A 144,179-nucleotide genomic window follows, 5' to 3' on the forward strand; every position below is an offset into this window, starting at 1 on the left:
TGCTTTATAATCCATTGCCCCACCCATACTAGCATGTCCAAAAAGAAATGCCAGCAGACCAGAACTTGTCCACAACTAATACGCCCTTTGTTTACCAGGATTTAGACTCTGGTTTGGAATTATCGGTTTTCACCTTTTTTTTCCCCTGCTTGTTTTGTTTCCACATTTTTCTGTTAGATTTGGTAATATTACCTTAACTCTTCCTGCTGCTTTCTGACACGGATGCAGCACAGCTCCTTCCAGCCCCGTGAGTGTAACTATCATCTGCTACTGAGGAACTTTGTTCAGATGGACAGATTCCATGTTACCTTATCTGCAGGAGCAAAGGAAATAGTCACATGAAACTACCTGGCAAACAGGAACCCAACACAGCACACCTCTGCCCTGCCTCAAGGCAGTGCTATGGCAAAGCATGGCCAACTAACCCATGCCATTCTGCATTGCTTGTCACACCCATCCCAACTCATTTAAACTTAGTTTCAGCATATCCAGAAAAGATGCCAAAGAGATGGTTTCCCTGATGCAATTTCCTTTTTGCATGGTTTCCATGAGGGTCCTGACATTTTACTGCCTATCTGCAAACGCCAGAAAAACTGCTCTCCTTCTGGACTTACAGCATGAAATGAGGTTGAGGCACAGCCAGCACGGGGTTGTGTTTAATGCTGTGGGGGCTGCCACAGGGATGGGTTTAACTCTATTGGGGGTGGTTGCCTCTTGCTGGTAGGGGCTAAAAGTATGGTGGGATTTTTATTTGCTGGGTTTCAGGGAGTACATTGATTTATATCAGCAAACTTTGCACAACCACTAAAATACTTACACAATGAACAGTTGGAGCCTGCTTACACTAGACAGCAGCATGCCTCCCTCTCTGCAACAGCTGTTTCCCCAGGATTGCTCAGAAGGTATAAGCAGGTTTTGTTAAAGATATCTGTGGTTTTCATCAGTTGTGCTTTTCATACTGGTTCTCCAAAAGGCACAGGACCTATCAGTGTGTGGTTAGGTTGTACAACACAATCATGGGAAAGCTAGAAGCAAAAAAATATAGAAATAGTTAACTCGGGAAGAATCTAGAGCTCCTCTAGTGCAACCTCCCACTCAGTGCAAGGTCCTTTAAGGTCAGGTTAGTTAGCTGAGTTTGCTCTCAGGATAACCTATTCCTATAGTTCACCACCCTTATGACTGATTTTTCTTTCCTAATATCTAATGAGAATTCTCCTTGTTGCAATTTGTCTCTGATGCCTCTCATCTTGTCATTAAATGCCTCCAGGAGGATATCGACTGTCTTTTGTACACTCTCCCTGCCATTAGATTGCAATACAATCTTCTCATAGCCTTCTCTTCGCCAGGCTGGAAAAACCCAGCTCTCAGCCTCTCCTGCTCCAGCCACCAACCAGTTTGATGGAAACTGGGGGCAGATGCTACAATTTACCTCTGAGGAATACTGAATCTGTTAACAGAGCAGGATTTCTGTGAGGCTTTGCTCACTCTTTGCTGAGTATCCCTCATAGACTTTTAATCTGAAAACTTAAGACTCCCCAGTTTTTAGATAACAGAGCCTTAGCTTCTTACGGAAAAACTCTGTGCTTCTGGGCTGAGATTGTAGCAAGACAGACCAGAAGTGAAACAACCCACATCATCACTTCCATCCTAAGCATATAACTGCCACTCCACCACGGTCTTGTCTCTAATGTGTGTCTCTTTCATTGCACATATAGGCAAGCCCTTGGACTGTGCTGTCCTTGTGACAGCTCAGACAACCTCAGCTCCAATTACCAGCTGAAGAGCTACAATAATACATTATCCAGCTTACACTGGAAAACCACTATGACTTCACAATTGATAACTGCACTAAACATTAAGTGAGAAAATGCACAGACATGTATATTCCCTGCTTGAAACAGTCTCCCTGCGATATTAACATGTAGAACAACAGAGTAATAACAACTCCTTCTGGTTTCACTCTGATGGAGTGACATGTGCATAAGCTGTTCTCACAATCTTTGTTACTGCAATAATAAATACAAACCTGAAAATGAGAAATTAAAAAAAAAAATCCACTCCTCTGAGACTACTTCTTGGCAATCAATACACTCTGAATGACCTAAAAAATTGTGGTATATGAGAGAGAATGTCGTGGTTTAGCCTAGGCCAGCAACTAAGTACCATGTGGCAGCTTTCTCACTCCTTCCCACCATGGCGGGATGGGGAGTGGAATGGGAAGAAAAAGCTGAAACTCGTATGCTGGGATAAGGACAGTTTAATAGGGCAGCAAAGGAAGAGGAAAATAACAACAACAATACTAATAAAAGAATATACAAAGCGGGTGATACCTAATGCAATTGCTCACCACCCAGAACCTGACACCCAGCCCATCCCTGAGCAGCAATTCCCCCTTCCCCACCCAGCTCCCCACCTTATGTACTGAGCATGACATCATATAGTATGGAATATCCCTTTTGCTAGTTTGGGTCAGCTGTTCTGGGCTGTGTCCCCTCCCAGCTTCTTGTGAAAATTAACTCTATCCCAGCCAAAAGCCAGAACAGGTAGTCAGTCAAGTCCCACTGTCCGTCTTCCTTTAAACATTGATCTTCATAACTGCTCTTCAATTGGAAGTGCTCGCTTCCATCACTGCTGCTGCTCAACTCCACTCTCTTTCCCCAAAAGGGAAGGAAGAGCGAACAGACTGAGGCAGCCTTTGACTACACGCTTTCACTTACAAGGCAGTTCTTAACATTGCGTCTCTGAAGTCTCCTCTAAGCTGATGTGAGAAGATTTGGGAGCGTATGAGGCAAGACTACAGTAAGAGACAGAAAGCTAACCTCAGGCACAGAGCAGTTTCACAGCCAAAAGAAACTCACAAAGCAAACAGAGGCCACTGCTGAATGCGCGTTAGATGCCCACATGCTTTAACAGGACATGTGAGCTGAAAGCTGTTTCAGGAAAGACACAATAAGGAAATGCTGAAGACCCAACTCACGGCAAAGAAAGAACATTTTTTGGGAAGCTTCCAACAAAAAGCTGTAGACAAACAAAACTCCTCCATGCCTCCTGTGGCCACTGGGATGTTAAGTGACTGTTCTCTCCACTTGCTGTAGGAGCGTGGGCATCTGTGGACAATGAGTACTCATTAACATAGATTCATTAAGTTGGAATTAAGGACATTGTTCATCACAGCAGCATAAATGCCAAAGAGTGAGAGAAATCGCGCATTAGGCAGCATTTGTACTGATCAGAAAGGCAGGTTTAAGCTGCAAACAACTGTCCAAGAAAGGATTGGCACAAGTCATAGGTCAAAGCTGCAGATGGACCCAAGTCTCATACAGCAAAGCAGATTCATTACTGACCCAGGCTCAGTTCTTAATCACTTAAGACAGTAATCTAAAGGTGGTCAGTTTGGTGTATCACAGTCCTAATCCTTTATGGCAGCCACTCCACAGTTAAGATTTAAATTCAAGAGAATGGTCCAAAACGCTGGTAAGGCTTTTATTCAGTTGGCAGCTTTTCACAATCTAAAACTAATCAGCAAGCCTGGATCCCTGAGCATAATTTGGTCAGTTTAGTTTACAGAAACAAAACTCAGGGAAAACAGAGGGCTCTGGTTGAGGACTAACCTCTGGAGAAGGGAAAGAAGATCCATGCATCCAAAGCCATTTCAGAGATGCGTCTGACAATGCCCATATGTGCTGTCAGCCCTGACACACGGTCCTGCCATGACAACGGTGGCAGCAGCTAAGAGCACGGTAACAGGCACTTGCTGGACTGGGGAATGGCCAATTTATGCCACAGTATCTTGCACCACATCCAGGACTAAACAGTAGAGACAAATGAGAAGCATATGTTTGCAGCTCACACAGAAAGTAAGTTATACCTAGCTGTTCTACAGGGTGGTGCAATGATAATGGCCGAGTTGTAAAGCCCTGCCGTCTTGTCTGGTTGGACACTCACCCTTAAATCCCTCAACTCCCTCCCACGGAAACGAAATAAAAATTTATTCTTGTGACTGGAAGAGCATATCATCAGTAGCTTGCTGTTAAGGGGTAGTTAGTTGAATACAAAAAATGAATATTTCCTGTTTCAACACTTTAACCTTGTTCAGGCATATTACTTTGACATACGATTAAATCTCTATCTTGTTTGTACCCACAATTGAGCTACGTGAAACCTAAGAACAGCAACAACACATCTTTTCTTTTAAGAAATGTGCATGATTGATAGACCAAAAAAAGCTACTGTCTCTTGTCTTATCATCCTTTATAAAAGTCCTCATGATTTCAGGATGGCAACAAATATTCAACCTACTTCGCTGGTAATATATCTGAAAATGTCTGAGTTGTGGTCCAGAAATACTGCTAACTTTATATCAGGTAGTAACTAAAGTGGCTCAGCATCCTCCTCCTCTAATTGTCCCCACATTTGCGCGCATATAACATCTTCCCTCCATTAAGTTCTGTGAAGTCCATGAACAGAATGAACTGTATACACATAAAAATATACCACCAAGTAAGATGAAATAAGCTTCTAGCACTTGTTTTCACTCCAGGACTGAGAACAATAATGAAGACAAAACACAGACATCACTGGAAATAACCAAGAATTCAAAATCCAAAAGGAAATCAGTGAGTAGCTTTCAGAGATGAGAAGGTCATACAGTGTCAATCGCAAGATGTGAACTGTCAAAACAGAACTGACCACTGACGAATCACACACAAACATGAAAAGATTCATAATAACAAGCACAGGGAAAATCCTATAAACGTTTACTAAGCACTTTGCAGACTGCTTTGATTACCTTACATTGATAAGTACACCTCAACACAGGTTTAACTTAGTTATGTTGTAATTAAGCTGTCCAAAGCAGCCTCTGAAATGGACATCTATTAACTCTTTCAATAGTCTAATTAGGATTGCAAAACAAGGCATGCATCACAATGTAAACAGAAGTCTCAGTCAGCTAAAAGCAGTAGCTGGCTGAAAACTGAGATGGCATTACTTTTTTTTTTAAAAAAAAAACTTAGAGAAATCCCACAGCAAGCATTGCAACCTGGAATTTTAGGGTAATTCTTTTAAAAACACTTAGTAATTTAAAATACTTAGAGATACAAATTCTTCAGTGAAGTCATCTGTCTTGCTTGACCCTTTCACATAAAATCCAAGTGGATCTGTTCAAGTGCTTCTGCAATCAAGTTACTCCATTCTAATGAGGTAGGGATTTAGCTTGTAAACGTTCTTCCCCTAGAAAACGTCTCTTCTACCTTATACTAAGAAACAGTCTCTCTGCCATTCGTCCAGTAGCTGAGGTCTCTCCAGTTCACTTTGTATTTGGCTAAGACACTTTTCAGTTAGAAAACCAAGCTGAAAGCAAATCTGTATTCAGTCGTTTTCAAAAGTGGATATCAAAGATTGCCCAAAAAGTAGTTGCTAGGACTACATCTGCCTGGATAAACTTGTGTCAGTACTATCTCTTCCCACAGCAATTGCACCAATGCTGGCTCTGCAAATTTGCTGCTTTCAGTAGCACGATGAATGATGGCCATGCTGATACGTTAGTACCACAGAGGCGCTTAAGGCAAGGCACAGGAGACAGGCAGTTTGTGTACTAAACACACTGCCACAGTTGCTCCTACTGTGCACAGGGACAATCCTGCAACACCGCATAGCTGGAATTTAACTTCCCTTGACCTCTTCGGGTTTTCAAGTTCAGGATTTAACTGCTTAGCTCCATTAGGAACAGCAGGAAGTGAGCAGTTAAAATCCCTAAAAAGGCTTTGAAAGCTACTTGAGAAGTGTTCCAGTGCTTCTCTGCAATTCAGCAACTGGTGGGAGGGAGGGGAGGCTGAGGAATGCGGGAGCAGTTAGAGTAGGACAGGGGACAGGAGGAATACAAGAGCAAAGTTTGGCTGTTACAAACCCAGCAGCTCACAAAAGACCTCGAGGAAAAGCCTAGCAGCTCCCCTTCATGCTTCATCACACAGAGCCCTATTCTTCTGCTAAGCCTCCCAGACGTGGGAAAAGGTATTGAAACTTCCAAAGCTGTTCTTCAAAGTCAAATTGATCTGGGGGTTTTGCCAGCTTTTTGCCCACCGCATCATGCATTTCTACACTTGGCCTGTGAAACTGCCTAAGCAGCTACCAAAGCAGGGAGTACCCTCCCAAACATCCCTGGCAGCAAATCAACAGCTGGGAGTCCTGCAATGTATGTCTTGGCTAAGAACCTTCCGGGTTCTTGTTTCACAGGGCCAGCTAAAAGCAGCGAGGAATGACTCCCAATACAGCGCTTTTTAAGTCCCAGAGAGGTGACGTGCCATTTTAACAATGTCGTTAGATACAGACGTGTCTCTACACTCCTGGGCAATGCCTACATTCTTCCTCTCGCTGCCTTGGAGCCTCATTTGTTTCTAGTCAGTATACTTCAATTGTTTTCTTAACCTATTTATAGATTACTTCCCCTGATCGATGTAGACTTCTGGATGCCAGGAACAATCTTTACAATTTTGCATTGAAGGACGAATTCAGGTTCATTGTTGTAGAAGCAGGTTCCCAGAAAGATAAGAGAGAACCATGCACGCTCCTGCAAAGATAGGCAGTTATTCTCTCAGTTGTTCAAGGACCTGCTGAGAAGGCCACTAATGATTCCCAACAACATAGTAGCAATCGGAACCAGCAAGCTGCAAGACCTACAGACATGAGAATGTTTGCCTCTGTTGCAAGAGAGGAAGAAAAATACCAAAATATGCAAAATAAGACACAAGTTTCATAGTCATTTTATAGCAAAAAATTTCTTATGAGGTTTTGGGTTTTGTTTTCTGTTTTGGTTTTTTTTTCCCCCACAGTGATTTCTAAAGTCTAGTTCAACCATGAGTGCAAGCAGACAGACATCTTTTTGATGAAAGAAGTTCTGGGATAAGGACTCCACACAGTTTTTCTGCCAACCTTGTCAGGAGGATTGTAACAGGTTTTTGAAACCAAATAATCACTCCGAGATATGACAGACATCATGGACCTGTTTAGTCAGGGCAGCAACAGTTTAAATACATCTGCACTTCTGAATCAAATAGCAAGTTTTCTGTCTAAATGAAGGTCAGTGGGACACTAATCAACACAGACTGCTAACGGCAACAAGTCTGGCCTCCTCTGAAAAACTAGTTCAAACCGCTCCACTCCGTATGAAGGGGACTGGACAGGAAGAGACTATCCAAACCACAAACAGAAAGAGGCCTGATGGAACACATTTTCCCAGCCATGCAACAGAGAACACGTCTGTAAAAGACATACATAGATCACGGTTAGTAACCTCAAAAAGCATTTTCACTTCAATGCTTTTATCACAAAAACAAGATGGTTTTGTGCTTTACAAAAAGAGGGAGGACCTCTGGTTAATGCAATTATTGTCCCTGTGAAAGAGCAGATTCACCTGAAGTACGGGAAACAAATTTATATGTGTTGACCTAACAGCTATGCAAGCCAAGCCAAAGGAAGTACAGTCCTAGAACGTTGCTTAGAGTACAGATAAAGGAAGTTCAGTCAAAAAGGGCAGAATTAGAGATTGATGACCTAAGCAGCACTGCCTCAATAAATATACAAAGCAGTCATTTTGCCCTAATACCGCTGGTGCAGATGTCACCGATCACAACCCATTTACATATGTTTGTTAAACACAAATTGTGCAACTAAAAGCAAATCCCTGTTTGATCAGTAATAAACAGAAATCACACCCCACTCCCACAAAATTACCAGCAAGCACAATACACACAGTGACTAGACCACGCAGTTTATGAGGCAGTCCAAGGATTTGCTGACGTATGTCACTAAGTAAGCCTAGCTCAGCACGGGCCGACAGGCCGTAGGTAAGGGATGATTCCCTCCACCACTTCCCCAGGTATCAGATGACAGTAATTCTCCTTCACAGCGCAGTGGGCTGCTCACAAAGAAACGGAGGTGTGGGGAACCTGTAACCTACATTTGATCTCTCTCCAGATTTACTCTTGCACAGCCTTTTCTGTAAAGGTCTGCAAGGAGCAGGATCTGGAAATTCTGTCCCCAGTGATAACCAACCATAGTAGTTGCTCCTCCCAGTTCATAGCTCCTGCAGACATTGCAAGACAAGAGACAACACAATGTTCTGCAGTCTTCAGCTTTTGCCCAATGAACGCACACCAGTGCCAACCAGGGGACTAAACAACAGTAGGTGTACATGCTTGTTAGATATTACCAGTTTTTAGCATAAAGCTTCTAATGACAACTAGTAGAGGTCAACCAAAACTACCTGGTCATCTGGCTGTTGCTAAGGATACAAGTAGAAACAGGTATTCCTAAGAGAATTTCACTTTGTATATTGTTCTAATTCACAACCAAATCAATATCTTGATGTTCCTAGTTTTTCTTAGTTTCAACATCCTGATGTCACTTCAAAACACCTTTTCTCTTTGTCTGATGATAACACCTTCCACATACTTGTACAAGTTTACCCTTGGCTCCTTTCAGTGTTTACGCACGTATATCCCTTTGAGAACACGCACATGCATACACTCGCCCCCACTTCATACTCCTGTCCCCTCAAATCTATTTAATCAGTATGTTCTCACGCAGATATACAGTAGCTTCCCAGAAGTGCTTGCAGGATCCTGGCCCCAGTCTCTGGTATGGCTCTGTCCTTCAAGGCCTGCTCAACTTTGTTTCCATTCTCTGAACTCCTTCCAATTTACTCACTACAACCTAACAGCGAAAAAGGGGGGCTTTGGCTCTGCTTCAGATGTAGTTCTCTGAGAGCCAGTACACTTGACGCTACCTGTAGAAGGATAATATAATACTGCTATTGGCATTGACCAGACTGTACAGAAAAATAACTGCAGCACTGATTCTGCAGCCCTCCTGATACTTGGTTCTGAAGCTCCGCAAATACATTCCAAGATGAGACTCTTGCAACAAGCTCCATATAAAGCCCAGGAGGCAGCCAGTAATTTCATATTCTGCGCAAGGGTTGAAAAGCGTGAGGTAAATGAGACCTGAACTCTCAGTATTAACGAAGGGCTGAATTTTGTTCAGTGAGACTAGCCTTACAGTATCTCCACTCCAGAGAAAAAAAAAAGTGTGAGATCACTTAACAGACTACACAGACAACCAAACACGGCAGTTTGCTAATTCTGAGTGCTCTGCATTGCAGTATTAATGAGGGGAGGAAGTTACTGGGTTTAATTATTATTTTAGTAGGCTTTTCTCATTGCCAAGTAAATATATATATGTATTTAAATCAAGGATTCCCTCCCCTCCACAAATGCATAGGTTCTTGTATCACCAGAGTGGCAAATCTCAGATACTTACAGGTAAAATGAAAGATCAGGATCATTCAACATACCTAACGAGTTCAGGTTTTTTTCCCATGATTAGACACGGAGAATATGTCGAACAGAGCTGCAAAGCCTGGCTGGTTGCAAAGACTGACATGACATAGGGTCATGTAAAGCTCTGACCTACAGAAGCTGTAAAAGGAAACTAGCTGCTTCACTGTGTAAATCTTCACCATCAAAACAGAGCTCAAATTGACAGGTTCCAGTTGATTTCCCTCCCTGGTCTCCATTAATTACAAAGTCTTTTAATTACTACATGCACATGAGGGGTGGAACCAACTTAGCTGCTCCTCCAAGATTTAATTACCAAGCTCACGCCAACAGTGACCCAGCTTGGCCCAGCACAGCGAGAACGCCTCTCTCTCACAGATTTCTGTTCACTAACATGGCCTGTCTCCAACACAGCACCATCCTGCTGATGCACTCAACCCAGGAAAGCAATTACTGGTGGAAGTGGGGAGAAGATCTATCTGCCTTTTCCTCTTCCCATTTGAGCAAGAGGCAGGCACAGCTGTTCACTCACACAACTAGAACGCTGCAGATGGCAAGGAAAATCTTAGCAACCTTCTGCACAGGTAACGTCCATATTGATTCTCTCCCCCACTTCTCAGATTCTTTCCTTGTAACTCCCCCAAAAGGTGGGATACGACGTTAAAAAGACTCTTGAATGACTCATGTATGAGCCTGACCCAACAGCATGCTTTTTCCCTCTTGAAATACACCCGTGGCTGGTGTCTGAAATGGACTTGGGCAAGAACAGAGACACTGATGATGGCTCAGCACCCTGAAAGCGGTTACATTTGGGAGCGTGCCACACAGGAACCCATGCCACCTCCAGGCCAGCAGCCATTTTGCTACAGGTGATGGTGCCTAGAGCCCTGAGGTAGAATTAGTAGCCCTGGTGGGTCCAGCTGCCCTGACTCAACACACAGCCTATAAAACTGCTAAGTAGTGGAGGAAGGGGACCACCTCAGTCCACATCAAACATAGCAATGAACCCAGAAACAATGCAAATAATTTCATTTTCATCTTTACAGCACGCTTTTGCACACCCTGCACTCCACAAGACCAGCCAGCAATAACAACCCGCAAACAAAAGGTAAGGATTAATATCGATTGAAAAAACAAGCCAACACTGCTCAGCCCCTCTGAACAGCGCATCCAGTCCAACTGCAGTTTTGTTGAGAAAATACTGCTCTGCAAATGTTCAAAATGAGCTTCAGGTCGCGGCTTTATGGGTCTCAAATTGCAACACGATAAACAGCATGTACAGAAGCCACCACAGTCTATCAGGAAGGATATTAAGAGCTTCTGGCAGAGAAACTTCAGCAAACACTTAGACTGAATTTATGATCTGATCCTTCAGTTCTCTGCTCCAGATATGACTGGCTCTTGGCTTCTTCATACAAGCTGTGCTCATTCCTGAGTATGGCTTTTGGAAAAGACAGAAGGGAACTCAGCTGAACACCAATTCAAAACTCTCGATTGCTGTTTTACTTACTGTTTTCTATTAATTCTTTAAAAAAAAAAGTTAGCCTCGTGCATAAGAAAGGAGAAGAACGAGCATTAAAGGCTGCTAAAAGAATAATTCAGAGCTGCGAACACAGATCAATAAACAAACTGGAGATGTGTTCAGCCACCACCTCCCAGAGCTGAGCAGAATTAAAAACCAATTAAAAGCCATACACCTGTCTCCCAATCATTCAAATGGGAAGTGAAAGACAATCATAGGGCAAAACTTGTCAGGAAAAAGCAGGTCTTCCTGGACCACCTTTTATGGCTGATCATGTAGCAATTAACTTACAAATAAAACAACCCAAAAGTCACTATAAACCATTGGTTATGGTTTTACAAAGCAACATACCCCCCCCCACACTGATCATCTCAGCACAGTTAGCATTTGATTCATGAAGCTGCTGTGCCTCAGGTTGCCAAGAACAGAGCTGCTCCTTAATTAATAGTAATGAGCACTAGCTCAGGAGCCTCACACTTATCAGACCCCAAAGGAACACCAGATGAAGCAGGAATCTCAGTGGGCAACTTTTATTCAGCCAGAAGCAGAAGCACAAAGATAGTGTTTAAAAAAGATGCATTAATCATCTTTGATGTTCATCCATATTATCGCCAGCATTGTCAAAAATAACACCTTTTGGGGGTTTAGTAAAGCATTTGGTACCACAGCACATAAAACTACCTGAAAATGAATGCGTCCATAAGTTCAACAACCACAACTTGGTACTAAGCCATCAGACAGTAGTGAATGAGGTTACTGTACCTGAGAAATAAATCACATTTGTTTTTCTGTGGCAGAATCTGTGGAAATGAGGAAAAAATGAGGCCATTGCATGAACAAATAACATGACACAAAAACATTTAAACAGAAATACAGAGTGAAAGGCCTCTAAATGCTTACATTAGACAGGAATCATTCTGCCGTCTGGTTGAGGACACCCAGCAGCAGCTATATTGCACACCAGATCACCTGTTTGCAGAATTAAATCTACTAAAGCATGGGTGGCTGATGCCGGGTCAGAATTTTTGTCTCCAGCTCCATGCCCAGAAAAAACACCAGCAAAAATTCCAGGTCTGCCACCGAGCCGAACAGTCAGCAGTTTGGCTCAAAGCGCTGGCACCCAAACAGGGAAAAGTAACATCTTTTGATCAGGGCACTCATGTTGGTAAACTCTTCAAGAGTCTGTAAGGTCATACTTAGTTGGTGGTGAAATAAATACAAACATCACCTGAACGATCGATGCTGTTAAAGGAAACTGAACTGGCTTCCATGGGACATCTGAAGCACCAGGACAAGAAAATGAAAACCATTTTCTTTTTCAGAGCTGAGCAACCCTTCTTTCATTCCTATTATTTACGGGGAAAGTAACAGCCATTTGAAAGTGCCAAGAAACCTTTTGCACCTTTGAAACCCCACATGAATCACACCCACGTTCAGTAACACACCGCGAATCCTTTGCAAGAAGCCGGTCGTCCTAGCCCGGCCCGACACCAGGCGCTTCGGCTGTGCGGTTTGGCCTAAAGCCCTCTGCGCAAAGCGCCACACACTGGCAGGCTGCGGGCCTGCGGCAGTTGTTCCAGGAGCCCCCAGGGGCACCGCCAGCCGTTTACCTACGGCCCTCCCCACACTGCGGGCGGGTGCCCACCGTCCTCCTCTCGAGAGCCGCAGCACCGCCGGCTCCCGCCCCCACCAGCGGCCGCACACGCAAAATGGCCACGGGGGCAGCGGCCGTTCCCGACCGTTACGCCGCCGCGCGGCGAGGAGGCGCGCGGGGCCCGCCGGCTCGGTGCTGCCCCGCCCTGCGGCCCGGCCCGGCACAGCTCGGCCCGGCTCCTGCCGCTCCCGGCCCGACACAGCTCGGCCCGGCTCCTGCCGCTCCCGGCCCGGCGGCCGGGGCACCAGCTCGGCTTACAGGCCAGCGGCCATCCCGCCAGCCCCCTGCCACGGACAGCCCGGGAGGTAAAACCCCCGGCCGGAGGGCAGCTGGCTCCGCACTGAGAGGGAGGTGGTTGGGACCTGTCACGCACCAGCACAATGCCTACCGATGAGAAATCTCCTTCCAGAACCCTCCGGAGACGTGGAAGTTTGCACCAGAACGGTGCTGCCGTGACGTCCCCCCCATGCGCAGTTCCCTCCTGGTCTAAGAAGGCCTAACACGCTCCGAGGGATCACAGAAGTCTCAGGCAAAGCCACAGCCTCTGCAAAGCATCAGCCCACAGACTACAAAAAATATCACAGAAGTGTAAAATTAAGAGATCCTTGGGTTGTGGAAGCAAGTTTCCGGTAATCCCTGACACTGGTACTGCTGGTCACGTTTGGCATCATGAGACTCATTAGGTTAATCATGACAGGTGGCCACTGCAACCAACAAAGCCAAAGCACCAGCGTGCATCCAGCATGAACTTACAACTGCTCAACAAACAAACAAGGAAGTCCACAGGACACAACACCTGGATAAATCGCCGGAGATTTCCATGTACCTTCCATCACGGTGGGAAGTCACCTTAGCTTTGAGATACAGAGAACGAACTTCTAAATGTGCAGGAGAAAGCCCAGAAGAACCCAAGAAACCCAAACCAACCAGATAAAGCACATCTGAATAAATGGTCCATTGTGGGAAACGGTCTGTTTGACCCATGGCCCTTACCTTCCAGAAAAAGAAAAGGAAAAGAGCACCACAGCTCTGCATGCAGCCATCAGCAGCCAGGCCAGCTGATTTGGGTTCAGGGCTGCAGGTTTCTAGCAGAGCTCACTCAGGTTCCCCGCCATGGCAGCAGACTCAGCTGCAGCTACTCAGAACACAGGCAAGAGCCAGAGGTGTGATGACAGATCATGCATGTTTTAATGCAGCAAAATAAAGGAAGAAAACAGAGGTGGAATCCTTATCAAAGCTGCAGCTTTAAAGAGACTTATAAATGGCTAACTTAAAATGAATTCAGACAGTGTTTGTTTCATTTCTCTATCAAACCACCGAAACCCCAAAGCTGAGGAGAATTAATTATTCCCATACCTTTGATGGCAGAGGCTGACAATATGGCTTTAGACAGCAAGGAAACATCTCTGGGGAGGACACTCAGGACTGAAAAGTGTTTTCCTTGGTTCCACTAGTAAGAGGTTAATTTATTGTCAGTCTGCACTCCGCTGTTGAAAGACCCGTGTCCTCTGTAGTTACGTGATGAAAAGAAACTCAGTAATGCTCATGGCTCGCTATGGAAGAGAGGAATAAGGAAGCACTTACCAAAAATCAAATAAATAAGTTCCAAGACCAAATGTAATCTAGGACTGACAGGAAAGGCAGGTAAAATGACATGGATATCAAAAGTTAGGTTAAGAAAATTGTCTGCAGATAGCTTCAAAAAAGAGAGGAGGGGAAAAGATTCACAACACTAAGTTACTGGGCTGATACTCTTATATACAATTACAAATAAAAGGAATCCACAGGTGCAAACAGCTAGGGGCACTGTGGAGATGCATGGCAGGTGAGAGTCTGTGTACACATATGAAAACATCCTAGGGCGAAAAAGAAAAAGGATAAAAGTAGTATGGTCATGTCTGCAGAGCTGCAGAATCCCAGCTGTTTCACTCCACTGTTTTCCCAACTAAACAGGGCAGATCAGGTCTGTAGCAGAACTGGAGATGTCAAAGGAGAAGCAATAACTTTCTGGAAATGGGGTCAAAATACTTCAGTAGATAGAACTGAAGCTTTTCTTCCAGACCCTGTACCAGTATCACTGAGTATGATACCACTGGAAAGACTGAAAAAATTAAAATGAATCTACCATCTCCCATTTTATCTTTTGTTAGAAAATATATACACACAGCTATCTTCCAGCTTGACTAGGTATGCTGTGCATCCATGGTTCTTCCTTTAAAAGTTCAGAAATATTAGTTCCTGTGGGCTCTGCCCTGTTGTCTGTGATTCCTTTTGCAAGGGCAGAGAGATAGAAACATTTATTTACAAGAGACATGTATGCTGGAACATGATGTGGTCAGCAGGTGCCTCAACTAGCACCAATTTGAGCTGATTTATTTTTTTAGCTACCATGCACTGTCATTTAGATGGGATGGGCATAGTTATAACATAGTTGTTCTGCTTCTGATCTTGAAGTTACTGCAGTCTCAGGCAAGTCTGCACTGTATTCTGCTGCACGGCAAACACGCTGATTGCGTGGCCAGTTCTTCCTCCAAGAGATTTTACAGGATTTGATGTTACAGCTTTCTTATACAGCTTCAGTAATGCAGCTTCCTTCCAGCCTGCAACAGCAACTTGCAAACCTTTTCTAATGGCGTAAGTCAGCACTACCTTCCTGTTCTTCATGCGTAAGTGGTATACACCAACAATAACTCATAGCATCCGTGAAACGTAGGAGAAAAAGCCATCAGTACTTTTAAAAAAAGACCAGAAAACTCCCTCTGCTGGATTCAGCCTGAAAAAAATGAGTTATTCTTCAGTAATGGTGCAAAGCACCACTATCCTGAGAAGATATCACAGATCTAGCAATAGAAACCACGTTTGTTGAGTACCATGTTGTATTTCTACAGAGCTTACACCCCAGGCACGAAGCATACTGTTAAAATTAACATACATTGTCAGTTAAGAGTGATTTGTTTGCTATTGGGCAAAATAAGAATACCAGTTTTTCCAGAGAAGAGGCCATGGGAAAATTTCTGAATAAGCACTAAAAAGCAAAAAGTTGTATGAGAATGTGGTCACAGGCTAATATGGACTCAATTTACTTGAGGGTTCAAAGGAAAATTTTCAAACTATTGCATTTTAGGAGTCATTAAGAACCTTTTTCCTTGTGTACTGGAACAGAACATTAGAAAAAATGGTTTTCCAGAGTTTCCCTGAGCTACACATCAAACTAACAAGCGAGTCACAACTTAAAGCCCCAGGTCTAATACATGACTGATTTAATTCCCCGAAAAATTGCTTGCTTGTATCTATCCTAATTCAGAGCAGTAACATGTAATTCGTAAATTCTTCTAACCTTAATTCATACTCGCACTACTGGTAGAAGTGTTACCTTTAAATTAATATGATCACAACAGGCCTCATGTTTCATAAAAATAAAATCCACGTAATTAAGTTTTGTCCCTGAGTTTGTTCCACATTAAATACTCTCCCAGGATTTCAGTGCATTCTCAGTGGTAAGCAAATTAAACCCAAGTTCTCAAACACGTTTATATGTAAAAAACTACCTCCCCTGCAGAATGGAAGGCTTGCTGCAGCAGGGCTGCTCACTAACAAAGTCCTAACAAATCAACAGACGACCAAGACCACTGGGAAATGAAATATGGTAGTGTAAGCATGCAACACAAGTGATAGCTTCCACTGCTGAAGGTCTGAGGAGGAAGTGTTACCTACTGGATACTAAATTCAAGGAACCTTAGGAATAATTTTTTTAAAAAGATGTAACAGAAGTATGCTCAAGAAATCAGGCTCATTTAAAGCACACTGAAAACCGAGGACTCCATAGCAATTCAATTAAATAATTCTGATTATTTAGTCCATGCTATACAGAGTTTATGCACAATTAGACAGGAAAGAAAACACATACATTCTCCTTGAGTAATTTTCCAAAAGTGACCACCAGCACAGCAAATTGTTGCAGTATAGTGAAGAGAACACTTCTTCCCAGGCAGGAGGAATTTTCTCTGCAGGATTTGTGCACTGAAAAAGCAGTTAAAAATTTCTACAAGGGCTTGGAGCTGCAAACACATTTGCATGTTTAGTCTTTATCTCCCATATCCCTCGTGGATTTTCAACCTAAGCAGTCAGTGAGCTGAATGATAAATACAGCTGGCTGAAACTAGACAAGCCTGTCACAGAGACCGAGCAGGGAAAACAACTAAATTATTCTCGCTCAAGTTATACGGATGCTTCAGTTGAGGTTATCAATGTCTGTTGTACTTCCTTCACCTCCGAAGAGATGATTGCTTCTTTCAGCTGAGCAACGTTGCTCCTGCTCGCTGAAAATAAGAAGTCAGTATTGCTTAGTTTGGGGCTGGCCCATCAAAGCAAGCAGGACAGCGTGGGGAGAAGGCCGGTCCGTACGCTGGTCAGAAAGACACAGCCCCACCTCTGCCTCGGAAGGTGCCTGGAAACGCGGAGAAGTTGGGCCCGGAGCCGTGCCGCCGGGCGGCTGCTTGCCTTGCACTGCCCTCTGCTGTTGCGAGCAGCCAGAGCCAGCCTGCTGCTGCCCGCGGCGGCCTCCGGGAGGGGCAACAACAGAAGATTTTGCTCCCGAAACAGGTGAAAATATGACTTCTGTTTTAAGCTGATCTGAAGAGGAAAAGGAGGTAGATGGAAGCATTTATCCATGGTTCCTCCCCAGATAAAGCATATCATCTTCCTTGATTTTATCCACCTGCTTTCTGTGCATTTACGATGAAAAAAAATAACACTTAATTCTTGTCCTTTTCTGTCAATAGAGCTCCAAGGGCTTTACCAAGAAAGTGCATACTATTAGACCTTGTTGTTTACCCTGCAGACACTAAAACACGTTTGCTAAAGCCTGTGCAACTGATACTCAGTTTAGAACAGTTAGCACAGTGTACTGACCCATGGCTTTAGAGTAACAGCTAACAACCCCTTTGAAACATTTATCCTGTGACCATTAGTGTATTTCTAATGCCCCTCCTCAAATTTCTCAGTTTGTACCTACACTAGTCACACTCTGGGATAAGACTCTAGGAAACATAAAAAACACAGGTGATGCAGTGTTCTGTGTCAGAGATTAATACTGTAATGTGAAAATAACCTCCGTGACCCTTTTTTTCCTTTAAAAGAAATACAAATGTATGAAATTAGACAATATTGCATAACAGAATAACAACTGTCAAAGTTAATCCCTTGAGAAAATTAACACCCACAAAGCAGCTTAAAAGTAACTGTCATTAGAAGTATATTTTAAAGGAAATATGTATTTTGCATATATTTTTCAGCACCCTGCATGTCCCAGAAATGCCACACGCAGAGCTTTCAACAGCCGTTAATATAATATATGTACATAGACCTGTACTAATTCTTTTGAAACAAGAAATTGAATGCCAGCATAAAATGCACAGGAGCATTATTAGCAGAGAGCTTGTATATCATTAAGCTTCCCTGCATGGTAATACCAAATCTGCAACAGCTTATAAGCATATGGTTTGAACATCATAGACTTTCTAGAAACATAAGTTCAGATCCTGGCAGGATCAACTCAGCTTGACAACCTTCTGCTGTGTATCTTGGAGCAATAACTGCTTCGCTACTACTGTCTGATACAGCATCTCACACAAAAAGGGCTCTCGCCTGTGACTGGGGGCTTCTAGGTTGCTGCCATAGTACAAAACAAACAACAACAAAAAACACAGCAACAACCCACAGAAATTACAGAGCAGCACTTGAGAGGGTTTATAAGCCAGGACTGAACTCAGAGAGTCACCTGTAGTGGTTTGAATAACACAGCAGCTGGTTGCTTAAATCACTTTGCCAAAAGGTGAGTGGAATTATACTTATTTTTTTCTTTTTTTTTTGTCCCACAGACTCACAACTTTTTGGATGAACACAATATACCCCTTTGGGATCCCCTAGGAAGATGGGGACACAGGTTCCTACTACACCATGATACTGTAAGGGATACATATTCCCAGGATAACTTCCCTACAGGACTTCAGAGAACTTGTCCACTGTGCTGAACGTAACTCAGAGAGAAACTATTCCCTTTCTTTTACACTTAATGAATTCCTGCAAATAACTGCTGTGGAACCCTAATAAGATGGAAATTCACTTGATCTGGTAGTGATAAAATAGTACCAATAAAGTCTATGAAACTTGCCCTGCAAATAATTAAGATTTTTTTTTCAACTGAGCTTTGTGCATAGCTCAGGCTTTTGAAGACTCCTAAGCAGGCAAACACAGGGAGATTAATATAATATTCAAGAAAACACAGGAGGATTTGTTTCCTCAAGGGAATTTTTATCATGCTGTCAGCACAGAATCTTGCAAGTCTTGACTTTGCTAATACTGGTATTATGATATTATTCTCATTTTATATATGAGGAAACTAAGGCACAGAGATAAAGGTAGCATGGGATAATTAGTATGGTTTGTCAAACAGAGTAGCAATTAAAATGGAGTAAAGAATTGTAGGAATTGCTGAACTTTTATATTACTAAGCACTGAAATCTATCAAAGTGATCCAAGTCTTTAAATGCTCATAGGTTTTGTATACATACACTTACACAGCTAAATTAGAGGTATCGACCATCTCTAGACTTACCACTGTTTGTGCACAAAAGCTATTCTATACTGATGATCATAGGGAAATAAGAGAAATTTACACAGGCTCATTTTCAAGGGTGCTTCTCTTTCTAACTGTAGCACCCAAAATAATGATGCATCAGGTCTCTTCAGAATAAAATCTAAACAATTGTTTTGATTGGAGAGGTATTAAGGGAACCACACTGGGTCAGAATGTGAAGCTTCATTGAAATCTAAGTGTTTCTCCCAAATTGCTGCATTTCTATGGAATTTTCTGAAACAAAGAAAAAAGCAAGTAAAGTAACTGTTGGAGTGTCGCATCTCCTTAACTGTTTTTAAATGCCTGCCAGTTTGGGCTATTTTAGAGACTTGCATCATAACAGGCTTTAAAAGCCAACCTCTGTCATGAAATGCTTTCAATAACTGAAGTGATTTTTCAGAGCCTGTGATGGAACGAAGCGTTTTCTTTAAACGGCTTTTTCAGATTTTGCACTGCTTTGGAATAATTCAAAATAATTCTTAAAACAGTTTCTGTTCTGTTACATAAGGCACTTACTTCTGCCTTTAGCTTCACACTAAGACTCCCACTATATTCAGTGAGGACTTTGAGCAAGCACGCAGAACCACCCCATGTATTGGACTAGACCTGAGGACTCTTACTGCCTGTGGTTTCACAGAAAATAACTAGCACTCCTAACAGAAAGGCCCCCTCTTGCCTTTTGGACTGGCTGATTAGCATTAAATACTTGAATAACTCATTGTTAGAGCTGTGGCATTTATGTTCAGTGTGCTCCACTAAAAGCCAATTCTCATTTGAAAGAGCAGCTAATATTCATAACTTAGGGGAAGCCACAACCGCATGAATCTGGCTGATGTCATGCATGCTTTTCAGTATTGGATGGGTCTAACTAGTTCAGCTGCATCCAGTCGTGCTCATAAAAATAAAGCATTCCTGTTCAAGGTGCCAAGGGTGTTGATTCTGGGTTGCAAAAGAAAGGAAACGTCAGAAATTTCTCATCATCGAACACCTTCTCCTCACATGTGGCGTCCTGCCCAATGCCAGTAGAGCGGATCTCTTCCAGTGTCAGGAGACCGTTGCTGTCAGTCCTGTTGGCAGAACGTGGCTCATCACTGCCACAAGGCCTTTGCCTCTGGATGGGAGAGGGCAGGGAAGACAGGGAAGCTGTGAATTACAGCTTTTAGGAACACTATTTACATAGGCATTGCGTCAGCCTTTTAACATCTGATGATCACACTGATGGGATTAGACACGACTGCAACACAGTCTTGTCCATCGAGTAACAAAGAGCTCACTTATCCAGCGGAACTACAAGGCAGGAGGATCCGCAATATGTAACTACCTTTTTGGGCCTCAGTTGAGAGGGTACCCAAAACGTGTTTGAAGCTCAAAATAAAACCTTACGTTAAGGATTACAAGGGTCTGTCTGTTTTTAAGTGTTCTTACTTCAAACTACATGATTCTCCCTTTACCAATCCCCAAATTTTGATGTAAATTTCAAACTTGAACTTCCATCTACTGAAACAGGTCAGATGAAATTAGTGGAGCAGATTTTCTTTTCTCTCAAGAATAATAAACCATTCAAACAATGGGCAAAATACTGATATACAACTGGGAGCTTTTTATGAATGTTTCCATGTATGCATACATTGCATCAATTTGGACTCCTGGGGGGAAATAACTTTCTCAAATTAATGTCTTATGATAATAATTTTAATTAATTACAAAAGAAAACTCTATGACATACTCTTCTCAACTGTGCATCAGAGGTGAGGTAACATACCTTTAAAAAGCAGCCATGTCAGTCCTTGTTCATCTGGAGAGTACATTAAAATGTTTAGCTTTTCTACGTGTCTTTTTTTTTTTCCTTTTTTCTTTAGCAGAAAGTCTCATGCTAAAAGCCTACAAGTCTGTTGGAGAAAGACAATTCCGTAAGAAATCATAAGCACAATCTCCTCCTCCCCCAAAATTCCCTGTCTACAATCCTATAATTCTGCACAGTCAATGACTTAAACATACATGAAGTGAACAGTCAGGAGAAATAGATACTTATTAGAATTATGACTTTTATTTTTATTCACTAGAGCAACATTGAGGAAAGAATTTTTACATACAGGTTTTTAAATCAACTTTACAAGCAAATTCCAATATACAGTATTTACTCTGGCCTGGGTTAAAAAACCAAAAACAACAAAGCAGATAGTAAGGGTACCTCTTGTTTCAGCTAGTATTGAATTTAAGACTTCACTGACACTGGAATTATATTGTTTTTATTGTGGTGCTTTTACAATTAAGTAGGCAGTGAGCAGCTTTACCACAACAGTGACTGAATTTTCCTTGACAGCATAGTTGTAAGATTACTATACTGAGACCTACCACCAGGATCATGTATTAAATCCACTCTGCTCAGAAAAAGCCACTATAACGAGATAAGGAATAGCTATGGAAGCCCAAATCAAGACCGGATTTCCATTTGTATGGCAAGAAAAATGTCCATATTAAGAGAATTATGTGCTGTGCAAAACCAGAAATACTTCCCCCCAACATGCAACCTACCGAGTATGACACTTTAGAATGTGCATATGGTTGTGACATGCAAACAAAGGAAATCACGCAAGTGGTATCCAGTTTTCTAGCATCGTTACAACAAATCAGCATTTAGATCAAGGATGAAATCAATTTTACTGACCTATGATGCAGTCTAGTTGCTACGTCTAGTCTTGCTGCTACGAGACTGAAGTTGAGGAACCCATTTGTTTTGGAACTACATGAAAAATTCAGGGCCATTTTGGATTTTCAGGGCCTTTGTGATTATTTTGAGAAAGCCTAAGAGATAATATTGCACTTCTGGCCTCAAACAAAAACATATGCTGGGAACATTATTTTTGAAGGGCTATACTAGTCCTGGGGAAGTTTTGCCATCGGCCTTGATTGGCAGTGGGAAGCGCTAGCTTCAGGGAAGGGGAAGGTAATCATCTGGCTGCATCATCAGTGTTAAGATTCCACAGTTAAATTAAAGCCATTGCACAGCAAAAACTCAGTACACTATATGAATATTTTTAAACATGCTAGAGTGCATATCGATTCTGTGAAAGGGATGTGAAGATACCTTGGAAACGGCAATACTAGCAGGGAAATTAGTTTCAAACAAAAGCCACACACAGCAGGAGGCATCTAGATTATTTTAGGCACAACTCCAAGCAATAAAGCTCATTTAAAGTGCAATTCTGTTTTTTTCTTTTGTGTTTATTCATTTGTTAAAATGCGTAGTTGCCTCTGTACACACATACTGAACAGTAGTTTAATACTTTTGTGAATATTGCACAAAAGAATGAGAAATCAAAAACCAAAAAATGGCAATAAACCAGTTTTAGAAACCTAAAGAAACCCTGAAGATATCAAATCCTTTAATTTACGCATTTAGGATCATCTGCACCAGTACTGATGATATATCTGCACCTTCCATAAGGTAGCTACGTTACCTGAAAATACTTACTTTAATCCCATTTGACAAGCTCTACACAGCGCCCTCTTAATCCATCTCCCCCCCAACCCCTGTCCTTCACTGAAGCGAAGCTCCAAACTTCACTACTTCTCTTCCAGTTGCCCATCTACTGACAGGCTTTGCTCGTACTCTGGACTTACTATACATGCAACAGAACCTTCCCTGGCAAAGTCTGAAGAGCCAAAACATGTAGTTGTCTTTAGAAGGATGCGAGGTTAGCAGCTGAATACAAACACAACTCAGGCTAGCATCTGTCTCATCTGTGACCAAATCCTGCTGTCTCCAGCTCAATGCCTCACTAATCTGTCAGAACAAAATGGGAAAATGCTACAACAAATAATATAATCTACTTATGCTTCTTTAACACAGAAAAAACCCCAAACCACCATAGAATATATTTTTGTTCTTCTGGGAAAAAAATTAAAAACTATCTTCATTTTTATGAAAACCCTGATCATCTCTGCTTCGTTCCTTAATTTTCAGTAAAGGTGCAGATCGATAGATATCTATACTTTTAAATGTAAACATAAACATTTTAACATTACTAAATCAGGCTGGTGATATCTCCAGAATAAGAAGCAAAAGAACTCATGGTGAAATATCTCTGTCAATAGCATTAAGTGTCAATTGTCTTTTTACAGAAAATCATTTACAACTAAAAATAGAATCAGCCTCTCTTCAAGGAAAATAAACTTAAAAAACGCACCTTCCATAGAAATCTATATGGACCAGAAAACAAACCAGGAATCTGATCATTCCCTCAGCAGTTTTTAAACTCCTGAGAAACAGCTGCCAGGAGCTAGTTTTGGGGAATATAAAAAGACAGCTTTATTTTCTCATCAAAAACAAATGCTTATACTGAAGGCCATCTAATTCAATGCTTTTCAAGGAAAGAAAGAATTTTTCCTGGAGAATAATTGTTACAGCAGTCTTGAACTGTAGATATTTTGATCCTGTATCAACTGTAACAATTAACACTACCCTTGTCACTACTTGCTTACATTGTCTCTGCCCCAGTTAACAGGAAATCCTGCAGGTCTCTTAGTGCAGATTGATATAAGCAGTTTGAAAATAGAACCTCTCCCCTGCCCATTTTACCCACAAGCTTTTCAATTTTCCACTTCATTGTCAGTTAAAAGAATTTACAGTGTGACAAATCCAAAAAACTTTCTTGGATTTTAATTATGTACTGAGAAATTCAGGTGAAATGATTATGTTTTTTTCTTTCTCCCATCCAACTAAGGTATCCATCAGGATAGTCCTAGTTAAATGGTTTATATTACAGAAGTTGATTATCGAACTTTTTTATGAAATGTCTATACCTATTCACTTTAATTCTCCCAAAGAAAACACTGTAATATGTCACTGTCCTAGAGCCAAAGCCTAGGACAAACTATTACTATGTTTCATTTTACTGACATTATTTGCTGTTCAGGAATAGATTTTGAGCTAAGTTATTTTAAGAGCCTTCTGCTGATGATTTTAAAACCAATTCAAGAACAGAAAAAAAACACAATTGGAAACATCCAAGAGACAGTGATGGGAAAGAAGGAAAGAACTGGAGATGGGACATAGCATTAAGTTTCTGGAAAGCTTCACTGGATATGCATATACTGAACTCACAGCACACGTGTCATGGTCCCATAGTTGCACCATGATGGGCATATATTTCCAGACCACTTTCAGAAAAAATACTTCTCCTAGAGAGCAGAAAAATGTTGGGGTTTTTTTGCTTCTTTATTTCCTCAAAAAGCTCCTTCCCAGTTATTATGCACTTCTTTAGAAATTACAAAAACAAAATTTACAAAAAAAAACAAAACCAAAATAAACATCTCTGAAAAACTCTTAAGAGTACCAGCTCTGGATTAGGACATAACAAGATTGCTCAAAGCAAATAAGTGGGGTTATTTTTTTTTAAATAGTTTTTTTTTTTTTAATACAAGTTTTATTTTGTAAAATAGTTTCAAATCCTTACATATATGGCGAAGTTTGTGCAAAATTTCAAGTCAGGTACTTTAGAGTCTTTCCATATTAAACAGAAATCAATAAATACAAGTAGTACAATAAAAGTTAAAAAATATTAAAATGCATGTTGTGCAACCTCGACATAGGTGTTATGGACCCCTTATTCCCAGAGGCTCCCTACTTACCAATTCATAAGAGCCTGTATTGGAAGGTTTTGCACAAGTATCCTTAGCACTGCGTTTCAAGAATCTACCCGGTAACGTGTCTATTCAACACAATAAAAACATACCACAATCTTTTAAGAAATGATGATGTTTAAGAGAGAAGATTCATTTCACCCTGTGAAATCTGCTTATTGTCTGTGAACAGTGAAAATGAGATAAATAAAGAACAGAGCAACTTCAGATTACAGCAAAACAAAACAACACAACCCACCCAACCCATTAGATTAAATAACATTAAATATGTCAGTCTTGAGATAATGATAAATACAACGATTTTTGCATAGGCCTCTGGAATACAGAGTCAGAAATATGGCCAATAAAACATCGGCTAGTAAGTCTAATTTTCCACCACTCTAACCTAACGAGTACTCAGAACCAAGAAATTAAACTGAATAATAATTTCATTGTCTACTAACTCAAATCAACAGAGGTAAGAAGTGATTTCTGTTGTCCTGAAACACATAGTGCAGCGTTCTGGTATTTGTGGTCACAACAGACTTCAGTATTTGCTTAATTACTAAGATCACTGGGCAATACAATCTTTAATACAGATCTACAATACCATAAAACACTCTCAAGAGAAGCTGCACAGCTCATAACATGAGCCTCAGAACAAAACAGGATGGAGTATGCAAATAGTAAAGAAAGACACTATTTTTAATATTCACTCAGGATTTGCAGGCTGTAGGTGAAGCAGCCTCAAAGGCAGTCAATCCATAGGAAGCAGTTTAATGTATGGCATCGTTCAATGAGATGTAGGTATGTTCTCAATGTGTCTTTGGTTTAGGGAGGCGGGAATGCCTATTAGAGGGCAAACTATCCGCAGCATGCAAACTGGTATTCTGCGTTTGCACATTTTCCTTCCTCTGTACCAGTGGCTTTGGGATGTTAGTCTTCGAACAGGTGTTTTGAGGCTCTGCAGATATGGGTGTGGATTTCTGACTGCTCATTTGCTTAGATTTAACAAAGGACATAGTTGGCGGGCGAAGTTTAGATACTTTCTGACTCTGTTTACCCTTTAGGTTATCCTGACCAGGTGTTGACTGTAGCTGAGTCGAACTACTTGGTGGTAGAAGCTCAGGTTCCTTGGAAGCAGCAGAATGATTTGCAGATCGCGCGACAACGGCCATCGTAGGAGGCACTAAAGCATTTGGGGGCTTTGCGATTCTTAAAGTCTTTGGCCGAGAAGCCTGGTTTGTGAACGAGGGTTGACCTTTCACAGCTAATTCAGTCTGCACCTCTCTAGCATCAGCTCGTGTAGAGGTCTGAAAACAGGACCGAGATGGTAATGTTCCTTCTTTATTACTAGCCACCTCTCCAGGGTCTTCAGTATTTTTATTTTTCAAATTTTCCAAATATGATGCATTCTCATCTTTTATGTTTAATTGTATGCTCCTTAAAGTGTTTACATCGTTCAGGCTATTTGTGAGAGAGACATTTGCAGCATTTTGATTCTGATGATTGCTATTTTCATGCAGACCATGTTTAGGATATTCACTGTGGGCCTCGATATGTGGTATTTTTATTAGTTTTCCCTGGGCGAGGTCTGTGGAACTGGGAAGGCTGCTGGAAGGCTGTAGTACTTGAGGCTGTTAAAGAGAAAAGAATACAATCACCTATTAGGCAAAGAAAACACCAGGTAACATTCTGAATCCAGTGTGTGCTGACTGGATGCTTCATAAGGGCTGTATATCTGTTTTTTTAAAAATCAAAACTTTGACTTTGGCAAAACAGGATGGTTCATGGGACAAATGTGGCTTGTAGCTTAAGTGGAAAAAAATTATACTAGCACCGAGATACACAACAACATAAAGACAAAAAAGAAACTTATTAGCTTAAAGAAACATGAAAAAAGCATGGTTGATGGTTTCACCTAAATCTGCAGGACAGCGTAAGAATGGCACACGAGTACTGATCAATTCTGATTGAAGTGCTTAATCAACAACTGCAACTGCTATCAGACTGTATCCATCTTTTAATTTCTATTCACTGCATACTCAAGTTAACCATCCCAAACCTTTTATCAGTGTTCTATACTGTACAGGCAGGAAAGGAGTTTAATGGACCACATGAATTTACAGTGTGTTTTCCTCACCTTAATCAGGCCAGGAAATTTGGTACAGGTATGTTGTAATTAGGCTACTGACTATACTTGAGTAACCCTCATCTTGAATGGATTTCAAATGGGCCAATAAAGAAACCATCTTCAACAAAGCAGTACAACAGAGTACATCAGAGTACATGTGAAGCTAAAGATCATATAGTACTACACTGATAACCAAGGGATAAAGATAACTTAATGAAGACTTTACATTTTATCAGAAGATACAATCTGATCAGATATGCATCAGACAAGAGAACTGCTGGTACCTCTTCTGGGTCATTTCTATTTTCTCTTTGCTCTTCCCTGAAAAAGACTTTAAAGATTAATGTGTGCGCTAGCTTCAGACACATCCTAGACCTGCAATGTGTATACAGATCTTGGAAGAGCTATTAAAAATTCTGCAATTCATGGCAAAATCCAAAACCTATTAAAGCTTAAACTACAGTTTTAGCAAGATTCAGGTTTGGCTGATTTTCTCATTTTCTTCATAAAGGAGGGGAACTGAACTACTATGAGCTAGTCTTGTCCCCAAACTACTTGAATTCTTACCAACTGATAGATTGCACATACATAGTAAACAGGCTTACAGTATTTGTTTACTAGTGAAACAGAGTCAGTAAAAAAGAAGCAATGTTTGTCTTTAAGAGATTTGACTAAAAATGTCACTTTGGTCACTCAAATTATTCACAACTTCTAAATGAGAAAGGCAATTATTTGTCTGGTCTTCTAGCTGCTCTTAGAATTAGCAGGAAGAACGTAATGATAGCTGTGCGTGCCAAAGCCATCTTACATTTCTACGATGATAGCACGTCTCAGGATTCTTTAAGCTTTTCATCTTTTCCCTGGCAGGATTACTACTGAATACTGAAGCCTCAAAATTCTTAATCAAGAAAAAAAATAAATAATGGTAATGAGAGAAATATCAAGGTTTCTCAATCAAATTTTTATTTACTAGCAGTTTTTCCCTTTGGAATATACCAGTTCTACCTATAAGCAAAGGCAATATCTAAGCTGGACCAGTGATGTTAGCAAGTGATAGACAGGTAAGTGCAAATATGTTGAGCAGTCTGAATATGATTGTTTTGGAAAGAGGGAGGAAGAGAAGAAGAAAAAAAAGAAAAAAAAAGACTTCAACAAGGTGTCAAACAAGTATCAAAACATTATTCCTTACGTGACCAAAACTAGCTTAACTTTGTGCATCCTTCTTAAGCAATCCTACAGGGAGGAAGTACTAAACACAATTAATAATTCATTACATTGAGAGAGTTACAGCTTAAAAAAATGAATCCTCCAGATATTTTTGTCATTTTTCAGTGTTTATGCAATGGGTTACAGAAGTCATTATCCTTCCATCTTCGGAGCTGACGGACAAATGTTAGCCAAAATGATTTGAAACCTCACCTCCAAAACCAAAACTGCTAAAAATGAGTGCAGAAACCAATGCACTATAATACCTGATTCCCATACAAATACTTCAAGAAATAATTCAAATTTTCTAATCCTACTTGAAGTAAAAAATAAGTACATTTCCAGTGTTGTGTCAAATCCTAATATATAAAAATAATTGTCAGAAAACTTTTCCCCTCACCTAGAAAGGGTTTCTAAATGCCAGTCTTCAGAACTGCAGATAACTATCTAATCTGAGCACTGCAAATCCTAACTTTATATCAAGTAATCCTAGTTATACTAATCAGCAAAATGAAAAATTGCTAAGTTACAGAAGAAACTAAATTTGTATGGCAAGTTGAATTAAACACAAAACCATCTGAAATACAGCAAAGCAGCAAACTTTCGATAATACTATTTTGAGTTCTTTTGACAAAAACTAGGTATTATTTGAGCTTCTCCATCTGGACAATTTTCATTTTACATATAAGAATAGCCAAATACATATTTTCCTCATTATCTTTCATAATCTGAAAAGGTCTAAGCAGCTTAATATCCATAAAGTTAGCTGTTGAAAGGTAGAAAACAGCTACATGCTCAGAATTATGAGGACACTAAAGTTATGATATCTTCACTAAGTGGTTTTAAATACTGTACTGTTTTCTAATTTTGTATTTCTACTTAACAGTCTGTCCAGTTGTCATGATTACAGATTTTAATCTCTTGAAATTGTTACATGCATTAACATTCAAGATGACACTGAAAGCAGAAAAACGCCACTTCCAAAATATGCAAGTAACAGTTCACAAGGTATCTAACACTGAAACTGCATTATCTTTATCTAGAATTTACATCTCTGCCTTACACATGAGTTTTCCTTTTATTAGGGAAGTCTTAATAAATTATGACCATGTTATTAGTAAAAAAAAAAACCCCAGCCAGCAGAACAACTAGTACTTGGTGAATTCCATCACAAGGATGGGGAATAAAAAGATAATGAGGCAATACACCCTCTAGGCATAGTATTTTGTTTCATGGCAGTCTTCAAGAGTTTGTCATCTGCATTGCTTTGAGTGCGCTTTTGATAATATATCAGTGTGGGACTGATCATGACTTGGTGTAGACTGTCATACTAACCAGACTTCTATTTTTGTCCCATAAAGAAAATATTCAGGTGGACAAACACCTGCATTCCTTTGGGATCCTCCTAAAATGTAAAGTTGGACTCTAAAGCATTTCAAGTACAATATAACTGAAGAAAATTAATTCTCCCCAAATTGAAAGTACATTAGACAAAACGCTTTGTGCACATGCTCCTCTTTGCACAACAAAACCAGACTTTTACTATACTGGTAAGAGCTTCCAAGACTTGCATATATTGATGCACCAATCAAAATTACTTACAGTCCCTACCACATTAACTTAATTGATTTTTCTCTTATTTATCTCAAGTAAAACTGGCTGTTACATCATCCAGAGAAAAATGACAATATATCCATGAAGAGGATTATCATTACTACACAGTTATTGAACCACTGAGATTGTATTAGCTTTGTGTTGGAGAACAGAGACAAGTATGTGATACTGATAAAGAAGTTCAACGCGGTCATGACAGCGATATTCATTGTAATATCGCTACTTTAAAATTCCCTTTAGTTTTTTTAGTTATTTTGTACCTCTAACCTCAATCCCCATCTCGATCACCTATATAATACCTCTGTAGGATGAAATAAAGGCATTTTCTCCCTGCAGTATTCTGAGGAACAAGGGAAGCGAAGCAATGAGAAATCTGAGAACTGCATGCACATCTCCAATAGACATGCATCATGCATAGGGCAAAAAAAAACCAACAGTGAAAACGCGTGAGAAGATGGGAAGAAATCTGAAGTTGTACTGTACCACGCTTTATCACAGAAGTAATGGACTAACTTCTCAACTCCTTGCCAATAGCATAATGGGAAAGCAGAGACAAGAAAAAGACAAGGACAATGATGTCAGAGGACCAAGACAAAACAATGAGCAATTGCCATGACAGAACTGCAACTTTTCACCATTTAAATTGCAATTACCGTGTCCCCCATTGGTTTTTAATCCACCTTCCAGAAACAAAGGTAGCAACAGAGTTTAAGTAATGCAGTACAAATAATATTTATAGCAAGACCTACACAGAATACCTTTACTCTTGTAGCTTGAAATCTTTTAACACAGTTAATCTCTTACACTTCAAATACTGTTTAGAGCTGTAACTAGAATTTGTATGTACAATTACAACTGTATACATCAAAAATATTTGCATCCATGCACATACATGTTAGATATCTAACAATGATGTCATAAGATACAGCATATTACATATTTTGACCATGTTGCTCATACTGTTTAATAACCCATCTTCCTAGCAACTGGCTCATGAGTTTGAAGAGGCACCAAACTACCATGGTTTCTTTCTGGAGGGGTGCAGGGACGAAGGGACACAAACCCCACTAAAGAAGTTTTTCTGATCAGTTCTGACATCCCTCATCTCACTGCCTTGGCAGAGGATAACCTGTCATTTCACAGGCCTTCATTTGAAGACACAGCCTTGCTGAAAGGCTACACTAGAAAGCTCATTTTCCACTTGTGGAAAACATCAAGATTTCACACCTTAGATCTGTAGCATTTGGCAATACCTTCATTTTGGTTTTGGGTTTTTTTTTTCTCTCCTTTTAGCTAGCTATATTATACCCATATTTCAACATTGTAAAACAGGATTCCACAGTATGGAGTATGACTTCAAATAATGATACAAAACAACACTGAATTTTTTTTTTTTTAAAACCACCATTCACCACAGCATGGGGGGGTAGTAAAATGATTGGTAATATGGCATAGCATAATTTTTTTTCTGCACAGTCTGTATAAAAATTCCAACCTAAAGAAAGATACTGTCTTTCTCAAAGAAAAATGACCGAATATATAGCTACATCAAGGCAGGCATTTCATCCATAAATACAGATATATGTGCAACAAACAGACAAATATGACTATATGTAAAATTATTTGTTTGCAAATATATGCTTAGTTAGGTACAAGAGACATCTCTTGTAATCCAATCTGCAACTACCCAACTTGGGAGAAGGGTTCTTAAGAGACATTTCTTCATATAGCTCACATACATTTCTCTGAGCAAAGTCAAATACATGTAAAGGACACTAATGTAATGATTCCAGGACATTTTCAGTAATTCGTCACTCTCAACATGAGATATAGAACTGCCAAGATAATATCCGGAAGCAACTTTGTTCTGCAAACACCAATTCTCTGTATACCCTACAAAGAAGCTCAACCGGTCAATAAAGATTTGGACACATTTCTTAGTGTTAAGCAACACACCCTTGCTTGTTTGGTTTTTTAAAAAAAAGACATGAAGAAGCAAAGACTGGATCTGATTTAGAGTCAGTGTGCATACAGTGGCTTTCTTTCTGGTGATAAAGAGCTATGTGTCACCTGCCAGAATTGCTTACATTATCTTTATTTGTAATGCTTACACACAAAAAGTCTAAATATTTTCTGCATGAAGTGCACAGTAAGCAGAGATGTGAACAACTGCAATGCTTGAGTAACAAAGTAGTTTTCATCTGTGTTTCTGTGGGGAGAAGCACTAGGGGCCTAGAGAAAGTGGTATAATGTTGTATTACAACAAGAGTTCGTAACTGGTTCAATTGACAACATGTATTCTAAATGCTATGTTTCTAGAGCTGCATCATTAAAGCTCCAGAATACAATTTAAAACTTTTGCATTTGTATTGAAGAAAGTTTGTTATGGCATCAAATTATATCCTATTACCAAGAGAAAACTAAAGGAGCATTACATAAGAATTGAGTTCAAGACACATATGTGAGTTACAGGAATAAAAAAAAAATACAATTTTGTTCATAAAATGACAAAAATCAATGTACTATTGGGAAGCCGTTTATGAAATATGAAATACTGAGTTGTTTCCAAGGCTGTTGAAACAACATGAAGTTAATAAATGTGAAAGTATTGAAAGTTAATTCTCATTAAAAGTATAAAACACAGCTCCAATTCTACAGTGTGTTAACAAAGTGCAGCGTTACGGTAAGTTCTCAGGGCGAGTTAAGCAGCAGGCATACTAACCTTGCAACTGGTGCTAATAGAGAAGAACTGTAAGCATACAATAGCATTGTAATACTACGTAGCGGGGATATATTACTTGTCCTGCACAGCAGCAGTAAAATCTGATTGCAGTATATAAACAACTAAATATGAAGAGTTTACAGATTTATGCCCTCAATCTACAGTGCTTGTAAGTGATCTATGTATCCATCAGCTATCAACAACACAGGGAAGAAACCTGCAGTATTCACAAGCGCAGACGGTATTTTAGGTTTGGGATCCAGAAGTTAGAGAAGAAATGCTTGAATTCCACTATCTCCAGACAGAAAACACAGCTAAACAAAAACCGAGACTATTTCATTTGCACATCACCACCTCTATATTACTGCAAAAAACACTAATGTTGACTTTAAGGCTGTTTTCCTATTCTCAGTGGTGATACCAAGCTCACCACTTGCCTCGAAACCCCACATTTGGCATTCTGTACTAGCTCAAAAACCAGCAGACCTAGAACTACTGAACAAAGGGAAGAGGTACTGTGGGGAAAGAAGGATGCTAGTGGTAATTCCAGTAGTGCTTCTGCTTTTTGGGACTCTTCACACAGTGGTAAAACATTGATTTTGCAAGAGTATCAGTAAAAGTGTCCAAGAAGCCTCCTAATTTATACTGAAACTTTTATTCTCAGTATTTATCTTTTGATCAAACCTAGGAATTAAAGAAAAAGGCTAGGAACAGTTACAGGAAACATTTTCCTGAGAAATAGGTTAAATATTGTTTAGGTTAATTAGTCAATGCCCAGTTTTCATCTGCTTTATTTCCTTTACTAGTAAATCACAGAATTTAATGTACAAGATGCATACTAAAAAATCCAACCTGCTTTAGCCATGGAAGTTCACTATGGAATCTCTGAATAAGAAGCTGCTGCCATTAGCGGAGGAATGAGGCGCATGCCCAAAGAACTAGTCTGACATTAGCAAAGTTTTCTTCTTCACTTAAGCAAAGTGAATGATGTGACTGCAGAGGCACCCATCTGGCAGCTCAGACACCATCCTCCCATTCTGACTCTGATCAGTAAGCCCCAAACCCATGACATTTATATGCTCCTCAGGTCTAAACCTGATCTTTTTAGACTCTCTGCTGACAGGACAGCAAAGTAGCCAGGCTGTGCCACTGCTGGCCCTCTACCCAGGAACAGAAGATGAGATGATCAGCTTTAGGGGTTCTACGTTCATTACACACACACACACACACACAGAGTCCCACATCAAACACCACAGGAAAACGAAGCACATCCCTCCGCTGCATAAAGAAAAGCCTATGAAACAGACTGTGCATTCCTGATGAGTTGTTTAAATGAACGTTGTCACAGAAACATCAAGAGAGTATTTGAAACAATTTACAAAATACTTTACAAGATTTTTTTCTTGGAATTGAAATAAATTAGGATTATTGCAATCTGAAATATATGCAAGCTTAGCTTTCCAAGGTGCAGCTTTCCAAGGTGCAGCTTATTCTTCAGATCTCCATTGGCCCTGGAAATCTTATTTTGTTTCCATAATTTTACTTTTTCCTTTATTTCTTGTCCAAATACACTCTTGGGCTTTGCTAGACAGTCAAACACACTGTAATTCTCAGATTACAGTACATTTTAAAAATATAACTTCAGCTTTATGAACTAGTTATATTTCTTGGAACAATTATGTGTTTATAATGCGATATCAAAGCACAAAATAAGACTTACCATTTCTCTATGTCTACGTAAGCATACAGTTTTAAAATCAGCAATTGTCTTTTGTTTTGCAGATCCAAGCCAAGAGAACAAATGCATCTTATATCAGCCCACATTGTAGCTAGCATATAAGGAATGTTAATAAATCATGCAAGTTTTGCAACAGCCACTTCAATGTATTAGAAGCCTTTTTACAACAAATACCGGGGGAGGGGGGGAAATTAGTTTCAGGGAAGCCATTCAGCCATTCTGAAAAGTTAAGAAAACTTCTCATGAGAGGCAATGAAAACAACACTTTCTCACCAACATTTTTATGTGCATCCACAACGTATTTATGTAAATACATCCACATATGCATGCATGCAGACTTATGAGCAAACAAAACACATAGACAAACAGGAGAGTATATTACAGCCATGGAAAAAAAAAAGGGAAAATGCAGCAAGCAAGATTTATGTTAAGACAAGACTGGAAACAAGGGCCTACTCAGGTTTGCCTGAACAACTGCTGAAGTAAATCAGCATTTAATAACTGTTATAAAGCTATAAGTTGTAGCTGCTTATACGCTGGCTGAAGGAAGCATTTTGGTTAGCCACAGACTATTGTGTATGCCTGTAAATTTGCCTGAGAAAGGAGGCTACTACGAGATGAACGGTGCGTGCAAAGGGGAAGCTTCTACTGGAACACGGTGAGGGAGATGAGTGAGAGGTACAGACTCACTCTGTCTGCGGTGCGGTGGAACAGTCCGAGGGATGCCCTGGAATGAGCCCTGCCAGGGAGAGAAGGAGGGAGCAGAATACCCACCCTGTGCAGAAAGAGAGAGGGGGAGAAGTATAATAAAAAAAGAGAACAGGGAAAAACACAAGACACCAAAAAGCCACACCATTCTTTTTCTTTTTCCCCAGAAAGGTATCATTATATTTCCCAGTTGTTCTACTTTGTAAAACCAAATGCTACACGCTGCTAAAGCCCAGAGGAAAAATGACATCATGATGCCCTGAACTAGTCAGAAATTTTACAAAATACCTCCATTTTTATTCAATATATGTGCACAGATTTCTGTTAAAGATATTTCTAAGGAAGAAGTATAGGAGCTAAGCTTTTCATGTTAAAAATACATGCTAGAAAAATAATAATTTTTACAACTTTCAAAAATGTTTTAAAGATGCCTCACCAAGCAGTAAGTTGCTTAATAATAATCTACAGGAAAACCACTTAGCTTTAATTTAGAACAAAAATTTTCTGATGTATAGAAACCGATTTTCTAGCAAATCCTGGTGCTTTAGAGTCCACTTCATTCATATTTTGACAGTGTTATTAAATGTGAAAGAGGAGAGGCAATATAGAACTGTTTTCCTTGCACTTTGCTCTCGGAGCTTGAGCCTTCTGTTACAGGATCAGAGAACTGTGCACGTCAATGCCACACAGGCTTTGCCTGTCAGATGTTTCAGATCACCACAGAAGTGACACATTGTGGTTGCTACATTCTCAAAACAAGAAAGTAATTTTATGCAGCCTATCATTTTCTTCATAGCCTTACCTTTAAAAGAAATCTATCCAAGCTGGACCTGCCCTCTTAAATCACGTAACCTTGATTTTCTATTTCAACAAGACAGGTGTAAGTCTTTACAGCCCTTTCACCATTTAGCAGCTGAAAACTTCTCCTTTTATGAATTCTGGAATATTAGTGCTAACAGTAACGACTGCCATTGCCTCCTGGCTACCAGTAGCCAGCAGGTATCAACGGCAGCCAGTTGTAGCTACTCTGTCAGACAGCAGTCATAAGATATCTGAATGAACATCTATATCAATGAAAACAGGAACACAGTTTACCCCTCCTCTCTAGTTTCTCTGTTGGCATGTCTGCTGCAGATCGTACTGCCAAGGCTGGACAAACAATAAAGTATTTTATTTCCATGCTTCTTTTAAAATAATGTTAAGCATCACATTATTTCTATAAATATTTGGCTTTTAGTTATCCTAGCAGAATTTTAAACACTTCCCTGACCTTCCAGTTATCCTAGTCTAGTTAGATTTTTTCCACCACTATTCCAAGTTTCAGTACTGCTAAGATGTAACATAATAATAAATGCATTTAGGCAAGTCTTAGATTTGCTAGCCAGAACATTTTTAAATCAGAACAGGAAATAAAGAAAAAAAATCTGTCAAGGCTTCTTTACTCTTCTTCAGAAGATGAAATAAAACAATTATTGGAACAAAATCCAAGGAAAAAATGAAGGAAGTTCTTTAATCTGATTATCTCTAGGTACAGATATTGATTACCTAACATATTCTTAGAGTCCTCCACCAGCAGCCATTAACGTCAACACAATTTTTAGACTGCTGCATGAAAGAACAACAGTACTAGCTTAAGTCAAGCAATATGACAAAATAACATATGTTGCATTAGCCGAGTAGGTATTAAATACAGAAATATTCCTGGGAATGAGATTAATCAATCAGTGATTGATAAGACATTAACAAAAGCTTTGGATTTTCACAGCGCTGTACAAAAGAACAATTCATTTTCCAGGCTTGTTCACATTTCATCCATAAATTGTGTCAGGGTCATGGAACAACAATAAAAAATTCTTTCCATTCTTTAAGTGTCACTGAATCTCCAGAGAGTAAAAAGCACCGTATCATCAGGCACAGGTCTCACCTTGGAGAGACTTGTCTGAATTGGCAATGGGCTTTTTCCAGACTACGCTGCAGTTCTTAATGCATTAAATTAGGAAGGGAGGTGAAAATTTTATATCCTCTCCCTTCCTCTCTCTAAAAAGAGAGAATTAAGACAAGCCAGCTGAGCTACATAACAGTTACGATACTACTGTAAAGCCAAAGAAATATTTAGATGCCTTGATACATTCCAGTATTTTTTAAGCATCCATATTAGCACTTCAAAGCACAGCACTAAGTTCTCAATAATTCTTCTTGGTATTTAATCATTACTCTGACTAGGGAAAGTAAATGAGGAAAGTGCAAGTAACTTCCTTCAGCGTTTTGCCTGTTAAACTGAACTGCTCTCCTGGCATGGTTCAGCCCTCCTCTCCCAAATGCTGGGGAACATTCTATAATCTGAGAAGCAGAAGAACTAGCTCTTCCTCTGGCAGCAGTCTTGAGAGTTTACACTGCTCCGCACAGGCAAATGTCAAATAAATGCCGGATTTCTTATTTATTAAAAAAATCATAACAAGCACTGTTTAATTGTACATCAAATAAGGTAATTAAAATTAACATAAATTGAACCAAGTAAGGACCAGGAAATACAGCACCGGGAATTTATTAAGATGGTTATTATGAATTACACTGATTTTACAAATTATAAAGGTTGTACCTGTCCCTTAGATATAGCACATTAAGAGATAAGTATCTGCAAATAAGCTTGACTTATGACATGATGACTTTTATTAATATTTTACAAAACTCCTGCAAATTTACAAAGCTTTCTCCTTTAAACAACAACTCACATCCATCTCCTTCAATTAATAAAATGTCTGCTGAGGTTCCCAAGAAATCCAAAGAACAGGAAAAAAGAAACAAACACTGATAAGCACGTCTCCTCAGATTATGGTAGATACTCAGAACACACAGAAAAAAGTGGCAGTTTCCTACTAAAAATAGGGAAGAAAAACCTGAAGCACCATTTCTTTTACGCTTGATTATTAAAAAGTCTATAAAACTCAAACAAGCAATGCTAAAATCAAAAGATGAGAACATGACTTACCTCAGCTTCTATTAAAAACAAAAACAAAACACCAAACCACATTTGATGGGATTCTTGAACCAGTCTGGGGGTTCTGAAGCCTAGTCTGATGCAAGTCTTCCCACTTGCACTTTAATGTTAGACAACAGTCAAAACAGTTCCTCCCCTCAGCTGTATGTGCATCCAGCCCCTAATCTTAAATCTCATTCCTCTCATTTCCCAGATACTGTGATTGTGAAACAGCAAAAGCATCCCAAAAGAGAAATGATTCAGAATTTTAAACACCAGCAAAACAGGAGACTCAGGAGTGGAAAAATAAAAGCAGCTGAAAGCAAGCAGCCTACAAACCAGAACAAAGTGATGAATGTTCTTCACAGATCCTGATGAATTGTACAATTGCTGCTGAATGCTTTATGAAGTTCTGACTCTAACTGCATTGGAAAACATGTTTGTTTGTTTAAAGGTTATGATGAAGATACCAAGGCCAGAGTTTTCCATTGCTATGAAGATACCTCAACCTTAGAATAAGCAATTACATGAACAAAAGCAATTTGAAAAGGATGAGAGATATTTTTAAGCTATTGCATAATAATTTTAGGCCAATAGCCAAATACTCCAGCTCTTTTCCCAAGGATACACCGATATCCAAAGCTGTTACTGCTTTAAAATGGTTTTTTTGCTGCAGAAACACAAATACAGGGAAGATCCATTTTTATCCATACCACTGAAGTCTTAGAGCACTTCCAAGAAGAAATGACTTTTGCTGTGTCTCACCTAGCATTGCCAGTTCTCTCATACAAACTCAGAGCTCCACATCATGAACAAACCTAGAATGACATACTTCAAGTATCAATACAAACAAAATGTTTTTGCAGTCTCCTCTTGCTAGCCTAGCACCCAGAAAGAGATTATGAATGAGCAATTCTGATGTGCAGTAGTCTTTTTTAAATTACTCAGGCCAAAAAGAGAAACCAGTCTTATGTGCTGGTTTATACTAAACCAACGAGAATTGCTTGTGAAAGGTTTAAAGGACCTCTCTTCTGTGCATGCGGCTACATGTTATGCACTGTTACTGTAACAGAGCAAGAAACATGCACAACTCAACTATCTAGACTGTTCTTCCTCACCAAGAACGCACATTATAATGGATCAGCAAGTGAACAGCAGAGTACTGGACAGCAAGACAAACCTCGACTGAATGTGAAGATAAACACTAATACAGCAAGTAGGCTTCAAAACCTGGAAGTTTTAGATTTACAGTTGCAGAGTCAAAGCGTATAGAAACTTTAAGGCTAAGGTGGAAGGAGATACTCAAAGACAACAGTGCACAAAGACAGACGAAGTATTACGAAGGTTCGTCAAAACAATTGACATGAAAGGCTTTGGAATGTCAAACTGGAACAATACTCAAATGGAAGGCAGAAAATATATCCCAGTGCAGAGATAGAGAAGAGATGTAGCAGGGAACCAGAATATGCACACTTCCAGGCAAAATTAGTTGCTTGTTGTCATTTTACCAGATACAAGAATGAATTTGTACATACATTTAGGAAGCAAAACTTATTCTCATCACTGTATGCTATTCCAAGACCAAGGAGAAAAATCAGCTTTTACTGTCCACTATCTACTGCTGCGGGGCATGAAGAGCACCCGTGAACTAGCAGGAGTTGTGTTATGCTTAAGGAACTGGACCTCAGGCCAGAATCCTTTATAGACATCTTCATCCATATGTAGGTTTTGTAGTTTGCTTGTCTTTTACTTCTCAGCATCTGCAAACAACCTTTCCAGTTTGAGAAACCAATTTGTCAACATGAACTTGACATGTAACCCCTTTACCCTCAAAATCTTTAAAAAAAGTCAGTATTTAGTACTATAGAAACAACGCTGCAAAGCCTGTGAGACAAGTGTGGTAATGAACACTCGCATTTTTCTTCCTTGTAAGCTTTGTCCACCAACGTTAATTTCTTCAGGTAACTTTATGTTCAATATCTTCTTCCAGGTTTTGGTTTTTTGGTGTTCTTGTTTGGGTTTTTTCCCATGCTAGTTAAATGACAGGCGTAAATTAACTGGAAGTGAATTCAGTGTAACAGAGCTAAGAGAAACCCTTTTAGAAACATCATGGTCTACCTCGTCAGTGAATACTTGTACAAGCCTTTATCCTGAGGATGGCTAATCAAAAATAATCTTTCTCTCCAAGTTATCATCTATACAAACAGTCACAAATGACATAACGTAGTTTTGAGCACACTGTCAGGACACTGGTTACAAGAAACACCACGTAGCAGACACAGTGGCTCAGCAATAGGTTAATTCTTAATATGCTCAATTTTCAAAACATTTATTTTCAGCCACTAGGTTTTATTACATGGAGTACTAGGTTCCAATGATTAACCTAAAATTACATAGCTTCCATTTATGTACATATTTACCTTTAAATAGAAAAAACCCCTAAAAGTACTTTCAAAAACCTATGTGGTCCCTACAGAGAATAACCCCAGACAAGTTTATAACAACATCAGGATGGGGCATTTTCTAGAAATAATAAAGGATGAGCAGACAGAGAACATGACTTTCTAAAAAGAATATGTTTAATGACATTCACTTGCCTATTTACTGGGAGAACCATGAAGTGATGAAAAATACTAGCTATTTCAAATGGACAGAAGAACTGCAATAAATTACTGCAATTCATATGGTCTTAAATTCCTAACTGAAATCTTTTAATTGCCAATTTCCACTCCCACTACTTCCTCGTTTATTCTAGCATCTCTTCTTTATGACACACTATTAACTACATTTGTTAAGCACGTTTCTGGAAGCATTTAAAGTATTTCTTGGAACAGTAATATACTGTGTGTTCCTAGACTGTTATTTGTGCTTCAGGAATCAACACATAGTATCGGTTCTGCCAGAATCTGTAAACTGTCAGAATAATCTTGAAGGTTACGATAAACTAAAGTAACTTCCTGATATTTACAATTATTTAAAGTAACTGACAGGTCAACAATTCGAGCAAAAAAATGAAATAGTTAAATATTCATCAGCTTCAACAACTATTAACAAGCTTAAAGAAGCAAAAAAACCTTATACACCTCAAAGGAGACAGACTCTCATTCCCAAGATTTCAATTATAATTTGTTTTTTTTTTAAATGTAGTCTATATAAAAAAATTAATAATTTCATAAACATTAACTATATTTCATGGTTCATACAACATTTAGGACTAAAATCTGATTTCACCTAGCCTGCGCTCTCAGACCATTATATTAAACTGAAGAGGAATGTTGTTAAAATAATTACTGTTTTTGAGAGGTTTTTTTAGTGAGAATACATTTTACTGAACTATCTCCTGCTGTTTCTATTTATCCTACTCTTGCATCAAGAAGATAGAGTCAATTATCTCCCCTTTCTATTGCAAGTGACATTTTATGTCATCGGGTTCCAGATCAGCAATGATTTCATGCCAAGGCCTTTTCTACATTTATACTTCTATTAAGCCATGCGAGGAAGCATACAAATGCATGTTAGCAGAGGAACTATTAAACCTGAAAGTTAAGGTCTGATCAAAAGAACTGGAACTTGCCTACAACAGCAAGACTATCGTCCCCCTTTAAGAAATCCCACAATCAAGAGCTCATATCAATCTCTGTTTGCTTATGGAAAGCCTCCATATAACTTACAGATAATGCAAAGGAGAAGGCATTCAAAAAAACCGTTCTGCACAAAACTTTTCAGCTATCATTTGCAAACAAAAGTTCCTGAAAAAGATGTGCATTTTGAAAATTTGTCAGTATTTAATGAGTTTTCCTCATTTCTTTATCAATTTTAATGAAAAACTTTACATGTAAAGATAAAAATACTGAGATGTTTACAATGCACATCTAATGAGCCTATGCCTACACAAATGTATGTGTATCATATACATACACATATATCCACACATATACACACACAACCCTGAATGCAGCAGAAGTCCTTTTTTCTTTTTTCTAGTTTTAGAATTATGTTATCCTTTAACCTGAATTTCCTCATGATAAAAAGTGTCTTTTTGAACAAAACTACTGAATAATTTAGAAGAAATATACTTCAACCTGACCAAACCAGACAATTGGGCTAAATGACTTTTACCTGAGATATCAACTGACATTCCCATCTTCTCCAATATCTTTGTCTTATCAATTAATGCCACCAGTTGCTCAAAATCAAGCTTCTGTAGTTAGCAACTAACTTTGACAGTTACTAATCTGTTTCTGAATTTACAAGGAAAATGATAGGAAAAAAAGGAACGTGGAAACAACAATAGCCACTAACCTAGTGATAGTATCAATACAGGAACACATCAAAGGAACATCACAGATAGGAAATTAAAACTTGGGAAAAAGAAACAAAACAAGAGCTCAAAATCTCCAACTTAAAGAGAAATAAATGGGATAAAGACATTAAACACACTTTCTGGGACAGAGATGTTGGAACAAACTAAAAGCTACATGAGGTTATGATCTTTTTATATTGGGTTCTTATCAGACAGCAGACAGCTGGAAAGCGTCGACAGGACAGCGCTGTTTGCTAGCAACTGGTGAACGTACAGTGTGGTGGTATTTCTATTCTAGCACTATATATTTAAAAGAATAAGTTTAGAAGGTAAGCAGGGGTGATTTATCTTTATTACAGTCTTACATCAAGTAACTCAAGGCAGGGTAAAAACAAAGAAACAAAAAATCTAACCCATTTTTAACCTTTTAAAGAAATCTCTTAGGATTCTCTAGCTACGGCAGTAGCTTCAAAGACTAATTGCTGGTGACTGACAAAAGCCTTGTTTATCATTCAAAGGTAATTCCTTGTTGTTAAATAATATCAAAAGTGTTGTCCCTCCCCCAGTATTCTATTAGTGTTCCATGAAGAATGTAAGTTTTATATAATGGAAGCAAATATGATCCATGCAACAACATATGGGAATGAAGATGCCCTTTGTCAAAGTGATTTTTCACCCAATAATTTTTTAAATGAGTCCCGTTCTTAAAATAAATGATAAAAATAAAAATAAATTTTTTTTTAATAGAAAAGATTAACTTTGGTATTAACAATTGTGGTCTGAAACTTAGAACAGACTGTTGCTTTTCCTCAACAAATGTGAGAACAATAACAATGAAACTTTAACCAGAAAAACACAAACACAGATACCTATGACTTCAAAGTCAGGATACAGGAAAATATCTTATGTATAATTACATATATAGCTTGGACTGACTGTAACTTAAATAGTGCAAAGGGTGATTATTTTAAGAGGAGACTTCTAAAGTTTAAATACTTATTTTAAAAGAAATGTTTGTAATAAATGTTTAAACAAAAGGGTTGCAAAAGAATGTGAGGGATGCAGAGCAGGAAGGATACCACTCTCACATACAGCACAGAATCTCTTAAACAAGGCCAACTTGTGTGACAGCAAAAGTAGTAGAACTAGGGAATGAAATGCAGAAAGTCATAACTGAGAAGGAATGGCACGTTTTACTCACAGAACTCCTCCTCCAGGAGGTTTGCGTAAATTTATCAGCATACACACACGTTGCCCCTGTAGGTTTTTGACTGTCTTTCTGGCAGTTACATCTAGTGGCCTTAATCACCCCCAAAAAGAGAAAAAGAAAGGAGAATTTGTTAGAAAATAACTAACTAAGCATCTTGAAAAGCACAGTCAAGGCCCAATGTTCAAATATCATGCACTGCTTGACAGTATAGCACAATACAATTAAGCTGTAGAAACCAGTATTCACAGTGCTGCACAACTGCTTCTTTTCCCAAAGTATGTTTAGAAATAATCTAGAATAAATGTTGACTTTTGGAAAAGGTTTTTGATTCACTTAAATTTCTGAAGCACCACATTCTTTAAGTCACCTTTTAATAATTATGAATACAAGTTTTATCCGTCTTTATGGTAGAGTTCCTGAGCTGCAACAAAGTTTCAGTTACTCCAATAATTAGGTATATGACCTAGCAGGGAAAGAGATATTTCCTTGAGGAAATCTTTAAAAGCAGAACAATAGGCTGTCCTGGTTTCAGCTGGGATGGAGTTAATTTTCTTCCTAGTAGCAGGTATAGTGTTGTGTTTTGGATTCAGGATGAGAATAATGTTGATAACAGTGATGTTTCAGTTCTTCCTGGGCAATGTTTACACCAAGTCAAGGACTTTTCAGCTTCTCATACTGCCCTGCCAGCAAGGAGATGGGGGATGCAAAAGAAGCTGGGAGGAGACACAGCCAGGACAGCTGACCCAGACTGGCCAAAGGGATATTCCATACCACATGATGTCATGCTCAGTATATACCTGGAGGGAAGCTGGTCAGGGGTTTAGACCATGGCTCAGGAACTAGCTGGGCATTGGTGGTCTGCAGGTGGTGAGTAATTGTGCTGTCCATCACTTGTTTTGTATATTCTTTTATCATCATCATCATTATTTTCCTTTTCTGTCCTATTAAACTGTCTTTATCTCAACCCATGCGTTTTACTCCCCCCCCTCCCCAATTCCCTTCCCCATCCCACTGAGGGAGGCAGAGAGTGAGCAAACAACTATGTGGTTATTTTAACTGCCGGACAGGTGAAACCATGACACACGCCCAATACTTGTTAACTTTTGAGATACTTTATGCTTAAAGCACCTTATCTTTGCTCATTGTCATTTCTAAGCAGCTTCTAGAATTATGTTCAAAGTGTTCGTTTTGGAAATGAAAAATATTTAACAATTGTATAAACATCCTTGCTTAGTGCCACACATACATATCATGACTGGCCTACAGAATTAAAGATCCCAGCTGCAAACACACTAGAACACGCAGAATCAGTCTGCTAACTGAACCTTTACAGACCCATGAGTCAGGTGGGTCTAGACACAACCCAAATCTACCTTTGTTATAATCAAAGTGTAGGAAAAAAATGAGACGTCCAACTCTCGTAAAGCCTTCATAAGAATTACCTATTGAAGTTACTCTCTGCAGTGCACACTTGGGATTTCATTAAATATTTAGCATTATACTTACAAGTTGATGCTCTAATTGATTGATTGTTTCATCCTTTTTCTTCAGTTGATCTTTAAGCTGCCTGATCTCATTCAGCAGATCATCCATCTGCAACAGAATAGTGGGCAATAAGAGGTTTTCTGTAAAGGCTACACAATCTAAATTATAGAATCATAGAATGGTTTGGGTTGGAAGGGACCCTAAAGATCACCTAGTTCCAACCCCCCTGCTGCAGGCAGGGACACCCTCCACTAAATCCACACCTCTACAATGCATATTACATCAGATGTTCATGAAGGACTGGCAGTAATAGTAGCACATGTTTTCCTCCTCTTATTAGCACAGTAAGATGGGCTGTAGGCATATAACAAAGAGTGAAAAAACTTGACTAGAAGTCTCTTTAAGAGACAGAGTTGAGCTGACCCACTAAATTTTCAGGGTACATAGGTAAGTCAGCTGCATTTTTGATGCAGTAATTCAACTGCTGTATAAGCAACTGACATCATGTAGATGAACATCCTTAGCCATCAAATACTGCCTATAGTCCTCTTTATCCAACCACAAAAAATAGTGAAGCCTAAAGGTTAAGTGAACTGCTATTTAAGAATCATTAACTAAAATTACAGAAACAAGAAAAAATAAATTTAGATATAAGCATAATTTTACACATAAGCATAACTGTTTACAGAATGCAAACCACACAACTGAATTGAATACATCCTACTAAAAACTGAAGACTTAAAATAATTATGCAAAGTTCAGAGACTAAAAAAATTGGTAAACATGCAAGAGTGAACTTATTTTTAAAAATAATCTTTCATCACAAGGTAATTTTAACATTTTATAACTGTGCCATTATACATAGGACATAAATTAAGGGGCATACTTCCATTTAGTAGCATACACCTACTATTTCAGTTTCACTTAAGATGTTACTAGTTACTGCTTTAGGACAACACCCAGACTGATCTGTTGTGCAATTTTTCAAACCATATGCCAGTATCAATTAAAAAAAGTGACAATTCAAGTTGTCAGTTAAACCTAGCACTTTTTTGTTATGAAGTTAAAAAGCAATACTTTTTCCTCTAGGAATTAAGACTAAGATTCTATGATTTTGAGGGAGGTGACCGTAGAAGGACAAGCACAACAAATACATCAGACAAAGAGAAAAGGCCTAACTGTTAACAAAGTAGAAATTAAGGTTGTTAAAGGATGATGCACATGGATCTACAGCTTTGGCAAATCTCTTAAACCCTGAAACCAGGATTTGGACAGACAACCTTCAAACAGGAATAAGACTGTAATCGTTCTTCCCTTTTAAGAAGTATTTCTAATTTCATTCTATCTTCAGTAAGTATTGTTCTCCTCTCATAAGTGCAGGATCTTTCTATACTGATCTTACAGTAAGAGCCTGAAGCAATGCTATAAAAGCTTACCACTGTAGAAAGCACAACATTACAAGTCTGTGATCATAAAAGATGATCCTTTTTGGAATATCCATTGTGATTGCTTCTTCCGTTAATACCCATTCTAAACCAATAAACACAGCTTTGACTTTGTGGGGTTCACGCTGGTTTTAAGTTATGTCTGCAATACCTGCATTATCTCAGGGAAAACTTACTTTAGATAAAAGATTTTAAACTGAAGTCAACAATAAATGTAAAGAAACAGAGCAAGTAATTGAATAAGTATGGTATGATTACACTTCAAAGCAAAAATTGTCTTTTCAAGTTCTAACGCTTATGAAGTAGGCAGAAAGTTTTTTTAAAGAAGTTACACTACAGCTGTTAATTCCCACATGACTGCTACAAATACCAAAAGGCAAACATCTTAATTATTTAAACCATGCTAGCATTTGTAAGTATGTATTTTAAAAGGTCAAATAAACCCTTCCATTTTAACAAAACTGAAAAGATGAAGTATATAAACATTTGCTAGATTTGCGTTTAGATACATGAAAGAAGCAAGAACTACTTCACAGTGACACAGAAGTTTTCAGTTTGTGTTTTTTAAACACAAATAGGTTTGCACCTCTCATTCTGTAGAGTAAGTCAGCATCATTTACCTTAAAAGTTGACTCAGGTTCTTGTGGTTCTGGACTTGATGGGACTGAGAGCAGGATGTCCTGGAGTGACACGTTTTCATCATTCTATCAGAGAACAAAAACCAAGAACAAAAGAGTTCAAACTACTTGCTGAAACAACTCTCTTGCAAACTTGCTTTCAAGGATGGAGTCACACCACCTCTCTCTGGAACCTGTTACAATGTTTGATCTCTCTTACTGTGAATTCCCCCCCCCCCCCCCCCGCCAGTAAAGCCTCCCTTGCTGCAGCATGTGTACAGTGCCCAAACAGGACCATGAACAGTCTCCCTCTCCTCACAAAGCTGAAGAACAGATGCAGCTATGTCAGAGTGTGTTGATTTTGCAAAGATCTGGTAAAAATTGGCCATTGTGTTCAAACATGTTGTATCACAAAGGAATGGTGATGCGCTGCAATTTTAAAAGCTTTGTTTCCTTCAGTATCCATTCAAATAATATGCCTGAGCAATATCAAAATATACGGCCAAAATATTTCAGCTAGGAATTCTTAACTGAAAAAAGCAACATTTGCTACTGGGCAGACAAATACAAAATTAATTCACAGTCATCAGAACTAAATATCAATTATAAAAACTGGAACTGCACAAAAGTATTCTTTCCTCCCACGACAATCATGAATTCTGAAATTAAGGACAAGTAACAGAGACAAATAACGCCAAAAAATGATTGCCTGGGTATATCCTGAAGCACTTACACTCTCGTGACACAAACTCCCACAGCCGTTACGTACAGTAGTCTAAGCCTGTGGCGCTGGACCCTGAAAAGCTTCAGTTCGATTACAGAATCAAGTCTCAGACTGAACAACTGACTGTGCATTCTCGTGATAAGTCCTCAGCTTTGTACCGTGACGTTGTGTCCAATCTCAGTGTGACACAAACTCACAGTACAATTACAATACAGTTATTTTATGTCCATAGAAGACCACAGCCTACATCTCCATGCTGTAAAAAAATTCCCCCCTTTTCTATCTCTTCCATCTGCTGCCTTCCTAAAGAGGGGAAAAAAAAAAAAAAGAATCTTCTACCTTACAGTAGGTAGAAGGGTTCTTAGGAGGGGACTTTCTTTACCCAATGACCTCACCATCTAAGATTGCATTTGTAGAATGCAAGAGCAGCGCATCTCAAAACCTGTCAGAAACCGCTATGAGGCTGAGACAGCAGCTGCCCAAAACCACAAGAATCAAACCGCAGCTAAAATGCTGAAGATCAATGAAAGGAAAAACCCCACAACAGACCTGCCTATGGTCTTTATGTCTATGAGGTATCTTTTTTGGTTTTAAACCAGAAGAAATATTTCGTATACGTTTTTAACTAAACTGCAGAGAAACATCAAGGAGATTGTCTAGATACAATAAAGCAAAAAAATTAAAATTTATTAACTTTTAACAATTTAATTTTTAGTTTTTCCTATAGTTACTGATTACTTGCAGCCAAAATATAAACAACCATCACCAGACTTAAAGATAATCCTAAAAATTTCATACAGTTCCAAATTGCATTTACCATACTACAGGCAGTTAAATTCAATTTCCATCCCCCAGATGTAATTTTCTCTCTTGCAGTTTTTTGGTGTTCTGTTGTTTGCTTGGGGCTTTTGGTTTTTTGGGGGGGTTTGGGTTTTGGTTGTTTTGGTTTTTTTCCTAAACTCTTGGCTTTTTTTTTTTAAGTGACTATTACTTGTCCAACACACAGTTGTATTCAGTTCACAAGTAGTTGCCTGTCCCTTCTGGGCAGATCGCCAGCAAGTGACAGGCTGATGAAGCAGCAGTTTACAGTCTATGTTATGAACAAGTTCTAATACAATGTTTTGAAATATTTTGCACAATAATATAATAAAACCCACACATTATTTAATCCGAAACATTTCTAAAATGCTAGAGAAAACGAGCAGCAATTATCAATTTCATCAACATATGTTATTTTAAACAACAATTCACACAGATACACACACTCAGGAGACAAGGTACATCAAACGGTCAGTGTTATAATTGTAAAGGGGTAATCAAGGGAATGGAAAAAACACAAAACAAGACAAACTATTTCACGCAAAAGTATCTTGCATGGCTTTTAAAAGCTCTGTCATCAATACCTCTGGTATATCTTTTATTTTCCATTAAAATGCACAAGTGGAGTCATAAATCATTCCACAACAGCAGATTATGACCTAATTGCAAAGAAAGTTAGTATGTCATATATTCTCTGGCGATTTCAATCAAGTACTCCAGCCCTATACCATACTTGACTAATATTCACTAGCAATACGAGAGCTGAGTAAATTTGCACCAATTCCCTTACCACTGTCTTAGTTATCTTAATACATATAATGAACACAGTGCAACCAAAAAAAGTAAGTTCTAACGCTATCAGTGGGAACTTAAGCATCCCATTGTGAACGTACGCTAGGATTAATCTATGAAACTTTTCTTGTTTTGTTTTTTCTTTCTTCCTCATCATGTTGCTAAAATGAGATGAGGGAAGGAGAAGAAAAAAAAAAATCAGCAGAATAAGGCTATCCATGTCCAAAAACAAACAAAGAGATTACAATTAGCAAAAAGACAATAAAATTAGCAAAACAAATGGTACTCATTATATGCACATGCTGATTTTGGTAGCCTAGAAATTATATGCTAAGATATCATCAAATTCCAGAAACTTGGAGAGAACACATAGTTTTAACCTTTACGTAAAATTACTATATACTTTATAAAGCTTATCATCACACTGCAATAGGCAATAGAAAAAGCTGCTAGCTCTTGCGTTTTACCTGACCAACATCTTTACAATATTAGAACACATTATTATGATATAAGCATGTCTTTAGAGCACTTGGACTAGTCTCATTTGTGCCAAATGTAAAAGATGTTTACAAAAACAATAACTCCGGTGTGTTGGGTTTGCATGGCAAGGTTTTGGTAGCAGAGGGGGTCTACAGGGGTGGCTTCTGTGAGAAGCTGCTAGAAGCTTTTCCTGTGTCTGACAGAGCCAATGCCAGCCGGCTCCAAGACGGACCCGCCGCTGGCCTAGGCCAAGCCAATCAGCGCCTCTGTGATAACATATTTAAGAAGAAAAACACTTAGAGAGCTTTTGCAGCCGGAGGGAGGAGTGAGAAGATGTAAGAAACTCTGCAGACACCAAGGTCAGTGCAGAAGGAGGAGGAAGAGGTGCTCCAGGCACCGGAGCAGAGATCCCCCTGCAGCCTGTGGTGAAGGCCATGGTGAAGCAGGCTGTCCCCCTGCAGCCCATGGAGGAAGGATGAGGGGGTGTAGCGATTCCACCTGCAGCCCATGGAGGACCCCACGCTGGAGCAGGTGGAGGCACCTGAAGGAGGTTGTGGCCCATGGGAAGCCCACGCTGGGGCAAGCTCCTGGCAGGACCTGTGGACCCACAGAGAGAGGAGCCCACACCAGAGCAGGTTTGCTGGCAGGACTTGTGACCCCGTGGGGGACCCCACGCTGGAGCAGTTTGCTCCTGAAGGTCTGCACCCCATGGAAGAGACCCATGCTGGAACAGTTCATGAAGGACTGTAGCCCATGGGAGAGACTCATGTTGGAGAAGTTCGTGAAGGGCTGTCTCCCGTGAGAGGGACCCCAGGCTGGCGCAGGGGAACGACTAAGAGGAGTTCTCCCCCTGAGGGGGACGAAGCAGCAGAGACAACATGTGATGAACTGACCGTAACCCCCATTCCCCATCCCCCTGTGCCGCTGAGGGGGGCAGAGGTTGAAGCCAGGAATGAAGCTGAGCCCAGGAAGATGGGAGGGGTGGAGGGAGGTGTTTTAAGATTTGATTTTATTTCTCATTGCTCTACTCTGCTTGGTAATAAATTAGATGAATTCCCTCTCTAAGTTCGGTCTGTTTTGCTCGTGATGATAATTAGTGAGTGATCCCTCCCTGTCCTTATGTCAACCCATAAGCTTTTCGTTATACCTTTTCTCCCCTGTTTAGTGAACAAGGGCAGTGATAGAGCAGCTCTGGTGGGCACCTGGCCCCCAGCCAGGGTTGACCCACAACATCCGGATAGTTTGTTAGCCATATCAAAAACAAATGTTTATCAAATGCATTGAAAAGTAAGTTCTACTTGGAAACATAATCAGCAACAAAACATTTTACTGATTTCCTTAGCAGAGGATTACTTTTGAAAAACAGCAGCATTAGAAGCTTGTGTTTGCTCCTATTGCCTCAGCAGTAACATGGTTCTCATTCTATGTGCCTTTATTTTAAAAGGAAAAAATACAACCAAAAGAAAAAAAATCAAGCTCTATGACTGAATATACCATAATAGTTCCTGGAACATATTTCAACATTATTAACATGTGCTTTCTATACAGCGTACAGATAGTGCAGCTGTTCTCACTGGCTACCCTTGCCATCTTCCCTTTTCCCCTTGCTTTCTTTGGGTGATATTACTTGCAGGCTTTAGTTAAAACAACAAGTAAAATAAAGAAAAACTATAGAACTTCTAGAAAACTAGAAGAAATGAGATGAAGGATATTCTCTCTCAGAAGAAATCTCCCATATTGCCTTAGAGGACGATACAAAGCTTAAAGCTTAAACACAACTGTTGTTTTCATTATACTCACATATCTTAAGTTCTTCTATGATAAAAATCAACCTATTAGAAGCAAATGCATTTTCAGCAATTATCTTGTGGTTCTCTAACAGTATAAGCTGCCTTTTAACCCATAAGATTTTAAAAGAATATACTTCTAATAGTATACTAATAATTTCATCTTGAGAATTCTTTTAGCATTCCAGCATCTACAGTTAATGAAGTTGAAAAACGCTAAACAAACATTTCTAAAGTTTATCAAGGTTTATTAAAGTTTTATCAAGATCTAGCCTTTGATTCTAAATTCCAAGTTTTCTTTGCTACAAATCACTCAAACTCTTTTGCTAACAGCATTTGTATAAAGACACAAATAGAAAATTCATTAAGTGTCCATCAAGTAGAGGGTGCTATTTACCTGCTGACTGCTTAGCATTTTGAGCATAGTTTCATTCAAATATCACTACAAATGAGTGTGACAGTTTTCATTGCCCACTGTCAAACACTGTTATAATGATGGTCCAAGAGCTAACCAACTGTTTAAACTTAAAATTCGCTAATTTTATTTGCTATTGTTTGTTGGTTTCTTTGGTTCTTTTTCTTTCAAGCACAGTTAAGTCACTGAGGTGAACTATTTTGTGGCTAAGAAAAAAAGTAACAGTTCTTGGTGCAATTTATACAATTTAATACATGACACAAACCTTTGTATTTCATTAATTAAATCTGCTTCTTCCTTGCCTTCAGGCTTCTTATAACAAAGACAGGTATCTCTTACAGGTCTCACCAGATGCAAAAAGAATGGAACATAATGAATACATACTTCAAAAGTACAGAAGTGACTTACTAATTTAAAGCCTCAGCAAAAATATATCGGTGCATTTAAGAATTTTGCACTACAGGCTTCATTTTTTCATTTGTACCTCCTTCCTACAAACGGGCTAGTCATATCTGATAAGTTACAATGCAGATTTATGCTTGAAGAATAACTTTCATGAATGGAAATTCTAACTTGAAAAGAAACTTTTTTATAAAAACTTGCCTCCCCCAGAAAAAAGGCCTTCACAGATCTCTCAGTTCTGTGAACTGCTTCATGTTTTAGTACCTCTTAAAATATCAGTAAGGGCTTATCTGAGATAAGACAGAGTGGTTGTGAATCATTGCCGCCAGTGTTGAGAGGAAGTTACTGCAGAGAATGGTCAATCCTTGCCAAGATCAAAGGTTCCAGGGCATCAGAAACAGTAAAATTCTTATTTAAATACTGATGTTCTAACACATTAGCTCTGTAGCCTCAACCTAGAGCAGCAAGTTTAAAAAAAATGAGGAGGAGGAAGGAAGAAATTTTTAAGATCAGAAGACTTATTTACTATTAAGCATGCAAATGAAGTACCTTAGTCAATGTTTAACAGGCATAACATTTAGATGTCAATTATTATTAGACTTCCAATGCATTTTCTTCTCACAATACAAAGTCAGTGCTCCAGTTAAGCATTAAGTGAGAACATTCACACTAGTTCAACATCTCCCTGGAAATAATTACAACTGCATTTAGTGCAAGAAGAATGCACATTTTTCATTCCATATAAGCTAGTATAACATTACTGCAAAATCAAAGAAGGATATACTTACTACAGTGAAAGTTTAAAAAAAACAACTCAAACAAAACTCTGCATGAGACAGACTCCTATTGCTGATCTCACTGTTAGAAGATACAGAAAGATGGCAGTATGTGAGGAGTAAGCACACAGCATGTGTACTGCTGGCATTGTTATCCAGGTCACAAGGAGCTGAGAAAGGCTAGACTACTCAGATAACTACTTATTTTTTCCAAGCAGAACAGGGAACACAACACCAAGCCCATGCTGTTGCAGCTATGTAGCTAGTAATATTCAACGTAATTTATATAAGGTTATGTGAGCTACAGTCACAGCAATGAATCCAGTATAGCACATTAAGACTCCCTAGGCATCTGCTAGGTATGCATTCATTACATGATATCCTCTTCAGTAAGCCACACTACAGTTGATTAGATAATTGTATAAAATTGAATTTAATTACTATATCTTACTATAACCATTCCTGTGAGACCTCACGCCTAAGACCTGACTACAGCTCTATTTCTACCTATCCAAATTAAATAATATTGCTACAAGTCATAACTGGAAAAAGGTAAGCATTTAAATGTATAATATAGGAGAAGCAAATATAAGAACTTCTGCTTCCTTTACTAATGCTAGCGTTTGAAAGGAGCTGACTTTGTATCTTGCTTTTTTACATTTTGTAAGAAGTGGTCCGCTGCATGACCAGGACTGAGATCAAGTCCTAGTTCAGTGTTCGGACCGCTAAAGTTCATGTAATTGTTTTTGAAATTCTATTCCTGTTCTTTACAATAAGTAAAAAAGAATTGCAATATTTTTACTAATTTCTGTTAGTATAAAGCCCACTATTTTCTATAAAGGTTTAACACTTCAAAATAAAATGAAAAAATATTTAATACAAGTTTTACTCTAATTGTTTTAGTAAATAAAGGTAGCAAAGGTCTCAAGTCTTCCTCTGTAGCAAGTTAATTTACTTTTACATTACTACTCATATTGTTTGATTAAAAGGATGGATAATACACAGGAGAGTAGAATAAACATTCAGAAGTCTAGTGATGAGTTTTGGTATCAGAAAGTCAAAATGGGACTGTTAGGTCAGGAAAATAGAGAAGTACGCTTGACAAAGTTTGAAGGGAAGAATAGTACTTGTTATTACAAAACTCGCTGTTAGAGAGAGGGAGGGGGAGAAGATCAAGCTTTTGGCAAGAGAAACAGCAAATTTTGAAGAATGTACAGATTAGGAGTAACTGTTTCTTCTGTGAGTTTAAGGTTTTTTGAAAAACTTGATCTGAGCTACTTGAGGCAAGGTTTGTGTTCTGTAACCTTTCAGAAAAGTCTGGCTATTATAAACTAGATCAAGATTTACAACACAATATTTTGCAGGGCCACACACTATCCGGCTAGAACATGCATGCCTTTACACAGTGAACTACACATACACAGATCATCTATCTACTTGTTAAATTGTCCTTGTGTTAAAGGCGTTAAAAGCTCTGGATAAAAAGTTCCCTGCTATGTCCCCTTCTAATTGCATGCTTGAGGCTGCTGGGAGACACAGTTCATGCAGTCCACTACTCAGACACACGAGGTTCTAAGAACACACCTTCCCTCTCTGACACTACACTATTTGTGTTACAACTGTATTTGATTTTGTCACTGGGAAAACATCTCCAGTATTCTCAGTTACCATAAGAAGCAAATGCTCACATTTCTAAAAGGCACAGCCATACTCTTGAATTAGCCTCAAGGTTGATCTGCTTTTTGATTTGCTGTGGTTTGTTTTAGTGTCTTGAGTTTGTGCCCTAGAAGTATTTCCATTACTTTATCCTGTCAGAAAAGAACAGTGGTAAATCTAGTATTAAAGAGAACATCCTACAGATACTTTTCAATGCTAATCTGTAAATGCCTCTAAAGAAAGTCTCATGGACTTTTTTTTTTAAGGTAGCAAAGGAATTTTTGTAGCTGAAATGCCATACTTCTGCTGAGTCATCCAGCAGTTTATCAACTCCCACAATTTGCCAAGTTTTAAGGTGAAATGAAAAAGCTTCTTAAAAGCTTACGACAATTCAATGATTTCCATACACTAGAAAGGTTAACTTTAAGCACTTCCAATACAGATGACCCAGTAGGATTTGCTAAGCTTCTTGTCAAAACACACAGAAAAGATGAAAAGAATGAGGAAAACAAAGCCTTAAGAAAAAGCTATTAGCATTGACTTGCTGAAAGCAAGTTTGATCAATGGGATTGATTTTAATATTTTTTAATACTTTTTTTACTCTCAGCTTTTTAGGATCTTATTGAGTAAAAGCTTGTCTTCATATCCACTGATTTTTTTTTAATTTAGCATTATTTCCTCAGAGAAGCAGAATAACAATATTTAATATTTTTTGCAGCCAGTGAAGTGCTGAAAAAGCAGAAAAAGTACTATTTGAAATAGCAATAAAAAGTCCACACTTTCTTGAACACTGTAATTCAATGTACAAAGGAAATTACAATAGCCTAATAAGGCCAAACAGAACATTAGCCCATCTAGGCTCACTCTCCAATAAACTTTACTGCTTTTGTTCCATTTAAACAGCTCACCTGGTGCAGTAATCTCTTCAGTTTCAATAACTGAGTTTTTACAGCTGTGCAGTCTTGGACCATGTGCCGAAGGGTCATTTCATCAAGCATCACAGTATTCTCCGGTAAGCCCACCAGCTGTCTTGGAGACTGGTAAAAATTTGGTGCTCCATAGCTTTCAAAGTGACCAGTAGGAGATTCTAGGTAGTTTGATCCCCTAACAAATTTAAAAAAAAAAAAATAAAAACAGAGTGATGCCAAAACTAGAGCTACAGAGCATTTAGTAAAAGTCTTATATAACATAGGCTATATTCACATATTGTGGCATACAGTAGGAAAGAAATAAACCAGAAAATGTCTATGCTATTTCACTTAAATGCTGGGCTTTCCTTCCAATTTGCATAAGTCTCTTGCAGACTAACAACAGCACCCTAAAACCAGTTTGCTCATCAGGACTTCTATAAACTCTGTCATTCAAACTAGCCTATAAAAACTATAGGATTACATTTAATTTAAAAACAAATTAATAAGAAAAAGCTGTCCAAACTTACAAAATGCAAGTAATCAGATAGTGGTATGTTTTCCCATGGAACACATATGGTAATTTAGTCAAGCATTTATATTATCATATAAACACAAGTAACAAATATTTGGATAAAAAAACCAGTGACAGAAACAAGAGTTTTGAAAAGTTTTGTTATAAATCTCAATGATGCTCCTACTCAGACATGCTATTTACAGACGTACAACTATTCTGAAAACATCTTGTACTCAGTATCACTTGAGACCCTTCAGCACCAAAAGGGATTTCACATCACAGTATTTTAATCGTTTGGAAGAAAAGAGACAAGTCCTTTACCTGTTCAAATCATTTTTACCATGGATATAGTGATCAGTGTGGCCAAGATGATAGTGATCCTGTGTATTCCATCGCTGTTGTGGTGCTCTTTTCCAGAATCCTTCCTGATGTTGCCTAGTATTTCTATCTTGTCTATCATAACGGCTCATATTTTCACATTCCTCTACAGAGAGCATAAAGTAAAAAAAAAAATTAATAAATTTGTTCTTATGACCTTGTAAATAAAATATTTACTATGTGCTGGTGACAGCTGTAGTGTAAAATGCATGGGATTTTTTTTTTTTAAACTGATCCCCCCCAAAAAAGTATGCATTTTAGAACTATCAAGCAGACTTCTGTAATGATGTCACATTTTTACTAGCATATAAACTTGTTATGAGAGTAAGAGTAACCTGTAGCAGAAACTACAGAATTCAGTATTTCCGGTTTAAGTAGAAAACCATTTGGAGGAGCTACAGCTATGAGAAAGAAAAAAAAATCCAAAAATAACATTTTCCTGTCTTTCTTACTCACGGTATCATCAGGCCTTTAAAAAGTTCAAGTAGCATACAAACACAGAAAGACGACATTTTAAAGAAAGGTCAGTACTTCATTCCAAAACAGAACAGTTTCATTATTGAAAACATATATATATATACACACACACAAAAACCTCAGCCTATTCATCTTGTTTGTTTTTCAACCTGAGACACATCTAATCTTTATTTACCTGGACAACAAGTATGATTTCAGAGAAGCAAACAAAATAATCACTTTAAAACACTAACTTCTGCAAAGCAAAGCAGATTCCACAAACTTAAGGAAACAAAAGCTATATTTGGCAACAGCTTGTAAACCACCAGAAACAAAGCCAAAACAACTGCTATCCGTGCAGTCAGACACGGCAAAAAAAAGTCATAAACTGCTATTCTGCCATTGCAATTTCTCCTTCACTTACCCAAAGAGTTTTTCCTCACATTGTCAGTTCTTTGCTAGGAGAGTAACTCTACACAAGAGAGCATTGTTTTATTCGGCGGCCTACTCAGACATAGTTGCGCATAAGACGCTCATAAACAGGCCTTCCTTCCTGCTTAGTTCCCAGCCTGCGTGTTGTTGGGAAGTGAGCCCAGTTTTACCCTGTGATTTAAAACTGCCATCCTCACTCGCTGCATACTTGTTGAGCTAGAACTGTTTCTATAAATAGTGTCCAAGCAGCATCCCAGACTCCAAAGTGAAACAAGGAGAGTTTCTGTAGACCTGGGAAGTCTTAAGAGGCTGACGTCAGTAAAGTCACACGTAATTATGAAAAAAGTTTTGGCAAAAAGTGCAGTTAAATATTATTCTAACAAATACTCATATCTACAATTCAGTTTTTATCACCTAGTTCAATAACCAAAAAATTAGATAAGAAAATAAACTTGTTCACCTAAAGTAACAGAAGATTTATTTTCCTTTAGAAGCATCATTCTACAGCTCATAACACATGAAAACTCTAATGGATCTATTCAAAATGAGCCCTCAGTAAGTTTGTAAGTAATTTCATTATGATGATTTTTAGCTTTAGAAAATGAAATTGAGACATTGAGTAAAGACACATGGATATTAACAACAAACAAATTTTCGTTGTGGTCATGTTTACTTCAGGGAAATCCTGGAGGTGGCTTTTGAATTCTTCTTTTCAGATCCTCTTTGCTAAAAATTCAGTGATTTCAAGATAAGCAGTGATTATAGAAGAGATACCTGGCTTACTCCACATTAATTTTATATGGAAACCCAACTTCTTTTAAAAGATGTCAAAAATAATAGGAATTAGCTACTATTGATCTCAAACAGCAGTTTCTCCTCCTGAATCAGCAGCTTACAAAGCAGATGGTTATAGTCACAAAACATATTCCAGCTACACAAACATTATTGATACTTAGCTGTAGGAGTAGATTTAAGGTTGTTATATTGATGCAATTAAGAAAGTAGTGAATTAAAAATCATATTTAATTCATGTCTACATTAAACAGCAAACTAACATGTTTTTGTGGCAAACATTCACTTTAAAATGCATGTATTTTTGAAGGTTTTTAAATTAATAATTTGAAATGGAACTACTGATGCAGATGCAGTGCATGTTTTATAAACAAGGAAACTTATGAGAAATTGATTTACCCTTTAAACTGTTTCTTAGTTTTTCCCAACAGAATTAGAATTACCCTTATTAAAAGAATACCTGCTAGGACTTGGATTGTTATCCATTCTGGAAAACTAAAAAAAGTAAAAGTAAAAATTGTACACCTCTCTGGGCTGAAAAGTTGAATACTAGCACTATTTTCAATAAGCACCTTCCACACAAATACTTTGCCAAACTTATTCTGAGATTTAAAAGATTAAGTACTGCACTTCATACGTTAAAACATGATGTGCCACCAATGTGGTAGATGGAAGACTACATATTTATTTACTGTTAACTTGGCTTCATATCTAACATACGTGCAGGAGTCTTCACCTAAAGACGGTGAAGGTACTCTCGAAACACCTGAATTTCCCCAAACTTCAGCAAGCAGCTGAACAGTACACAAAATAAGGAAAGCCTCTTTTACTGCCTGTTTGTACAAGGTAGGGCATTATGGTGCTCCACATTTAATGCTTCTCTTCATTTGAAGACATCTTACCCTCCACTGAACTTGGAGGTTAAAGCTAATACCCATATTCATGTGACAGTGACAATTCTTATGAGTAGGTCAGGAATGACCAAAAGCAAACACCTCAAACTTTTCCAGGCCAGGATCTGAGAAAGTGTCACAATAATTTGCCTTACCTAGTTCGTTCTAGTCTGCGTTTGTATTATTTTAATGGCATCTACGTACCACTATCCTCCCCATCAAAATTTTGCCAGCATTGTCACTGACAACAAGAATGCATAAAAGACATCTTGAAAAAACACATTTAAATCTTAAGTCTTCCTGTACCCTGAATTGTATAGAATATGTTAGGAGATATTGTAATTTTGTAGAAGAAAACAAATAATCTCAAAAAGAATTACATCGTCATCTACCAAAGCTGAAAAAATGTTCTTCCAACATTTTCAAATATAGCTGAAGCATGACACTGAAGGACTAACTTATAAATTTGGAATTCATTCTACTAAAATAATTTAAAAAAACCCACGTGCAACAAAGTTGCATGTTTGTAAAAGGCAGTAATTTCTAACTTGAGAAGTCTTCAAATGCAAGAGTTATATTTGGGGGAACAGAAATATCCCACTTCCTACATTTCAAAAAAAGAAAAAAACCACCACAATTTGAAGAGTGCATTGGCTTATTAAAGCAGAAGTTAGAACAATGCAACTCACATCTGTTAAGCCCACAATGCAGTTTCACAAAACGACTGCTTGGCTAATTTACTAACCTTTATCATGAGGTGGGTCCTCGGGCAGGTCCACATCAAGCATGAGATCGTCATCTTCGAGATCACATGAATCAAGATTATTCAAGATATCCTGCAAGAAAGATGATGTGAGATACAGCTGCTTTCATTATATTTCATTTACCCTACTGGCATAAAAAGTTTATCTCAAAGCTTTGTCATACTTGTATTCTATACATATCCAGTGCTACCAGCAGTCTCCTCTCTTTGGAGGCCAACATCAACCTTACTTGAGACCATCTATACAAACAACCACCATCCCACCTCTAGTAATATGATACAATAACAGTGCTAGATGAAAGAAAGATGGATTAGAACATTTTTCTGCCTCATGCTTATGGATCCAAAGATTTTTCTATTCATTAACATCCTGCCTTCTCCCCAGGTGGAAGCATTTTAAAACTAAATTATTTTGCTTAGAATTCAAAAACTGCTTTGTGAAGAGATGTTAAAATCACCTTATTTTAGCTCTCATAGCATACTAATCATAATATCATTGAAAGGATGCGGGGCAACCTATGGTATCTTGACTTTATGGGCCAACAAAACAATTAAAATCAGCACTAAGCTCTCCTGCCTGTTGTCTTTAAGATTATTGTTCATATAAAGCTGTTTCTAAAGGGACTAAGAAACTCATGTTGCATGAGTATGCTAATAGTACAAGAAAAATGCAATAAAGTGTTAGTACTAAATGGAATTATACACATTATATATAGCTGGTCAGGTACATTAAAGAAAAAGGACTGTAGTGTGGGCAAGTCAAGTCAGTGTTAAAAAGACAGAAAGTGACTCCTCTTCCTTGAAGAATACCCAGAACAGGAAAAAACTCAAGACGTGAAGGCTGTAGAATACTCAGCTTATTGAGCACCCAGACGCTGCTAGTGCCACACTACTGAAAAGCCGCATCAGGCAAGGTGCAGCGCTTGATCAGAGAACCCAGACTACGTTTTACTTCATTATTCAAAGAAAGCTAAACCTATATGATAACAGAAAGTAGTCTAAGGAAACTGTTAATGGTTATACAGCTCTAACTCTTGAGCTCTATTTTCCCTTATCCCACAAATAAAAGCCTTAGCTTTAAAGCCCAAGATCAGACTCAGGTGCTTCACATCTGCCTCTTTCCTAAGAGCAGAAATGTAGATTTTTCTTAGGTTTAACAGCTACACCTAAAGATGATTCAGGGGACTAATACTGAAAAATTTACCAAATAGTAAGTAAAATAAGTGTTTTACTAATTATTTCTTACTGGATATTAATGTGATCATTACATACTTAACTGAATACAATAAAACAATATTCACTTGGAAAGCTATTTCTTTGCTGGCTACCATTTATTAGATTCCCTTTGTCAGAGACATATAGGTGAAAAGGAAGAACATTAATAGGCATAAGTCTAAACTATTGCTCCAACTGTTCTTCAGCAGTCTTCCTATAGTGTTCACAAAGGACTACTGTATTTTATTACAAATGGTGGAAAGAGCTAAGTATGTTTTAAGACTGTGTGACACGTAACATTAAACATTTTACACTTCTGCAAGGGAAGTTATGTATTGACTTAGGAGAGTATGAGATGAAAATAGTTAATATGCACTCTATGAAACATGAGTACTATAAAGTAAAGATTGAATACTTGAAATAGGACTTTGAAATATAACAAAACCCAGATGGTTCAATCTCAAGTACTTTGTCTACATACAGTATTCTAAGTATTTATGGGAAAAAAACAGCAAAACCTACATATCAGGGCATTGAAAATAGTAATAAAACCAACTATGGAAAAGCTTCACAGAGAAATGGAAGTAATTTAAAGGAAACGTGGACTTAATATTTGGGAGAACAAACTACCTGTCTATATTTACTTCTTTTTTGCTCCCATTAATTTACATTTTTCCAGGAATTAGAAGATTTTTAAATAACATGTATTCTTTAAACTATTCTGCAAAATGTAGGTGTTTGAGGGGCAGCTTTGGTTTGTTAGTTGATAAATTGCCTCTTTGCCATGCTTTGATCTTCCAAATTAGTATGAACAAGCATTATTTTCTTCTACTGCGGCAACCTTAATGAGCATGACAAACAAATTACAAACAGTGGCCGCAAGCATACAAGAAAGTTGAAAACATTTGCCATTGCTGTGAAAAAGCATTAAAAAAGCACAATATAAAAACATAGTATGTCAGTGTTAACTAATAAACCTAGATAAGCCACTTTACTATCTTTGTATCACAACTCCAGAAGTCTAATGATGTCAGAGAAGGTCAGCATTTGAGATGCCAAACATACTTCTCTGTCAACAGCACATTTCATTATGCTTCCCTAATTATACATTCCTGCACCGCACTGAGGCAACTCCATGCTAGAAAACACAACTATGAATATGAAGTCTTTGTAATAGCTGGGCCATACGCAAATTCACATTGAGTATTCCTCAATGCTATCTTCTTGGGAAACATAATATAAAAGTAGATGTCAGCAATGCCATCTTGAAATAGCTGTAAGATCAAGTACAGGTTTCATCAACACATTAGTACACAAAACCTACATTTACAGGCTTCCATTGTTGTTCTTACTACTGTATAATGAACTGAAGTTAACTACGTGGCAGTAACATTGTTAATAATGTGTGCTTAACAGTGATTATCATCAGGAAGTGATTCTGGGACACAAGCTCAAACACAACAGGAAATGAAAAAATTCTTCAAAAGTGCATCAGCTCCAACCCTACAGAATATTACATGTTTCAGCCATTATTAAAAGTTACAGTAAGAGAAGAATCCTATTTTATTTGCATAGTTGAAAAGAATAATGCATATTAAAAGGGGCATGTAATTTCACAAGGCTGATTAGCACTAGGTTTTCAAGATGGTACAACCTAGAGAGGCAAGTGTAAGGCTGGCAAACAATTACACCACATTTAGCAAGTTTACTTCAATGTTCTGCAAATTCTTCCTGTAGTGATTGCTCTCAGGTGCTATGTCTTACCAAAGGTTAATCAAGCACCCACCAACAGGTCACCTACAACAGCCTGGGGTTTTTGCCTAATTTGTTGGATCTGTAGAGTTCAGAATCCCTTTCTCAAGGGGCATAACATTATTAAGTTCTAAGACCAATGCTTTGAAGATTGGGGTACTGTAGAGCCGCTGAATAAGTTCAATATAAATTCATGCCCATCATGGTGAACTGGAGTAGCAAAATATTCTTGTTAAAAAGTTCAGTTTCTAAAACTTCCTCATGCTACATACATCATAAGCTCTCCCCTCCACTGAGAAGCAGCATTTTTCAGTCCACCAACTTAAGTTCAATTTAGCTTAACATTTAGACCTCGGCAAGAGGCCTGATTCTCTGCTTTCTCATTTCTTGAGCTAAGTGTATAATACAACTAAAAATAAGTTATAATGTGCCCAAATTATAAGGACAGATGTCTACATTTCCTATTAAAACATAAAAAATGTGGACCAGTGAAAGCTTATGACACGATGTATGTTACACTGGAATTAAAGAAAAAAGGAAGAAGCCAGGCATTGGGGTTAGTACAGAAATACAAAGCAATTCCAGATAAGCAACCCTCAAACAAATAACTTTGGAGAATGTTTACAGAATTGAGAAGAGCCTGAGCTCAAAATGCCAATTCAGTACCCTTCTTTTCATGCCAAGGTACATTCTCTTGCTTCAAAAGCAATTGCACTGAGGCAGTCATGAACTGTTGGTGAATATTAGGAACAATGTTTTACCCTTTTCCACAACTCAAGATCTCAGACCTCATTCATTTGTTCTACTTTTAGAAAGTAGGCTGTTAAAAGAAAATAATTATTTTTGTTACTGATTTGGTGAGTTAGGTCTTGCTTCCAATAATAATCATGCACTTCTGAAGATAAAAATAGAAGCAAAAGCTTACGTGCAATTTAAATATTCCATAGTGATTACTTAAATTGAATACACATACAAATTTCTTCAGTTTGATTTGCTCTACATCCTGATTTTTTAAGCCTATATGCACAGTTTCTTTGATCTTTTGCTTAAAAAAGACCATACGAGCAATGCACATAGATCATTTAATACAAAAGATTACAACTCCTTAAAAACTTCAAGCGACAAAAATATTAAAGGATAGATATCACCACTTTGGGGAGAAAAATGGAACTATAGAAAGCACATCTAGAAGCTCAAAGTTTGGCAGCAAAAGATAATGTTTTATCTATAGCCCCAGTACACAAATACCTGTCTGGCATGCCTAGTTTTGATATATTCACATAATACTTTCCCAGGTTATTGATAATACATTTATAGAAGCTTTATCTGACAGTAAGGGAATCTAATTCAGTAAAAACTTTACTGTGAAATCAGGTTGGGCATTATGAAAGGTAAACGTGCTAGGCTATTTCCAGTATATATTTTCAAAGTTGTTTACTTAAAGAACAGAGCAGTAATTACAGGTCACTGTTGACTGACAGCACATTATAGCACCTTCCATTTATTTAGTTATATTTTTATCTCTTTGTACAAACAAATCATCAGTAGGTTAGAAACAGACTTCAGACTTGTAGTGTTAACAGTACCACGCTGTATTCCTTTTGATGAAAATGTATTATAGCAAGTATCAGTAATGACCACTACGATATCAAGGTTACTTTATGACTCCCATTAGTTAAAGGTGCTTTACTTAATTTGAACTTTGTTAGTCTTTATGGCCAAATTTTAAGCTCAATTTTTCTATATCTACCTCAATCTGATTTCCAGGTTTCAGTAACTACGTCATATGTCCACGTAAAAACTTTTTCTTCAGTTTTTATGTTAAAAAGATCTCATGGACACATACTGGAAGAAAGCTAGACATTTACATTTCTCTGACACTTGTCCGAAATTGAGAGCTCAGTTTGGGCCAAATATGGGCATGGATAACCACCTTAGAATATACTGAAAAACTAATTAACATATCAGAGCAATTTAAGCACTGGCTTAAATAATGACATTTAAATCATCCTAAGAAGTAAGAAAATATATGCATAAATAAAAAGCCCTCTGAATAGAATTCTATCAGAATCTCCAAAAATACCATAATTACTTTTACAAAGCTTTTGGATAATTACTACAAATTTACTACTTTAAAAATACAATTTTACATTAAAAAACAAGTCTTAGAAAAACTAACATCTGTATTACACCATACTTCTCTGTAAACTTAGAAAAGTAATTGTCAAAGTCACTACATCACTTGAGGCAGATATATGTCCTTTTGACATTCCATTAAAAACAAAAAGGAAAAAAAAAAATCAAACATCCTGATCAGATGTCACCTTCATTCTTTTTCTGCTACCAAAGAGACCCTATTTAAATAAAATGTTTGGTGTCTATGTTAGCATGACAATGGAGCCACAATACTGTATTTAACACGAGTCTGGTGCTATGGCAATGAATACAGTACTACAAATTTAGCAATATTGATTTCACCTAATACCACACAAGAGAAAAGAATAAAATAAGTCTTCCCGGAAAAAAAAAACCAAAACCAAAACCAAAAACCAAATTAAACCATACAAACAAAAATCCCCCCAAAACCCCAAACCACAGAAAAACACCCTCTTGAAACAATACAGGATGTAGGGGTTGACACTGAGATAGAAAGCTCAATTTCTGGTCCAATGGTGAAGGCTCTAAGAAGCACCTGGTACTTTCAAGCCAGTTATTCAGTTGATTCACCCGACAGTGTGAGTCTTCATGCTTGCAGCATCAAAAGGACAGAATAATCCCTGTACGGAGCGACAATTCAAGACATCCTTCTAAAGCACAAGAGGATCCTTTAGAACAGGACTACGGTAGTGCATTGTATCACTAGTTGTGTTTTTTACAGGTACAAATTCAGTTTCAGAAATTCCCCATCCTATCACTTAGCAGCAAAAGGCAAAGCTCTTTGAGATCATGCTATTCACAAAAAAAGGTAAGATAGCTGAACAGACATTGTACCTTTTCCCAAAAATTTCCTCAAGTCCAACAGTCTTAAGAATTACAAAGTAAAGCTTCTTCTACTTTATTTCTGAAGTTAAAAAAACCATCACAACACAGCCTTGATACACATCTCAACAGCCCAACAGCATCATTAAGTCCTATCACTATATGAAGCAGCAAAGATGGAGCTGAATAGGAGGCCAGCTACAAGATACCTAGCTTCCAGAATTTACTAGGGAAAAGAGCACAGACTACAAAAACATCACATAGAAATTGATTCACAGGACACTAGTCCTGGTCAACAGAAAAACACCGCAAAATGACGGACAGCTTTCAAGCTCATTTTGTGAGGAGAAACCTGGGTATGTCTCCTTAGAACCTCAAAAAATACCTACTCTCAAAAGGAACCTGTCTTATATGCTTTTGTTTTGTCTAAACCAGAGGGTTTAGTTGTGATACATCAGAAGGGCAAGAACTCAAAAATCTAACAGAGAAGGAGAACTAAAGCCTTTGCAATCATTCCTCCACAATTTGAATTCTTGTTGACAAAAAGCATCAATGGAAAATATGAAAAGTTCTTCTCCTCATACATAAAAATATACACTAGACTTACTTACAATACAACAGCTTTTCTTAGATTACACTTTCATTACGTACAACAGCGTAACTAAATATTTTTACTTAAAGAATCCATCAATAATCCTGCCAGCATGGCAGAAATACCCACAAAGAAATCTTATATTAACACTATTTTAAACCTTTATATTAGTTACTCATGTTGATTCTCTTTGTACAATGAAAAAAATATTAAGGCATCAGAGTATCCCAGATGCAATGTACCACTACTTTTTCATTAGCGGTCACGTCTCTGCAGTTAAGATCTCCCAGTTGGATGATTCTGGTGTGACATTTGAACACTAAAATCAACACCTGGTTGTACTTTCAAAACAGAAAGCCTTTTATTGTCTACAAGAGTTCATTCACTTGTCTGAAAGTAGGGATCATTGCAGCAAGTTGGTATAATTTTGCCACAACAAAAACAGAATGTGTTTATTTGAAATGAGAAGAAATTGTACTATTTTGCATCTGAAAGTGATTCATGTCCCTATATGATCAAAGGGTATTACAAGTCTTATGCTATACTAAAAGAAGGGCATTGTTTCTTATTTCAAACACTCTTTTGCAAATAAAACGTAGATGTGCTTTATGCTCAGAAAAACTTGCAGCTTTAGATGCATGAAATTCCACAGACATTTTCACACTCATTTTCTATGCAGTTGCATATCCTGCACCTCTTCTAGCAAGATGCTAAAAATGAAAGATTTTGCATTTTCCATAAAAAGATATTGAGGAGGAAAAAAAAACAGGATGAAAAAAGACCACAGGAAAAAGTTCAACAAGTAGAAGGTAAGCATGAGTGAAAGGAGAGAACTACGAAGAATCTGTCCAAAAAACTCAAGGGAAGTAAAGAGTTTGAAAGTAGTACAGAAACTAACAAAGTATCATTTCAGGTACTTGAAGAATGAGAAAAGGAAATGGCTTTTAAAAACAAACACTAAACAGACTGAGTAAATCAGTTATCTGGAGGGCAGCTAGAGGATAACTGCAAAAGTCAAATCTGATTCAAGGCTGACAGCAGAGATGATGGAGACTTCCAGGGTCTTTTTCAATGCTATTTTCAGCATTTGACAACACCCCAGGTAGCGATAGAGAAGAGATAAAGAAAGAAACAGGAATTCAGTACAAGTCTCCTAAAAGGCAATGTTAACTAAGAACTGACCAGAACTGTTAATCGAAGGCAGAAAACAGAGACAGAAGGTAAAGACACAGGAAGGTGCATACTGTACTACAGGTATGGTGTGTATATATAGGGCTGAAGAGAAAAACCCACTGTAAACAAACTCATAAGAAAAGAGGAAACCACACAGGGAAGAGAAAGGATAGAAGTCTGCAGGATACCAAAATTAGGCTAGGAAGAGAGTTATTTTAAACACTGTACAGTGCAAGTCACATTAAAGGTAATTAAGCCCAACATCCAAAAAAAGTATTTCATCATTTTGTTCATGCCTTGTAAGGGAAGGTTGCCGTGACAACAAATGCAACAAGAACTTTGTTCTGAAAATCCAAGACATTTCATGTTTAACTATTAGATATAACAGTCTTAAATACATATTTACTATTCTTGAAAACATTTTTACAGAGGCATTGTATGTTCTACCTAGGTTTACTGAAAGTAGTTAGGAAAATTATTAGGTTAAGTTACTACCCACTATATCTCAAGACGCATCTATGCTTGCTGCTTTTTTTTTAATTTTTTTTATTATAAATTCAGATGTCAGACTGTGTAAGCAATCTGAAATTTAATAGAATGATGAAGGGAGAGAAAGAAGAAAACTAGAAATATTAACCATTCTGTTGAGACTTCACCAATTCATAAGCAAGAGCACTTTCCAAACACGCAGCGCAAGTTAAATCCCACAGCCACAAAAAGCATTCCTTGACTGCCCTCTAGCCTCCGGTAATGAACCTAGAAAAAAGAAATTCCAGCAAAATTTAAGAACGTTTTCTAACTTCTTTTTTTTTTTTAAATACCCAGACGCTCTTAAGTAGAAAGCTTCCACTTTACTATCGAGCACAATAATAGAAAGCCATCAGCAGTAAGCATAAGTAATAACAGAAGTAGCAGGGGCTGAGGAAAAGCAGCCCTTTCTGCTCATTGCTTCCAGTCTGTTTTCAGAAAAAGTCTACCAATACCAGAAGTTCAGCATTACTTTTACAGTTTACCTACAAATACTGGAGCATTTTACACTATGAAACAATATGTAATTTCTACAGATACTGTTAATTAGCAAAAATAATTGTGAATGATTCTCACTCCACCGACTTGCATTTGTATTAATACTGTGAGGTTCAGCTTAAAGGAAAATAGGGAGGCTTCAAATAACTCCCAGCTGAGAAAATAACTAAACCATGACCTCAAAATTCAGAGGAACACCATGGGCAGAGCTACTACCAGGAGATCAATTAAGTTTTCTCTGTGTAGTAAGTTTTAAATTATACCCTAGCTAGATTTTTGGAGTAATCTGAATACGACTTCTTACACAGCATGAATGTGTTCTATTCTTATACAGTCAGCTTAATAAACTTGTTTGTAATTAAAAAACAAAACAATCCTCAAATACCTCCTAATTATTTTCCAGTAATTCTATTTTGACCAATCTCTAAATGAACTGCTAACAACACAGGACGCATCCTGTCACTTACTTGCACTGTTGCAAAAGTATATTCTAACTACATTATCCTGATACATTTCAACAGTGTGAACCAAGAACACAGAAACGTCAAAATGCTGTTTACTCAGCAGCACTTCATTTCTGGAAAAATGGCGCTTTGTTAAATTTCCAGTCTCAAGAAGGCTGACAATTAGAGTTGTAAGGTGATATCAGATTGCAGTTGTTATCAATATGGCCTCAATGCAATGTTAAGTGTTCTTGAAAAGAAGTTAAAATGCATCCCTTATTTAGATCTGTGAGGACAGTAAAACTGAAATTGAGTGCACACATTTCATCCAGAGGGACCAAAGCCGTATGTACTACAAAAATAATTGACCCTGACATGTACAAGACTCTGCCACTCCCCTAAATTTCTGATGCTTTGCAACAGAAGATGACTCAGAAGATTCAACACCTATGTTCCTATAGCTCATTAGGACACAGTTTTAGGTTAAAAGGAAAATTAAAAGGACACTGTGTGCCAATCTAGGTTGTTTTAATCAAGCTATCTGTAAAACGCTCAGAAATCCAGTTAGATGGGTTAGATATGTCTCAATTTGTTTTACTTTTAAAAAACACTTTTCTTGTTTATACTGATAACTTTGAAAAATACTCCAATTTTAAGACTACTGTTCTCTTTGGCACATGTTTACCTGCTCATTATGGTTTGAAGATTTCCTAGGAGTAAGGAAAGCAACGTGTGAGACTTAAAAATTCAGCAATACAGTTAGATGAAGTAAATTAAAAGTAAAGTAATTCTGAAGTCCTCCTGTTATTGAAAACCAATGCTACTTGGTAGAATACAGAAAAAAATTAAAAGGAATAGCTATAAACTCACATTGTAAACATTAAAATGTAACACTGGATATGCAGTTACCAACTCATACAGGAAATATTACTTACACGTTTATAAAATAAAAATGCTAATTTCTACTATTATTTATTTTCATATTTCACACATCAGCTGCTGCTCCCTCTCCACCATACAAATTCAAAGCAGTCATTGCCAGCTAGCACAAATGAAACACAAGAGTATAAGTGAAGTTGCCTGACTTGATTTTACCAGCCAAAACAGCATGAGAAGATTTACTGTGTCAGTTCTGAATCAAGCAGCTCTCAAAGGTATATATGCTTTCCCATCCCAAAGGAAAAAAGGTAATTTGCCATAAAAGCTTGTTCACAAAATGTCATGCCTCTCAAACCAACATCACAAGAGGTTTGCACTGTAATATAGTCGTATAACCTCTTAATAATATTTGACAGCAGGGACACGTACATCACACAAGACAGACAGAAACGCCATCTCATTAAGTAATTCAGTTTCTCACTATCTCCCATTGCTGTAATAGTTAAGCTCTGAAGTTGAAGACTAGAGCAGTGGTGGGAGATAGTTATTTTCACTCTGAAGGCAATACCTCTGAAATCACAGTCTCTACTTTCATGACATTTCCTTTCTCTGCCATGAACAGAAAACTGTCTGCCAAACTTGGCCGAAAGAATGGTTGAGGCACCCTGCTAACAGAACATACTGAAACAAGTTTGTACTCTTAGTTCTGTGTTAAGACTAGTAATAATACAGACTGAGTTTTACAAAGCAGTTGCACAGTTTTCGACTAAAAGCTTAACTGTGGGCACGTTAATCAAGGATGCTCTACCACTAGTTTAACATGTGCACAAATATTATCTGTTCATAATGGAGACTAAATGCAAAAAGGTGACACTGACTTTTGAGGCTTTGAGAACAGGAATAAGCAGTCTAATGGTTTTCCAAATATAAATGTTTAGGCATAACTGAAACCTTTTTTTAGAAACTGATCTGAAAGACAAATGCCAGATTTCTATACTTGGAAAAAATGGGAAAAGGAAAGCAATTATAACAATCTAATGAAAACTATGAAGTTACAACAGTATAATTCAAGTGAGTCAGCGTCATTTTTGTCAGATTCTGGAAAATGATATGAGGATATTGGGACAAAAGAACATGGAACTTGGACACGACCTTATGAGCTTAGACAGAGGTTACCAGCAACACCAGCTTCAGATAAGTGGCACACAGATGCAGGCCAATGAAAAATACTTTCCAAGGCTGACATCTGTATTCGTTTCCAATCTCAGAACCACTGTATTTCTAACAGGAAGTTTGAACCACTTTTAAAATTTTAGAAAACGTAGTAAGACAAAGCTCTTTCACACAGACATCTATAAATTACTCTGACATACTACTGAATTCTAGTATCGATTCACATACCCATAGGGAGAGACCGCACAGTTTCCTCCTCTGTGGTCCAGTTATGTCACAACAGTGGCCAGATAAACTTGGCAGCAGCAAGAAGGCCTAAAATGTCTGGGGTCTCACAGGCTTGTTAGGCAGCATCTTCAGGTGCCAAAAAAGGACCAGGTACTTCAAAATCCAATTTACTCTAATATAGGTATGACAAGATTCCCCAAGACTAGAGCCACTATACTTAATAAATATTTATCATATTTATTTAAATACTACACCACAAGAATAATGTCTTCTCCCACCTTTCAATCTCGTTCCCTCACTAGAGTACTGGGTGTCTAGTCATGTAATTAGTTGTCACTGTACCAAATTCTCTAGAAAAGAAATAAATGAAAAAAATTTAACACAAAAAAATTAGAAGTGTGAATTTAATAATATCATAATGAACTCAAGTCAGAATGGCACTGACTGAGGTGAAACCATCCTTTGGTTTCAGGCACAGAACAAATTCAGATCCTTCTTAAGGAAGTGCCCAACTGAAGAACACAAACTAATTTAAGCAAGCATCATAGGAGCACACAATGTAATTAATTCTCTTTATTAGCTTAACCACTTGTTAGCCAAAGGACATGTATTCTAACAAAGTAGGAAATGCAATTAGTCAACACTGCTCATCTGAGTACAGACTGCCAAAAAACCCACAAGTGTCTAACATTGTCCTCTGCTTTGTGAAAGAACATTATTGTTCTTTGCTGAACCACAAACATATAAAGTATACCATCCATTTTTAATTCATCCAGCATTCTAAAAAAGGACAAATAAAACTCCGTAAGACTCACTCAAGGTCACAAAGTATGACAGATCAGCAGTTGGGATATCTTTACTCATAGATCATTGAAATATTTTCTGTACTAATAGCAAGTACAGCCAATCTATCTGTGAACAAGAATATTCGGTTGATTCTGTCTCTTAGGAAAAAAAGACAGACATGAATAGCATGCAAGACTTTCCTGACTGGAACATCTTTTCTAATGGAGGATTTTAATATCAACTTGCAGACAGAAAAGCAAATACATGACTAGGGAGAAAAAAGCCTTACATGTTAGAAGTCTAGAGGTTTCAGTAATGGCTTATGTAAAGATACCATGAAAATCTATATAGATTTAAGAGTCTTTGTTTCAATAATAAAATTATATGAATATATATTCTTTCATATGAAAATGCAGATTTTACATCAAAGCAGTTAACTTTTCTTTTACATTTACTGTCAGCATCTTAAAATCTTAAAGACACTTCACTTGCAATGTGAAAAGCAGAAAAAAGGAATCAAATTTCAACTGGCTTATGAGATGGAAACTCATAAAAACTGCTTTTTATGTGTGCTTCTTGTAACTAGTTTCCACCTGAAGGGCGCATTTCAAGGCTGCTCTTTTTAGAAAGTTACAGCAAAAAAAACCAAGATAAATGTCTGTGTTGAGAAAATATACATACTTGGTTTCACTACACCCTGTTAAAAGGATGAAAATGAAGCATAAGACCTTCTGAACACTCTGTACTGAATGCCTCAAATCAATCACTGCTTCTTATGAAAAACTTTATAAGAATGCAACTCTTTCAGTATACTACTAAAATTGTGTTCAAGTCTGTAAACATTGTTTTTAATTCAGAGAGATTTTGTGCTGAAAATGCTTCCAATGGCTGTTATATAGTGCTGCTAGCACAGTATGGCGACTCAATATTTACCTGTTTGGAATTAGCATTGTATTGTTTCCAAAATAATTTCAGCACCTCTATCACAGTATTACATAGTGCCATCAAAAAAAGCGCCCAGTGTGTTTTTATCTTAAATGGTAGTCTTTAAGGGATTCACACTTCATAGAAGTTTCCCAAATACTACTTTAAAAGCAATCCTTATATATCCAAATAGCTGGTTTATTCCATACTTGTACATTATCTTAAGCTTACTTACACTTGTATTTTTATTACTACAGCTGTAACAAAAGAGTCCAAAATTTTAAAAGCCCAGCTTCTCATAGAACAAGAGCTATGGCTTTGGCATTAACCTCCTGAAGAGAATGCAAAAGTACAGAAAGGAAGATGGATAGAAGACAATACCTAGAACATTTCACTCTACAGAACTAAATGTAATAGAAATACACACATTACAAGTCTGAATTCACATAATAAATTACTATTTGAGAAATCAAACTGGCAATTTAAAGCTGACTATAAAGTCATTTTTCAAAGTGAATTATTAAAGAAATTAAGGTAATTAACACCAAATTACTTGTAAACAACTAAATTACTGTAAGAAATTACTGACTGAACTAAACAATGCTATTTTAGCAAGCTTATTTTCTCTTTCTCCAAGTAGAGCATGTTTTACTGTACCTAAGCCTCTCGAACCAGAAAGCATTCTGCCCAGTCTCAAAAACTAATTCAGAATTGCTCTTTTCCAAGTTTCAATCACAAAGGTAAAAAGTATAACAAAACAAAAAAGAAATCTTATGAGATTTCAAAAACTACCTAGGAAGAAGAGAAAAATGTAACTATTTCACACTCTGGCTAAAATTCTGGCCACACGTCAATAAATGACAAAACAGATTCATTCCAATGAAATCCAGATTTCATCCCAAGAGCAATTAAATTCTCAGTAAAGCAGCTAAAACCCATCTGTCTCTTCAAGCCAGATTTCAATTATTATTCCATAATCCTATATCCTTATAATTACATTTATGCTTACTATGTATATACCCAAAATACTGGCTTGCTTTATTTCAGTAAAAATTAACATAGTGCAAGCATTCCTATTGTTACTAGAGTCTACAGTAAAAAGGGGTCAGAGGACTCGACCTCTTTTGTCTTTATGACTACTCAAATTTCCTGTATAAACCTATTTGCTCAAATGCAATTGTTTTAAAAGAAAAAAAAAAAACACCAAATCAAAACCACCACAACTCTAGAGAGTATTAAAGAGAGACGTCAAAGCTAATTGAGTATTTTCAGTTTGAATTTTCACTTCTTGCAGACTATTATGCACTAGAATATCATAATGTCTTTAAAAAAAGCACATACTTTAGAACAATACACAATAACAACTGTATTATCTATACTATTCTTAATGTAAATAAGAACTTTGACTTTCCAAAAACATTCAAAGCTTCACTCTGAACAAACACATATTAAAGCCTATGTTTCTCATGTGTCTACTTAATACAATGGACAGCAGAAAACAAAACAGCTCAAACCTTGCTACACCAAAAGAATGCTTCATTAACAGTTAAGCAAAGGAGCAATGAGGCTCCAGTTAGGATGCATGTTTTAGGCTACACTGCTTACATGTATATTGAACAGTATTTCCAGACAAAAACTAATGAAAACAAAAGTGTAGCAAGGTTGATATATTAGACTATAGCCTAAGTTCTCATTCCAAGAAACAGGAAAAAGCATTTATGTTTCCCGCACTCTGAAGTGAAATGACTTCAGTCCTAACAGATATCTGAAAGATCATTGTAGAGATCAGACATTCTGTCCTTCAGACGTGCAACTACCAGACTTCTACCGAGGGAATGCTAACCCTCGCACCTGCTAACTGAATACACACAAGCAAAATACTAATACAGTCTCTCCCCCCAGTGAAACAGCATTCATCTATAGGAACTAAGAACTCCTAAAAATCTTGATTTCAGCTTGGCTTTGTAAATTGTTAAGCCTTTTTAATGAAGACAGTTACATTACAATCATGAAACAATGCAAACCTAGAGACATAGCAAATGGGTACATTCACATTAAGGTTTGGTGAGTTTGGTGGGGTTTCTTCCTTTCTTTCTAACTCAATTTTGTTTGCAAGGCTTTTTTGTTTTTAAATAATTGTGATCTAAGCTGCATTTATAACTACTTTTTCAGTAGCAGTGAAATGAAGAGACATATTAATTCTAACCCTTAACTTGGTCCCTGACCTAGAATTAGCTAGGAACAGAATTGGTGAAAGCCTGTATTAACAAAACAAAAACCCAAAGCAAAAAAGCCCCACAGAACACAGCAGAAGTTGTACCTCACATTGTTGAGCAGCTTTCTGCCATGAATCAGTAAAGCAGCTAGGTGTTAAAGTTGAAACACAGGACATGAGCAAACAGCTACAAGTTGAGTGAGAATACATATAGATTAATATTGTCTATGTTGCTAATTTACAGAGCCATCACAACACACTCTGCTAAGCATCAGTCTTCTCACACAGAACTGAGCAGAAATAGCGTCAGTGATTTGGTGCTCAGCAAAGACCAGTTGTTGAAAGGAGTGTAAGGAACACCAATGAAATGAATGCTTGAAAACCTGAAGGGAGTTCAATTCTTAGAGTGTTAACCAAGTGATTTGTTGCCTTCAAAACTGGAAATGAAACAAAAGTAGGGACAGTGGAATAAGTTATTTTCTGTTACACAATTAGAGAATAAAAACATTTTCGTCCTGAGAAGGTCTCAAAAAACCATGTCCTACTTAGCTGTAACCCCCCATGGCATCATCTCATGAGAAGTTATGTAGATTTGTGTAACTTTTAAACCTCCAACACTGGATTGCACATTTTCTCCATAGCTGTTGGCTCAGTTAGTGAGGAATGGAAGGATTGTCCTAGAAGAGGCCAAATTTATTTTATCCCCCCCCCCCCCCCATGTCCTTAAAACCAAGCTCTACTGAGAATAGCAAAGATACCTGCTGTTCTTCTCCCCCAAAAAAAACCAAACAAAAAGTTTGAGTAGCCAGCAAGCTCCTTCCATTGCCTTCCTATTCTGGTTGCCATTCCAGAAGCCTAGTTCAAATCCCCTCTGCAAGAGTTGCCTTTTCAAAGATGGTCCACACACTTCTAATCAAGATTACCCATTAAGAGCTGCACTGTCATCTATAGAAAAGTTTAGGAAAAACATTTAATATTTGTTGATACTAAGGATGACACAGATTAAAATACTAACAATACAACAGCAAGATGGAGATAAAAAGGTGAATTTTGCACTAAACCTTACCAATTACTCACCACCTAATTACCTGAATTCAGCTACATAGTTTCTACTCATGGAAACTCCAGAACCAACTATCTGCTGTGGAGATTTCCCTGGAAATATTAATTGCAAGGGGCAGTCAGGCTGGCATTAGCTCAAGCACTCAAAATTCTTAAATCTGACTTATCAATTGTATTTTGACACACAGATATTAACTGCTTTTACCCTCACCACACCAGAGGATAGAAACCACATAATTTGATCACATATATCCCAGCAATCAAAATATCTGATGTGCTGACTAATCACAATCATTATTCTCAACGCCTTCAGGTTTTTTTTTTAACCTGTCTTTATATTCATTGTCTGCAGAGAAAAGGAAAAACTTGAACAAAAGCTTACATTAACTTACCCAAGAAGATAGTTCTTCAGAAATAATGAAAAACTATATCAGAAATCCTTCTGTATCTTCAGATTAAAAACAATCAGTGTTTAATTTTTAGGCTAAAGAAACCTAACCGATCAAGCTTTCTACCAAAACCAACAAGCACGGGGAAAAACACAACAAAACCAAACCACACCACAAACGCAATTCAACAAACATTTCAGAGCTACAATTTCCTGTCAAAAACCAAGCTGTCTGAAAATAGATTTCTGCCTTGTAAAAATAAAACATGTATTATTGATGTTTCTCTCATTTAAGATAAAATTCACAGTACAGTAAGCACTGTAATTCTGAAACAACATTAACAGGATAAAAATCAAAGTGTGTGGAAAACACACATGACTTTCTAGACTCAACAGTAAGACTTACTTACAACCTCTTCCTTTCTCCACTTCCTCAAAACCTAGTAAATTCATTCTTCCATTTTTAAGCCCTCGCTAAAAGCTATTTACTTTCAATAGAAGAATAAACTAAAACAGTGAATACAAATATCAAAAGCTTCTAATGTACCTCTGCTCCACAAAGCTTACAACAGCTTCTGTCAATCAGAACACTGATTGACTATCAATACATACACATGCACAAATTAATGTATGGAGGTCACGTAGCAAAAATCTAGATACATAATCCAAAAGCATGGGAAAGTAGTGTCTTGCATTTGATAAATTACACTGTATGTATAAAAATATCCATATTTAAGATTTATCAAGGACAAAGTTTAAAAACTTCCCTTTTTTCCTGGCACATGCATGCATGTGTCTGAGAAAAAGGGTGTTTGTTTTTGCAGGGGCCTACATTAAACTTTGTTGTCCCCTATAAACATCAACAAAGCTACAAAATGCAAGTCTCAAACTGCTTTTCCAAGCTGGCCACAATTATCATGAAAAGTTAACAACCATTTCTAAATTCTTTTAAAGCACTACATCCCAACATCATAATTAAAGACAGAAAGCAGACCATACCACAAGCAGCTGAAAATATATCAGGAATTTGTATGTAGTTACACATAAAAAATGTAATTACATAGCTATGCCCAATTTTTGGGAGAAATCTCTGTTCTGCTCTTGGGCTACAGCAGACAATCCTACTAAAATTACAAATCAAAGTCTGAGCAGGTGCCACAAACCCTGTCCAAGTCCCAAACTGGTATCTACATTACTAAATTGGCAGTGGTGACACAATATCCAACATGCCTGAAACACACGAAACATGACACACTGATTATACCAAATTCTTTTTGTTAGAAGTTCTGATTGTTAGTGACACGTTAATAAAATCTGAGTTGCTGAATTCCAAAGTCTGTTTGGATAAAGGCATTTGAACAGTGAAAAGCAATGAAGGACAGCCAGACAGTATTTTCCTCACACCCACATAAATCCCAAGGTTGGCTCCCTGACCTCAGCTGGAGGGTCACAGCACTGCAGCAACTCTCCATCCCTTCTTCAGACTGAATGATGTTTCTTGCAGATAAGTTATAAGTTTAGCAATAGGAAAAAGGTTGTTATGCATATTGTGTATCACATTTGAGACATACAAAGAGTCCTGCTACAGTGAGCTACAGTCAAGTATCTACCCTTAAAGATTCTATGCTTGAACAAACTGAGAAATCAAAATTAAGTTCAGTTCAAAAGGGTCCTACACGTACACATTATAGAAACAAGACGATGGAAGAAGTCAGATAGGCAATAGCTATTTTTTTCCTTTTTCACTCCTGGGTTTAGAGATTGGTAGGAGATATTTTACCTATCATTTGCCAAAATTAATTCCTTTATTCTTTGTGAGCACAACCATGAGACTGCATAAGGAAGGACCTGTTCTGTCCTAACTTGAGAATAAGGAAAAAAAGTATGTAAACAGCCTAATCAAGGTCACCTGTCCAGAAACAGGAGTTCCTAAACAAGAAGTTTCAAAAAAGCTGTCAACTACAGAGGAAAGAAGAAACAATTATCAAGTAAAAAACTACATTAATTCTGTTTTTAAAATATACTTAATAAGCAATAAACTCAAAACACTGTAATTATGCAAGTTATACATATAAATACATACTATGCTGTTCATTTCTGAAGATTCATAACTTCCACAAGGATGGACACTTCCAATAGGTTCCAACCCTTCTTCATCCCACATATACGTGCCATCAGAGCTGTCAGATGGAGAAAGCTCAAAAGAGGACCCAGCTCTGTAATTCATCTCTGGAGAAATCACATTCTCGGCAGTATGCTTTGGGCTTTCAGTGTTGTCATCCACTGCTTAAAGAAAACAGGAATAGTCAAGATTCCAAAAAAAATTCCAATATTCCAAAAATAGAGATGTGTATTATTGCTGCCTTAACTTTTCTGAAACTGTACTGTAACAGAAATATCTGAAAGCACTCTACAGTATTGTTCCCTCATCCTAGAGGGGAAAAAAGCTCAAGCTGGTACGGTAGCTACAACTAAATATCCTTCCAACCTAAATCTTTGCTAGCCTTTCAGACTGCACTAATTCACCCATCATGAAAGCTACTTTCCAGAATTCTGTATCTTTTTAACATATTAGAAGGTGGGTTCAAAAGTAGATCCTTTGGCCCCAATTTTTCAACTGTAATTTCTCTTAAAACAAGTGTATACTACGAGAAGCCCATCAGAGACTTGAAAACATGGCTTTTAAAAACATCTTATATCTCTTGCACTGATTTTTTTTTTTTATTCCCACTACTTAGAAGCAGTTACAGCTCTTCTCTGCCTACATAGGCAGGGGGCGACGGGGGGAAGAAATTTTCTTAAAAGATCACCAGTCCAGAGAATTGAATGGCAAAGCAAGGACATGAGGAATACCACAACCATACTGCAAGTGTGCTTAAAGGAAGTATCATTCATTCTTAACCCAAAGAAAAACAGCTCTTCAAAGTCATGCTTAGGAAAGATAACTATCATGCAGAAAAAGCACTTAGGAAAATAAATGGGTCAGCATAGAACCAAGTTCCATTCTGAAACAATTCACAAGCGATAGGTAATTACATAAAACAACTTAATTTCAGTTACAGAATGTTGATTTAGTACCTAAAATTTCAAATAGAACATAAAGTATTTACCAGACACATTTATATCAAGCCAGTCATCAGTATTACAGCAAGATCCTCCACTTTCCTTGAGAGAAGTGAATGGCTCGATTGACGTTATACTCCCATGCTCTAATTCTTGAAGACAGCTGTCCTTTTGCTGTATATGTATAGTTCTGTTTGGGTCTTCTATATCTATGAAATCATCACTGAAGTCTTCACTCAAATCATTTTTTTCAGAGGATGACAATGAAGATATAGATATTTCATCTCCATCATCGCTCATACACATGACTTTTGACCCATGTTTTCCCATACTTTCATGCAGGCCCTCATCAGATTCTGTTCTTTGAGCATCGCTCTCTATAATACTGTTTTTCTCAATTGCTCTATTAATATTTGTTGAAATGTCAGAGTTCTCCATGATGCACGTGTCAGGAGTTGTACTTTTGCTGCTATCCGCAATGATATTTCCAGCAAATCGCTGCCTGGTAGGCTTCAGCAGAGAAGGCCGACTTAATCTGTATCCAAACGAAGGTGCTGACCCAGATCCATTTGACAGTGGGGGCTTCTTCGAACAAGGAGCCGACACACCAGAGTACGGCCTGGTAAATCCATACTTCATAGGTTCATTTCCATTGGGTACATCCAACTGACGTGCATTTCTTGACAACAAAGTCGACCTCTGAGATGTCCTGGCAGCTAAATTTTGACTATGATAAGGCCTTGTAAGATCCACAGCTTTATTAAAGGAATGTGACCTGGTTAAAGATGCAGTGGGAAGGAAAGAATTCTGAATGGAATGTGAAAAACTTTGTGATCTTACCATTTTTTCACAGGAAAAAGCCTTGCTGTTGTCTGTAGATTGTGCCAGGCTTTCTCCTGAACTTGTCCTTGTGGCACTGGAATTAGCTCTCGGTCTCTGCAAACCTACCACCGGCCTATTTCCATAAAATCCATTTAAATGTGATTTTGGAGCACTGAGTCCAGAATATGAGGTCCTTCTTGACAGGGTACCTTTGGCGAATTTTGCTGAACTAGAGAGTCCAGGCAAAGACTTTGGGTTTAACTCCTCAGTAGAAGATACAAACATATTGGTTTGCTTTGCTGCTTTTGATGCAACTGAAACAGTACTGTTCAAACCCACCCTGAGCACATCATTACCCAATGCTCCTTGAGATTGAGAATACTTCTCAGAATCAATTAATTTTTCATTACAGTTATGTTTAGAGTTGGTCTCTCTCCCATTTTGATCATTAAGTTGATATTTATTTGATTTTTTCCAGTTGAAAGAAAAGGAAGACATGCGGACAGTGCCATTGTGCTTGTCGAAGTTTTTGCCACCATTATTCCCCGCTAAACTAACAGCCGTCCCATTTTGCATCGGTTGCAAGACACTTCCTAAAGTTTTCGTTCCATATTTCGGTAGCCTGGAAACCAAGGATGTCCTGATTTGATTTTTTTCTTCCATGAGCTATTGGGTACATTGGTCCTAAAGGGTGCTTGAATCTAAGGAAAAGAAAAAAAATATATTAGACCTGAATCAACCAAACATTAAACACCAAAATTTTATATACATTTGCATTTACATGTTTACTGCATTCCTGTGCCTAACTATACCATGGTGATAGAAAGTAACCCTTACAAATTTTGTGAACTCCAGAGAAACAGCTGTCACCAGCAGTTATTTGGCAGTAATGTGTTATTCAGGTCACATCTCCCTCCCCCAACTTTCATTCTCTAGATAAACTGCCTTTTTTTTCCCCCCTTCCTTTTGAAATCTATAAAATAAGTTAAAGAAGTGGTTGGTTTGGGTTTCTTCCATTTACCTATTTTGAGCAACAAACTGAATTTTTCAACTGTGTTACAATTATTAAATTACGTATTTAAGACTTAATATTTAAAAAGATAGAACGTAGCACAAACCTGTAGTCACCAATGTAAAATTGTAAAAACTATAATGCAAAAAGCTGACTAAAAGCTAATTTTTTTTTTCAGTTTCCCCAATGTCTATGTTACAAGATACAAAATAATCACTCATCATCCACCATCACCACAGCATTTTTTTTCCCAGATCTTATTGATTTCCCCAATTCAAAACAAACATTCCTAGGCATTTTTTCCTCTTTGCATAGAAACTGTAGTCTGTTTCGGTCATCATCTTATTCAGGCACAAGACTTGAGGTACAGGACACAGTTGCATGAGGTCAGGGTGAATGAGTCAATTCAGAAGTTTTACTTCTGTGCTGTGATACATGAACACATAACCCTAGCTACAAAAGTATGAGGTAAAGAGATAATTATAGGATTCATGCATTCCTTTGTATCTTGAATTTTGCTTCCATCCACCCAATTTGGAATACAGGGACTCCACAACAGCCTTTAATGAAGATTTGTTATATCTCAACTTATAGTCATGTCATTTTGGTCTATTTTATATCATACTGATATTATAAAGGTACATCTTCTTAAAGACATATTTTTGCCTTGAGAATTCTCATCTCCTTGCTTTGATATATTGCTTTTTGTTTCTCCCACACTCATCTACATATTCATCCTACTATTTGGACAACTATGTCTTTCTCACCTTTTAGTGATAAAGCACTTAGTCTGTTGTTTTGCCTGGCTATACAATACCAACAACTTGTCTAAAAGCTGTGATTGAAGACTTGCAATTGAGACAATAAGGCCTTGAGAAGTGTCCAGAAGTTCCAATGTTGCAGCTTAAGACAAGTTTTACTCTTGTGTTAAATTCTGTATTTACAAGACCAGGTTTCTGGTTTAAGACAGTTGTAAAAGGATATCTTGTTTTTGCTAGCTTGGATTTTATGTCTTCATCAGTTCCACCTGCTGCTTTTACAATTGTGTAAAGACAGTTTCAGTTGTTCATATGTTATTCCCTGAAACTATTACCCGTGTTTCTCTTTTCACAGACCTACACACAGCTGGTAGGACTGGGAAAAAAACATGAAAATTTTTAAACCACGTCAATCATGATGAGACTCAACACACAGCAAGTAACATTATACTTATGGAAGGTACAGAAAATATCTTGTGTAACCACAGCAAGCATTACCTTAAAGTGAGTCACTCCCTAAGCTGCAAGGCCTCACTAAAATCACTTAAGACAAAATCAAGTGGCATTAAATTCATGAAAACTGAAGTACCCTTAGGATTTTGTAAATGAATAGGATGCCCTAGAGCTGTACTTCTGGAAGTAGATCTACACTAAAAAGATACAAAGAAAAATATACTCAGAGACATGGCTTTTTAGGGGCTCCTAACTAGTGAAAACATCAGAATCCGCATCCTACAATTGGTAATGCTCCTTTCCATTTAGAAACACACAAATCCAGAGTTTTGAAATAGTAAGTGAATTCTTGCAGACCACAGACATAACCCTCACCTAGGCATACAAAGAAGCACACAAGTATTTCACCCCCCCAGCAACAGCAAAACATTTAACGCATTATCTATAATAAATGCCTGTATGTGGCTTTAGGTGTCTAATGTTACACTTAGCTCAAAAACACTATGATGAACATCATCTAAGAAAAGTTTTCACAGCATCTCATTCATGTATCTGTAACCATAAAAAAGAAACTTGCCTACAGTATACTTGTATACCTTGCAAATGAAAAAAATCATTATGCTTTAATATCAAATGCCAAAGATATTTACTTTATGTCAAATATATAAAGACAATAAAGTACATCTTTTATTTTTTTAAATAACTCCATGCAAAAAAATGGTCTTTAACATCATGACAAATTCATTCACAGCAAGCATCATACTGCAGATCCAGCAAAAGATATCCCAACTCTAACAAAAAGGCTCAAGTCTCAAACAAATCTTCCAAATTAAAAAAAGTTAAATTAGAAAGCTGCTAATTTAAATTTCATGCTTTATGGATAATTCCCTTTTCACATCTGTCCACCATCTGATAGGTGACTGCAAAATTTAAATGAGGCCATTTAATTAGATTACTTTAATCCTCCACCAAGTGCTGCAAATTAAACTTGAAAAGAAGACCTTTCAGTTCTCTAGGAAGGGTGCTTGCTCATTTATCCTTAATTAGGGAAAGACAAAACATTATCTTCAAGAAAACTGTACTGATTTCTTGAAACACTTCAGATAATTAAATTAAGACAAGCAATACTTGTCTGCATTTTATTAGCTACATAACTGTAACTACTATGTCACCTTTTCAATTCTAGGTTGCATTCATTTCATTGAAATACCATGCCATCAAAAAAACCCCAAAACATCAGAGTATCATGTCTGGCACATGTTACTTTTCCCAGAAAATAGGAAATTTTCTTATTAAGTTCTCTTAAACATCCTCAATCCTGACATATTTTTTCTACTAGAAATTACATTACCCTAACAATGAAATTCCCTTATCAAGGAGCACAGTACCTGCAATTTATAGTATGAGTTCTGCATCCCATAAAACTCAGCTTCAATAAAATTTAAGTTGTATTCTGCTATATTATAAAGAAATTCAAAGTAGTTTTAGATTTCAGCATCTATGGATTTTCTACAACAGACATTTGGGCAACCAAGTCTTATATGCTTTGCCTTGGGAAACACATTATCTAGTGCACACAAGCCTAATCGGGAATTAAGCTAATTATAAAGAGCCTAGTCTTACATAATGATCCAGGGAAAAGGAATTAAAACTTACAGCCTCTCTCTAAAGTATAATCTGAATTAACTGAAAAGCTGCTACATCCTTACCTTCAAGGCTATTCAAGATCCTGGTGATAAGTGAAAGGATATTCATTCTCCCTCTCCTTTGTACTTTCTGTATAGGATTATTTACACTTCAACAAGATCCTCCAATGTTAGTTTCAACTAGCAAACAAAACATTCACTTTTATTTCATTCACAGTCTGTTACAACACCACCAGGAAGGCATTTTCCTACACACTAGCTTCTCAGCAAAGTTTAGTTTTGCATCTGAGATTCCACCCTACATGTTGTAGAATGATTATTACAGCAGAAGACAGCTTAAGGTTCATATATTTCAATGCCTGGGCACCTTAAGATCTTGTGATCCCTATGATCCATGCCATCAGAGAGCTAACAGTATTTTCAAGTTCCAAACATTACTGTAAGTGGGACCAAACTCCCCTTCTATTGTCATAGCAGTGTGAAATAAACAGCCATCGGATGAAACATCTGACAGACTGGTGACAGCAAGAACAATTCTGCAGAACTATTGCTATGCCAACAGTTTCAGATGTATGTTTCATTATTCTTCTCAATTTTAAGACCACCTGAACAGAAATACCAAATAGCTAACTTAAGATGCTTTTCTTAAAGCAGCTTCCTTCCTAATGTGAAGAAATTTTTTCTTGAGGCAGACAAAGATAAGTTTGTGTAAGGATTGTGCTGGAAAACCAAGATAGTCAACAACACCTTGCTGCTGCTGGATAACAAATATGGTATTTTCCTGTAGGTCTCTAAGAAGCTGGCAGCTACAGTGGTACACAAGCTTCCTTACCTACCCAGAAACACTATGTCCCTCAGTGTCTGTATATGAGCAAACACCAATTATTAATCAATTTCTTTGGTATTTGGTGTGGGCAGACTGACAGAACAATGGCTGTGAAGCTCTGAATAAATGAATTATTCATATTTCTGCCACCATGTTCTGGATATTACTGAAGCCAATGAAGTTTAATGATCACATTTGCCAAGCCAGATCTTATACTCCTATTATTTGCCTTCTGCAGAAGGCTTAAGATACTAGCTAATTCTACTTGTTTGGCTCAGTGACAGGCAATCTGAAGCAGCAGTTTACCAATATTCATGCATATTTATCTTGCCAACTCTACAGTGCTAGAATCTGCAGGGTGCTTCATTCTTTTTCATAGAAAACAAAAGCACATTTCTAGTATACAACCAGCACAGACAGAAAGGTGAGAACATTCCTCCAATGGCAACCTAAATTATCTCCTCTAGTGACAGGCTTACGTGGCCACAGCATTACATTAGGGCAGAGAAAAAGAACTGGTAACTACTGCCCAAGCAGTGCAGAAAATGAGTGAAGCCTACCTTGGGACCTGAAGAGCAAACGGCAGGTTTGAGGTGGGCACAATCTACCACCTTAAGTAACAATTATTTACTGTTTTTTTTCACCACACTAACAGGAGAGCCTTGCTGAAATCTGAGACACAAGACCAGCTCTTCTAGGTGCTATGGACGTGCTTCAAGATAGCTGCTCCTAACTTCCCACTGCTTTTCAGGATAACTTAGACGCTCCCACACAAAAAAATGATACAAACTTGCTAATTTGAAAAAAGCTTGTGTTTACTTCTAATTATCATCTGCTGAATCTAGATATACCACATGGCCTTTATGATTTTAAGCATGTGTGTGGCTTATAAAAGCAACCTCTGTACACCTCTGGGTTTTAACACCACAATTACTGATTTTTCTATTCAGGACACACAATACAGATCTTTTCAACAGTGATCCGTGGTGAAACTTAAGCATAACTTAAGAACTATTTTTCTTAAAAATGTAATTTAAAAATTAATTAAGACAGTTATGTGAAAATACCTTATTTCCACCAGGGTAGGGAGGTATTGAATGACATAAGGGAAAAATCAGGGAGGCCGCTGCAACAGATGGAGCAAAAGGCTTCTTTAGCAAATACTTAGGAACACTGCAAGATCAGTAGCATGGCTGCAAGTCAATTTTCAGCTTTAAGAGGACCATGGGAGCTTAGCAGAATGACAGAAACTGGCAAGAGAGCTAGCTAGCAAACACCTGCTCTGAGCAGGACAAGCCCTGAGTAATTAAAGATGATGAATCTTGAGGAAATTGTGCATGTTGTAATAATTAAATTGAATCAGAATACAACTAGAAATTTTGATGCCTCCGAGATTGAACTTCTGAGTATTTACAACTGTCATATATTCTTTTGTGTTATTTACCCTGCACAGACCAGCTTCAATTCAGTCAAAAAAGCCGCCGTCTCTCATCTCCAAGATCCAGTAAGATTTATCAGCTCTGCAGTAAAACCCTCCAAGCCTTCCTTCCTTCTCCTGTCTTCAGTGTCTCCAAAACACCTCTGTTCTTGAATCAAGTCCCAATGCTTTATGAAGACATCCATGAATTTTAGTGTCTCTCCCTTTCCTATGTCCAAACCACATAGTGATTAATACCAGCATCCTTGACAGTCTGTCTTCTGAAGGTACCATAAAGTATGGTAACAAATTCCAAGACACTTAATGCTTAGTGATCTGTTTCTCTGAAATCATTCTGTTCTTCTGTGTACAAAGTTGTGAGATTCTGTTCCCAGATCTCAGAGAGCTTAGAGGTAAGTCCTTTTCTATTCTTCCTCCCTCACACTCTGGCATGCTGATGTTCTACCCACTTGTAAAGTTTGATCTAACACCAAGCAAACCAGTTATCCAAGCTGCTGTTGTGCTGCATTTTATTTACTGTCAATCAGAATGCACTAGGTCAAGGAATATAAGCAGAGCATGATAACGAATAGAGATAAAGGAAAGAGAGAACCAGACAGACATCATTAAGAGATTGGGGCTTCTGTATTTCCGACATTGAACAGTATCTTTAGTCAATACAACAAAAAGATGTGACATTCTTTGCAATCTTTAAAAGCATTGCTGTTATTCATCAAAATACGTTTCATTAATGCTTTGTAAGGCTAGAGGACATGAGCACTTAGTAGAGGAAAAGAAATAGGGAAATGCAGCTCTATTTAGTAGAAGAAAGCTACCAGAACACTTCCAGAATCAAAAACTCCATTCACATCCCTCAGGGCCACACTCTCAATACACTCTGCCATTAATGCTATTAACACTGGGTATCAGGCACCTCAAGGAAGAAAAAAAGGGCTAAGTTCTATCTGTCCAGAAATGCACTTCGTAATAGTTTGCCTAGTTGTGCTTTGCATATTAGTAAAATAGAGACTATACATTTTAAACCCCGAATTTTTACATCAAACCTTACCAAAAGGTTGAAGCGAAACAGGATTTGAGTTATCATAAAACCCTTAAGATTTTATTAAAAAAAAAAAAAAAGTCATGCAAAATTTAACTACAAGTGAGACCTTTCTCAAATAGGTAAATTTGCCCTCATTTTTGGCATTCTTACATGACTAAGAAGGCAGTCAAGGTCCAGATACTTAGCCAGCTGCAGCAAGGGAACAGCTTCAGGACAAAGAAAAGATGGAAGAAGATACGTGGGGGTAGGGATCTATTACTCCCAATAAAAGAATATCAGGGCCTCAAAAAAGAAGAGAGAGACTTGAAACAGTGCACTTCCACATTCCACTTAAATGTTAATACAGGTTATTATAGTTCATTCATAAATGAGATGTGAAACGCAACAACACTTACTCTTTTCAGCATTAGTGCCGACAGCCTGACTGTTCTGAGGGACAGAGGTCAGCTAGCAACTGGAATACAGCATTTCAGAGGCACAACTCCTCTCAAGCTGTCAATCATCTGACGCATTCTCTTGGAGAAAGTCATCAATTCCTTTCTTCAAAAGATCTACTACTCTTGCCACAGCAGAGATAAAATATAGGTGTATTCTGACACTATCAAAATTCTGGAAAACACCTTTAGTTAGGTGGCTAAAGGTGGCTCAGACACTGACGGACATTGGGTTTTCCTTACGTTTGCTTTGGTGCACTCTTCCAATCACTCATCCAAATGTAATAGAGCCGTACCTTCTTAAATCTGAACTAGTGATGTCAGCTCTGTATCTGCTAATAAACACTATGCGCTTCCTGCATAATCAACTCTTCAAAACACAAGATCCAGAACACAGTAAGGCTTTCACTGGAAATTCAGAGAACTCAAGGGGCAGCTGACAAAAAAAACTACATTAAGCATGCTGACCCCAAGAACTGCTTTCAAAGCATTTTAAGAGGCAGATGGAATATACTGTAATAAACCAGAAGCAGAAACAATTGACATAATCATGACTGATGTACCTAGCTCCAATGCAGAAACGCTTCTGCTAGAAGGAATTAAATTATGTGGATTACTTCATTTGTTATGTCACACAAGGAATAGCCTTCTGTGAACAGAACCAATTCAACACATTGAACCTTAGCAAGTCACGTAGACCAAGCTTCTTCAGTAGGGTAGCTTAACAGCTCTCAAATTCCAGAAGATGTATTGTTCTCAAAATCTTTGTTGGTGAAGAGATACAAAGAGCTTTTATTTGCTTCAATTCTTTGATGACATTACTCAGTTTAAATTGTTACCAAATTTGCAAGGGTAACAAACAGAAAGGGGAAACCAAACTAAGAAGAGACATATGCCGTCTGCCTGCCTTACAGACCTAATGCTCTGCAACCTAAAGACAAAGTCATACAGCTACAGAGAAGACCTGAACTATCGTATTACTCAAGCATTATTCCACACGTGCTCACAGAAGTACTGTGACATCTCTATCTAGGTTACTCTTCTGTGCTGCCTTAACACGTGTTTGTATTTGGCAAGATTTCTATCCTGGAAGATAACCCGTAATTGTGTATATGTATGTGCTCATGTACAGACATATTAGAAAGACACCGATCTTTCCCATTTGATGTAGATAGCTGCCTTTCAGAAAAGAATTAATGTTGACATCACTGTTTATATCATAAAGGCAAATTAAATTTTATGGTGTAGTTAGGATTGACTGAATAATCCCAAACATCAGTCACAGTCTAGAATCCAAGCTTTCTAGATGTGAAATGGTGAATCTCAATCTCTCAAAAATGTCATGATTATGTCAGCATCAAAGCAACTGATAGCAGAAACAGGCCACTGCTTTTGCTCATGGTATTATTCCTTCAGAAACAGCATTTCACATTGGTAATTTCAATCTTTCTGAACTTATTCTTACAAGACAGATTAATCTGTCTCCAAGTTCAGACATAAAAGCAATGTCATTCTGCAAACGAGTAGGAATTACCTGCTGTTGTCTGGCAAATATTTGACTTAAAATTATAGGAGCCTCCCTTTCCCTCAGAACTATCCACTGTCACCAAATGATTCGAAACACACCATTCCTGTCTCTTAACTCACTAGGAAAGACTTACTTCACCATTGATTCAGTAACAAACTAGAGTCAGCTTCCAGTTACTGTTTTCTGCTTACTTATTTAGTAATGTACGCTACCTGGAGCGGGATTTTCTTGCTGATAAGAACAAGAGGCTGGAAGCCAAGTGAGACTTTGAATACAACTGATTATAAATGGCAATAGCCCTTTTTAGACTGCCACCTTGTCCATCCTATTCCTCTAGTTTGTTTATTCAACTGGTGCATCTTCCCCATGTAAGAACACTGAGCTCTCTTGAGCTAAAGCCCTCTTAGGGTGGTACAAACAAACATTCTTCAATATATTTTTATATTGATAATACAATGACTAATGACAGAAACAACACTACCTATCTGAACCACTGCTGAACAGTTTATCTATATAGGTATCTTAAGATTAAGAATTTCCATTAGTTTAAATCTGCAATGAGGCTATGCTTACCAGCAATACATAAGATCTTTTTTCATCCCTCCAGCCACACATGTTCATTCTTTCTACTGCTGCCTGAACAAGAATTCTAGTTACAGGTTAAGCTGAATGACAAGTAGAGATAATTGAAGGAGACTGCATGTAATTCATAGACTCACTGGTACTGAGATATCTTCAGTAAGCCTGAAGAGGTTCACAGGTGGTAACTGAGCAAGACTAGACAAGATGAAGCAGAAGGAAGATAGAAGAAAATAGTTCTGGGAATTTCTTTTCTACATATTGCCAATGCTATTTCAACATAGTTTAGTTAGTTTGGTTTTGTTTTTTTTTTTCCCAAAAGATCACAACCTTGAGACAAGAACATATCAAACCTCTGCTACAGATTTTTAAAAAAATCACATTGTTAAGTCAGCCACTGCTGGATTAAAAAAAAAAAGACTAGAAAATGGACTGACAAAGAAAATCTTTAAAGCTTCTCTCATGAAAGGGAGCAAGTGAACCCTGTATATGCTTTAATTATTATATAAATCATAATATTTCTCTGGGTTTGGATCATGGCAATTCAATGCCCAGATTCAATTCTCCACTTCAGCCATACAGTTCCAGCAGTAAACCTTATTTTAAAGGTGATGAATAAAAAGCCACATTGTCTCCTGTGGTAGCCTTAAAACAAATGCACTGGGAAGAGGATAAACAGGACAAGCATAGAACGCTACTTCCTCAACCTTCAACTATCTGAAATTCATAGGACACCTTGAGTTTGATGTAGCTTGTTTAGGAACTCTCCACAGATCTCTCCTCCGTTATCTTGTCCAACCTGTCCCTGAGCCCCCAAACTTTTTATATCCATGACTGCCTTAAGCAAGGAGTTCCAGAGCCCTTCTAATAATTCTTTTGAAGATTATTTCATTACCTTGCACAGATTCCTGAGGAAAACTACCTGTAAACTCCCTACATTGCAAGAACAGGCCACTGATTTCTGCTCTCCTTGCTATCAAACATACCGGTTGTATCGATCAGTTTGTTTTATATCTATGCGCTTTCAAGAAGATACTAGATTACTTGTACTTGAAGTAGTTTGACTTCTCTTCAACATCCACCCTTAACCAAAAATACTGCAGCCATATACTCGCCTATTACAGCTTTCAGCTGAAACTTGCTTATTTTTGAACCACATCTTCAAAGTATCATTTTCTTGCTATTGAATTTCATTGCATTAGTGCTGGACACCTACAGCTTCTGTCTACAATTCAAATGCTAGAAATCAGATCCCAATCTCAAAACCAAACTCTAAAAGATATTCCAGTACCTAACAACTTTGCAAGTTTGCCACAGCATAACAAATATCAACTTGTTTTTAACCACAGACTAGCAACCTCCTGTAAGTATTTTAGTGTTTTCTATTTTCTTACTGATTTTCTGATACACAAACGGTTATATCTGAATCAAGTTCTATCTTTTATATCAACTATGTAGAAGACACAGCTGCTATATCTTCATATGTTTGCAACTGAAAAAAAATTTCTCAAAGAAACTGACATGTGTAACTTCAGTTACTAGTGACAGTTTGTCCATGGGATCAGTTTCTCCCACATTACCTTAGAGTTTCACAGAGACAATCATCTCTGCTTATATTTTACTTGAATTTAAAGGATGCTGATATGATTTGTTTTATTTAATCAAGATCTCAAATTTAGTCATGGCAAAATGTTAATTTTATAAACTACCATTTGAGAGGGCTTTCGTGACTGAAAGATTTACACAGAGAGGGATTAGGATTTTTTTTTTAACTCTGTTTACTGATGGACCAGCCTATGCAGGATGAAAGATTCTGCTCCTTTCCTCAAGAATCCTGCTACTAACAGCAGTAGCTTTGGCCTTGCCAAGTTTCCATCTATGCAAATTTGCCCTACCGAGATGAAGGTTAGTTAAAAGCCATAGCTTCCCCCAAATCATCAAAAATACTGATCAACACATCTACGTAACAATTTCATCATAGAAGATCAGAAGAAATACATGTAAGTAAAACCTTTCTTTAATATGCTTTACAAAAAGAACACAAGTTGAAGTATCAATACAAATTCACATTGTAGTGAGAATCTCAATATCTGTATCTATCTGGAAGAGATCCTTGAATCTCCAGCTCAAAGTACACATGATATTATCGCATCAAGAGAATCCAGGATATTCAGTTCTCCCTTGATGCTCTGCTTGTGCTGCGTGTGTCACAAGCCATCTGGACTAATTAGGCTAAAACCATAGGAGTTCTTTTGCTTCAGGGAATAAATTCAGAAATTGTTTGCAATTTAAGGCTTATTCCAGATCTATAACTTGTTCAACCACCACATAAAAGCAAACCTTATCAGGCATTTTCCTCTGGCTAAGAAGCCAAGCCTCCTTGCAGCAAGGACCCTGCCAACATTAACCATACTTCTGCTTCAATCAAAGCCATTAAAATGCACTCTGCAGAAGACTACCTCAACTCATCATGGACTAAGTGCTCATGAAAATCTCAACAATCTGTAGTGAAAAAGGCATTTTACTGAGACCTTGTGACCAGGGATTGGCATCCCCCACCCTAAGATGACTTTCTTGCTTCACTTACTATAGAACATTATCAGCAGAACTGCTCCAGCTGAATCCTCCCTTTAGAACAGAGAATAGCTAGCGAGCAAAGTCCAGATCTCTGCAAATCAAGCTACTTTTGATCAAGGAGGAAAGAATACTCTCAAAATGTCTCCCAAAATACACCTATTTGATAGAAGTTTAAAAGTGAGCTGGAGTATGTGTCCCAGAGGTACGAAGAAATGCAAGAGTCTACACTGACTAGCTAAACTTCATCTTTGGAATAATTACTGTAATGCTGTTGGGATTTTATCGTAACATACATGTGTTCAGGTATCCAGAGATTTACATGAGCTTTTTTTTATTGCTCCAATTGAAACACAATACAGGATATTAAACTTAATTATCAAAAGTACCATTAGTATTTTGATCTTGTTAGCATCCCTGTTGGCAAGGAATTTAACCTGCCTGAAAGCTTCTAATTAAGAAGATGATGCTGCTGTTTCCACTTCCAAATAGTGGCTAAAAGAGAACACCACCACCACTGCTACAACTGGCTACCTTTTATTCCTTCATCTCTCTCCCATTTTCAGAGATCCACACTTTCTAACAATTTCAGGCAAGCAATGCTCATCTGAAGATCGATGGCATGATGGCTCTTTATTTAGAGAGCCAGTGCCAACACTTCTTCATAACTGGTTTATTCCGAATAACCAATCCCTCTTAAAGGATGATCAGGTCCAAAAGTAATGGGGTTTACTCCAGTGAGCTTTTACACGAACAGTGCCATTAAACAGGATTACTCATTAGTATAACAATACATTAAATGAGATCATTACGTTAATTGAGATCATTACTATTTGGGTTTTGTATATTCATATATAGTATTACTTTGGTTCAAAAACACAAGGTGTTATAGTAGTCAAAAATATCAAATATAGAAATCTTCTAAGCCTGAAACATTTCTACTGTTTAAATAGCTTTACAATTAGAAGACAATACTCAGCAGTTTTTAGAGCCCAAACATTGAGATTTCTATAATGAAAAGCACTAACTGTGAGCAAAGATTAAACTTTGACTTTAAAAACATTTTTTTTCTAATGCAAGTTGTATATTCATGTAGATCCTTGGTTAATATTTAGGTAGCTGGTTATTACTGATGTTCTATTTGTTAGGCATTCACCTCTTCAGCTTCAAGGCATTAAATTCAAAATGGGCCCACAGAATTTAGAGTTATGTGATTATATACATGAGAAAATATCTGCCAAATTTTGTTCAGTACCACCAAAACCCATCAATATTTACAGCCTCATACTAATATGATGAAGAGTTTTGTATTTTTGACTACTCCAGAAGAGATATGTTTAAAGTTTCAGAGAATACTTAAAGCTGTTCTCGGTTATAAGAATGTAACAAAAAATGAGACCTTAGATCCAACTTTATTTTGCTTTTAATACCATTGTAATGAAAAATTCTATTCTGCATCAAATTGAGGCTCATAGCCCACAAACACCATGAACAAGCCTGCTACGAATACGAAGTGCCAATCCTACAAGTTGAACCACTTCCCCTAGAAAACCAGTAAACATCTTTATGTGACGTACCAGATCTGCAATCCTTACCTTAATTTGTTGTCTGGCCTGGACACTAATGCTCTGCTACAGCATAAAGTTCCCATTCACTTATGCTTTCTTTAACTGAAGATAAAGAGCTTGACTTCCTCCAACTCATAGTTAAAGGATGAAGTTGCCTATGTTTCATTGTGTGTCAAAGTACATTTGACAGAACACGATGTTACAGCGGGCTCTGGATGATGAAAGCAAAGTCTTAGCGTCATTAAAGCAACATCATCATACTGTACATACCATTCCCTTGTTGTTATAAGATTATCGCTAAAGTAGGTATACCACCATATTTTATTTTTTAAACCGCTGTCTTTGAACAACCACATACTGGCTACTTTTGCTTCTTCCCCTTTTGGGGCTACAAAGGGATCTTTGCGACCAGGGCCTTCAGCAGCCGTTTCCTAACAGGCCCGCAGGTACGTCTCAACAAACAGCGAACCGAAAGACGCAAAACCCCCTGCAAAACCCGAACGGACGGAGGCAGACAGCGGCAGGCCTGCCGTGCCAGGTTGCCTTTAACCTCCCGGAGCAGCGCAGCTGACTAAGCCGAGCGCACGCCCCGGCCACCGCCAGCCGAGCCGGCACCGCCGCAAGCGCCCTGCCAGCTGGGGGAGGCCACACCTGTGGCGCGGCTCGCAGCCAGCGGCACTGCGGGAGCCTCAGCTGACATTCAGGCCGCCCCAAAGGTGAAGGCTGCGCCCGGCAGGGACACGCAGAAGGCTGCCCCGCCCGCCCGGCCCCCCGCCGCCCTTCCCCAGCCTCCCGCGGGCACCGCCGCACACACATCCCGCGGCCTGCCATACCGCAGCATCCCGCGGCCGCGGCGACTCCAGCCCCCCAGCGGGAGGGCGGCGGCGGCGCAGGGAGGGGGCAACGGCCGCTCCCCCCTCGCCGCCGGCAAGGAGAACCCCAGCAACGCGGCGACCGCGACAGGAAGAGGGGGAGAGCGAGGGGCCGGCGGCACGCCCGCCCGCCGCCGCACTCACCGCCGGGCCGGGCGCGGGCCAGCGCTGTCCCCTCCTCGGGCAGGGCCGCGGCGTTCTGCGCCCTCAGGTACCGGCCGCCAGCCGCCCCGCCCCTCGCCGCCCCGCCCCGCCCGGCCCGCGGTGGGAGGGCCGGCGCGCGCCGTCCCGCCGCGCATGCCCCGGGAACGGCGCCGGCCGCCTCCCCGCGTCTCTCCGCGGCCCTCGGCTCGCCCTGACGTCAGGGCTGCTGGCGCGCGCCCGGCCGTTGGGCCCCGCCCCGCCTCGCCCGTTAGGGGCCGTGCGCGCGCGTTCTCTCTCCAACGGCTTTTCCCGCGCGGCGGCGGGCCGTGACGGGCCGCGTACCCCCTCGGCAAGCCCCCAGCGGCCCAGTGCCAGCCGCCGCAGCCCCCGCCTCAGCCCCCGCCTCCCCTGCGCCCGCTCCTCGCCAGAGAGGCGGCACAGGCCGGCGCCCAGCTCCGCTAATGACATGGCGCCTCACCCGTGCCCGCCCGCCTGGCTGGCTGCAGGGCTGCCTTGGCACTGTGTCACGCCGGGCTCTCGAGGCCGTGAGGCCTGCGGGCCGTATCTTCCAGCCTGCCTGAACAATTAGCCCGTTGACCGATGCAAATAGAAACGTAGTCGTTGAAAGTGTTAGGGAAATAGGCCTGTGAGCATCCTGGCTCTGGGACTTGGTACTCACAGGGAAAAGAGGACTCACAGACGTCCCGGCCGCGTGAAAGGCCTGGAAGGATGCTTGCAGTCAGCAGAGAGCTGCAAATCCACAGGAGACCAGCCTTTCTCCATGCCGGTGCTCACAGAAGGACTTGGGAGTTTAATTTTCTGCCTGTACCAGGAATCAGAAGGCACTGACAGAGTACAAAAGCTTGTGCAAGGTGCAGGAAGTTACTTGCCTGTGGTTGAGCGAGATGGTTTGGGATCATTTCACTGACTCAGTATTTATTTATACCCCAATGCTTTTCCTACCCGCCTGTGCACTTGTCTGGGACCTGTGTTTCTGCATCTCCCGTGGTTTGGGATCTTCATGTATGTGGTGTCGTATCATCTCAGCATCTGTATTGCTGTGCTTTGACTTCAGATTTTCAAAGTTTAATTTTTCTCAGTTTTGGCTACCAGTATTTCTAAATTTTTGCCTGCCTGCTTCATCGGGCCTCCCAGAGGCGGAAGGCGGTGCAGTAGCTAGTTCATGTAGAAACCCCCGCCCTGTCATCGCTAAGCATCGTTTTCCGCAGCCGCTTGCCTAGGAGTCTGGCGTGCTGCCAGGGTGTCAGCCCGGGCACCGCAAGCGCCTCCTCACCTTTGTAGACATAGAGTGTGCAGACTCGAGTACATTTGCCCCACAGATAGCAGAAAGGCTTTTTTTTAAAAAAAAAAAAAAAAAAAAAAGGAACAGCAGCTGAAGTTTTTGTATGTCTCTTTGCCTGAACTTAAATGTAGCGGCTACATTAATGCATTTATTCTTAGAACAATCTGAAGCATAATTACTCCCCTGTGGTACAGGAAGAAAAAAAAAAAGGCAAGCAGAGAGAGATTAAATCTCTTGTGCAAAGCTAAAGAGATAGCGAAGCCAGGAAATGAACTCAGATTTCCTGAGTCAGGCGTCATTGCTTTAACCACACAGTCATCCTCTTTCAGGCATTCTCAGCTTCTGAGCATTAATGTAAACATCAACTGTGTTAGCATAGATTTCATTTTTCCCTACTTTGTTCATCAGAATGATTTCACTGTTCCCACTGAAGTTTCTTCCAACTAACTTTCTTCTCCATTCCCTTCCCAAAAGTAAAAGAAATGGTATTACAGACTCACTGGGAGGGTGAAATGATATTACAGACTCACTGGGAGAGTCTTCAGTTTCCCACTGCCTTTCTGCAGGAACCGGCAGGTATTTCTTCAACCCCAACACAAAGCAACTGTGGAGCCGCCATGATGGATCTCTTAGGCAGGGACCCAAATGCAGAGGGAACAAACGGTTCCCTGTCATCATACTTTGCAGCTGGATCAGAGGACTAGGGAGGCTTGTAACCAACGCAAAGGAGGCACATGAGCTATGTGTACTGACCTGGAAGTGGTGGTGTAACCACCTTTTTTAACTCCAGGTCATACTTTTATTATCTGAAAACAATTATGAAACAATTCTCTAAAAGAAAAATACATATATAAAAGAAGAAAACAAGCTAGAGATATTTTAGGACAGATTTGAGAGCCTCCACTATGTGTTCAGACATTTAACAAATTACCACAATGCTTATAATGCCTCAAGATTAAGATCCAGTCTTTAAGCAGATTTCTTAGTTTTTGAAAAATAACTTCAAAAAAGGGCAGCATTACATCCACAACTCCAGCTTCTGACTACTTAACTCAAAAGATAGTCTTAATACTCCTACCGATAGCCTACAGACTACGATCAAGTGCTGTATCTTTTCTTACCAGTTTAATATTTGATATGTCTTCAGCTTGAGGACTTTACATTCCATTGATTTTATACTAAATTAATTTAAATGGACTTTATATTACACTGGGAGATGGACTAGAAGCTTGTTTTATCCACTTCACTCACTGACCTGGCATTGTGCTGCCTCCATACAAGCAGAGACACAGCAATGGATGACACCGACCACCAAGAGAAGAGCTGGATGTGCAGACAGTGATTTTCACGCAAATATTCTCCCAGCCCCCGGCAGTCTGCAGGCCAGGGACTTTATGAGCCAAGGACACACTTTCCCACAAATTTGCTGAAGGATGAGCAGGGAGCATTAGGGAGGACTAGTTTTCCTAGTAATAGTTGAACAAGTATTTTGAGAGTATCTGGCTGTAACCTTGCTGGCTTCCTTAGTTTCAACTGACCTGCTGGTAGTTAATGATAATGAGACCGTTGTACACAACTGGCCATACAGTATGAACCTTGTTGATTATTGTAAATAAGAATATTTTCCAGTCAGTATCTGGCTTGAAGGGAAACCCTGTTCATTCTTTTAATTTTGGATTGGTTTCCATTTCATGTATTTCTGCAAACTGGAAGTGCATGTGTTTCCCTAACTCTAGTGGAAAATGAAAGAAGGGTTGTTCACATTTGTCCATCTAACTGAGCTCAACACTCTTCACAAATCTGAACTGGAGATTTCCCATCCCCTGCATTACAATGAAGCTGAGTTAGTCCGCTTGTGTTAAAGCCACCATCAAAGCATGGACAAGCTCCTTCCTCACATCACTTCATAAAAATCATTTTTGCCATGAGGTGCAGAAAAAAATCCTTGCTAGGTAGTGACTGCTGCTAACTAATCTGTTCACAATAATATCATTTACCTTGTGCATCCACGTTATGTTACCGTATTCAAATACTTTCTACTTAGACTCCGATTTTATATTATCTGATACATGAACCGTATTTTATCTGTTTGCATTGTTTCTAGTTCAAAAGGGCTAGGCAGCTAGGTGCCACCATTTGTTCCACATATAAGTAATAATTTATTCATAGCAGCATTTTACTTTTACAAAAACCTGTAGCATGAACTCTCACTGTCTCGCAAACGTTCAAAAAAAGGAAGACAACGGTTAGAATTAGAGAGTGTATGCTTCTTGGGGTATAGCTGATGAAATATATGACAGAGTGCAAGCAGGTGGATGGTTAGGGATTGAAATTCTTCATTTCAAAATGTCTCAGTCTGTAAAATTTATTCATTGACATGTAGCAAAAAATGAACTGTCATCTGTTTTCTTAATCAATCTGTGTCTCTACAAATAGTTCTTTCATTAAGGAATACTTCCTTTATATTTTCCAGGTTTTAATTTGACACTAGAGATTCATTGTCTCCAGAATTACCTATTTAATTTTCAACTTCTTGTATTTTGTAAACTATACAAGTAACTTAATTTTTGTACTACCTTAAAAATACATACTAAAACGAGTATTACAAGTTGATGAACTTGTTTGCTGAGGTAAAACAGAAGGAAAACAATGGGCTAATGTCACATACAAAAATACTTACATGACTGTGCTAATATGTGTGTATATTTATTATTTCCATGCGTGGTGTCCACAGGTAACTAAGCTTTATACCATCCTGCAATAAATAATTGTGTAAGAAGGAAATAATTAATAGGAAATTCTGCTTGGTGCAAGCTGGGGTCTTTACGACGGTTTACCATCACTGCATCTTTTGTGTACATATTGGAAAACACAGAGATGAGCTCAAACTCATTCTGCTGAAATACGTGATGTCCTAGTCACATTTAAGACTAAGTGCTGTATTTTTCTTTATTACTCGAAAGAGGATCCAAATTAGGTACTTGAGCATTTGATATCTTTTCAGGCATTACTGACATTTACCACTTTCTCAATAATATTTAGATAATATTTAAAGAGAATAATATTTAAATGAAGAACTGTTCATTACCCTTTGGTAGCTGCTTTGTTATTTAAATAATTGGCTCAGATGTCCACCCTGGATCTGCAAAGGCAATGTTGTTATACTTATGGTTTTAGCAAGTGAATGATGAACTGAGCCTTCTTACTCTTCTCCTTTCGGGAAAGGCCTTTTTGGTCTTAAGTAAAACTCTTCTGAATATTGCTTGAAGAATACTTAAATATCAGTCCAGGATGTCTGTTTTTAAAACTCCGTAATGTGTTACTCTGTGGCTAGCACTGCCACGTTCAGAGATGCTCAGAATGCATCACCCTGTCTCCTCATGCTCACGTCGATGAACACTATGTGCTTGACATTATGCTTTGTCTACTCTGGCAGTGCTGTGGTAGAAGTGGCTTGAACCAGTTCAGTAAACTCTGCTGCTAAAACCTGCCTCGGGCAGTCCCACGCATGATGCTTCAAAACACTACAGATCTAAATTATTTCATCAGACTAAACTATTTAAGCGGTCTAGTTAAAGCTACTTTATAAAATACTTCCAATTTTTTTCTGCACATCTTTGGTGGCCATATTCCTACAATACATACCGCCTTTACAAACAGAAAAGCATTTCTAGACAGTGATTAAAATCATATTGCACATTTCTAAAATCCAAACGCGCTGTCTTTTGTTTCTTTTTAAACACGCACTCCTCAGCACCTAACTTAAAACAAATTAGTAGATAATATATTTCATTTAATTCTGATACAGTTTCTTCTTTATTTTTCATTGCAACTTAATTCGTATTCACATAGGCTGAATGCCCAAAGGAATACAAATGCCTGACGTTTCCATTAAATCAGTGGGATTTGTGAGGATTCTAAAACATAAATTAAAACTGTTATTTCGGTTTGATTTACAGGTATGGAAATTATTTCCTTTTGTATAACTAAAAATTATTCTAAATCAGGACAGATAAACATTTTTAATGTATTTTATAACTGAAACGTTGATTGATAATCTCAGAACTCAAAACAATAGCCTTCTCGTGACACTGCTATGGCACTTTATCTAGTGTGTTTGGGATTTTTTTTTTAACCTAGTAGCATTCAGTTACACAACAGACAAAATAACAGACTTATGTTTCTAATAATGGCCTCCAAATTTAACAGAATGAGAAAAGTTGACTGGAATTCAGTGAAATCTCAGTAGAATTCAGTAAAAACATACAAATATATTTGGCATCATATGGCTTATCTTTATGTCAACATTCTTACAAAGGATCCTGTTTCAAATGAGTGCTAATCCTAAACTGATCGATGTGGATAATTTGTATTTTTGCTAATTTTGTTACTTAATAACATTTCAGAGACTGCAATCCTTAAAATGTTTAACAAAGATGAAATGCATCCTTTTTTTTGTTTGTATAGCTAGTGTCCTCCATCTTACAATATCATTATAGTTTTTAATCCTGAGATTTGCAGAAGTAATAATCTACTTGTAATCAGCACACAATGCAGCGGATGCTGTAGCAATAGAGCTATACATATTGAGAAATAAGACGTAAAAGGAAAGGAAGAATGTAGGAGAAGCATCCAGACAGTGCGAGCACCACATTCATGTGTTTGTTTTCATGTGACTGCTCCGAGTTCAGCCTTCGTGCTAACATTCATCTTCAGGAAGACTGTCAGCGTCGCGCAGCAGCTGGAAGCGAGGAACTAACCATGCTCCTTCTGAGCCTTGTTCAAAAAATATTTAGAAATGATGTAAGCCACCCGGATGGTGTGGTGACCAAAGTTTTCTACGTGCTGTTAGCAGGCAAATAAACGCAACGTACAGAGCGCGGTTGTTCATTCATACCCCCACTGATGACCTGTGCCTTGAACGGAGAAGACGGCTGAGACACACCAGTTTGAATCTAGGCAAGCTCCGTGTTATCCTCCCTGCTAGGGTGCCTATAATTCTACCAGACCTAACAATGGTTTGATTATACGATTCTCCATCACAACTCCTCATCTGTTTCATTATAATGCTTGTAATTTGCTTTAGAGGGTTTAAGGAGTGTACAAAATTACCTTTATGAGCTAATAATTTTGTTTCTTTAGATACTGTTTTTACCCATGACAGATATTCTGTAACATGGTGAGGGAATAGAAGAAACCTAAGACAGACAGAATTATAGATTAACCCCACCTTCCTCCTTGTTTTCTTCAATCATATGATTTTTGTATGCAAATAATTAGTTTCAATTAAATTAGAGACTTAAAGAAAAATACAGGCAGACTGCTCCAGTAGTAAAGAGCACTTTCAAAATACAGTTCAGGACTTTAAAAATAGTTTTATTCCATGTATATATTTGACCCTAATCTTTCTTGTCTGAACATGCAAAAGCATCAGAAGATAAAAATTGAAAGCTGAAATTCCATAATTCAGTGATTAGATTACATTTTCAGTAATAAATAGCAATGAAAAACAAAGAACTCGAAGATGCAGATTAAACGATGCAATTGCTTTTCCTCTTTTTGAGCGCGTGGCAGTAACAGGTGCACTGAGAAAAGAGTTGACCTTATCCAAAATTATGTACGTGACCAATCTGGCCAGCAGCTCAATAATTAACTGAATGTTTCAGAGCCCCACAGAAACATCAGGGACAGTACCACTATGCTCAAAATCATAGTTGCTTGGAAAAATCATGAAATATAATCTTGGAAAATTTTTTATAAGGATCTTTTTCTCTCTTAAACTTCCTCCCTCCCTCCTTTTTTATTAGCTTTAGTTACTCGGGAAAGCAGTGCTTATATATGCATGTGTGTCTAAATAAAAAAATATTTATTTAAAATGTAATTTTTACATATACCCTGATATACGTGTGTGTGTATATATAAACAAAGTTGTTCTAGGCATTGGGAATCACCTGGAGAATGTAAGTGGTTAATTACATGGTTCCTAAATAGCGACCCTGGGCTGCTGGAGATACAATCTATGGGTCCCTAGTGGTTGGTTGCTCCTCCCCGCGGTGGAGGATAAGCTACCAGTCTGTCTCCAAGGTCCTTCCTCAACACTGAATCTTTCTGGAAACTGTTTGCAAAGTCAAACGTAGTTCAGTTGCAACGACTGTTAAAAGTACTTGCTTTCCTGTCAAGTAAGAAAGCTGGATTCTCACAAAGACAAAATAGAAATTTTATTCTTACAAGCTGGCACCTGCTTCTGATTCCTGGACTTCTGCAGACATTATCCCAAAAGGCTCTGCCAGTCTCCTGAAATACTGGCACCAGAGATTCAATCACTGCTCTATCTCGTAAGGCATTTAGCAAGGTCCTGCGGTACTTTTAAACCAGATGTTGAAGGTGTTTTTCTCTGAGTTAATAATTACTAACTGTGGATAGCCACAAGTTTGAAAGAGGCTGAACTATTTTAGAAATGCATGCAATAAATAATAATGGGTGTGCTTTAGATGGTTGTCACAAGGCTCAAGGACAAATTCTAACCAGCATGACTCTGGCATTTTAATGGCTAAAAATATGTCTTCAGTCTACGCTGTGAAACAGAAAGTGCTGGCGGACAAAAAGTTACATGCAAAATTATAAGTGAGTAAAACTGCTGCTCTTTCAGTCTCACTCTGAAGATAGCTATGGAAAATATTCTGCACCCTAGATCCTTTGAAATCAAGGGATTCCTGGTGCTCTGCAAACACGAGTGTACTCTCAGAATATGTTTTAATAGAGTTAAGGCTACCTGTGATTCATTTTAAATAAACCGTGATATAGAAAGGTGCCAGGATCAAAGTGGCAAGCTTGTGGCAGAGACAAAGCCGGAATCCACCATTCCTCACTGCCAGACCAGTGCGTTTAGGACTGAACCACGCTACACCCTGCATGAAACTCTATCCCATACCAAACTGCTGTAGAGAAAGAACATAAAATCCAATGCATTGAGCGTAAAAAAGCTTTAACGGTAACAACCGCGACTGAATTAAGAAATATTTGTGGATATTCGCCTAATTGTTGGTGGTTAAAAGCAGAGGTTCTCAACAGAGGTTCAGAGAGGCTCGGGTGCAGAAAAAGTGGGCAACACAAACAAGCGGAAGGATATCTCTTTACTGCGAGTGCAGCTAAAGCTAAAGAACTAACTCCAACTGCGATGGTGGACACAATGAAAGTATTATTAGATAAGCATTTAGAAAATTATAAACCTACAAAGAATGCACAGATAGGTGGAGAAGCTTTTAGGGAATGCCTGGCTTTCTTCCATCCTTTAATATTATTTTAAACTGTGTATTTGATTGCAAACATTTTTTAGATGTCTGTTGAGGGTTTTTTATGCTACATTTTTATAATCCATTGCAATCCTTTTTCAAGAACAGTGCGATACTCTTGCAACATGACTCTTTGAGTTGCAAGATAAAGTGAGGACAAATATTTTAGGGAATTCAATCAGTAATACAATGACAGCTGCTGGATTTGAATACGGTATCTATGGGTAAAGGAGGATCTTGGTGAAAGGGGAATGTTGTTCTGAATAATTCACTTACTAAAGTAAGAATGGTACTACCTGAAGCATGGCTTTTCCAATGCATTCAGTCACAGTATGTTTATAGCGTTGAATTCCTACTAAGACTCCAGATTCCGCTGCTGTGTGAGTGACATGCAATGTTACACGCCTTTGCATGGAATATACTTTTCTTTGTGCTCATCAGAAAGCACTTAAGGAAAAAAGTTCTCCTTTTGGAGTCAGAATTTCTAATTATTAGCTCAAGACACACTGTGGTATCCAGAGGGAAAAGGGGGTTGGAGGCATTTTCATTATAAAAGAGATACCTTATTAGTCCTGTGAAAATCTTCAAAGACGACAACCCTTATTAATGTGAAAATTTGGCAGCTTAAATTCTCTTACTGATTCCAAAATGCTTCACAAGACAGAAATTAGATGGAAGAAAGGGTTTTTTTGTTAATTTTCTTTAGGACAGAATTCTGTGCAGGTATAATCACCTATATAAATAACCGTACCCTTCATCCTGGCAGAGGTAGTGTGATAGTGTGCATTTAAAGTGACGTATTTCAATACTAAGAAAATAATAGCATGTGTTGCTGATGCATCTAAATCATGAGTGGTATTGCAGACTCCAGCTAAGAGAAATGAGCCTTAGTTTTCCCTGGAATTGTGCTTCTCTTACAGTCCCAGTGTCCTGGAAGTCTTTTGCTTACGGAAAGCATAGAAGCAGCTGCAGGTCAGAACAGTAAGCATTTTTTCTCTAGCTGCAGATGACCCGGAGTGGTCCAAGATGGGCAAAACCAGAGGGGAACAAGAGATGAGAAAGGAGGGGAAACAAAAATACAAAATGAGACGGAAAAAGGTTTTCCAAATCAGAAGGAGAAGGCAACTCTATTTGTAAGAGATCAGGTCTCATGAAATATTGAAGAGAGAAGTTAAAAAAAAAAAACCCAGGCCTCCCATTTTCCCCTGGAGTGGTGGAAGCCCCTGCTTTGCACTCGCCTCATGCTGCTTTTAATTCCTGATGCTAATACAGGGGCATCCCCTCACTAGATAGATACACAAGAGTAGCGCTGGGGAGACGCAAATGGGATCTTTAAAATTTTACACCTGAGGCCAATTTAAGGTACTTAGCTAAATATATAGTTTGCATATTCAGTGAATGAATTACAACGTATGTATCGGATAGAAACATAACGGTCCTTAGAGCTGTTTTCCATATCAGTGTTTATAAGTAGGTACACGTGAATCTGTTTGTTAGTTGCTGAGTGAATAGGTGTCATTTCATGAGTCATCGAAGTCGGCTGTCATTTTAAATGCAGAAATGCTTACCTGGCAATTTTAATACATTAGTACCTATGGTTACTGGCTTTTTTCAAAAAGCTGAAGCGACAATCTGCAGTCCTGTGACACTTACAGTCCTATCCTGCTCCTCCAGGTGCATGGTGTAGATTCACTATCCGCTTGGGTAATATTTCAAATATAATTTAAATGAATATGCATTCTGTACACTTGTTTTCTGTAGGTTCATGATGGATATGCAAATGCATAATGCATAAGCTTTTGGTTTAAGCACAATGAATCTACAGAATTGTTGCTTAAATTAATGTGGTCCCAATAAATAAATTTTAAACATTAGGATTTTGGTTAAGGGCATATTGGAAGACATTATCATTTTCCCTGCAGCCTCAACAGGTCTTTATTTAAAGAAATGCAGCTCATCTCTTAATACTGTTAGAGATCATAAAAATCACTCAGCTGCCTGCTTACTTCACCAAGGTGTTGCACAAAAGAATGTTGAGCTCGGTTTATAAAGGGGTCCAGAGCTGACTGGAAACATCAACTCTATCAATAAAAGTTAATTTGGAAGAAAAACAATGCACCAATATATTGATGGATCTTTTCAGATCTTTCCATGATGAATAATTCAGCAGAGGATGATTCGGGCCTCTTATAAATTTAGAAAGCTATGATGATAAAGGTACAATATATAGAAACCCCAAAACCCAAATCCTATATTTATACACGCCTTAGAAACAGCTTTAAGGAATACATTGCACAGCCAACATATCTGTCCTCTAAGCTAAGAAATCCTCTTTGGAGGAAAAGACAGTTCAAGACTTGGGTCTAATTAGTCTGTGGCCTTTTTGCCAAAACTACTAACATACATAACATTCAACTTCATAGAATAAAGAGCACATGGTCACAAGACAGAAATGTAGATAAGCACTGAGAATACCAGTTTTCACTGGAATTTTGATCATTGAGGTCTAGACTAGGACTATCAAACTTTCTCTGTTGCTCTTTTAAAAGCCATCAGACCATATCATCTGTCAGAAATAATACATCATCTTCACTGAGATGTGACCCAGTTGGTGACATGAATTGAATCTCACTATATTCCCTTTACTACTCCTTTGAGATAAAGACTCTATTATCTATTACCTCTGCCTTTGTAGAGCATGTAATTTCTTATGAAATTTACTCATTCAAAAGCTAATAATATGTTTAAAGCTCTGTATTAGATGGTCTTCAGTCACTGCCAAGAGGGAATGAAGTTAACACTCAAAGGTCATCAATGCGTGCAGTAAACAGAAAGAATAAAAACAGATTAGGGAGAGTGGTTTTTACATTTGTCTTGCAACACTGAGTTCTGTCAAAGAATATATACAAGTCAGAATAAATTTCCATACCAAAATGCAGTCAGCAGCAGGAGACTGTATTAGCACAGTAAATTCTGTATTGGTCGGCTTACAAATAAACTGGGGGGAAGAATGAGAAGGAAGGAATATACCGGAGATCTTCTGTCTAAAAAGATCTTTCTTTTCTTACTGAGGGGAAAAAATCATCATTATTGCAAGTCTGGTGCTTCCTTGTTTGCATTCAACTTTAAGAATATAAACTAGATCCATATTTTGGGTTTATGCTTATTTTTCTCATTCATTCTCCTGCCTTGATTTTTTACCTCTATTTTTTTATATATATATATGTAAGACCCCTGCCATATATATATTTATATATAAACCTTGCCAGCCTGTTGCTAGAGGAATGAATTCAAGCACTCAGACCCATTGGCTACTGGGAGACTTGGCAAATACACTTGGCCATGGCTGAGCCATTTCACTCCTTGCTTTGAACTGCTGTACAGGCCGTCAGCTGAGGGAAGTACTGCGACAGGGCAAGTCGTGTCTCGCTAAGGCCGATTTTTTAAGAGTAAAAGATGAGAGAAGAAAAATGAGGCGGATAAGGAAAAAGCGGTCTTCCCAGCTCTTGTTTGCTGGGGAAGATGAGACCGCAACCTCAATATTCCTTATCTCTGGCTTCTCTAATCAGCGTGGATCCCTGGAGCAGGCCCAGTAATGATGCAGTTTTGAGGAGGGTGTGGGGGGAAGCAGGTGGACTTCTCCAAATCCCAGGGATACTAAAGATGGCAGAGATGACAGTAAAATTCCTTCCATCCTCCCAGCCTTTCTCCACAGCCACTTCCCACACTTTTTAATGACTTCAAAAAAACATAAGGAGCAGAGTCATCCCCCCATTACCCCGCCTGCTAATTAGTTCTAATTGCCAGCACGTCAATTATGATCCATTAATTTCTGGTTCCATTCTTCCCTTGTTTACCAGACATGATGTCAACCCAACATCCTTGGGCTGGATCAGTAGATGTTTTTGGTTTCGTTAGTTCAGTAAGCCGCCTTCTGCACCGTCTCTCTCAGCAACCGTTGTTACGCGCAAAGAGGGCGTTTCATGAAATGTCTCTCACTTAAAAATCCACCTTACAGTTTGGTTCTGCCTGATAAGATCTCAGCGATTACAAGAGAAAATCTAGTATGCAAATGTCTCCTAAGAATTTATCATCTTTGCTCTATTCAAAAGTTAAAGCTAATGCCATTACAGATTCAAATTATCCTGCCCTCTAGACCCGTAATAGCATTTAAGTAGGAAAAGAATTGTGCTCTGTGTTCACTTTGACAACTGTGTCACTCCTGAGCGCTCCTGGTACCGAGAGCGTTTCCACAAGGGCAGCATTGCTGCTTTTGTTCACCCGCTACGTGCAGCATGTCGAGTCATTCTGTTCACATTATGCACTAATTAAAAAATAAACATGTAGTATGACAAGTTAGGTTCAAAAAATCTCTGAAGGACAGACCCGCAAACAGCAAATCAGCCGATACTTTGTGCCCTCAACTATGACTTAGTGCTATTCTCTTAAATTACATCGTACCGGCTGATCAGTTCATAAAGTAAATGGACAGCTGCAGTAGAGAGCAGACATTTTAATAGTAGAGCGCTGTAGATGTGGCTGGCTGCCAAAGAACACATTGTTAAAGCAAGCAGCATAAAATAAAAATTAAGATATTGGCACCAAGACCTACTGGTAAGAGCTGAAGGTCAGTAAAGGACATGGCGATAATCTAGAAGATTTTTTTCCACTAGATTAAATTTAGGACAGGCAAAGCATCCTTGCTTTGGAGAAGTGTTCTGCAGTGCTGGGAACCGTCTCAAAACAAACATAAAAGACCCTGTTGGCTTTCCTGGCCACCGCAGCTTCTCCCCTTGGCCAATTAGCAATTTGGTACAATCCTTCTTTATAGCACAACTGTCGCAGCTGGACATCACACCGCTCAGATCAGTTCTGAAATCTACTGTGTCAGCAATCAATGCGTATTTTAATGTCTGCGTTTTATTTGATACTCTGTTTTGTTTTCTTTATTTGGAAAACATCAACAATTTCTTGAAATTGCCTTTTGCCTGAAACAGATGCAGAATAACAGCAGCAAGGCAAAAGAACATACTCAGATGCTCCTTCCTCAGTAGCTGCCGCCGTTATCAGCAGTTAACTTACAATGCACGTGGAAATGGTTCTCTAGTTAAATGGCTGAGCATTCATTATTCAGGAAACTCCAAACACGATTGCACATCCCTTCCTCTGGGTGCGTACATCGTGCTCCAGTCTTTACTTACGTATCGTCATGTACTGTTACTCAAATAGTATCATGATTGTTTTATTGCTGACCTATACGATGACTACGGTATAGCCTGTGATGTGTCTTTATTCCCCTCGGTAATCCTATTGTCACTGTGACCTACTGCCTCTCTACTGGCTCTGGCTTCTTTACCTAAGTTGTATTTTACTCCACAGCTGCATTTAAATAGTTTGTCAGTATCTGTATACCATCCCATTTATTTCTGTGCCTGAGAGTACTCCTTCCCTCGGAGCAATTTAGAGCTGAAGCAATTAAGCAGACAGCTGCAAATTGAGATGGTGAGACTCCAACAATGTCTTACAGGACCTGTGACTTAATATTACAGTATAATCCTACACATTTCTTGGCTCGTTTGTTTCTGTGGAGTCCGTCTAGCAGTATTGCCAGCGGTCCCTGGAGAGCACAGCTAAGAATTAGGAGAAGACTTCTCGACCCGTGGCTGTTCACAAGCAACAGGCAATCATAGCTACAGATTTCATTATTTGGAATCGTTTAGCCAAAACCAAAGGTATGAAATGCAGCCTGTGTGTACGCCTGGAAGTCTTGTCTGCTCAATGCAGTGAGATTTTCTCTCTCAAAGCTGAGCAGCTCTGAAATTTCTAAGGTGAGTCATGGAGAGTGTCCTTTTGTGAGTGTTTATTATAAAGCAGGAGCATTACTAACTCTTCCAGTGATTTACAAAGTGTACAGGGATTGAGCCTGAACACAGTATTCATTATTCATCCGTGTTAGTCAAGCGTAGCTCAGCCTTCCCTGTGCTGTATTGGGCAAGAGAGCAATGTGTTCGTGATGATCCGCAAAGACAGAGCCACCCCTGCCACGTGAGGGGATGAGAAGAGGGAGAGACGAGGGGAGATCTGCTCAACCACATGATGGCAAACGCATCACAGCACGTGGGAGCTTTTGTGCCACATCCAGCCGTGCTCACATGGGAGAAGGGGAGGCGTATGCCTCCCTTGGGTATTTTTCTTTCCTCTTCACCCCACCTAAATCCAGCATATTTACTCTCCTATTGGTTCAGACTGTAATTGCTATCTCGTTGGACGGATTGCAATTCTTACGCTTTCAGGTTAGGGCTTTAATGTTAGGTATTTGTCTGGCCTTGCTCCAGATTAGTTTTAAACATCAGGAATGAATTAGTTATGAATAATGGTGCTGTCAGACATTTTGGGTTAGGAAACTATACAGAGAAGCTTGGGAAACATTACTGATTTCTTTTCAGCAGCTTAATACAAGCAGATGAAACCAATGGAAAAAAATCAGCCTTTTTCACATTACACATTCTAACAGGAAAGCGTGTGACATTTGTACTGTCATCTAATTTCTCTTATGCAAATCATCCCAACAGGGTATGAAATGAAAAGTCATAGACTCGTTCTCCTAAGCTTCCTCCATAAAAGTTTCAGCTTGGATAACCCTGTGTCTGACATCCTAATCAAAAGGTGTTTAAAAACGCAAGCCTCTGAGACACATAACCAGATATAGATGTTTTATAACTGCATCCATGTGGATTTTTTTGGGCTTAATCCATACTGGCCCTAGCCGATGGTGACTGTCCACTCACTTTATTTTAGAGCAGTCGGAGCGCCCGGGCCAGTTTCTCGTTAGAAAATTGAATTGCATTTGCGTTGTGTTAATACAGGACAAAGAAACAGTCTGAATATAAGGTTAAAATCTGGCACGGAATAGTCAATCCGACTCTGCTTATGCACGCCTTCCTTGTCTCAGGCTGTACCGATCAGGGCTGATACAAATGCAGATATTAAGCTTCCTTCCATCTGAAGCAGCGTTATTAAAAAGACCTGAAAAGTGGGACAACTTAGCAGCTTAATATCACTCTAACACAATGTGGAGACTAATCTCTAATACCTTTATTGAGGCCACTCCTTCTCCGGGTTCTCTGCCGACCCCCTTTCCCTCAGCCCTGTCTCAGCACGGGAAGATCTAGGTCCCGGAGTGATTGAGGTCACCGGGGCAGCCAGCCCCACTGATATAATCACGGGGCTGCAAACCACAAACGTAGCCGACAGAATCATCACAGCCGCTGGCTGACCCACATCGGGAGGAGCGAGGAGACGCAGACAGACTCGCAGCTGAGCCAGCCGTCAGTACAGATGGCCCAAGGGCCCCAAACAGAATTTCTCGGTGAGCCTCAGTCTCTTGGAGAGCAGGAGGCATTTAGGCATCGTTTGTCACTAGGATCTCTGAACAGAAAAAGGCTACAGCGACAGATTCTTTTCTGAGGGTCGTATGGAATAGGCTAAGTCTAATCAGGGGCTGAAGACTGAAGGCTAATACGAATAATCTTTATCCTAATACCTCCTACACGTATTATTGCTGATAAAGTCGAGCTATCAATAACAAAGACAATTTTAAGGAACCAAATTGAAACACGGGCATAAATTAGTGAAGCTGGAGTAAAATGTAACAGTTACAACAATAATGAGAGCAATAAAGAATATCAATTTGTTGTATCTTCTAGAGATGAGACTCTCAGAGTAATAAAATTAATGTACGTACCAAGTATGTTCAAGGTTAAAGTACCGCCAAGGCTCGCTTGTTCCAGTTCCTCTGCCTTCTGAAATCCCCTCTTAAATTCTAAGGCTTCGGTGGCATCTGCTATTGAAGACCTATTTAATTAATTAGTTGCAATTTAACAGTTTTTCCCTCTAAGTGAACATGTCTTCCACAGAGTTTCTGATATTCAATTCTATTTGTAAAGTTCCCTACCACCATGGAAACCCTTTCCTCTGATCAGAAGACCTCCAAGTCTGAGCTCTTTTGTTGTTCAGTTCATCTGATAAGCTGTTAAAACACTCCTGTATTTTTAACAGCAACAGAAAATTTCTCTCTGCCTTGCTCCTGCCCTCCCTTCAAACTTTCATCTGTGGCAACTGCATGAGCACATGTTGAACTGCCGGTGAAGCTGCTCACTGTGCATTCAGAGCCATCGGTAGAATACCAAGATGGAGTTCATGATCAAAAAGCAACCACAACAAAAGGCTCTGTGTAAAATCATCCCAAAACTTAGAAAATTAATGCTTCTGTGCTCTCACAATAGCCTTTAAGGAGGATAGCAGAAAAAGAGTACACTGAAGATTACCCTCATTAATTAATCTGTGGTTCCCTTTCATGTGCGAGCTTAATGCTCCCGAGAGCAGAACAGAAAAGCCCCTAGTCCAAAGCGGTTCAAGAAACACTCAAAGTAAGGCTGAAAGTTTGATTCTTCAGCTCCGAGCAGAGCCAGAAGAATTCAGAATTAAACGCGCTGCATTGCTCAGTTGACACCACCAGCTGTGTGATATGGCGATGACTGTCCTGGATAAAAGGTGGTGTGTCAACATTACACTCCATTAACAAGATACGGTCAAGCAGTACGCAGAATACTGCTGTTTAGTTGCACTTCTTTCTTCTCACTCTGGAAAAAAAAAAATAATCTTTTCACATTAAAGCTAATAGCCCACACTCCTGTGGTGCATTGGAATTAAGGCTGCAGAGTTGGGGTCCAGAATTTTGCATCCTGGTTCTGCTATAAAATTGCTGGATGAACTTGAGTAAGCCACAAAGTCCAATCTTCAAAAGCATTCTACATTTCTGGGTGGTCAACTTTAGACACCAGATTTTTCTCGCAGAAGCGCCTGGTACACCCATGGCGATAATGGAAGTGACTGGGACATGGGAGTCTGGTTTTTGGGTTTTGCACCCAAGAAGCCCTAGACCGAGGTCTACCAAGCTGCTCACCCAGAAATGGAAGCATTGGGCATTAAAGCACCTCTTGGAAATACAGATCTTATGTCTTATTTCACAGGGGGTTTGTGGTTGATACCCAGTGGTTTTAGCCCTATTTATTAGTATTACTGAGGCATCGATGAATTAAAAGGAAAATGTGCTGTAAAACCTAAACTACTGAAATCCTGACTCCTCTCTTCTGTTGTTACCGAATATTAGACACATATTAATAGTGTGTTGTCTGAGTTGCTTGCAGACCTATAAAAAGATACAGATCTGTGTGACATTTTTATTTTAACACCTGAAGCCCATAGCAGGCAGTGACTTTTTCATTGTATTGCATTAAAACACTCAGCACGTTAGAAGTCAGAGGTGAAGGAGTGAAGTAAAGAAGCCGAGGGGAAACCTGCTATTGCCCCATCAAATTTTCAGTCCTCCACCTCATCGTAAGCCAATGGGATTTTAACGCTTACCAAACATAAGATTGCAATATTTCTTTCTAATCCTTTTTAAACTGTGGCTCTGACTGAAACATCCCTTGTGTCGAGCATTTTGACCTCGGGTACAGCTGTAGTAAAGAGAACCCGTTCAATTTAATGGTTTTTCCTCACTGGAAGGGATCCAGATCCAACTTTAGCAAATGTTTGTAGGTTCTTAAGAGCTTCTGTACAGCTGCCTAGGCAGGGCAGGGTCCAAAATATAATTGGTTGAGGAAGAGAGACCTCTCTCTACCAAAAAGAGGGAAGCATCAGCAATCCATAGGTTGAAAGAAGTAAACTAAGTGGTAAGGAAAAAAAACCAAGAAAAAAATGCCTTTCCAAAATGTGTTTACAATGTACTTTGAAGCTGGATACGTTATGCGTTGCTATATGTTATTCTTAAAAATTTGATTGTCATAAAACTTTTTTGCCAATATTTATCAGCTGAAGAAAGCTGCTTATTCCAAGGGTATTTCCCTATTTTTGGACTCAAAGCCACACGCCTGTTGTACCAGTGAGAGGTTCCTCTGGCACGGAATAAGCAAATATTGTTCAATTAGCGTTTTGGACCTTGCCACTTCTTTAATGGAGTACTGGTTGTATTTTTACTTGTTTGGATTTGTTAGATTTCTTGAACTAGAAAAAAGCAGAAATAAAGTTGGCATATTTAAAAAATTTAAATGTGATATTCTTTTACTAAGATGTAAAGTCTAATTGGTAATATTCTATTAGTGATATTAGGAAGTCTCTTAGTAATATTTAATATTCTGGTAAGTCATATGATACATTATCTGAAAAATTTGGTTTTTTCCATTCCACCACAAGCTGGATATGGATAATAACATATACCGATTTTAAAAATCAGTTTTCAGGAGAGATGTTGCTAGACGTTTCAATTTTATTTGGAATACAGCGCTGATATTTTGCATAAGTCCTCACTGGACAATTGCAATGCAAACACAATATACCCAGAAATCCAAAGCTATACTGAAAGCAAGAAGATCTGAATTTATAAATGAGAAGTTTTACAGTTCAAGCACCGGAAGAAGCAGAAGAATCGCACGCTGCTGGAGCTCGCTCTCAGTGTGACGCTGATGTTGTGGCAAACCTCCTGCACCAACGCAGCTTTCCTTAGGGGTGTCTCGCTTCCTCCGTGGGTCAAGTCGCACGGGGGGAGCTGTGTTTGCGCAAAAGGGTTGCTGCTGTGAATAAAGGCTCTGCAGCCTTCACAGGGGATTTGTCTTCTGCTACTTGGAATGCCAAGACTCTGAAAGAATGACAAGAACTGAAATAATTAGAGGGTTGGGGTTTTTTTTTTCAGGACAGATGGTAATTAGGCTGCTATATTTACTCAGGTAAAATTATGTTTTTACTAATTGAATTAACATCATTTTTTGAGTGAAGTAGGTGCGGGATTGATCTTTTTTGAGCTTCCTGATACTCCAAACCAGCATACAAATTGGAAAAAAACCCCATATTTCAGTTTATACGAAAGCAGGGCTTCATTATCAAATAATTTACAGTAAGTTTAAGTCAGGCTTTTGTATATATATTCTTCCTGAAATAACTTCCATTAGAAATGAAGGACTTGATCCCTAAGTGAAGTATTTTAAACACAAAGGCTATGATTATCTCTAAGACCTCGACTGCTAAGTGCACATTTTAATAAAAGAAAGTTAAATACTCTAAGCTCGACTTGCCAAAGCCACTGCAAGACTGTACCGCGCTGTAATACCCACTTTCACTTTTTCAGGCCCCTCCGGCACTCAAGCTGTGAAGACCCAGTGACAGTTCATCATCGCGTACCTGATCTGACGTCCTCTCGCAGACTGGACACGAAAATCCCCAGGCTGCTTTATTCCTTGCTACAAATTAGTGGAACCAGAGCACAAATCGGACGCATTCCCCTGAAAGCTGTGAAGGGCTGAACATGGAGCTGGGTAACACTTTACATACCCCGTTTTCTCAGGTCTGTTGCGAACCCTTTCCCTTGTTTATCCAGCTGTTTTAGACATGCCTTCTCCCTTTCTGCATCTGCTGGTGTTGATGTGAAAAGCCTCCATTCACTTTTCCATTGCTTTGAAATTATGCTCCAAAGCCTAAGCATCTCCTTTTAAATGGCTTAAACACGCTTTTCCAGTCCTTTGACTTGCAAAAATGACTAAAAATATGAGATCAAAGGGGAAGCTAATATGTTGATACTCATCCAAGTCTGAGACCACCCAAAACGATCAATTAGAGATTTGAGAAATGAAAACTGGTGCATTCAATCTGAATGAACTGTTTGTTCTATTACTTGCAAGTGACTATAAAATACTGCTGAGCTAAAGTTTCCAGCTAACGCATTTATGACAATTCTGAGCTGCCTGCCCCACATTTGCAGATATCCAAAACGCTGCGTCCTACTCAGATAATTCCACTATATTTGAGTGTTCTTAGTATAAAAATATGTAGTTCATAGGTAGCGATGGCTAGATAGCAACCCAAATTCCATCATAGTGCTGGGAAACATGCTTGGATATCTTTTATTATTAATGTTTTATTAAATCAGTTTGAGTTTCATTTGAGCTATGTAAGAGTCTTAGAAACACAGTAAAACCAACAACAGCCAGTAACCCGATTGCTTGTTAGCTCTTTGTACTATGATTTGCAAATCCATGGGCATCCCTAAAGTAAGGCTGACCAGGAGATGCAGCTCATATTTTAATGGATAATCTGCGAGTGTCAGGCCAGACGCAGGCAGCAGGTAGGCATCATCTTGGCACCAGTTCTGCCAGCGTGCTAAAATTTTCCCAAACACCACAATGACTTAAGTAAGAATTGAAGTGATTGCCCTCAAGAAGCCCAACTCACTCCAATTTGCATGAGAAGACCAAAGTTTGAAATGCAAGAGTCCTAGAAACACCCTTGAGCTCATTTCTTTGAAAGCCTGGAAGGAACAGATGGCTTTTGAACCCTGATGCTATTGGCGCTGTCTGCATGATGAAGCGCTGTATCCTCATTTGTACTGATTGGGGTCAAATCAGCTCTAGCCTTTAATTCACCCTAACCACTGAGTATTTTTTCTAATTAGAATATATGTCATTACCTATTCCTACAGTAATGATAACCTACTGAACTCTAATGAATCAATCCCATCTGCCTTGCTGCGCATATACTCAGCTATTTCACCGCTCAGAAGCAAAAGAATTCAGCACGGCACACAGGCTAGGAGTCAGAAGCGCTGCTCCATGTATTGCAATGTAAATTGAGCAGTTATTCTGGGTGGCACTGTGATTTTCTGCAGAATTTTATTACCAGAGAGTTTGTAAGGTCACTCCCATGAGAACCTTTGACAGCCTGCAGAGCCGAACATGAAATACAAAAGCACGGACTCTGCTCTTCAGCTGAGAATTGATGGTCTTTTGTGAAGGACAGAGATAAAGGGCACTGAACAGATGCATTCCATCTAAACATCAAATTTTAAACTCCGGTAGGAGTTCATACATTATAGATTGAATTCTGCTGACTTTGACACCTGGTTTAGATCGGAGGCATTTGAGCATCACCCCAACAGGTAACAGATGTGATCCTGGCAGCTACTACAAAGCGATATTCGGCGCCCTCGCGGATCTGCTGATGTCCTGGAATGCCGGTGCAACAGTTCATTTTATCCTACCAAAGATGCCTTCCAGGCAGGAGAGCCGGGCAAGGCCCACGCGCCATGTGTTAAGCTCAAAAACAATTTAGAAACTGCTGCTTATTTAAAGAGGATTTAACTACTGATTCCAGCTCATTCTGCCATAGAGAGGAATGTTTCACAGGAAAAAGAGGACAACAGCAGTTAGATTACTAACATTGCACCAAGTTTAAAACAGTTTTCAGAGGTCTACCTTTTGGGGAAGAATAGATTTGCTATTTCCCCCCCCGCCGTCACACACACACACATAATTGTGCACACTCAATAGATTTTATTGCCTTACTTTTTTTCTCTTCATGCTTTTCTTCTTGCTTTCATGCCCAGCTGACTGTTACTTTAGTAAGACAATGCATGGAAAAAAGCTCAGGAACTAGCAAAACCAACTCAAAATTGCTAGAAACAATTGTGATACGTGAACTGACTACAATACTGTGCTGGTTTTGGCTGGGATAGAGTGAATTTTCTTCACAGTAGCTAGTATGGGGCTGTGTTTTGGATTTGTGCTGAAAACAGTGTTGAATAATTGAGGGATGTTTTAGTTACTGCTGAGCAGTGCTCACACAGAGCCAAGGCCTTTTCTGCTTCTCACCCCACCCCACCAGTGAGCAGGCTGGGGGTGCACAAGGAGCTGGGAGGGGGACACAGCCGGGACAGCTGTCCCCAGCTGACCAAAGGGATATTCCATACCATAAGGCATCATGCTCAGCATATAAAGTTGGGGGAAGGAGGAGGAGGTGGGGGGACACAACATTCAGAGAGCGATGGCGTTTGTCTTCCCAAGTAACTGTTGTGTGTGATGGAGCCCTGCTGTCCTGGAGATGGCTGAACTCCTGCCTGCCCATGGGCAGCGCTGAATGAAATCCTTGTTTTGCTCTGCTTGTTTGTGTGGCTTTTGCTTTCCCTATTGAACTGTCTTTATCTCAGCACACAAGTTTTCTGACTTTTACTCTGCCAATTCTCTCCCCCATCCTACCAGGGGAGAGCGAGCGAGTGAGCGGCTGCGTGGGGCTGAGCTGCCAGCTGGGGTTAAACCACAACAAGTGCAGGCGGCCGAATTCACCGGGGAGGTCAGACTCCCTGTGCAGAGGAGGTCTGCTTGCCCCTGCTATTTTGAATTAGAACATTATCAGCAGCCAGCAATGACAGAGTTTTAGGGAATATGGAGACCACGGCCATGCTTCTTCAACGCAAGCCACTGGCCCTGCATTTGCGTGGCTATAGGATGGCAAAGGAAGCATGCGCATCCTTCAAACAGACACTTTTTATGGTTAAACTGTACAGCAGCCATAGTTCAGCAGAGAAGCAACCTGAACTGGGAAAAGGATTCATAGGTTGGGAAAATTTAGCTGGCAAATAGTAATCCTTATCCATTAACTTACAACAGATCCCAGGTGTCTGGATGAGTTACAGCCGAGCAGCAGAGAAGTTGCTTAGTTGTGCATATCAACGGTGGCAGAAAAAATCTGCTTTGATCAGCCCCGTAAGACCTTTGTGGGAATATTCTCTTTCCTCACGAGGGTGTTCCTTGACACGCAGCCTAGTTATGCTGGCAGAAAGATTTGGTCTCTCAAGACTGGCTGCTCTGAGTTGGCCTGCAATTCTATCAGTGGCTGAGAGGGAGGACTGATTAAATTGTTACATTCTTTTGGCTAAAACACATTTGTACTTACTTTACACGCAGCTTAAAAGTGAAAAAGAGATGCTTCTAGCTTTTCATGTCCAGCATAATCCACCCTAGATATATCTTTCATTTCCCAAAGGAAAGGCTTAGGAACACTTGGCTCAACATTGCAAGACATTTTCCGATCAAATTTGTATTGCTAGATTTTGGCAAGGAACTCAGATTTAATTTCCAGATTCAGATATTTGCTGCTGGAGCACGAAGAACAAAAGGCTTGTTTCTGGATTTCTCCACTGGCAGGCAGCGATCTGCCCATAAAATACAGACGCAGCAGCAAACCCCAGAGATTTTGTCAGCATAAAAGTGACGCAGAACAACTGGAAATCTGTAATGACAGATTCCATACCACGTTCTCACAGAAGGGATGCACCAGGGATGAATTTCTACAGGGAGAGACGTTCGATCGGCATTGTCCATCTACCTAATGTCAGCTGGCCTAGAGGGTCTCCTCTGTCCTCCAAGCCCAACGGCACCAGGAACACCAGTGTCCCAGTAGTATTAATTATCAAAATAACAGCTTGCTTTCTAACAGCTTGGTATATATACTATTTTCTTTCTAGTCTGGAATTAGCACAAAGAATAGACGACAACTGCCAGCTTGGGCAGAAAAGCAAGATGACGTGCTGTGTATCTGTGGAGCTGTATCGGTTCAGGAGGAGGATTACACGACACGTCTGCCTGCCGTACCAGGGGAATAGACAGAATGGCCGAAAAGATCAGTTCGACCCTCATGGTCTCTTTTGGCCTGAAATACCGTACTCTGTTAGCAAGTTTTTGACTGATCAAAGAAAGAATTAAATGGGTGTAACAGCCCATCAATGCAAGTGTTTCATTGTTCCATCTGCATGTAGGAGGCGTAAGAGCGGAGACCGTATGAGAGAGCATAAGCGGTCTTCGCTTGGCAACGTAAGCACAGACCTACAGCTTCACAGAAAACCAGTCTAGAAAGGATTTTAAAGGTCATTTAGCAGGTGTTTGAGGGTTAGCAGGAAAGGCTATCTAAGCTACTCCTGACAGCGCCTGGGTCTGTGGAATTTGGAGCAGGACCACAGCAGCTGTATTAGGACACAAGTGATGGTATCTGGGACAACCTTACTCCATGTGAACTGATGGATCCCCGGAGCCAGCGCTCACCTACAGGGTGAGCCTGCTAAATGGAAAAGCGCGATGTCACATCTAATTATCACCTTACGTCCCACAATACAACTTCAGGCCAGGATTTGGTGATGTCTGTTTGCTTCTTACAGGACTGAAAAGCGAGCTTAGCCTGAGACTTGAATAGTATGTTACTTCTTCTTTGAGATTTTTAAATAGTTATGCACAGATTCTTATTTTAGCTATGTTAAAAACCAGTTCTGTTAAGTGCACCTTAAGGAAGTACATTCATGTTCACAGAATAATTATCGTATGATTTAAAATAAAATTTGACCTGTACTCAGTTAATCATATAAAGTAAATCTCATTGTATTTGTACATTCATGTATTTATATTTCTCATACATAAAATCAACCCTTTGTATAGGGCTGAAATCTTTTTTCATATTGACTATTTGATACCATAATTTGGACAAATTCAAGCAGAGAATTACCACATGGTACCAATACCATCTAAAAAAAAAAACAAACCCACAAAACCAAAAATCCAATCAAGATCTGAGCTTCTGTGGTGGGTTGACCCTGGCTGGACACCAGGTGCCCACCAAAGCTGCTCTATCACTGCCCTCCTCAGCTGGTCAGGGGAGAGAAAATGTAATGAAAGGCTCATGAGTCGAGATAAGGACAGGGAGATCACTCACCAATTACTGTCATGGGCAAATCAGACTTGACTTGGGAAAATTAATTTAATTTATTGCCAATCAAATCAGAGTCGAGTAATGAGAAATGAAACCAATTCTTAAAAACACCTTCCCCCTACCCCTCCCTTCTTTCCGGGCTCAACTTCATCTCCGATTTCTCTCCCTCCTCCCCCCCAGCGGCACAGGGGGACAGGGAATGAGGGTTGTGGTCAGTTCATCACACGTTGTCTCTGCCGCTTCTTCCTCCTCAGGGGGAGGACTCCTCACATTCTTCCCCTGCTCCAGCATGTGGTCCCTCCCACGGGAGACAGTCCTCCATGAACTTCTCCAACGTGAGTCCTTGCCGGAGGCTGCAGTTCTTCCTGAGCTGCTCCAGCGTGAGCTCCTTCCACAGGGTGCAGACCTTCAGGAGCAGACTGCTCCAGCGTGGGTCCCCCACGGGGTCACAAGTCCTGCCAGGAGCCTGCTCCAGCATGGGCTTCCCATGGGAACGCAGCCTCCTTCGGGTGCATCCACCTGCTCTGGTGTGGCATCCTCCACGGGCTGCAGGTGGATATCAGCTCCACCATGGACCTCCATGTGCTGCAGGGGGACAGCCTGCCTCACCATGGCCTTCTCCATGGGCTGCAGGGGGATCTCTGCTCCGGCGCCTGGAGCACCTCCTCTCCCTGACCTTGGTGTCTGCAGGGTTGTTGTTCTCACATCTTCTCACTCCTCTCTGGCTACAATTGCTCCTGGGTTTTTTTTTCTTTGCAGAAAGCCTGAGTTGAAAAGCATTCACCCACCTTCAGAGGTAGGGAAGTTTAGGTGCAAAGATGACAAGCAGTGGAACATTTATACTAAGAGATATTTGGCCAGGACTTGCTCTCTCTTATCCTAGTGTAAAGACCCGTTTCTCTCTCTCACAGTGGTATTGAAAACATTTAAATCAACAGCGCTACTTGTTAGAGTACTCCTAGTACACGTTAGTCAACTGGCAGCGGGGTTACCTGATGCCCACATGGGTGATGCAGAAGCCAACCTGACACTGGTCCCATTTCTGAAGTATATGTCCTTTTTACTTTCATGGGACAACAACATTTTACATACGTGCTAGTGGAAAAATTGATCCCACGTGCCACGGCCCACCATCCGGCTCCACAGTTCTGCCTGTGCGCTGTTCACCATCGTTACGTCATTTCCTTAGCAGAAAGCTCCTCCTGTACTGCCCTGAGAAGGGGAAAAAATTCTCCACGTGCTAAGGAAGAGCTAGGTATTAGAGCCACGTGGGTTAACTGAATGGGCCAGGGAATTGATTTGTCTGCAGTGATGCAGCAGAACGATGTGTCACAGGATGACACTGCAAAATGAGGGACTCATACCCCAAGGGATTCAAGAGGAATTTTCCTGGCATCTGAGCACCGTAGATAGGTGTCTAAAATACATTTTAATGTGCTCATGAGACTGAAATGGACCCGTGTAAGGGCAAATTCTGCATCACTAAACAAAACGTTTACTACACAAGTGATATACAAGCTTAACTTGCAAACTCTACAGAATTTTCCTTCTGTTTAATACAAGGGACAACAGTTACAGGACCTTGATGGAAAATTAATCAAGCCTATTTCATTTTTTTTCCCCCTTCAGTCCAGGACAGCTTTCCCGGCTGCAGGCTGGAATGCATTCAGCTCAACTCCTACCCCATCCAATTCATAAACCAGCTTCTCTTTTTCACTCTAACTTTTGCCTCCTGTATATAAATAGCTTGAAAATTCGAGAAACTACCTAGACTTGTATCAGAGTTAATCTCTCAGGCTTTCAGCTCTTACTGTCATTCTAATTATGACAGTAATAAGAACAATCAGAACAGTAATAACAGTAATTTCTTCAAAGCCTTTATCCTGTGGCATCTAAAAATCTCCTTGGCCTCCAAAGAGAGTACCCACCAGGCAGGCTGCGGAAAGGCAAGGGCACGGCCATCCTCCAGGGACCCGGCCAGCTGCGCCGAACGTGCGTGTCAGCCAAATAGCAAGGGTCTTTTTTTTGTCTTAGTCATTTGTTATCAGTCTGGCAGCTTCCAAGCCAGCACGGAAACAGGCTGCTTCTGCTAGAAGCCTAATCCTAGCCACTTCAGAATATTATATATATTACTTTCTTCATATTGCTGCTGGGGGGGTGGGGGTGTCCTTTATGAGGTACCACGTTCAGAAGATCACAAGGTGGATGCTGAAGTTTCCTCCTGGCATCTAAACAAAGAGCAAGGAGGGCAGTAGCCCGAAGAGCTGCGTGTATATCAAATACAGTTACCCTGTGAAGGTACTCAGCCTCTCAGACATCGCCTCCCAAGAGCATGGTGCAGCCCTGGAGGACTAGAGGAGCACAGAGCATTAGTGTTGCTTCAGCCTAGGTTACAAAGCAGATTAATGCTGCAGCTAACCTATTTCTTCATAGCACCATTTATTAGTTTCAGCCTGGCTACATGCAGTATGGTAAATACCTTGCAGGGTTAATTCCACCCAGATGTATGACAGTTTGTGAGAGTTGCTTTTACATTCCCAGTAACAAAATCAGGCCCAAATAAAAGGGGAGAAAAAAAAAATCCAGAAGAAAAGGAAATAACCAAGTTTCAGGAGTTAGCACATTGAACAGAGCATGCTGTGCATCTGCTCTTGAGTTACTCCAATGACATTTGTAGATAAATTGTCGTATCTAAATGGTGATGCTATAATTATAGTTTAGGTGCTTTTTCTATTCAGAATAGCCATTTTCTTCCTTTTATAACTGTCTCAAGCTGTATAATAGTCTGAAGCAGATCACATAAGTTCTAGCCCAGAAATACTAGGTGAACAGCATAACCATTTTTAATTAGGTGAGTAAAACAACCCTGAAGTACCCCATGCCACAGACTCCTGTTGGTATGCACACCCCCCTAATCCAACTCTGCTTCTTCCCAGGTCACAAGCCTATTCATGTCGGCACCTAGAGATGCGAGATTAACGCTTCCCATTGCATCCAAACCCTCTCCCCTCGTGCCGAGGCAGCCGTTAGTGCCATCTTATTGACCATCTGGATCTCAAACAGCGGGAGCCAGTGTAGGGTGGTTTATGGACTGCCTCACAAACACGGGAACACCGCAGAGGTGTCGCAGTGCTCTACCCTTGTTTTCTAGTGTATTTGCTGGGGTAGTGATGGGACGTGTCAGGTTTTGGAGATTTTTGGATGAGTCACTTCTTTCTATTCCCATTGCAAGCGCCTCAGTGGCAGGGATTTTTGCCTTGAGTAACAACAGACAAATTGCATCAATAACCTGGCACTGTCACGGGCTTCACCTGCAGAGGGATGCTTGAGCGTGTAAACCCTTGGCACACAGACGACATTAGAGTGCCAGAGCAGTCTCACAGTCTGCCCACCCTGAAACAGAGCCTGCACCTGCAGCAGCGGGGCAGATCCTGGGCTACGTTTCACAGACACTGCACGCTGCGGGCACACGGGACTCACGGCTGGTGCATGGACAGTTTTGCCCTGCGGGAGCTGGGAGAGCCCTGGGGGTCAGGGCAAGGTGGCCCAATAACAGCTTAGTGCTTGCCAGGCCCCTGGTTAATCCGACGTTACCCTGACGCTATAAAGGCCTGTAATTTATAGGAGCTCTGCCCGCTGGTGCACAGACTTGCAGTCAGTCTCCTTCCCGCCTTGGATGGCTCGCAGCTCTTCCTTGTGCTAGAAGCTGCTGTGGGGCTCGGCGGAGGGCCCAGCACATCAGCCGCACGTAGCCCTCGTGCTGCGACACTTGTAGAGGCGGCCGTGCAGCCACTGCACAAACAGAACAACATCTGGAGCCCATTCCCACGTTACGCTCGTGACACCTACTCCTTGAGACGTACACACCGAGGTACTCCTCTATTGCTCGGCTTTTTTTTCAGTCATTTCTTACAGCTCTGCTATAATTACAAACCCTACCCATGCCTCCTGAAGTCACCAGAAAATTCCCATTGGAGCAGTTCCTTTGAAGGCTTTTTTTTCCATAGTCAATTTAGATTTGAATTGACATTACAAATTTTCTACTGTGTTAATTTCATCATAAGTCCTTTAATGCAGTTGAGTAATTAATTTCAATTCTCAATAAGGGCTTTCATGAAAGTATTGCTATTGTTGAAACCCTATTTTCAAAAAAGAATGGGGTGTTCTTCTCTGGAAAGATATTTAAATGGTTCCTCAATTTTAGATAAAGTTACAGTGTGATTGAAATTACGCATTATAAACTATTCAATTTAAGTTTTATTATGTTTCCAGGCCCATATCTAAAATTAAAGTGAAAGCTAGCTTTTTTCACAAGCTTATACAGAAAGTGCATTGTTTCTGGCTCCTCAGTAGCCAGTTGTTTTGATTTTACTTCATATTGTACATGGATATCTATAATAAAATCATTTAACAAACTGATATGCTCTATTTAATAATTTCACATTTTAAAATAAATGTAAAGTACAGGCGACAGCCTACATTTTTTATTTATACATTGCCTCAGCAGCATGGGATTTAATTATTCTATTGAGTTTGACACAGAATTGAAATCTCTTTTTGTTCCCTTTTTCTGACATGCCCATGAGGCACCAGCCAGCACTACAGCATTTTATGTACACGTATCAAAGACTGTAGGAAAACAGCACGCGAGATCCCAGTTCTCCAGGCCCCACATGGGGAAAGGAGCAGGAGAAGAGGTTGCCACGTAAAACCTTTGTGCTTTGAAGTTGTTTTTACAAACCTGGCTGTAACCTAGATTCTGCACAGCCAGTACAAGCTGGAAACAGCTTGGGGCATCTCAGCATCGACTCTGCTCCTTATATCCACTGAGGGGGTGAAGAACAGCAGTGGTTCAAGGTACTGACCTCCATCCTCCCCCTGTATCTCCCACCCCACCTTGCCGAGGCCAGGCTCGGAGATGCCCAGCGCCTTAGTTGCAGCTCCAGGATGTCTCCCCCATAGCATTGTTTCTGTGTTATTTCCAGATCCTCTATCTGCTGCTAGATCAACAAGAGGGAGCTATTAAAAAAAAAAAAAAAGCGCCAGCTACAACCCTACCCTAATGTATGGAGTGGTTGACAGCAAGGAATTTAACTGTCCCTGAGGGGGTAAAAAGACCCATTCCTAACAGGCACTGCTGGGTGCTGTGAAGACCAACCTCAGCTGCAGCACCATCTCGGTTGCTCTGCTATGGGTGCTGGCTCTGACCGGAGGCCTCGGAGCCCAGGGCTCTTCTGTGAGGGGCTGGGGAAGAAATACAGCGTGGTATGGGGTGCTGTATTGTACGGACAGACACGATGTCTGAGTACTGACTCCCTACCCCGAAGGCTGAGAACAGCGCTTGGCCTCTCCCTGCACACATGGTGGTTGCTTTGTCCAGGCTCAAAATTAGGATAAGGAGCACATGCTTATTATTTGACTTCCTGCATTGCTTTTCAGAAGCAAGCAATTTTTTTTTTCTTAGAGACATAGCGGCACAGGTATTTATTCTGTCAGAACAAACATGATTTTTCTGTCTGTGTTTTGAGAAGGAATAAAAGGGCAGCAGTAAACAGCAAAGCTTCAGATTCAATAAGCTACTTAAAGCAGCTGTGCTGATGCCTCCAGCCAGCAATGTGCTCATTTCAACAGCTGCATGACATAAATAGAAGCTGCTCACTCTTATCTCAGCTAAATACAGGCCTAGGGGCTTTAACCCCTGTAAAAATCCTGTACCCTTCCTTCAGGGGAAAGCAATTGTTTCCTAACTGAGATGCCTCTAACCACATAAACAACAAGTTAAATCACCAGGAGACCTGCTATAGCTTCCTCTTGTGCGCATACTGAGGGTCCCCGAGGTCTCTGCTGGGGGCTGAGCTAAGGGAATCTGACCTGCTTACTTATCCCAGTATGGACATTGTCCATACTGTTAAAAATAAAAGTTACACTTATTTAACTGAACACTTAGCACGTTTCCTAAGCATCCACAAAAAATATTTCAACAAGATACTGTTATGATGAAGACGTGCCCGTATTTACACTCTCTTGTTGTTGTAAGAGCACATCCAAGTGTCCCAGAGGCGGGCTCCTAGTCCATTAGCCGCCCGGACGCCGCAGTGGCCTCGCACGTTTCTGCTGTCTGTGAAGCTTCTGACTTGGGCGAAATAAGTAATTCCAATGCCTCTCCATGCTGCGAAGCTCTTACGTTGGCCTTGTTGCAATGTGGCTCGTTAAGGGAAGCCTCGCCAGCCCCCTCCCGCCCCCCAGTTTGTACCACGGTAGCACAGAGCCCTGTTATACCAAGCACCAAGCAGAAACCTGGTTTTTGCTCACCATCAGCAAAGGCAGTACATCGAAAGGACGACATCACGAAAATCACGATGCAGGTCAGCAGCCCAGTGTGTGGCTCTTGTTAAACACAGTGTTTGATACACGTTTGAGCAGCCTGTGATCCCTAGGCAGGGAACTGTGGGCCACGGGTTGGCCATGTCCCGTCCCCCCCCCAGCTGCTGCCTCAAACAGTCAGTGCCAGGTTTAGGGTTTGAAGGAAAGGGACCTTGACTCGATATTTCAGAAGCAACTAAAACTCCAGTATAAGTTGTTTTACAGAGTCTTTAGCATTACACTAACAAAGTAAAAAGCAAAACATTGCTTCTAACACTTGCTTATTAAATATTCCAGCTGCAAAGCAAATATGGTCTAGAATTGTTTGCCTTTCTTAAGTTTATGTTAAATAAAATATTTTAGACATAAAAAACCATTTTCTAAATATAATTTACACTGTCATCTCCTATGTCTCTCAAATTGCTTTTCGGTTTTTGTTAAAAGAAAGACTCATAGCTTATTGCATACCCAAATTTGTATGAACTGTTTTTGAGAGTTTCCTAGTGAGGTGCACAGAAAATAATAGATGTAAAATGTGCAAGTGTTTATTGTGGAGTAATTGCCATTTCTTCCTAATGAAGGGAGCTGTTTAACAGCATGGACTGTAATAGAATTTTAGTGCATGTATGAACAGGGGTGTTAAGTAGTACCTTAAGAGGACAGAGTCTGCAGTGCACTGACACCACAACTTCAATATAGGAATAAGTTACCCATATTATACAAAAGATATATTCCAGGATGAGGAATTTTACATGAGAAAAATGAAAATATGGTTTGGGTGAGTTTTATTTCTGCTACCTGCTGAATGAATGATATTTCACAGTATTTAATAATGCCTTGCAATCAAAAGTTGAGGCATGAACTATGAAAGTTTCTTTTAATAGAAAAATCCCAAGGGGCTGTTCATACATTCTTTTCTCAGGGCTGAAAAATGTTGATATATCTATTGCTCTAAAAACCAATTATGTTTTTCAAATTGAAAAATCATAGCAAAAATAGATGTTACAAGTATTTCCAGATGCAGTCTTGTAATTAGCATCAACAGCTGAGTGCATTATGCTAATTATGTTACCCAAATACATGCAAATAATATGACAGGGGCGGGGTGCATTCTTAGCTGCCTTTACAGTATTGGACAATTATTCAATTAGACTAAAAGATGCCTCTAGGCTAATCCCTGCCGGGATGTTCAAGACAGCCAGGCATTTTTAGAAGCCTTACTGATTGTCTGGAAATGTAACTTATTTGTAAGACTGCATGAATTTCAAGGCCGGAGCTGTAAGACCTCCCCGCCCAGACAGGATGCGAGAGGTAGCTGCTAAAGAGAAAGCTTTACCAGTAAGGAGAGCTGGTGAAACAGAAGTTTCAGGGGGATTTGTAACAGGATAGCAAGCTTTTTACCCTTATGTCCCTGGTTCAAATCCCGTCCAGATGGGAAATGAAAGTAACTAGATGCCTTAGCAGCTGGCTAAATGGGTTTGTGTTCTCAAACCAGTTTTAATGGGTGAAGTCTCTCCTTCAGACTCCGGGCGTTACTGCAGGCGTGAGCACCTGCTTCGAGCGGGTATTCTTCCTTGAAGCGCTGCAGTTGCAATTTCTAATTACCTGGGCAAAGCCCTTTAAGATACCGAAAGGTGTTTTGCAGTGCATGGAATAGGTGCTCTATGGACCTCACCACACTAAGCTGCTCCGTTTACTTTTTTCCCCACGTTAGCTCAGGATTTGAAGTCACAACTGAGGCAAAACTGACTAACTGCTGTCTTTGCCACCATTTTGATTGATTATAACGGGAGCAGGACAGGACTGCTTCATGTTTCGGCTCCACCTCCTCAGACAGCAGCGTGGCTGTAAAGTCTAGCCCAAACTGAAAAAACAAGATTGGAGTGGCAGTACCAATTACGGGGCTGTCTGTGATTACGTGGCACTAGGCAGGATACCATTTCTCCCTTCTTGCCCTGTGCTCCTGGCACATAAAAGCTTCTAGTGTTAGGAGCTGAACTTTGCTGACATACCGGGCATACACCATGACCCTTGGAGTGCTTCACAATGAATCTTTATTTTGTATGTAGCTGTATCACAGCGCACGTGAGAACAAATGGCACAGCTGTTAAGATTTATGGCAGACTATGCGTGGCTTCACGTTGCTGTTTCCTGAACGTACAGATACACAGTATAGAAAAGGGTCTTTTTCACTAGCCTTACTAATCCTGAAGAAATAACGATGATAATCACCTACTGCAAGCTCAGTTTAATTAACCTGCATCTGCTACCAAGAATCAAAGGCAGAAAAACATTGTTGAAGTTTTAAACGATACCTACCGTTACAGTTTCAGGGCATTAGACAGAATTGCAGTCATACAGCTCTTACTGATTTTAGAGAAAATCATGTGGCTTAAATGCTATGTAAGGCTTTGAAAATCTAGGAATTAAAAGAATCCATCTGCCTTGCTCAGCACGCTGAGCATTCAAGAGCAGTAGTGAACACTTAGAGCAAATAACTGAGGGAAAACAGGTTTAAATGTTATTAAAGCTCCTAATATGTATTTAAAGATTTGAGTTGTATAGACATCTCCAGAGATACCTCTGAAAGAGGGAAATAAAACTAGGAAATTCAAGAATTATTCTAGAAAACAGTACAAGTCCTCAAGGAGGTATGTCACAGCTTAATACATACACAGCAGTACTATTAAGCAATATCTAAACATCACTCAGTGACCCAAGGCTCTAATTCTGCACGTGGGTTTATTCATAAGCTAAGCCCTGCTGTTTTCAGAGTCAGAACATGGCATAATGGTGCTGTTTTCTAAAGCACTTTTCACTTTGTAAACCCACCTCAAACGCAGGGCTGTTCTGTCCCCAGGCGGTAACGTGGTGTAGAAAATCTTCCCAGCTGATACCTTGAGGTAGTATCTCCAGGGAGGTCACGCTGCAAACAAGCAAAGGCAGTTATGGCTATAGAGTTTTAAGTGGCAAACTCCCCTATTCCTGTTTAGACGTTCATTTTATAATCAGTAGTGGTGTTCGTTATGTCCATTACTGTTGTGTTTTCTGGCTATCCATTAGAAGGAGATATAATGCAGCCAAAAGCCATTAAGCCTTTCTGTTTGCCAGAGGCTTAAATCTAGTACAAAACAGGACATAAGTGACGGAGGTAAGAAGTACAAACCCCATAAACCAGCATTGCTCGTTGTTACAGGCAGCAATCTCAGCCCACCAGCAGCATTATCTAACTCAAACCTCTTCAGTTGTTGTTGGGACAGAGGGCAGTTGGGAAGAGATTCAGACAGAGATTCACATGGACATTTTTAGTAGAATTTTTACTAATGTTTGTTATGGAAAGCCCAGAGGAATTGAAGAAATCCGTTGTACTGGAATAAAACATAACAAGATGGTTTGCAGCCAAAGGAATGGTGCAAGTTGTTGTTGTGGGCCAGTCAGAAGCAAGGTTTGACATCTCACTGCAAAGGCGTCAGAGGCACTAGACTATGAAAGCCGTTGAAGGAGAGATCAATAACAGCTCGAGAGGAGTGAAAGATGAGAAACTCAAAACAGACTTAAACCAAGACAAAGTCCTCGCCTTGCCATGCTCGGAAGATGCAGGAGGGTTTGCTAAGGATGGAGAGGGGCATACTACAGCAACAGGGATGTGAAAGGGTTACAGGCTGAGCAGGAGGGTTAGTGTGGAGGGAAAGAAAGAACTATGTCCTTCACAGCTTTCACTCAAGGCCAGCTTGTGACATATAGACCACTTTTGGACACAAGGACGCTTGCGGAGGTCTAGGTGATATCCACACAGTGGATCCTGCCCCGAGTCACAGCAGGGCGGTGGTGATGCCTGCAGTAGACGGAAAGGAAAAGTTCAAAAGCTGCGCTAAGGTGGACACTGACACGGTGCCAGCAGGACTGGGCAAGGCTTTCATTTGGAGGGAGGGGATAACAGAAGGAGAAGGATGCTGACATGTGCACATAAAGACAGCGGTTACTTGCTGGCAAGATTTCCCACAGCCAAGCTGTAGATGAGGACGAAAATGGGATCAAAACTCCTGTGATCTTTCCAGCAGCCTCTCAGATCATTAGAGAAAGATCTTCCAGCAGACCTTGCTGAAGGGCAGACAGAGGGCTAGACAATGACAGTGTCACAGAAAGCAGAGGATAGGTTTTGGGAGGAAGGGCATAGGGAGGGATGTGGAAGGCAGCTGACCGTCCCAGAACGATGAAGAGGGTGTGCTTGCTATGAGCTCTGTAGAGTCTGAGAGGCTTTAGCAGCATGGGGAGAATTACTGGGAAAAAACAGAGCCCCGGGGCCAGGCTGGGAGGAAAGGGACTCCAGACAGCAAGGACAGACAGCAGTCACATCACAGCAGTAAGGGGAAAGGCAGGCAGAAATTGGAGCAGGTGGAGGTCATGGGTAGGTTTCTAAAGAACATTCTTTCACATTTTACGTTACCGGATAGCAGCACACATTTCACATTGTGAAGGTTGAATTCCAGCTTCCATTATAACATCTCTTTCACTCCCTCATCACTTTCTGAAACAAATTCCTTAAGGATTATGATTTTCCACATTTGGTTACAGCTTAGAGGCTGAGAGGTGCAGGGTACTGAGGCTCAGCAAACGCAGGCAACGCTTGTGGCCTGCCCTCCCCGCCCCACGTTTCCGCAGATGCATACACACATTCATAATTTAACACACTCCATACACTACTGATAGTATATTGTTTGACAGATAACATGCAATAGAGAGATGGTATCAAGTCGTGAGAGAAATGACGGCGTCCATCTGGGCTTTGAACCTCAGTTCTGCATTTTTGCACATTTGATTTCAATCTTAAATTGCATTTCCTGATAAATGATTATCAGTTTTACTATTCATATTAGCATTATATGTACAAAACATGAAGACAAAAGGATAAATACATTTATATATGAAATATACCTACAAAATATCATTCTAACACTAGATGGAAGAAAGTATTTCCCAGATGTAACGTAAAATTGTTTTAGAATTCAAGCTGAAAAATGCCACCATTATTTCTTCCTAACATGTTTTTTCTAACAATATATTCTGAAAGTCCCGGGTTTTTTTTCCTTGGTAACAGCTGTATTTCACTTTTCCACATGTAGTTCCTCCCAGATAGGAACACAAGGTTGGACTGGAGAAGTTAACAAAATAGCAGTAACATTTTTTCTTGAAAATATGAATGCAGGTCACAACTTTGCAGTGAAATATTAAAGTATTAACCTTGTTTTGCAGAGGGGGAAAAACTAAAATCCCCGGGGATGTCACAGAATGAGCCGAAATGGGCAGATTTGTTGCCTGCAGCCTTGCGTTCAGCCCCCGCTGTCACGGTGCTCCAGACCCCGTCTGAGCCGCTTGCTGCAACAGCCGTGCACGGCGAGGGAGCTCAGAGGGGGTGCAGTACCGCTGGCACAGAAGCCCAGCAGCCCTTCTCACGCGCTCTGATAACAACTCCAGAGCCGCACAAGTTCACTAGTTGCAACGCTTTGCATAACCACTGTATCAGACTTCATAAATCTCACATCAACTGGCCACTACTTCTATCCTCAGATCCGGGACAGCAGAGTAGGGACAGATGTCCCTGCTACACGAAGCTGGCAAGGACCTCCAAGAGTTCAGCAGCATTAGCCTGCACCTCCTCCCAGACGGGGACCTCGGAAGCATTTATTTGTTCAAACAGTGACCAACACGGTGAGGCCATGCCCAGGGCTTACAGAAATCAGCAGCAATAAGCTAGCGAGTGCGGAGCGTGATCTTTATCCAAGCCTGTGCAAAAAGCCTGTCTGAAAAGAGGTGGAGAAAGGGGGTCTAACACCCCTCCCGAGGCAGGACAGGCAACATCTGGCAGTGAGAGATGGATTACACTAGCTGCGACATAAGACAAAGTGAAGTGGCAAGAGGATAAAAATAGTGGGTGAAAATTCCATGTTAATCTTAGAGGATAAACACTTTACACTGATGCTTTCAAGCACTAGCTTTAGATATACATTCTGTAAAGTAATATTTTTTTAAATAACGAAATCACTTCATGACTGCTTTTATGGCTTTGTTTTTGCTAAAAGCTTAATCATTAGCATTTATACATTTCTACAAAAGATGTCATCAAGGATGTGAAATAACATACATTTCTAACTGAATAAAAACGGCAATCATTTACATGAATGACAAGTTTTAAATTCAAATGTTTTAATCATAAAACAAAGCAAATTTGCATAGAAAGGCAATCTGAGGGTATAAGCATTTCTAATTGTTTTTTGTTTTTTGTTTTTTTTTTCTGTTGTAACCTCTCCGGTATCAGAAGTGCAGCTTTTATCATCAACTTTGAGCTCAGCCTGACAGCAAAACAAAAAACTTTTTTCAATATTAACCTTTCATTTAGTACCCTCTGCTGGCCAAAGCAAGCACAGACAGGGAAGCCAAAACCCCAACCTCCAGTAATGAAAAAGATGCTGGAAAACCATCAGTGACCTTCAGCAGAGATGACCTAATCTGTCACAGGGGAGAAAGCTAACAAGCACACTCAACCCTCAGTAGAAAAATCAATACAACGCGATGCAATGCATCTCTCAAAGCCTAAGCAGATTTTCACAATGCAGGAAGTGTCACAAGTGCTCTCAGATTTATCATCAGCTCTATTCACTTTCCTAGCATTAGCCTTTGTTAAAAATAAAATTGCTGCTTAGTCACCTGGAAGGAATGGTGAAAGCCTTAGGTATTTGTCTGCTCCTTCCTCCTCCTAGGAATGCATATGAATCACATTATAATCTGATCTTCCCCCCTTCTCCCTTTCCACCGTGAAACCTTTAAGCGAGACATTTTTCAGTAGCTCTTATGTACGAAGATTTCCTGCCACGAACTGTACCGTCTACCGCTGCAGACGATCACCGAGCAGGCAGGCAGGCAGCACCTCGCCACTCGTGCAGGCTCTCCCTGCAGCCCGCGAAGCGCTTTGCCTAGAGCAGGCTCTCAGGCACGGGCCCCCTTTGAGCAGCGCCCCGCTTTGCACAGGGATTTGCAGCCCAGGCTGCTCTCTCGGAGGCACGCTGCTTTGCCTTCCCGGTAAGGGGCTGTTCCTTGGCTGTACTCAGATTCAGCACACGCCTGGCTGGCACACGGGGTGACTCCAGAGCGTATGCCTGCTCCGGGTTTTGCCATCAGGTGACAGGAACGGTCCCCTCTATACATAGCTGACTACAAGCAGACCAAATAGTTATCCCTGATCCAGCAGGCTTTAATGTAGCACAAAATATGATCAAGGTAAACTCTAAGCAATTGCTCTCAGCCTGTGCTCTGCTCCAAGTTCACTGCTGCTTTTCAAGCCCAGCAAAAAGCCTTCCTGCAGCTTGTATTGACCCACCTATCCTAGGCTTAACTTCTCCCTACAAACTGCTAGGATGACTGGCTTGACTCGTGAGAGAGTCACCGACCGAGCAACGCGTTTGTCAGGCTCAGCTCCTGATCCAGGGCTCCAGTGCAACCCCACTGCTGGCCCTGGCTGCCGAAACGGCAAAGGTACCTGCTTTCCTCTTGAAATTACCATCCCCAGCACACACGTGCGACGGCACAGGCAGAGCTCTCCTCTTGCTGTTTCCTTCCTGTTTCAGATAAAAGCTCTGCAGGCTCACAAAAAGCAGCAAAAGCTGTTGGACACTCGTCTCAAATAATGAAAGCTGAGCAGGAGTCTGAAGCGTATGTGTGTGTTCGCAGGCCTGCCCCAGGTCAGGATGCAGCGTGCAATCCGAACGCCCCGGGGAAACCTGTCACTGTGCAGCAATACCAAAACACTCTGCCTACTTGGTGCTATGACATGCGATTCATTTTTGCCTACAACTTGTAAAAGCAAAGCCAAAACATTTCACCGAGAGTTAACCGTCAGCACAAAGATGGGGAAAGGGGAAGAGGAAAGCGTCATAGGGAGATTTAACACAAAGACAACCAGCCTTGCTTACTGCTTCATGACCACATCAGGGAAGCACGTTGCTGCCAAGTACATTACACCATGGTCTAACCTTGTCAGACAGTGGTTTTTAACTATGTCCTCAGGATTATCGTAAAACCCCAAAGATCTGGCTTCGGTTCCGTGTATAATCTCGTGAACCATGCTGTAAACAGTCACGGGACTGGGATTTTGTTACAAAGTCATGACCTTAGCAATTGCTGAAGTCCAAAGCAACCGCTGGCTGAACTGGGCTCTTCGGTGGCACCTTGAAAAGGAGATGCCTTTACCGGGATCCGCAGGGACCCCTGAGCTGTGCTGCCAAAGCCAGCAACATGCCCGAAACAAGTCTCCATCAGCAGGGGAGAAGCTCCGGCAAGCAGCAAGGTGGAGGTCTTGTCACACCCTTTGCCGGATAGACATCTATTCTTTTTTTTTTTTTTAACCCTTTATCCCCAAATGATGGAAAGCTTCCTGACGACCACAGGTAACTGTTAGCTTTCCAGAACTCATGTGATCCTCTACCAGAATGATTTTGTTTTTTCCCCTCCCGGCACGTCTATGCCAGAATTTGGAAGGATAAGGCCCTGCAAGCAGAAGTGCCTCTTAACCTATGTCGTCTTTGAGGGTGGCAGGGAAAGCAGGAGAAACAGAAGGCAGGTACTGGGCATCACCTGTCTGGAAGTGCCAAGAAAGACTGCCGGCAGGAATAAGGTTAAGGCAGCTCGAGAAGCATCAGCCCAGACAAGCGGTTCCCTATCTTTCTGCTACTGCTGTGTCCGAGAGGAGGTGGGCACCTCCTGACCAAGCCTGGCTCAGCCGGGGCAACGCACCAGCTCTCCTCATGCCTTCTGGGGTGGCCCTGCCCCAGGCACGTAACGGGGACCGGGGGGCAGACAAGGACTGCAGGGCAGGCCTGCGTGAGCCCAGCCAAAATACAGCAGGGGCTCAGACAGGGAAGCTGTGTTCATCCTTCTCTGGGCTACTTGATCTAATACTTGCTTTAATAGCAACGTATTCACTTTAACTTCCCAGCCCCAAGTCACATCTGTGCTGTACTCCAGGGTATTCAGGCGAGGAACCAGATTATAATAAAGTAAAAACACAAGAGGGGTAGAAAAACGTTCTTCCCAACTATAGTTCACCTGCTTAAAAATACCCGTTTCAGTAACAGGCTCATTGAGAGAGCTTCTGGAGTTCCTTTCCAGTTCAAGTCCCTGGTTTCTAATGCACCTCCCAGGCCATTGAGGGCCAACCATGGCATCAGGCGAGAGCTCTCGTGCTGTACCACACATTCAGTCCTGTTTTCTGTCCTGTAGATGCTAGTCGTCTGTCTTTTTTCTTTTGACCTGTCACACAAAGTTTGCTGAGCAGCACACAGCAACAACCAAGTCTGTTCCCGAGTAATTTGTTAAACAGTTAATAACTCTTCAGTACTCTTGCGTGGTTTAAATTTATTCTTCTCATTGGCATTATATAGCATTTATCATTTCTGTATTTAATCTTCCATTGGAAAGCACTGAAGTATGAAAGCTCCTTGGAGTGCCCATCATCTCCATCTCGTTTAACCTCAAAAAACACTGTTCCTTGCCTATTGTGTAATTTAACCTGGGTCTTAACAAAATCTTGAGGTACGTCATAATTAACCCAGCTTTGTGCCAACATTTAACTAAAAAGCTTTTCATCACTTTGTCTTTTAACCCGTGTGTAAACCAGGACATTGTTTTAATCCATAATAGCTTAGTGCTTCAATAAGCCCTTAAGAGTGGTGTTGGTAACAGATTTTATTGGGTTTTTTGAGATCACAAGCAAAGTATGCCTTTGTCCACTGTTTTGTTGGTGCACTTGAAGTTCAGCAAATTAGAGGAACATGATTTCCTTTGAAGCAGCCATTATCCAACCAAGTTATAGAAGTACTTTTTAAAAAACCTATTTAACTACTACTGCAGCCAAAATGCACAACAGTTGAAGTTAGACTTATAGCTCTGCACCTTTGTATTGCTCTTGCTTTCTCACATTTTTAAAAATAGAAAGAATATACCTAAACTTCCAGTATTACAAATATGCTTTGATTGTCTAAGTTTATTCCTTCCTTTTGGGAATATTGCAGTGGAGAGTCCACACCTCAGAACATAACAGAAACCACAGATGTGGCCAGCAAGAGCTGAGAAAGCTTCATTATCTACACATTCCCCTGGCATAGTGTGCTGAAGCATTTTTCCACTAAATCTTAAAGTGAAAATCCCCTCCTGTTAAATAACAACACATCATTCCTATAAATTGGGCAGGCAGAAAGTTCTGCTTCCTTTTCCAGATGTGCTTCACTTGTTTCCACTCCTCTTAAGTGCAATGCATTTCATTTCCAGGTGCATTACCTGAGGCCCAGGGGATGGGAAGGTACCTCCCGAAGGCTGCATCTCTGGAGAACTCCCCCAGCCTTCTCTAAGTCTAGTCAAAGCCTGAAATAAAGAGCTGATGTGTTGAGCGGAGCAGTACCTCCTGGAGCTCCAAGTGTAACTAAAAATACGACAGCATGGAGCCTGCAGCTACACATTTCATACTTCCCAGAGGCTTTTACACCAGTTAGGTGCACACTGCTGGTGAACTAGACTCCGGTTACCCATCCTGCCAGCACTGTACGGCGACTTTAAGTTTACGGACTAGATTCTCATCTCACTGAGCTGATTTTTACAGTAACTTTGGGACAATGTAAGTTATAGTACGAGATACGAAGAAGGTAGTGAGTTGCTTGTTCGGGTGGTGACATGCAGGTGCCCCACAGAAGAGCCTGCTAAAAAATCCTGGCTGGTTCTAGCACGGATAACATTACTGGCAAACATTTGACACAGCCCAATTTAGGCTCACAGCTTATATTACTATTGCTTCATATGAAAACTAAGCAGACTTCAGCCGTGCTCATTTAAAGCAATTCACAAGTTATTAGCTACCATACACTAAATAGGGATGGTATTTCCAATTTACAGCTCTAGAAGTTTGCCTGTCTCTGTAGGTATTTGCATGCTCCTCGTTCCTCGGAAACGCTCAGACGCTAAAACATTAATGACTTAGCTCTCCCACTCCTGGGAGAGGCGTACCGTTTCTGTTGAACAGATGCACCGAGATCAGATTTGCCCAAGGTCATTCAGAGGGACAGCGGAGAACTGAAATATTTTTCAAGTCTTAGTTCAGCCTCAACTAGGAAGCTTTTTAGCCTACACCAGAGGGGACAAACTGAAAGATTAAACCTTGAGAACTATTCCAATCAAAGACTAAGGCAAAGTATCATGTTTAGCACAGATGACCTCCTTTTTGGCCCTGTTGCACCAGATTCATGAACTTTAAGACCAACTTCAACAGCGGAAGAGCCAATATTATATTCTTAGCCAAACTTGTGTACTGTTAATCTATTTTAGTCACACAAAATCCAGCCCAGAACTGAGGTCCCTTAAACTCTAATCTCTTCTGCACATTTCTGCAGATAAAAAGCAGGACCAATGTTTTCTAGCACTATGTATTATTTGAACCTAAGCAGGTGAGAAGCAGACAAGGAGAGCAGAGGAAGGAGTGGGAAGGGAATCAAGGAAACATATGAAAAAGAAATACCAATTGAAAAGAAAAGTATGAATGGCATAAGAATACTGTGCTTTTTTTCTCCTCCCATCTATTTCTCCTCCATCACTTAGTTGCCTTCCAAACACCAATTCTGTTACTTTCTGCTTCATTCCTGACACTGGCAAGCCTAAGCATTCCTAAATTGAAAGTCAGGCTGTCAGAATTACTTGATTGACTTACAGATCACACAGCTCTTGAAAGCAGCACCCCTGCGGTGTGCCTGCAGAGTTCATTTCTTCACACAGAGCCTGTGCCCACGAGGAGCTTACTGTAACAGCTGATACACTAAATACTAATAGAGAAGAGAGTTTCTTACTAGCTCTCCTTGGCCCTGACGGAGCAGAGCGAGGCCAGCTATCTAAACCACCACGTTCTAGAGAGTTTTGCATTTAAACTCAGACCTTAAAAGGACATGCATGCTTACCTATGCTAAGCCCTTTACTCTGCTTTCTGATTTTTAAGTTATTAGGATTTGCTCAGATACCTTTTTTTTTTTTTTACGCAGAAGCCGTAAATAAAACTCATGAGAATTAAAAAGAAAGCCAGAGTTAGCAATACTCTGGCTTTCTTTCAAAAGTAAGCTTACTTTAATTGATATTTAGCTCAGAGGCATGTTGCAAACACTCGGGGCATTGCAGCGTTCCCACAATTCTTCAAAGACAGCAAGTCTGTTATTTGCAATCCACTTTCCATCCTCTGAGTCCTGTGACACAGATGGAAACAAGAAGGTTAACCTGGATGAGTGGATCAGCTGTTTGGTAGATGGCTCCAAAACCTGGTACGGGGATTTCACATAAGTAGCAAATCCCTAAAACATTCTGTTAGCAAATAAATAACCCCTGCTGGGACTCCTAGGTCAACCAAGCCCACACTTGGAAATTTGGTCTACAGGGTAGATTTGTTACACATATATTTAATTATCTCATAGCCAGAAGGCTATAAAATTACCTGGTTGATACGCTACAGTTAAAACACACAGCAGCCCATGGGCTCCCAGAAACCAGTTATTTTAAGTGCCAGCAGCACAAAGCAAAGACAAACCACATGGAACAAAAGAGTTATTTAGTAGCCAGGAAACAAGCAGGTTATTAAAATTGTGAAGGAGACCTTTAATTACTTGCAGCAGTTGTGGGAAACATTACCAGTTACATCTCTATAATAGATTTGAATTTACAAGTCATCACTGGAAGGCTGTAATCTATCCTGAATTTGTTTTGCAAACCAGTTCAAAGAAAAGTTTAAATATGGAAACAAATACTACGCCTTCTCCGTGGAAAGGAGAGAATATTTATTTCTACTGCCTTCACATTTCCAGCAGATTATCTTTAAAAAAAAAAAAGCTTTTAAAATACAGCTGCAATCATCAGGCTTGAGAGGCATTACAGAACATGGAACCACGCAAAGGGATTAACTCCTAATATCATCCAGCTGAACAGCATGAGCTCATCTAGGCTTAACCTTCTGAGTCCATTCCATTTGTAGGACCGAAGCAAAAACAATAAATCACAGCTAACAAGCAGGCAATTTTTATTTTAAGCATTAAGAAGGATGGACAACTTCCCTTGCTTCTTCATTAAGGAACCAAATTTTTCCTGGAGAGGGCATATTTGTTCATTCATGGCTGCTATGGTCCCATTAGTGCCAGACAAATAATTCATAAGGTATCATCTGACACAGCACACCCCTCTGAGCTCACGGATTGACCATTGGTGCTGTATTTCTCTCCAATTCATTTGTTAACACAGAAGAAGGAGCACAGGGCTAGCAGTTGGTGTGCGATTGCCAGTTGGCACACGGGTTTGGGGAGACGGCATCGCACAGGGCACAGACCCTTGCCTGGCCCAAATGAGAGACAAGCTCACCAAATTGGTTGCAGCATGAAACCTGCCTCCCATCTCTCACTTGTAGTTTGGCTTTTCTATTCATAATTGTATTGCTGGAGCCAAAACCACCCTGGAGACCTGCTCCAGGTAGGCCTGCTCAGAGCAGATAGATGGGAACAGCCCTTGGGCTGCAAGGAACCCCAAACAGGGAGGAAGAGGCCCTGCAGGAATCAGTCTGTGTGGAGAAGTTGCCAGTGAAGGGCAGGTGGAATAGCAGGTAAGAGGCAATTCCAGTGCCTCAGGGTATGAATTTCCTCAGTGAATCTCTAACTAGAAAGTGTAAGGAATTTAAAAAGGTCCAAACTGTTCCCTCTTTATCCTGCCTGAAACCAAGCTGATGAAGTGAAAGAAAAAAATTGGGACAGTGGGGCTTAAGAAAGCTTTGTGTTTGGTAGAGAAGCAGGGTGTTACCAGTGGAACATCTAAGACAGCTCTTTGCGGTTTTTCCTGTGGCTGTTGACCATAACCTCTACCCATGATCCATGCTTGCAATGTCTCGGTCCTCGTCATCCAACCAGAGTCAAGCAGGAGCTTCACAGAAGTGAGACTCAAGACCGTGTGAAGCAGGACGTGCCAATACTCACTGCTGTGCGCGGTTGGGCATCCCATCCCCTCAGGTAGCTGCACTGCCACCCTGGGAGGGCACGGAGGGAGACGCTTTGAAATGCTTTGCCATCCATCCTACAGGAAGGGGTAACAGGACTGACCCAGCAGAATGGATTTCTCCATGCCCCCTCCCAAAATCCCCCACCTCCGCATGCGAGCGCAGCCTTCCCGCTGCCCTCCAGTAATCCCTGCCCATACAACCGCAGCAGTAACAGCAAGTCCAGGCTGCGGTTCCCCATCTCGGCACCGCGCTGCTGCTCAACCGCCTGGCATTACCCTGGCTGCACAACCACCTTCCTAAGGCCGGGGAGGGCTGGCAGGCAGCAGGCACCCTTCCGGGCCCTCTGGTACCTAAGAAGATTTTAGCAAATGAGCATAATGATGTCAGTGGGGAAAGGGAATTAGTGCTCGGAGCTAAGCGCAGACTTAGCACACAATTTCATTGCTTTCGGTAGCGGTAAGCCAGCTGGCTGCCAGGCTCTGAAGGAAGCAAGCTACAAGTCTGTCCCTTTAATCCCCTTCGCCCTTTCAAAGAGCTGGTTCCAGAAAACTTAGTGGTCACTGCAGTCAAACACTGAGTGAAGGGAAGGCTGTCAGAAGGGCAAGACATACCACAGGCTTTGTGGGAGCTTCTTTCAAACGTTTATCCTTTAATTATAAACCACACTGAATAATTATGCAATCTCTACTGATTAAGCCAATTTGATTGTTTGGGATGGTTCAAATAGCCCACATGATGTTAGTTCTCATGAGGGATGAATGCACAAACACTTTTGATATGAATATCCATCCCATGGCATTTGAATGGCAAATATTCATGTGTGACTATGACAGTCATTGTTCAAAAGCGTTTTCTAGAAAGAACAGCTATAATTTTATAGAAGAAATTCTGGAGCAGTCTGAACAAGCCTGAAATTAAAAAAAAGAAAAAAATAAAGAAGAAATTAACTTAAGAGTCCAGTTAGAGATGTTATTACACTCACAGCTGATATGTGGCAGTATTCTCCTCCCTTTCAAACAACACGGAATAGCTCCATACAGAAACACTATCCCACTTCAAGAAAATTTCAAAAGGCAACAACCGAAAGGGGCATCTGCCTTCAGTTAAGAGCAATGACTCTGGCCCTTCACTCCCAATTACAAAGTACACACCCAAAATAAGAAGCATACAACCAACAGAGTGAGGCAATTTGGGAATAAGATTCCCAAAAAAACCCCAGATAGAGAGACTTGTCAAGCACTTATCAAGTAATTCAAATTCACCTGCAGGAGCACTGCTTGCTGAGCTTGTGCACAGTTGCTGCAAAATTACTTTCAGCTGAGGTAATTTGGCAAGTTGAATATCAAATTTAACTGTTATTTTGCTCTGACCAAGGCAGTGCATCTGCTATGTGGAACTCTTCCTTACTGTTAGTTTTCAGTGTTGATCCCACTGGAACCGTTGAGTGCCTGAGAGCAGAGGCTGGCTCCGGGCCTTTTGGGAAAACAGCCTGCCAAGGTCATTGCCCTCGTCTGCATCCCTCCTGCCTGTTATTTATGTCCCCTGCCACCGCGACAAGGAACGCTAACACACAGAGACCAAGCAGCAGACTGCAGATTAGTTCTCACTGTGCTGCTCACTGTGCGTGTGTGCCAAGTTGTAGGTGACAGAGGAGACCAGCAGCGTTCACGCACCTGCTAGGCTGGCTCACGAAGCACGTGCAGGGATGCTGCTGAACAGAAAGACTTTCAGGAGTTAGCTGTAAAGGCAGATTCAAAGTGAGTGCCTCTAGCTACTTCCACACACTCGCAGGTGGACACCTTTTCCATGCCTGAGCTGGAAGGGAGCCCAGCACAGCTGTAGTCATGAAGGTAGAACTACATTTTTGGATTTTGTTTTCTTGCTTTACCTAAAGAATTGTTAAATGCCTGTATTTTTCCTCAGCTGTCAAACTGGGATCCAGCAGTCTGCCAAATAACAGACAGCCAGCAATGAGAAACTGTGAATCCACAGAAGCACAATCCCTTTCCTCTTTACCATAAAGAGGAGTCAAACCAAAAGTTGACCACAACTGCTGAGACACATGGGTCATGGCTCCTGGCCACGGAATACATTACAGAGCCTCACCTTTCCCTGCTGCTCCACATCGACAGCTCTCCAAAGTCACGTGCAGTGCTCCTGGACAGTGCCTGGTTGATTGCAAGTGCAAAGGATGCTGCAATGATAAACCTGGTTCCACTCTACAAGTCTTCCTGGAGGCATTACAATAAGTCAGCACAAAATCCACCTTTCAGAGTGCAGAAACCCAAACCGCATATGCCAGCCTTAGAATCCAGATGTGGCATGGGGGGGTGTGTGGGGGGGGTGGTCACAACTCCAGGCAGCCTCCAGAGGGAAGGAGTACCCATAAGATACCTCTTCAAAGACAAGCACCTCTTCCACCAGTGCATGAGGCACTTAGACTAGTTAATAAAGCAGTTAGCACTTGAGTGACAGAAACTATGTTGCTCCAACAGCTACATGCATCCTCAGCTTGCAATGATTTGGGAGCAGGGGGGAGTCATCTGAATATTTAATGCCATCCTCACATTTATACTTCATTAACAGAGAGGAATTTCTTTCCAGAGCTTTCATTTGTAAAAATGTAACTCTCAGCACTAAAGACTTCCCCAGATGGCCCTTTAGCACTTCTGCTAGAATGAGGAAGCAGCAAGAGCCAGCTGCTCCCCAAGCGAACAGGGATGGAGGCAGGCACAGGGACAGGGCTGGCAGGACAGGTGCCTTACCAGCCAGGGCCCCGTCCCACCATACCTGAGCAAGGCAAGCTGGAGGTAGCAGCCTCAATCAGACAACTTCACAATGACAAGGAAGGTCCTCCATTAAGTCAGCCCACAGGTCTGGAACAGGATGATCCACAGCCAGGCACAAGCATGGCTAAGCTGGAGACCAACACTTCTGCAACACAGCTCTAGCCAAAACCCCAGGTCCAGGGCTGAGCTTAAATAGAGCTCCTGAGCCCATGGGCAGGGGCTGTGGGTGGCACCCCAGGTGAGGCTGCTCAGGGCTGTTAAGGCCCATTAGTGGGA

The 144,179-nt window shown here is 39.8% G+C and overlaps 1 protein-coding gene and 1 pseudogene across 11 annotated transcripts; one reads left to right on the forward strand and one right to left on the reverse strand.

Moving 5' to 3' along the window:
- Positions 1-21,175: 21,175 nt before the first annotated feature.
- CCSER2 (coiled-coil serine rich protein 2) lies at positions 21,176-95,715 on the reverse strand. 11 transcript variants are annotated; one of them, XR_008577860.1, is made up of 13 exons: positions 95,517-95,712; positions 79,868-81,343; positions 78,841-79,043; positions 59,905-59,995; positions 56,530-56,692; positions 55,692-55,887; positions 46,936-47,019; positions 44,892-44,978; positions 43,377-43,475; positions 34,878-34,962; positions 30,211-30,250; positions 27,716-27,805; positions 26,329-26,410 (listed from the first exon to the last, which is right to left on the reverse strand). XR_008577860.1 is itself a non-coding variant. In XM_054831557.1 (12 exons), the coding sequence occupies exons 2-12, from the start codon at positions 81,303-81,305 to the stop codon at positions 26,347-26,349; spliced, it is 2,550 nt and encodes an 849-aa protein (XP_054687532.1). In that variant the 5' UTR covers positions 81,306-81,343; positions 95,517-95,712; the 3' UTR covers positions 26,154-26,346. The 11 variants fall into 11 exon arrangements, 9 of the variants coding, with proteins under 9 accessions (XP_054687527.1, XP_054687529.1, XP_054687526.1 ...); XM_054831557.1 differs by lacking the exon at positions 27,716-27,805 and having other exon boundaries at positions 26,154-26,410; XM_054831558.1 differs by lacking the exon at positions 27,716-27,805 and having other exon boundaries at positions 26,154-26,410; positions 78,841-79,040; positions 95,517-95,708.
- A 2,174-nt stretch (positions 95,716-97,889) lies between these two features.
- Positions 97,890-98,113, forward strand: LOC129209076 (U2 spliceosomal RNA; annotated as a pseudogene).
- The last annotated feature ends 46,066 nt before the right edge of the window (positions 98,114-144,179 follow it).

Source organism: Grus americana, chromosome 7 (assembly GCF_028858705.1).
Source record: "Grus americana isolate bGruAme1 chromosome 7, bGruAme1.mat, whole genome shotgun sequence".
In the NCBI taxonomy this organism is placed as follows: domain Eukaryota; kingdom Metazoa; phylum Chordata; class Aves; order Gruiformes; family Gruidae; genus Grus; species Grus americana.

What these genes read in the sequence shown, in the direction of transcription:
- CCSER2 (XM_054831552.1), bottom strand. Translation starts at nt 81,305, where the DNA reads ATGGAAGAAAAAAATCAAATCAGGACATCCTTGGTTTCCAGGCTACCG. An exon ending in CTTCAGAAATGAACAGCATA is followed by an intron (nt 59,996 to 78,840) that starts GTATGTATTTAT and finishes TCTTTCTTGCAG; the next exon opens with GATATCTTGAATAATCTTGA. An exon ending in TGAAGAGATTACTGCACCAG is followed by an intron (nt 47,020 to 55,691) that starts GTGAGCTGTTTA and finishes GTTCTCTGATAG; the next exon opens with AATGATGAAAACGTGTCACT.